This window comes from Abramis brama, assembly GCF_963993115.1.
Source record: "Abramis brama genome assembly, chromosome: 13".
NCBI classification, from domain to species: domain Eukaryota; kingdom Metazoa; phylum Chordata; class Actinopteri; order Cypriniformes; family Leuciscidae; genus Abramis; species Abramis brama.
In genome coordinates, this window is record NC_139975.1 from 23,247,819 (window position 1) to 23,375,212 (window position 127,394).

Genomic DNA, 127,394 nt, shown 5'->3' on the forward strand with positions numbered 1-127,394 from the left:
AGGGACTTAAATGTTTTTTGATCATTAAAAAAAAAAAAGATATTTTAAGAAATGTCAGTGGTTTTTGTCCATACACTCTCAGAAAATAAAGTACATAATTGTACCTTTAGGGGTACAATGGCTTGTTACTGGGGCTGTACCCTCAAGGGTACAATATTGTACCTTAACCTTTAAAAGAAACGGTACATATATGTACCTTTTAATGCTTTTTGACCCTCAAAAAGGTACATATATGTACCTTGAGGTCCAATAATAAGCCCTATGGGGTACGTTAGTGTAGATTGTGAGGACAGAAATGGACTCCTACTGTACCCCTATTTCTGACAGTGTACAATGGAAGTCAGTGGTCACCAAAGTTTGGTTACCAGCATTCTCCTAATTATCTTCAGAGAAAGGAAAGTCATGCAGGTGACATGAACGAACTGAGGGAGTATTGTAATGGAGTATGTACTTTTGTTTTATGAATTATGGTCTGGCATATTTTGGGAACCAATAACACATGAAATTGAGCTTGCAAGTGATAATAAAACAGATAATTATTTTCACGTTAAGATTGATAACCGTTTAATGGCCATTTTTTCAATATCTAACATCAGCTGATACCGATTAAAAAAAAAGTTAATAACCAATATGTAACTAAAATGTGTGCTTCTCAACAAACTTGTGTAGCTAGAAGCATCTGCATTCACATATTTGTACTCGCATGGATGTTTATGGCTTTAACCTGGCATCAATTGAATTAAATGTAAAATAAAAATGTTTATTATTTTAACTTACTCTATTACGGTTCATATTTGCTTTGTCTGATGCATGAATATGTTCCAAGAGCAAACTTTGAATATATACTTCACGTCAGCACACACATTCATGAAAGATGTATGACTAACATTTGAATGTACTAGCTGTTCATTCACCCTTTACACACACCTAGAGGGAAGCAGTCGACCTATGTTCCATAACAAAGAGAAATACCAGCATTTGCACATTTTTCTAGTAACGCAAGAGGCATTGTACCAGGATGCAAAACAGAAAAGTGACTATTTTGAAGGGGAATCTTTTTCAATTTTTCTACCACTCTGCAGGAGCAGTGGGAGTGAGATTTCACAGGAACAGTGAATAGGTGCCTTAGTAATTATGCTCTACACATGAAAGAGCAGAAAGATCCGAATGCAATGGAATTATATACTTTGTGAGAGAGAATATGTTACTGTAGAGCAGGTCTAAGGTGAAGGCTCATAGTGCCATTCAATACATATATTGAACTGAACACTATTGTAAGGAGCGCATGCTCAGTCTTGGCACACAAGCCCCTCTGTTTTGTTGATTAAGTAAGTGCCTTCCATTTTTATATGGCAAGACAGAGTACAGAGGCATAATAATGGTCATTTCTGGCTGATGACTGGACTGGATAGCATTATTGGTTGTACAGAGAGAACACTGGGGTTAGAGACAAGGAAATGTGTGAGGCTCAAGGGCATGGAAAAATGCTCTTAATGAAGTCTTTTCAAAATATATCATTCATTCCTCCAGGAAATAATTTAGGGAGACCTCCAGTTCTCATGCCCCATTGACTCTTTAACAAGACTGTGAGGTCTCTGTGTTTCTGTTTTCTGAATTTTGGACAATTGTTCATAAATATTTCTTATATTTCTTTCTTTAATATATATAAACCATTCCTGCTTTAAAAACATATTGGGTAAAGAAGAATATCCTTGCTGGTTCAGGTTGATTTATGCTGGTTTAGAGGACAAATGCACATCAGCATTCAAATCACAACATATACTGGTGTTTTCATCAGGGTGAGATTAATTTATTACAGCTATATTTTCTCTGCAGGTTTTGGTAACACTTTATTTTACCGTGTCCTTGTTACATATGTTACTTACCATAGTAATAACAATAAATTATATATAATTACATGCAACTAACCCTCAACCAAATCCTAATCCTACCCTAACCCTATAGTAATGCATGTAGTTGCTTAATTTTACTCAGTACTTAAACTACCGTTCAAAAGTTTGGGGTCAGTAAGATTTTTTAATGTTTTTAAAAGAAGTATCTTCTGCTCACCAAGGCTGCATTTATTTGATAAAAAACAATAAAAAACAGTAATATTGTGAAATATTATGACAACATTGATAATAATAATGAATGTTTCTTGAGCATCAAATCATCATATTAGAATGATTTCTGAAGGATCGTGTGACACTGAAGACTGGAGTAATGATGCTGAAAATTCAGCTTTGATCAGAGGAATAAATTACAGTTTAAAATATATTAAAATAGAAAACAGTCATTTTAAATTGTCATAATATTTCACAATATTACTGTTTTTTTTATTATTGTTTTTTATCAAATAAATGCAGCCTTGGTGAGCAGAAGATACTTCTTTTAAAAACATTAAAAAATCTTACTGACCCCAAACTTTTGAACGGTAGTGTAAATATATAATTACACTGTAACAATGACACCTTAAAATAAAGTGTAACCCAAGTGGGGTTTTTTTGTTGTTGTTTTTTATAGCTTAGTTTTGTCACATAATGTGGCTATGTAAACAGAGTTGTTGTTGTTGGACCTGGCCTTTCAAGCTTTGTGAGTGAAGATTCTTATGTCTTATGTATGCCTATGTATTTTTTAAACTATAGGCTATATAGATTAGAGAATTAGAGAAGCTAAAAGAGGCTGTGAGACACACGGATTAAAAAGGTTAGATACAGAGGATCAGAGTAGAGAGCAAATCCATGTTTAACTGCAACACTGAAAAAAATGAAAATGACTGACATTTCATGCCAGTTATTGATGTCTTTCAGTTTCTTTCTCATTGATGTCTTTCAATTGTGTGCTGTTTTCAGTTCCCTTTATGGTCTTTATCTTCCTCAACACCACTTCTTAACGACTGCTTGTTGTGGAAATGTAAATTTTTAAACTATATTATGTACAAGTACCTTTTATTATAGTTTATAACAACAAAGCGGTGAGACACACACTTTAACCAGAGTCAAAAATGAATAGGTGTCCATTTTTTTTATCATCATCTGAATTTTATTCAACTGTAGACATGACATTCCAGGAAAGACTGATCAAATTTAAGATATGATTAGCCTACATGAGACGATTTTTACATTTTAATTAGTATACCCCCCCAATAAAGGGGAAAAATAATATTCCATCTATGTAATCTACTAATGGTAATGGTAATATCACGGTGATGTTCTAAATAAATATATTTATATTTAGTAAGAACGTAAATAGCAAGCTGCATATGCCGTATCTATAATGAGCTATAGGCACAAAGTGGCAGATCCTCATGAGCAAATTGAGTTAGTTTCACAAAAACATCTAAATGATCATTATTAATAATTTATTCCCATTGACATAACAAATAACTTTGTGAAGAATAGCCTATGCATAGTTGTATACATTACGTGCCTACGCCCAAAAAACATAAACGCGCGCACTTCCTAATGTTGTACACACGACAACGACACTGGACACGCGTTTCTTGAAAAGGGCAATAAACACATTGTAGGTGGAAGTGGTGTGAAAGAGGAGGGACTTGAGACTTCAGTTTGCTTTTCACTGTGGAAACTGAAGGGCGCTCGATCTCGGTTCTGGCGGACTGACCGTTGAGTCATACCGCTTCTCACGCGCGTATCTAGTTTGCTCTGACATAACCGTCACACGTTAAACTCCCACAACTGTCGGTGCCCTCCGCCGACAGTGGACATTCCGCAAACCCGGTAAAGCCTAGAAGTTGTCCTTTTCTTTGCAAGCGACTCTCTTCCATGAGAGGATGTGAATTTCTACAGGAGGATTTAGAGTCGTGCCATGGTTTTGACCCGCGTGCTCCTCACAGAAATGGTGAGTGATTCATTCATCATTAACGCGCTTTATAATTGCCCTGAAATAGTAAAAACTATTCACTTATTTCTGTGCTAAAGATGAATACACAGAAATGTTTGGACTGCTGTGAAACATACACAGCTTAAAAGCGAAAAGTGTCCTTATATGGGAGTTAGCTATATTATTGTGTGCTCATTTGTCACAGTCTTTTATAAAGAAATCATAAACTGAGAGACATTACTTTCTCACATTTGTCAATTTCAGTTCTTTCGATATGAAGCATAATTAATTATGTTTTTATGAACTTCTCTGGTATTTCGTTCAATAATGTTCTAAAGAGAAAACAACTTTCGCATTCAGTTCCTAATCAAAATTGGCTACTCACGCGAATCCCCGTTTGAAACACATTTTAATGTGTTAATGTTTAAATTTCAACAAGTGGCGTGGCATAAACACTGTTAGTGCTTCCCATGTCTGTGAAGAGCATTTATTATTCATGAATACAAATGTCATTGGCTATGACAGACATTCTTCATATTTGGCACAGTTATGTAATCTACACAAACTGTCTCTAAGGACAGAGTGGATCTGTGTACCTTGCCCAAAGGTGCAAGAAGCAACTTGACAGACCTAGACGGTGTGACTTTCAGGTGCTTGAAATGTGGATTAATTAAAGCTTCCATTAAATATTGATGCATTATCATATTTAAATATTAAGAGGCTGTAATTAAACAACAGGCACTTAAATATAACATCAAGTTATCGTTCTATTGAAAATGTTTTTAGCTAATGACAACTTAAGCTTTTGCATAGCAAGACCTATTTTTCAAATGTCTTAAGTTTCACCTCTATGTTCATAATTTTACTGTGGATTTTAGTGGCTTACAATCCACATAATCAGCTGTGTTGACTAGATGCTGACAGTTCGGTAAATTTCATGGCAAGGTAATTTCATGATTGTCACATTTAGAAAGCGCTCTTTCCCCTCACCAGGCAGAAATCCTTCTCCATGATTTGCAATTATGAAGTTCTCCAGTGACGCAGAAAGAGAGAGAAGAGAGTGAACACTTTAGAGTTGTCTGTGTTTTTGATATATGAATGATTGTAAATCTCATACAGTGGTGGTAGAACGTTTTTAACCCTTTTGAATATCTGTAATCAGTTTTGAATGTAACTTAAATTGTGAGCCAATCCTATAAGTCACCGAGCATGTTTTTACTCACAATCTATTTGTAAATGCCAGAAATGTGAATCTAGATTTTCCGTCTCTCTAAAAAGGGTAATTTCAATTAGATGTTCCAATCAGTGAGATGACAATCAGGTGCAAGTTTCAGCGCCGTTCCCTATAAAACAAACACAGACTTTGGCTGTTGCTATCGCAGAATATGCTCCCAACTATGATTATGAACTCAGTAACGACATGATAAAATCAGACTTTCAGAAAAAGATTTGTCGATATTAATGAGACTGGAATGACTTACAAAACCATTCTTAAGACTAAAGACTTTGACCTCCTTAAATTCACCGGTCAACCAGATAGTGTTCAAATGAGGAAATCCAACAGCATTGTGTCTGTTCAATATTAGTGTGCAGCTACGCATCATATTAAATGCATAATACTGTACTTCAGGAGCTCTCAAAGAGCTGGAGGTTTCTCATAATTCAAGGTTTTTGTTTTATTACAATTTGTTTTCTTGCAATTGCTAAGCAATCCAAATGTGTAAGATCCTGATAAAGACAATACCTAAAGAGACAGACGTGTATGTGAACATACCAGGGAAGAAATTACTGCTCTCTTAAAATATCTTGTGCACTCATTTGAAGCTTGCATGGCAAAGCCAACTTGATAAAACCAACAGCTTTTTTGAGCTCACCACAGTCAGATGAGGCAAAACTTTTTGGGTTCTTTCAAAACAATTACCAATTATAATAACAATAATTATTATTATATCAAATATACTTTACCCATATGGGAGTGTCACAGATTGGGGGACTCTTTGAGGCATTTTGCAGGACACAGTGTAATTTGTTCATTTAAAGCTTTCATTTTAAGTTAATTGAACGCAGAAATAGAGATAATTCAGAAAAGCTCTGGTGGGATGCTTCGTGTAGTGCAGTCTTCTGTGCTCATATATGGACCTTTAGCAATGGGAGGAGTCACTTATCACTTATCCAAAGGAGTCCTAGGTCAATTTGCGTTTACGCAAGAGTGGATTCAGCAGTCAATATTGGCGTGGAACGAATGTGTTTTGATAGATGGCTTAGTAAGAGGCTGTAGCCAGAAGATCAATAAGCTCTCTTTTACATTGTATTAAAGCCCTATGCAGAGAAACAAAGGTGAAGCTCGGTTAATGTGAATATGCAGCATAAGATAGGTGAGGCAGGAACCTAGTCCAAACAAAAGGGCAGGGCACAAGACAGGAGAACAGGCTAGTCGGGGATGAGGCAGCTCCAGATGCTAAGGCAATGATGGAGACAAGGCAGCGGCTCAGGAAACCAGAGCCTCGACACTTGAAGTAACTGCAGAAGCATCAGACTGGCTGCCAGGTCAGGAGAGTCAGTGACCAGGGAAGACACAGGAACCAATATGACAAGATTCAACAAGACAAGACAACAAAAGAGAGATAACAAAGCAAAAATAAAACTTTGACTACAGAAAACAAGAAACTAAATTATAACTGGAGCTAGCAAAGAAAAAAATAAAACGGATATCTAAAAAATAACTGCAACCTTGTTGAGAAATGGAGAGAAAATAAATGAAGGATTAGTTAGCAATAAAATCAAGTCAAGAGAAAAAAAAAAGGCTTGGGAGAACTACAGCAAATAAGACTGGCCTAGACTAGAATAAAAAAAACAGGAACAAAGATAAAAACTGACAAAACTAAAGGAAATAAATACAAAGCTAGAACTGACAGGGAAACCTATAGCACTGACCTATAGAACTGCTCATACACAATGAAAGCAGGTGAACACAGTCAGGCCAATGAGGACTGGACAACGACTAAACAAGGGGGCATGGTAATGGAAACAAGGAGGTGGGATAAGAGAAGCACATGGCCAACACAAACAAAGACAGAGCCATGTGATCAAGCACAAGACAAACAAGGAAACATTGCAGTCCACTGAAGTGCCTTGAAACGCGCAGCATTATTCACTGTGTTGACCTAATTTCCACTGAAACTGGAAGCTAGGGCGGGACATATCGAACAGCGCCTCCATTTTAAAAAAAATAGCCAATAGTGTTTAGTTTATTAGTTTAGTTCCTCCTAATCTCTAACAGTGTCTCCTCCTAATCTCCTACATATCTCTTTAAAATATAGCATTACATGCAGAATTCAAATGAGTCCGATACGGTTTCTGGTCTGCGGCGACTCACGCATGTGATCCGCACTGTGCTATCGTGTCTCTAGACCGGAGCAGACTGTGTGTGCGCTGCAGCGGTTCAGTTAAACTGACGTGAAACCAGACTTCATTTGCCCCAAAGAAAAGCATATTTACACTGTCTGAATCGTTCCCTATGCCCTATATAGTGCACTATGTACCGTTCACCATGTAGAAAATAGTAAATGAGTGAACAAGTGACCGATTTTAGCTGCAGTTTCAGCATCTATTTATAATGTAGGGGGCAGGACGCTTCAGATTCTAGAGAGGATTTGATGACAGAAAATCTGATTAGAAGCTGAAGTGCAGAGTGAGTCAAAATCATTTATCCATATTGGCAGAAGTCACAGACTGTAAGTTTTGAATGCTGATATCTTCTAAATGTGAATTCTGTCATTGTTTTGGAGCACACTAGCTTATAGATAACAGTAAGGGTAACATATTCATTCTAAAAGCCAAAAAAATGTTGATTTTGAATTCATGGAGAAACAAAGAAAAAATTTGCTGGTCCGAAGGTGTAAATCCATTGAATAAAGTTTTCCGTTTTCAGTGGGAGCCATGTCAAACATGCTTCGATTTTGGCATAGATAATCTTTAAGGATTAATGAGTTTAGGTCACTGAAGTGATTGGGGTGATTTCATTCTGTCCCTGGTGTTGAGCAGCTTGTAGAGGAAAGATCATTAGTTGGTCTAGAGAAAGAACTTGAAGATCCAGCTCACTGTTGTCAATCACAATGTTAATCTACAGCACTGTTAATGGTCTTCTCAGTGTTTAGATTTCTGCAGTATTAGGCTAGACTTTTAGGAAGTTTTAATGAGGTGCCGACACAATTCTCTCAATGTAAACAAGGGGTTGTGGTTTATCTCACTTCTTTGTCTATTTATCAGAATTATTTTTTAATAAACATAGAATTGAATGAATACAATTATTGTATACCTTTTAATTATTCTAATTATTCAAAATTTACACAAAATTTTGCAGCCCATAGTAACACATTTTTCTTGAAATCACGTAGAATAGCATGAATTTGCTTTATAACATGCAATTAAATGTCACATTTTACTAAGGAACATATCAAAACTGTAAGTGTTTTAATATGCTTTAAAATATGAGAAGAAACACTTGATCTTTTTTTTTTTTCTTTTTTTTTTTGTGTGCATTTTACACATTTATTAAACATTTGTTCATATTCATATAATATTGAGTTTCCTTAACCTTAACCGCCACCGTGTGCTGTAGGTTGTCGATGTTCCAAGAGTCCTGTAACAGTTTCTCAGTCATTCACAGTACATCTTTCAAGTCCAGGGGCTCTGGCACCTAGTGTGAGATATCAGAGGACTGATGGCCACGGTATTAGAGTGGGACTCACGGGAGGCATGAACCCACAGAAATACCTGGAGTTCTCTTCATTAGCCTTATGATGTCCACCAGCATTACAGTGAAGATCACAGCCGACCATCTCCTGCAGTGCTGGAGCCACGAAAGCACTGTTATTACCAACGCTGCACTTTGAGAGGGACTAAAAGGCTCTAGTTAGTTATTTCTGAGAAAGTACATTTTTACAGTGGCTCAGAGACTGGAGTACATACTAAGCAGAGTTGTTTTATGGACACAATTACGCTATTACTTTAACTATTTCAAATTGTTCTTGGTCATATGTCATATGTTTTGAATTTTGGCTTCGCTCGCTCAAACATCCACTCCAATCCCTCTGTGAACTGAAACGATAGGACATATTTGGTAGCATCTGGGCCATTTTCCAAGATACTGCTTGTGTGGGTTTAGATGTGTGCTTAATGGAAATCAATAGTAAAGATGCAAAACTAGACAATTAAGCATCTGACATTGATTTCCAGTGTGCATATTAGTTCAGGAAATGTACTCTATAGGTTTGTTTATAAAACACGATAGGAGCTTTTCCAGAGTTGCACAATGATTTTTATTTTAACCAAAAAGAAGCATTCACTAAAGTTTCACTCTTTTCGTGGAGCGAATTGGCTGTTCTGCCGTGCACCAACACTGACATGAGGCTACTTAGGAGATTTGAAGAAAAAAACAAGCTTGCTGCTGTCAGCTGTCCTGCCGGTGGACAGAAAACAAACCCAGGAACAGAACACTTGCGCTTCCACATGCTATCCTGGCTTGCGTAAATGTGGCCGGCCCTGACGCTGATTTATCTGTGTCAGTCGTCTCTGGACTCAATAGAAGAAATATACAGTTTCCTTGGGAATGTAAAAATGTTCCGTATGCTTTAGATCAGATCAATTTGTCTTGCCGTAACCAATGCAAATGTAAATCTTACTTTAATTTGCATGGTGGGGAGGCAGAGTTGCAGAAGTATGTGGACTTACGGAGGCAGAAGTCACTGAGTGTTTTACATTAGTAGGGTATTGACACAGTAAGGATAATATTTGTTCTGCATAAACCAAGTAGACCTTAATAATTAGGCTTGTTGTTTTTATTACAAGTAGTTTTACTGCTGCCAAGGCTCCATAAAGATGCCTTTCTCTCCAAAGAAAGCAAACTTGATATTCTGCTCAGGTTTTTGTAATTTCTATTTCTATGCAAGAACCAGTTTAAATTCACGTGTGGTAAATAATCGGCTAAAAATGATATGCTCTTTCTTGAAGGTGACCTCTGCAATGAGCTGTGACATTATCTCAGCTGATTCCAAGAAAGTCATTATTTCAGGGTTATATGTAAATCCATGCCACAGGGTATTGCTTGCCACCTGACTGGTAAATCCGGCACCTCTAGCTGCTTGTACCTGATCCATGTATGTTGTTTTACAGTGCTGTGCAGCCGCATTGCACGTCGCTTTGCTCTGCAAACCCCTCCTAGCTCAGATGAAGCAGAGTAGCTTTAACTCTAACAAAAACAGCGCTCCGCAATCCATCCAAGTCCTCCGCGTCTGCTCTGCACACGAGTTTGCACAGAGTCTGAATTCCAGGTCTGCTGCAATTCAAAAGCTCCACATTTGACACTTAGACTAGGACTGCATGAATCCCAGACAGCAAACTGTGAAGTATTTACCTCTGAAGAAAGGCAAGAGAGAAATCATCGTAGTTTACCCTGGCAGAAGTGCATCAGCTTTATAACCCCTATATGAGATGCCACCACGTCCTCCACACCCGCTGATTCCAGAAAATAAACACTTAGAGCTACAGCCCACTTTACAGTGTGAAAATGGATTCCCCCGCGCTTCATCCATTAAATCCCTTTGGATGCGGCACAAATGGGGATTGTGGACTGGCTTATTTTGTCCGGCATTTTGCTTTGTAAAACATTTGTTTTACAATGGAAATGGAATAATACCCCAAATAACCCAAAATAAGCTTTTTAAAATAAATAGAAAAAATATTCCTTCTAAACTCAGCATGATATTTCAAACATTACAGTATGTCGTAAATGAAATAAATGAAGCAAGTATACCGCGTCGTACATCACTTTCTTCCTTACATTATGATCAGGATCTTAAATGCATCATTTCACCCTCTGCTTTATAAATCCACTTAAAAAAAAAAAAAAAAAGAGAAATGCATGTGTAGAAATTCTCATGGGTTTCACTCATAAGAAAAAATAATCCAAGGCACTCGATTAATTCGTTTTAGAAAAATATAAAAAGCCTTTATTTTTTCATGGCTTAGATTTTAACAGGTGACAAGCAACGGCACACCTACTACGCATTGCGGCCAGTAAGCCTTCATCTCATGGGTTTACTTTGGTAATTCTAAAGAAGTAAACAAAAAAATATATATTGCTAAATAACATTTTCTTGTCATAGTAGACTAGAAAACTAGTCTGACTGGTAAAAAATGGTACCCAGAAAATGGTAGACTGGTAACTCTAAACACAATCCTTCTTACACTTCTAGTTTTTTTATGGCAACCATTCTGGTGTCACTTCATTTATGTTGTTGTGACCATTCATTTTCAGATTATACAAGATGCAAGTGTCAAAAAGCATTGAGGTTTGCAGGTAGACTGGAGCAGACAATAGATTATTACAGTGATTGCCCACTTCCTCAGCAGTCTTTGTTCTGGAAGCATTTTTCTCATTCATTTTCTCCATTTCAGTCAATTCTTCAGTAAAGAGTTTCAAACCAAACTACCCAGCTCTGAGATGAATCACAACATTACTAACTTTGTGTTGAAGCAAGCAGTGTATAGACTTACATCATTTGCAATGCTTTATCGGATTGAGTGGTCATTGATGGGCTCTTTTGTCGTGATTTTCACTTCCCTATTAACAGTGACTTCTTTGGTCAAACTCAGTTAAGAATTATATTCATAATATACACAAGCTATATACAAGCTATTCTCTAGATATCTGCAGTAATACTACTGAGTATAATTTCAATGGGATTTATATATATATTTAAAAAAAAACTCTCACTGAATATCATTGACAACTCTTGCATTAGTCTACCATGTTAGTCCAGACAGGCTGGCTAGAGCAATATCTGTACTGATGTCAGTGGTTCTTCACATTCACTGATGTATGAAAATGGCAGGAGCTCACCTTGAATGCTTGCAAATTGAGATCCCTGCTCTTCAATCTACCCAGTAGATTGGAGAGCTGAGAAACACGGTTGCTATTATTAAAACCTCCATGAATTGAAATGAAATGACAAAAGACATTCCATAGTAATTACAGTTATTGGTGAAGAAGAATAAAGGATTGCTTAAACATGATAAGGACACATACAGATTATCAACTCTCAAATCTATGCTATTTTGTCGGATCTGTGTGAATGACTACAATCCTAATTTGTGTGGGGCACAAAAAGGGTCAGACTGTCATGTATTAGGCAGGACAATGCATTTTGATTCTTCAACTGTATTTGCATGTTCTATTTGTTGATTTTTACTAAAACTAACATATTTCTTTCTTTCTCTTTAAAATTATTTTGGAAACTTTACCATGCTTTCATCATTTATTTTTAGCAGCTTTTTAGATTCTTTACAGTAAAATATTCCATTATAAAAAATGTAAAAAATAAATAAATGTATTTAATTGCACTGTAAAAAAAAAAAAAAAAAAAAAAAAAAAAAATCCAGGAATTTCCAGGATTAAAGAGTATTATTTTACAATAAAAGTTATTCAGTTATTGAATATTGAAAATATGTAGTCCTACATTTACAGTGAAATTAATGCATGCTGGGTGATTTTCTTAATCAGCAGCAACATAATGCTGACATTACAGTAATTTACTGCTCTTGTTTTACTGTGAATTCACATTATAAAGTCATCTTTAACCATGCCACTGTAAGAAATTATATTGTTTGGTACTGCTATTATAAAAGTCACCATAATGGTGATCAGTGTTCCATTTGCTTGGGATGTTGGATATATTCGTATTCAAATTTCTAGCCAAAGTCAGAAGTGTGACAAATGAAAACATTTATTAAGTTAGTCAAACAATACTATTATTAGCATTATTTCAGCATAAAGATTTACCAGTATTTTATTTCAAACTCATAATTGTTGTAGATGGATATTTCACAATAGCAAAGCAGCTGCTGAGATTTATCTTTGAAAGGTGTGACCATCTTGCAGCACAAGATTTTATTCTATCACATAATGATGCACAGACACCAATACTCGACATACAAAACACAACAATGGTGACACTCACCAAATAATAATAATAATAAAAAAGATAAATTCTGAACATTACAAAATAAACAAAAAACACAAACTGCTAAAAGTGAACCAAAAATAAGTAAAAAAATAAGCAGCACAGATAAAACCAACAAGAATCAAGAAACTCCACAGCATTATCTGTTCATGCCACACTGCATGCTGGGTACCTTCATAGTGCATATGCACTGTAGAAATACAGTGTGATATTGTAGATTGCCAGTATTCCATATCCTGCGTGGTAAAAAGTTGGCAAACCTAGACAGAACGGTGTGCAAATGATGACTGCAAACATTCTGAAATTAATTTCAGCAAATTCCATGAATTACATTACTTTAGTCTTGCTTTTACACTTTAGTGCAAAGAATTGGCTCAAATAACAGGTGAGTTCTCATGGACAGCCTCAGTTTGGTTAGCAGAATAGTAATATGAGTGTGATCTCAGAGGAAATTTGTTGACTACATGGAGGAATGTGACACTCATTCATTCTCACATTTCGCAAGGTTATAATTTGACCAGAGGACATCGGAAGAGCATTATTTTTGGTGCATCTATCCGTTTTATTCATTTAAGATGCTAGACCAGTGGTTCTCAAACTTTTTACACCAAGTACCACCTCAGAAAATATGTGGCTCTCCAAGTACCACTGTAATAATCAATATAAAAATACAGTAGCGTAGTAGACCTAACTATTCAGCTACAGTTATGCACAGCTCAAAAATGAGGCAGTTTCTAATTTCTAATAAGAATATGTATTATTTCCAGCCACTTTAAACATTGTAAAAACACAGTTTGAATATTAACACTGCACTGTGCTGCTTACATACATACAGGTCAGGTAAATAAAAAACTTAAATAAAGATTAAATTAAAATGTAGGCCTATTGCACCTAAAAGTGAAATAAAAACTGTAGCCTACTTAAAGAGTATATTATGAAAATGTTTTGTACTTAAAGGTTAAATAAAAACTGTACTTAAAATATTAAGTTAAAAAGTATGTAATTAATTAAAAAAAAAATGAACACAGGCTGTGTAATCATATTTAACCTTTTTACACGTGCATTTAAATATTCTGGCTGACCTCCGTGAGTTTTTCAAGGCGACCATTATTTAGAACTTATCACTTTATTGTTTCCATGGTGACGCGTCATTGCTTGTCACGTGACACACCGCAGTCACAATAGCGCTGAATGACTGATGATCTGCTTTTATTTCCTTTTTTATTCAAAATATTCACAAATTTGTTAGCTATAGCATGAAAAATCTGATATTCCGATTGTCAAATATATGCAAGTGGAAGTGTTTTGTTGTTTAAACACCTTTATAACGGTCGCGTTAGTTGAGCTGTATGCGCAATGGGTGGCGCCATGTTAGTTTGTGCCGCAGACGCAGTTCAGAGAATCGGATCTGTTGGATTTAAAACACGTGAATTCATCCACTTCTCCCGAAATACATGAAAGTGGCCGGTGAACTGGGAGAAGAATAGAGTAAACCTTAAAGACAGGGTTATTATTGCCGCTTCCATAAACAGCAGTGTGTATTTTACAAACTCTTAATGTATTGTTTTTTAGTACTTATATGAATTTAAATGTCTGAAACCTAAAATAAACATTATGTGGTTGAAAACACTGAATAGTGATATATGACAGCGCTGAGCGCGTACGTCTCTGGCTCAGCGCCAGTCAACTGCGATAGTACATTTGAATTTAGCAGTTGATGAACTGACCGTTTTACTCACACCGGTGTGATCGTACACTCCAGGGACCAGCCAAGACTGATCACACCAGTTTGATCGTATGTGCGAAATTTAGTGGTACGCGTACCACACTTTGAGAACCAGTGTACTAGACAATCAGCATTCTCATTTCAAATCAGCATTTCATTTTCTCTGCCTGCCTGGGGCAGGCGTTGCAGCTTTGGAAGAATCCCATTTTTCTGGGATTTAAACTTACAATTTATTACTTAGGCTTTTAATTGGAAGTCTGTTTGTGGCCTAAAGCATTTACTTTAGTCCAGCACATACATTAAAGTGCGTGCAGATCAAACTAAGCTTGCCTTGAGTTCATGCACAGAACAATAAGTTTAGGCCTATCACAGCAAGGACACCCTTGTGTTGACCAACTGAACAATAAAGCAACTCCAAGATGCAAAGTAACATGTTTTCTACTTTTGAAATGCTTTTCACTGTGCTTTTGAGGGCAGGATGACAGTCCATCTTGAGTTAAAACCCACTGAGAAGACATGCTTTCAGAATGACTCGCCGCTGTGATGAATAATTCGTCAACTAGAGTCTCTCATGGAGTTTTTCACTACTCTGGATTTTGTCATGTTCATACAGTTCAGAGTCACTGCAGTCAGTGGTTGTTTCAAAGCCCATTCAGATTCAATCTAAACAGCATTGTTGGGCATCATAACATGCCAATGATCCCCTGTCTAGGTAGGGTTTGAGAGATTCAAATTTATTCAGTAACGGAAGTGGCTGGGCTATGATGCTATGTCTAGGTTGGTTGCCCACTAGGCTTGAATGCTTCAAATGTGTATAGTGCACAAAAAGAACAATTCAAACATGTATTTGATGCCATTTGATTGTGTTTTTGATAAACGTGTGGCCTATAGTAGAGTGTGTGGTCGGTGACGGTGGTTTGCACAAAGGAAACGCTACACAGTATGGGAGTCCTTGGACTCTGCTCTCAGTCTCTGATACATCAAGGAACCCAGACGGGCGGTAATTGGTCGTAAAATTCCAGGGGGTGTTAAGATTGTAAAACCATTGCATCCACTATTGAATTAGATATGGTGACTATATTGTTCTCAGGGAAATGACTTGATTTTGGCACAAGGCAGGGCTATTTACAGGCCTCTCTAAAAAGCAGTTAGATCTGTGAAATCACCAGAGTGTAACTGGCTAATTTACCAAGACTATATTCTGCACGTCTGATAAAAGTCTTTAAAAGGAGAGATTTGTGCCCTATCAGGACTTTACTAGGAGGGTACGTCGAAGTTGTATTTAATCACAAGTTGTTGGAGAAATTACCTTGTTCACTGAAAAGTTCAGCTGTGGGCTGTGCATGGTGTCTGTTGTTGGTAAGCAGCATTGTATTTATTTTCTATGTACATAATGTGCTTGCTGTACCATACTGTCAGAAGGCGTTTTTTAATAATTTATTCATTTCATTTATTAACTTATTTTATTTATTACAATCTATTTATTTACCATATAGTGTTTTATTTTCCAGAATTTGTATTTTTATTTCCCATCAACACAGATATATCTCAGTTTAATACAGATTTGGCCTGGAAATTTAGAGGATTTAACACACTTGAAGTTATTTACATGCATTCCTAAAATCCAGATCAAGTTTCTTGATTCAACTAGGTCAGATTTTCTGTGGGTGAGTCATCTTATGCTTCCCATCATGGGAGGCCTAATTACATTGCTCTTTTGTAATGATAAAATACAAATTGTATTGGTCATATTGAGATCTCTGACTTTTGAAATCTCTCCTGAAACTATTATTTGGGGTCAATTTCTCTCTCTCTCTCTCTCTTTTTTTTATAATCTCTCTCAATTTTGCTCTGAATTTGATCTCAGTAGTGTCAAGAAGAAATAATTTTTAAGATATTTAAGTAGTCTCATTGCTGATTTTTGTTTTTCTCTTTTCCTACCATTCAAAGAACCTGCGGTCACTGCACAGTAATCGCTGCATGGAGTGGTTTAATATGTCTCTTCTAAAGAGCAACAGCATGCTGAGTGTTTTTTGAGTGCAGTTTAAGTTGTACCTGCTATTGTGGGAAATTCATCTCCCATCATTTATTTCCCATTAGCACTCACCACTATTGACCGACTCCAATAATTTATTACACAACCATTCCTGAGCAGACTCATGTCTATATGTTTTAACAAAACATTTCATTCTTATACAGCGCACACTTTAAAAAATAAACAAGCTATTTAATTGGCTTGTCTTGGCAACATTTTTCTTTATACCTCCAATGGTGAAGTAAGTGCACAGTGATTTAGTTGCTGAAATTATGCCATTCAGTTGTAAGCCATTAGTAATTTACAAAGCAAAAGAGACATATGACTCAGTTGCAACCACGTTAGTTTAAGGGTGAAAATTAAAATATTCAACAATATAGTGCAAACCAGCAACAAATGAATGGCCCAAAAAAATATGATCCAGAGAATCAGCAGGTACAAGAGTTTAAAAAGGTAGATGCCATAGATCATCATTAAACCCAAAATTTGCATTTAAATGAAATGTGAAATTCCTCGGAGCGTTACACAGCCTCAGGCATAATGATGAGACTCATTTGGAAAGGGGAACCTTTCTCTGCACTCATTTTTTTCTATTACTCACAGAGTGCTATACTGGGAGAACATCATGTGCTGGAGACCCTCCTTACATCTGGGAGACGGTCTCTCCAGCTTTAATTGAATCTCCCCTGTGAAGAGGGCTGACTCAGCCAGACTTGTTTTATTGAGATGGAAGAAAGTTTGAAAGGCCATCTCAGTTTTCAGTGGGTGGCTGAGTTGGCGCTTGAAATTCAAAAGATCCTTCAATTTTGATCCAGGAGATTGAGTTTACCTGGAGAGGAGCAGTGTATCTGTGATCTACATGAACGAATGATCTGTCCGTCTAATTATTGTCTTATACTATTGGAAAAACAGGTGTAAAACATCTATGTGGTGATAATGAAAAATATTATATACTGTACATATACGCTGTTGTTTAAAAGTTAGTGTACAGTATATGTAAAAGTAGTCTCTTATGGACAATTAGACAATTTTTAAAAAGTTCAATAAGCTGGTGCTCTCAACAATATCTTATTTACTTGGTATTATAGCAAGTGTCTCAAAAAAGGGATAGTACACCCAAAAATTAAGATTCTGTCATTATTTTTTTCTCTCATATCTTCACAAACCTACAGTATATAAGACCATTAACATGTGCATATATTCATACTTGTCGCATAGGCAACACTCAAGAACCAAATGATGTTTGGCGTCAAACCTGGTGTGACTCGTGACAAACCCAGTTTGTGCATGCACAAATGAGATATGAGAGCTACGGCAGAAAGGAAGATTTTCAGCGGGTAACAACTTGAAATTCTCAAAGCTGTTTTTTGGAATAGATAGAACAAGGAATGACTAGTGCTTAGCCAGTCAGATTAGAACTAGCATTTTCACTAGCTTCCAGTATCAAAATGTGCCCTGGTCTGTATGCAAGCGGTCTGAAACTGGGACTACTTCCTTCAGTGTAACTTGAGATGGATATAGGCAGACAGAAGAAAGGTTTTACCACCGGAATGATCCTCCATATCAGCACAGATAAGACATTGATCACTGCAAAAAAAAAAAAAAAAAATCTTTGTCCAGTATCACCTAACAGCAGCAATGACACCTCCACATCTTATGTCCTGTGAATCGTCTGCTTGTCCTTTTTGAAAGTTCTGTGGCTATTTGAAGGTTAAACAAACTATTTTAATTAAACTGTACTGTGTGATGCGTGTAGTTTTTTACTGAATTGACTACATCAAGATTTGCTTCTAAAGGAGCGTAATTTGTAAATACTGAGGAGCCTTTTTTCTTTTCGGTTCTTACTCTTGTTATGGAACAGAGACTCAAGACAAAATGATACTGGTAAGAAACAGGTTTATTGAAACAAGTAGCGGTGAGCACCAGTGGGTGACAATAATGGAGAATGTCTTTGAATAATGATGGTGAGATATACTGACAGTCTGTGGTTCTTTTGCAAATGATGGAGGTTGTGGATTTGAGAGAGAGAGAGAGAGAGAGAGAGAGAGAGAACACAGTGGAACGTAGAGAGGTAAGTAGCTGAAGACGATGGAAACTTTGGAGAAACAGGACGGTAGACGATCACACTAAACATCAATCGTGGGAAGGTAAGAGTAACAGAGTAACAAAATAGTCCTTACTCAAACGAGACCAGACAATGTGACTGTGAGGTGAGTGCTTTTGTGCTGATGATCAGATGACGTGCAGGTGATTAGTACTCAGGTGACAGCAATCTCTGTGATTGTGTGGTGGTGGAGCCTGGCTGATCCCTGACAGTACCCCTACCCAGACAGCAGGATTTGGAGAATCGGTCAACAATGACTAGGAGGATACATGTATTACCTTTGGATGGAGGTAGGTCGGTGGCGAAGTCTACTCCTAGGTGTGACCAGGGGCGTCGGGGAATGGGCAATGGAAAGAGCTTGCCGGATGGAAGATGGCGTGGGCTCTTGGAGATGGTGCAGTCTGTGTATCCCTGGACAAACCAGTCTGTGTATCCCTGGACAAACCTTCTCACATCCCTGGCCATGTTGGGTCACCAGAAGCGATCTTGTAGCAGTGAGAGGGTGCAGTTGGCCCCTGGATGGCCAGTGCCCACGGAAGAATGTGCCGAGTGCGTGAGATTATTGCGTTGTGACCGGGGAACATAGGTACGACCGGGTGGACACCCCGGCGGAAATGGCTCGGAGACACTGGAGGAGGAAAGCTGCTGATGGATGGGGCACAGGATGATCTTTTGAGGTAAGATGGGCTCCGGGTCTTCGGTTTTCTCTTCAGAGTTATGGAGACGGGATAGAGCATCAGCCTTGAGATTCTTTGTACGAGACGATAGGAGATGGTGAAATGGAAGCGGGTGAAAAACAAAGCCCATCTTGCCTGTCTGGGGTTGAGGAGTTTAGCATCTTTGAGATATTGAAGATTTTTGTGATCTTGAGAACGGAATCTCTCCTTAGCACCCTCCAGCCAGTGTCTCCACGCCTCCAAGGCAAGCTTGATGGCCAGTAGTTCTCGGTTACCAATATTGTAATTAACCTCCGCTGGGGATAGTTTTTAGAGAAGGCGCATGGATGGAGACATGCTGGATTCCCCTGCTACTGCGGTAGCACTGCTCCTACCCCTATGGTGGAGGCGTCAACCTCGACGACGAACAGCTTGTTGGGGTCTGGGTGGATTAGGAGCGGTGCACTTGTGAATGAGTCTTTAAGGCTCTGCAAAGCCTGGTTGGCAGCTGGTGTCCAGGACAGAGACTTGGGCTTTTTCTGAAGGAGGTTGGTCAACGGGGAGGTGATGGATCTGTAGTTATGGATGAACCGGCATTAGAAAATCCTAGGAAACGGAGCTCTTTGATGGTGGTAGGTGTGTGCCAGCTCCGGACCGCATTCACCTTCCCCTCGTCCATCTGGATGCCGTGTTCACTGATGTTATAGCGAGAAACTGGACGGTTGGTTGAAGGAAGGAGCATGTCTTGGCCTTGAGGAAGAGGTGATGTTCTGAGGCGTTGGAGGATCAGGATATCATCGATGTAGACGATCACTGTACGATGAAGGAATTCCCGGAGCACCACGTGCATAAAGTCTTGGAATACAGAGGGGGCATTTACTAGACCATACAGCAGGGCGATGTACTCGTAGTGTCCAATTGGGGTCACAAAGGATGGCTCACAATATGGGCCATCTTCCATTCGTCCCCCTCATGTATCCGGACGAGGTTATACGCGCTGCGGAGGTCAAACTTAGTGAACACGGCTGCTCCACGAAGTTGTTCCAGGGCTGCTGGGATGAGAGGAAGTGGGTACCGGAATTTTACAGTGATGTTGTTGAGTGCTTGATAGTCTATGCAGGGCCGCAAGCCTCTGTCCTTCTTTGCCATGAAGAAAACACGAAGCAGCAGGGGAAGTGGAAGGCCGGATGTACACCTGTTGGAGAGCCTCTTCAACGTACTCCTCCATGGCCTTCTGTTCTGGGAGTGATAAGGTATAGATCTTACCGTGGGGCACTGGCTCATCCGGAAGGAGATCGATGGTGCAGTCCCATGGCCGGTGTGGTGGCAACGACAATGCCCGTTTGGGGCAGAAAACGTCACTGAAGGAGGCGTAGCAGGCTAGAATCTCGATGGACTGTTGTTCCACAGGGCCCTCGATGGAGGTTGAATGGACCGGTAGAGGAATCACAGGTTGAGGCAGATGTGGAAAACAGCTTTCGCCCCACTTCGGGATTCTCCGGTGGTCCAGGAGAGATCCGGATCGTGTTGCACTAGCCACGGGCGCCCTAGAATTATACCAGCGGTGGAATTCTCCAGAACCAGGAATGAGATGGATTCTGTGTAACTGTCCCACTTGCAACTGGATAGGTCCCATGGTGAAACGCACATTGTTCTTGTTGAGAGGTTTGCTGATTATCGAGTGAACTTGATAATGGACCTTGTTGGACCTCTTCTGGAGGTTGAGCTGGCAGCAGAGGGAATCGGAGATGAAGTTCCCAGCTGACCCAGAGTCAAGGAGGGCGTGTTCTGGAAGAGAAACATGTGAGGCAGTAAGGATGACTTCAGTAGAAAGCTGTTTCATATTTACTGATGAGGAATGGATGACACTCACCATTGGTCATGGTGGACGGATGAGACAGGCAGAAATGATGTGTCCACCATCGCCACAGACATAGATCCTGGGTCAAGCCTCCTCTGGCGCTCAGTATAAGACAGACAAGTGTTATCCAGTTGCATAGGGACTGGTTCTGGAGAGCTGGTAATCTCTGGCTGGCAAGGCGGAGAAGGTGAAGTTTGGCCCTGTAGGTCTTCCAAGCAGGGCTGCATACGACGATCGGTTCGGATGGCGAGATGAATGAACCGTTCGAGACCCATGGCATCGTCGTATGCAGCGAGATGCAGTCGCAGTCAAGGATTTAATCCCTGGCGATAGGTGGTGAGGAGTTAGCGCTCGTTCAACCCACTGGTCGCCGCTGGAGGCCACTGGTGGTGAAGGGGAAGTGGTGATGGGTGATGCGGAAGTGGTAGAGGAAAGTGCACGCTTGAGGGCATACACAACCTCCTGGCAAGGATCCAGGGAACTCATTCTCACACTGTGTTGGTCTGGTCTTCTGTTATGGAACAGAGATTCAAGACAAAATGATAACTGTAAGAAACAGGTTTATTGAAACAAGTAGCGGTGAGCACCAGTGGGTGACGATAATGGAGAATGTCTTTGAATAATGATGGTGAGATATACTGACAGTCTGTGGTTCTTTTGCAGATGATGGACTGGAGGACGTGGATACTGTGGTGAGAGATCGCTGGAGTACACACAGTGGAATGGAGAGAGGTAAGTAGCTGATTGATGACAGGAACCAGGAAGACAATGGAGACAATGGAGACTTTGGAGAAACAGGACGGTAGACGATCACACTAAACATCAATCGTAGGAGGGTAAGAGTAACAAGGAAGTGAGTCCTTACTCAAACAAGACCAGACAATGTGACTGTGTGAGGTGAGTGATTTTGTGCTGATGATCAGATGACGTGCAGGTGCGGGTGATTAGTACTCAGGTGACAGCGATCTCTGTGATTGTGCGGTGGTGGAGCCTGGCTGATGCCTGACAACTCTAAACTAGATTAGAAAGCCCCTTGTGGGCCAAACTCATTTTTTTTATGATTAACAGTTTATTGGTTTTTCAAAACATTTAAACACACACAACAAAATAGAATAAAAGGAAGACATAACGCGACCATAGACAAAAACTATACTAAGAGTACATATTATAAAAATAAAAAAAACCCAAAAAAAAAAACACAGATGACAGTGATGCACAGAGCCCTTGAATTTACAACCTTGCCTATATGTAGGTACAGTATTGTATCAAAAAGTGTCCGTCAATCATGTTTTCTAGTTAAATGCTATGTTTATGAGTCAGAATGCCATTAAACGCCCAAAGTGTACGAATGATACTTCCCCCATTTCAAGTTATACTCCTCCACTTTATCAAGCAACCTGTAGGACAGTTGTTCAAGGGCAGCCAGCTGACCCAGAGCAGCGTGCCAAAAATCCAGTGCAGGTGCAGAGGGGGCTTTCCATTCTTTGACCAGAAGTTTACGGCCTAACATAAGGACAGTCTGGGTCCAGTTAGAGAGTGGAGGGGTCAGATCACTTAACCCTCTGGGGACCAAGCTGTTTTTGGGGTCCTTGAGATGTTCTGACATGCCTTGACATTTGTGCTTTTTTCAGTTATTTATAAACATGTTAATGGCAAAGGTGTAAATTCACTCTATATAGCACAAACAGGGCTACCATAATATGCGAGCAATGTGTATGTAGATGTTTGTATTTTTAAGAGAATAATGTTTATGCGTGGTTATTGGAAAAAATTCAAATGAAAGTTGCTGAATTAAGACCACAAAACACATATTAAATATGTGTCCACAAGACTTTTGACTAATGGATGTTGTCCCTTTGAGTTCTAGCTTCAAAATGATGTAAAAATAGTCTTGCTTTATCATTCACAAAAAAAAAATACATTGATTTAAATGGTGTAAAACAGGTTTTGCTTGGAAAGCCAATATGCGAGGGGGAGGAGTAGTTTACACCTTAGATTACAATGTCCCACCCACTCTGCATAATGAGCCATTCACTCAGGTGTGAAACTGACTGAGCCACAATGCAAGGACAAAAGATGTATTTAGAAGAAGACTTATATTGACCATTTAAGATTTCGCTTACATCTCTCTTGTAAATATGTTTTGCTATTTTATTAAAAATGTTACAATTACAACAATAATTACAATTTCAACAATATTTCAAGTGTACTCTTTCTTTGTAAAAAAAAAAAAAAAAAAAAGATTATAGGCCTACATTTTATCATATGTATTCATTAGTTTGAATATAGCCAACATTGGAACATCTAACATCTTAGTCTATGAATTTATTTTTGACAAAAATAGTATTTTTTTTGCAGTTTAATACGTTGCTTATACAAATACATTTTATTTCAACATATTCCAGTCGATTTTTACTCATCTCAGTAGGCTATAGCAAAGCAGTTTATTCTTTCACACACAGACGCGCGATTCATATTTAGGCTAAACAGTCTTTACAAATATGTCCCCTTCATTCATCTCACAGAAAGGCGAGTCATATTATAGAAATGCGATTCATCTTTTTGCGGTTTACATAGGCCTACACTAACGTTATTCCATAACGTTATTCCACACGTGAGAAAAGAAAACAGCCTACCTCACTCCTCAGCGGAATCTGCTCCTCATTTCAGGAGATATTGCTCCTCATCAGCACTGTTCTGAGGAATCTTTTCTCCATAAGGTAGGCTATAATGTCTCACTCGCGAGGAGTCGCGACGCGCTTTGTTTACAGCTGATGTGGGCGTTTCACAGCTCTGAAATAGTTCTCAGAATTTGCGTTTGAATAGCACGCGCTCTCCGGGGAGTGGTCACATTACTGTGAATTAGCTCGTAATGAGCTCGACAGGAGTCGCTCTCTTTTTATACAGATTACAGAAGCTGAGAATATTTGTTTTTTATATAAATGACTTCATTTAAAAGATGCGATCTCAAGCTTTATGCCCGTGGGTCTGTTTGCCTGTTTGACTGAATTTTCGCGGAGTTATAGATCATTTTCGAACGCGTTTCAAATGGGAGTTTTCATGTTAATTGAAAACATGTTAACATGTTAATTAACAGAAATCGCATCATGTTAATTTTTCTTTATTTGTCAAAAAGCAAAACACTTTATTTTTATTGTGAGTATACAGAAAAAAAATAGAAACTGAACAGGATCGATTGATGTATTACACGAAAATGAAAGATCAAAATTAACAGAGCATTTAGTGTTTATTTTCATTGCTGAAAAAAAAAAACGAGCAAAACGCGCGGGCGCGTTTGTGGTCCCCAGAGGGTTAATGCAGAGAGGTCCCCCAAAATAAACAAACTAGGGGTGAACGGGATATTCTGGTCGACAATTTTCTCTACGACTTGATGTAGGGAAGACTAAAAAGCCTGAATTTTTGGGCAACTCCAGAGCATGTGTACTAGGGTACCATTTTTGTCCCGACACCTCCAGCAATCCGAGTTATCGACCAAACCAACCTTATGCAGCCTGGATGGTGTCCAATAGAATCTATTCAGTATTTTGAATTGGATAAGTCACGTTCGCAGTTCCCTTGAGATTTTTTTCCCATTTCTAAGAATTCTGACCCATTCTGCATCTGTGAATGACACCTTTAGGTCAGTTTCCCATGTAATTTTAAGGGACAATATATTAGAGTCTGAGGCCGTAAGGATCATTGCGTAGTAAGCAGAGGCTTCATGGCCGCGCCCATAAATTGTTAGGACCTTCTCTAATATGTCACTGCTCGGTGGAACTAATGAATGGGAGCCGAAGACCTGCACCAGGAGGTGTCTTAACTGAAAATACTTCCATTGTTGATTACGTGGTAAGTCAAATTCCTGTCTAAGCGCCTCAAAAGATTTTAATGTCCCATCTTGATACAAGTCTCCGAGCACCCTAATCCCTTTTTGCAACCAGAGCTTCCAAAGGAAGGGAGATTTATTTATACAGAGCTTGGGATTTTGCCAGATCCCGGCAGACTGGTGCAGATACGGATCAAATTTAAAGATCTTAGCTACTCTCTTCCAGACCCACTGAATGTGGGACAAAATGGGATGTGACTGATTCTGTTGGGCTAATTTAGCTGTGATGTATGCTATGGGTGTGAGAGGGGAGGACACCACGCTTTCGAGGTGAAACCACGGGGGGGCTCTCTCAGGGGGTAAAGACCACCGTGCCATATGCCTAATGGTGAACGCATAATGGTAAAAGAGCAAGTTGGGCACACCTAATCCTCCTCTGTCCACTGGCCTCTGCAGCTTTCGCAGGTTCATCCTGGGACGTTTGTTATTCCATAAAAATTTATTACAAAGTTGATCAAATTGTTTGAAATAGCGCAAAGGAATTTGGACTGGGAGAGCCTGTAGCAAGTAGTTGAATCTCGGAGCACAAATCATTTTAATGATGTTTACCTTTCCCCACAGAGAGAGATACAATGGAGACCACCACTCTATTTCAGCCCGCAGTTTGTCCAGTAGGGGGTCAAAATTTGTTTTGATCAGATCCGTCAATTTGGGGGGGAATGTTAACCCGAGATATTTAATGCCTTTCTTAGGCCAGGCAAAGGTGCCTGACTGGAAGAGGGATTTGGGACAATATGGTGTGAGAGGAAGAGCCTCAGATTTTGTCCAGTTGACTTTATAACCCGAAATGGATGAGAACTTGTCAATAATTTTAAGTAGTGATGCAAGAGAATGTTCGGGATCTGTAACAAACAGAAGGATATCATCTGCATACATCATTAATTTATGACATTTGTCAGCGATTTGTATGCCTGGAAATGCAGGTTCTCTACGTATAGCAACCGCTAGCGGTTCAAGCGCAACTGCAAAAAGTAGAGGAGAGAGAGGGTCTCCCTGCCTCGTGCCTCTTTCCAGTTCAAATGGGAGGGAGATGATACCGTTCGTAAACACTGACGCTGAGGGGTGAGTGTATATGAGCCTAATCCAAGCTATGAACTTTTTGCCAAAGCCGAAACATTCCAGGGTGGAGAGCAAATATTGCCACTCCACCCTGTCAAACGCCTTTTCGGCATCCAGCGAGATAGCAGCCATGGGAGAGGTGTTATCCTGAGTGGCCCACATAATATCAATAAGTCTTCTGATGTTGTCAGCCGAGGAACGCGAACGTATAAAGCCGACCTGGTCAGGATGGATCAAGGAGGTTATTACCTTGTCCAGACGGTTAGCTAAAATTTTAGATAGTATTTTACTGTCACAGGAAGTCAAACTAATAGGTCTAAAATTGTTACAGTCTAAAGGGTCTTTTCCTTCCTTCAAGATAAGGGTGTTAATGGTCTCAGATAAAGTTTACCCTTCTCGAGAGCTTCATTATAGGTGTCTAGGAGTAATGGTGCAAGTTCCTCAGCATAAGCTTTATAAAATTCGGCCGTAAAGCCATCTAAGCCTGGTGCTTTACTTGAAGGAAGGTGTTTAATAACGTCACTTATCTCCTCAATAGTAACAGGTGATTCAAGACGTTCAGAGTATTCTGCCTCTGGGTCATAATTGAATTAAACTCATACTTTAGTCTGGTCAACCTGGTGAGATTTTCAGAGGACATCTTTTTTTTAAAGTTTGATTCCGCAGTTATGATCTGCTTTTCAAGCTCCTGGAGCTTAGCATTGTTTTCCTTCTTCCTGAATGACGCGTATTGAATTATGTGGCCTCTTTCAAAGCCTCCCATGCTACCCCTGCTGACGGAGCCGTTGGGAGATTGGTCTCAATATAGAGGTTAATTTGTGATCTAAGTGAAGCCTTAAAGGTCTCATCTAATAAAAGGCTAGAGTTTAATCTCCATCTAGTTGACCTAGCTGGCTTATTAAAAGACAGAATATGGAGCGCCAAACTCATTTTGTAGCTTTCAGATTTCATAAGTATCCGGTTTATTTAATTCACTCAGAATTTAAAAGGCTTTTGAAGTCACTTGCTTGCAAAATCAAATGGTGCTCTGAGTTAGAACAAACTGTGTCTGTGTTTTATGACTTTGGCAAATGTTTGGCATGTGTTGTGCTAAAACTAATGTCATTTGTCGAACTGTTTCAGGTGCTGTTTGCTTTAGTCATTTCTTCTTTTCTGTCTATGTTTATTAGATTATGTCAGAACTCATCCTGTTTATGTATGGTGCGGTCGATGTGTAGTCATTTAAACTTGACAGTGATGATTGCACTTCTCTTAAATGGGTGTCATTCTATCTGCCTGCTGCAGGTATATGTATCAGTAGAGCTCCTCATGTGGCTGTTTGTACGTTCAGGAGAATGTAAAACACATACTGGGCACCAACCGGGAGGATTGTGTCCTGTCTGGAGGTTTAACATCCATGTTGGTGGGCTCATGCTGGAATTCTCCTCTCCGGCAGAGCTGATGAGAATCCCACCAGTCCAGCCACGTTTACTGTAAACCTTTACCAGACCCTCTCTCTCTCTCTGTGTATGTGTGTGTGTGTGCGTGTGTGTGCTTAATGTGGGCCGCTTCCCAACTGCAGAGCTGCTGTTATTGTGCCAGCATGGATTTATACGTCTGTGCATGTGCCGAACCCAGACACTTATTGCTGTTACAAATCTCTTAGCTTCAGATGTGAAAGAAAACAGGAGACAATTCATTTGACATGGAGCGCTCTCCAGCAGAATGAATCAAACCTCTCATAAGTGCCCTTGGAACTTGAGCGAAGTCTTAAGAGCTTATAGTTCTGACACTCTTATAGTTCTGACACTCTTATGACATTCTTAACCTTGTTAATGTTCATGTTAGGTTAGGTGGAAAAAGAAAACTAGCTGTGTCTTGTCTATATTTCCATTATTATTTATACCACCCTCACCCTCATGTCATTCCAGACTTCTATGTCTTTTTTGTTTTGTGAAACACAGGAGCAGAGATATTCTTATTATGGGGAGATCTCAACCTCCACGGCTCTTTTGTACATTCTTTGTAAAATATTTTTTTACATCCTTATCTAATAGAACTGGATTTGTCATGGATAACTTTGTCTGGGTCTTATTTATTGAGAGATCGTTTCTTTTTTTTCTTTTTCTTGTTTTCATATAAACTGGCTGCTGAGCTCATTTGTCATTTTACCCTCCTCTGTGACACATGATGTTCAACAACAGTTGTAAATCTTTCCTGCCACGTTACAGCCGGTCTCTCACATTGTTCCCGGGGTTAATAGATATCACACATCATCCACTGAAATACTGTATTTTCCCTCCTTTTAAATTTAGGCTGATCCAATTTCATTGTGCAGCTATTTTTTGTTATCTGTACAGAGAAAAAAGCAACAGCAAATCATCACAACAGCCTACATAAAATAAAATGATGGGTTATGAGGTAAAATAAATGTTGTGTCCTGACCGCTCCATCACGTAACCCTTGTTTCTCCTCGTTTCACAGGGCCGCTCCGCGTCTACGGGTACATGAATCTGAGTTCCATCGGCCAGATGCCTGAGTTGGAAGAAGTAGATACCAATGAGAGGTTAGAGCACCACCACCTTTATCAGTTTTTTCCTTTAACTGTTTTAGCCAACCTTGATCCCCAAGATGGCTTATAAATAGACCTGGTTCATGCATAAATCAATGAAAGTGTTTTAACCCCGCCTGAGGCCTTTGCATGAATTCACTCGCTTGGCGCAACATTGACATACTACCATATGTTCACCTGCTTTTTTGAAATGTCATTGTTGTAAATGCACTGGTTCCCTCAGAAATGACAGGAATGCAATGTCTCTGGGACTTCTTGGGAAGCTACAGCATCAGGGGGGCTTGAAGGTCTCCAGAGGATGTGGGCCTGTTTGCTCAGCAGGACAGATGAAATATGGTCTTTCTATGTTGGTATTAGCTTTCTGCATTCCGGTATCTACTTAAAAACCATCAGTATCCTGTAACATCACAGCTTCTCAAGCTACTAACCAACACAGTAATGACACTTATAAATAGCATGTGTGTGTTCTTTTTTTATTTGCGTTGTTGTCAGATCCGCTGCTGTCAGTGAGATGTTACGGTGCTGTTATGTTGCTGTTTATGTTCAAAGTGCTGACTACAGGTGTTCTGATAAGCAAATTTCTCTGCAGATACCGATAGCCGATTATTCAGAATTATATCAATAGTTTGGTTTTCTTAAGGGGAATAAAACCTCTCCAAAAATAATGCTGTAAACTATACAGGGAACCCTCTTATTTGGTACACTACTATAATATTAGAGGTTAAAATTAAGAACAGTTATTATACTAGTATTTTTCCAGATAATTACACTCAAATAAAAAGTGAAATGTTTGTATGCAACTTGGTTGCACATAAGGTAGTTTTCATAAAAATGACACATTTATTCGAGCATACATATATAATTAACAGTAAATAAGCTCCTCTCTAGCTTTTTTTATAGCTAACTAACAAACTGTGAACAAACTTTCAAGTAGTTTTTTGGGTTATATTGCACTTTTGCACAATTTAGCCTATATTATAAAGCTCGTTTTGAGGAGAATTGGGTTGTAGCTCGTTGTCTAGGTTACTGTGATTATAAATAGGTGTCGTTTGTGTTTTAACAACGTTTAGCTCAAGAATATTGATCCGGGAAGTTCGAATAGCCTATGTGAATATATTGCCAACTTCACTGAACTCCTTGAGTTAAGCACTGACCGCATTTCTTTCTATTTGAGTCCAAGTTCAAACACTATGAAACGCTCCATTAACGTACAGAGCTCCGAAGCACTGCCAGCGGGACATTAAACAGGAAGTGTCTGTCTGAGCTCACAACAGGTTTTGCGTGGGAACGCAAAAGTTTTGCGAGGGAATGCAACGTTTCTCGGGTGAATGTAAAAGTTTTGCGAGGGAACACAAAATTCTCCAAAAAAAAATTCTCCCATCCTAAAAAAATTTCCACCACCACGTCCCTTTAGGGGCTCCGTACAACTCCACTATGTCAATTCAAATTTCTCTACTGAATGTGAAATATGAAAAAAGAAAGGGAGATTCATTCAGGTACAATGTCATTCTTACAATTCTAATGAAAGTATGGTAAAGCTAGACAGCTCCGGCAGCGATCCAAGCCTCTAAGAATTCTATAACAAAAGTGTCAGATCCCCCATTGAGGAAACACAACACTGCTGTCTGAGTGTGTGATTATTACTGCACCTGCAGTGTCACGCTTCATCAGGGATTTCATCTCCAAACATTTTCATTCCTACCGACTAACATCGCCGATACGACCATGTGCTCTGTATCACAACAAACCACATGGCAATATCTTCCTCCTTTTAGTTGTTTATCTGCATAATGTCCTTCTCTCTGGGGAAGGCCGAACTCCTTATCCCTTTGTCACTGTGTATGACATTTTGGATCACCGCTCTTCTTGAAGAATCTCTCCAGAGTGTCTTGGAAGCGACTGCAGTTTATGCTGAAGAAGACAGCGGAGGGTATTCCGGGTGTGTGGCGTGCTTATATGAGGAATTCTTTGATGTAGTGTTTTGAGACTATCATGGTGGGGTAACTTTAATCAGAGCAGGCATGAATTAAGAAAGAATGATGGTACCACTGCAGAATAAAATTTGAAGACCATCATTTTATAATTAGAGCCTGTCCTCTGCATCATCATAAGAGGTCAATCCCAGGAAGATTCAACTGAATCTATGTGAATGAATGTTGCAGTATGGTTGGGGCACTTTTATTTCCCAGTGGTTGATTTTTAGTGAAACAAACATATTTCTTTTTTCTTTTTTTAAAAATGGATTTTCTAAAGAGACCACACAGCCCAAAGTGCCCATAGAAGAGAGACATTTAAAGCGTACATGAAATGAGAACAAAGGACACAGACAGAAGGATGCTCTTCCTTTCCCTACTTGAACATTTTGATAGCATCTTCAGACATGCTATTTTAGAGATGTCACTGCCTTTTGATCTCCGCAACTCACCCTGCAACTTACTCGGCTGTTGTGAACTTTCCTATTGAACTGACCTGTGAACTGCTGCTATGAGCGGGGCAACAGATCTATACACGACCTGGCTCTCTCTTTATGAGATGCAGTTGAGAGAAGTCATACACAATTTATGTCGTTTGTTTGAAATAGCAGGTAAAACCTTATTTCATACGACACAATTTCATTTTGTTACATACGAATAGCCCTGCTTTTTATACGATCTCTGTAACTAAAGGTGCACTGCCTCTTGTGTGTTATGTACAGTTCCGTGTTAGCCAGGCAGAAAGACCAGAAACCTCTGTGTGAGCTGCTGGCCCTTTTCCAGCGGCTCAGAGCAGTGGGAGGCCTCAGGGGACAGGGAAACCCACCGCTGCTCAAACGGGAGCGCTGCTTTTTTGGATTATTCACTGGATCTGCTCGGCTGCAATAAATCTACCCGGGCGCATAGTCCACCTCACCCTGGAGATTTCCAGCTGTAATAATGATAACACGATCAGAAACAAACAGAAAACAGCGAGCCTTTGATGCTGTTTCTGGAGGAATGATTTAGTTTAGTTGATCAAAAGATAAGCTGTTTGAACACTTTATAGTCTTAAACAACATGTTGATTAATGGAGGCTTCTCTATTAAAATGATAGTTTGTGTTTTTGTGTGGTGTTTGGCACTGCAAAAATTACACCCACAATGCAAGGGTGTTTTGGGTGCTTTCCAGGGCTTTGCTCAGTGGTTCCTTGGATGTTTGTGGTAGTTGCTATATGGTTGTTTTCTAGCTTATTATAAAAGAGCTGGTTAAGAGATATATGATATTCGGATATATATGGTATCACTTTGGTTCCAGTCTATCCTTTAACCCTCCGGGGTCTGAGGTGTTTTTGGGGTCCTTGATATGTTCTGACATGCCCTGACATTTGTGCTTTTTTCAGTTGCTTATAAACATATTAATGGCAAAGGTGTAATTACACTCTATTAGCACAAACAGGGCTACCATAATATGTGAGCAACGTGCATGTACATGTTTGTATTTTTGAGAGAATAATGTTTATGCATGGTTATTGAAAAAAATTAAAAATAAAGTTTCTGAAATAAGGCCACAAAACACATACTAAATATGTGTCCACAAGACTTTGGACTAATGGATGTTGTCGCCTAGAGTTTTTTCTTCAAAATGATCTGAAAATCATCCTGCCTAATCATTCATCATCACATAAAACAATACATTGATTTAAAGTTTGCAAGACACTTTCTGTTTGGAAAGGCAATATGCGAGTGGGCGTCAACGATCCAACACCATCATGCATATTTAGTGGTTCACACCTGAGGAGAAAATGGGGCCCGCATACTTAATGAGCCATTCATTCAGGTGTGTCACTGAGCCACAAGAAAGAATGCAAGAGCAATATGTATATGTATATATATATATATATATATATATATATATATTCTACCAAATTGGTTCACAGTTGGAAGCATCTCATTTTTTTTTTTTTTTTTTTTTTTTACAAATTGTGCTTGTGCTTAATATCCAAGGAAAACATGTCTAGTAATTGTGCAGTTAATTCTCATACTGTATTTTCAGTTTTGGAATATGTATCCTCTCCCCAAATTTGTCACTAATAAAACACAATAAAAATTATTTAAAGAAAAGGCTTATAGTTACCTTTTAATAGTTTGTTTACATCTACCTTGTAAATATATTTTTTTATTAAAAAAGGTTACAATTACAACAACAATTCAAGTGTAATCTTTCTTTGTAAAAACTAAAGTATACATTTTATCATACATATTTCAAAGTTAAGGATTCATTACTTTGGATATAGCCTAGGCTACATTGGAACAAACACATAATAACATATTATTTGATTACTTTATTTTTGACAAAACATACTATATTTAACATATGAGCAAAAATTGGCAAACAAAAGGTTATTTGAGGTGGCAGATATTTTACAGTAAAAATGTATAATCTATCCAAAACTAGTCAACGAAATGTTGTCTTTCATATGTCTGTAACATAGGTCTTTCGTTTATATAAGAAATATAAATGTTAATTTGCAGTTTAATACGTTGCTTATACAAATACATTTTATTTCAACATATTTCAGTCGATTTTTACTCATCTCAGTATAGCAAAATAGTTTGCTAAAAGCGGATCATTCATTCACACACAGAAACGCGATTCAAATTTAAACCGTCTTTTTGCGAGTTGTGGTAAACAGCGCGCATCTCTGCCGTTCATTCATTCACACACAGAAACGCGATTCACTTGAGAACGGAAAAACTTACTACAGTATTTCTCATCTCAGGATCCGTTGCTCCTCGAAATACCCGCACTTCTGAGGTAAATTTTCCATTATTATTATTACGATAGTATTATTCCTCACAGCGCCGCGAGACGGTGTAAACAAGTACAATGATCTGAATAAACTTGGTGTGTTTTCACGAGCTGATATGGGGGCTTCACAGTTTGCATGGATCGCCTCTGAGGCGATCCATGCAAACTGTGAAAATCATTTGCGTTTGAATAGCGCGCGCTCTCCGTGGGCGGGGTCACATTAAAACATAATGAGGTGAGATGAGAACGACTGACATCTCTCTCTTTTCATACAGATTACATAAACTGAGAATATTTGTTTTTTATAAAAATTACTTCGTTTAAAAGAAGAAAATTCATGCTTCATGCCTGTGTGTCTGTATGCCTGTTTGACGGAGTATTCGCTGAGTTATTGTTCATTTTCGGAAGCGTTTCAGAATTGACTTCACTGACAGAGAGAAAGCAGAACTCGCATCATGTTTATTTTTCTTTATTTGGCAAAAAGCACAACACTTTGTTTTTATTGTGAGTATACACAAAAATAATACACACTTAACAGGATCGATTGATGAATGAAACTGGTTTGTAAGATCAAAGTCAACAGAGTATTTGGAGTCTTGTTTGAACTGATAAGAAAAAAAGCGAACAAATCACACCGGCGTAATTGTCGACCCCAGGGGGTTAATGTACTTTAAATATATAGGTGTTTGTTCAAATTACTATTGTGAACCCATTTAATATCAAATTGTTGTTACCAGCATCATGCATTTTTTTCTCCTTCGGATCGACCAATGAAACAAACTACATGTCTTTTCATACAAGTGAAAGTATGTGGTTTATTCTTGGTCACAGTCTTATCTGGCGGGAAACGTTTGAGTCCAGAATGGCCCTGTAAGACAAAATTGCCCAGTAGAATATTACAAAAAAAAGAAAGAAATTTCCTCTCTATCTCTATCTCTATCTGTATATATATATATATATATATATATATATATTTTTTTTTTTTTTTTCTATCATTAACAAAACTTTGTAAAAATACTTTGAAATCATTTTTAGAATGTAATGAGACATAATAAGTTACTTATTCAAAAATGGTGCTCTCTTTTTTTCCCACGGGTCTCAATTGTGACCCACTTACATTGTAAACATTGTTCATCAAGCAAGATTTATTAAACTCCAGATATATTATTAATAAATTAATTATAGACTGTTTAATCATTATACTTTTACAGTGGGCTTTAAATATGTTTCATGACAGGTTGGGCATACTACTTTTTTTTACTCAAATTTGTGGTACACAAATCTATAGGCTACTGCACACATTAGTCTATTTACTTTATTAAGTCTAACACATGTCAAAAGTAGCAGTTGTAAATGTTTAATGACAGGTTTGGTATGCATCTGGTAACACTTTAGAATAATGGTCCATCATTAATAGCAGGAAGTAATGCAGGATAAATGAGTAGTAACACGTCAGCTACTACTATTAACTGGAAAGTAACTGGAAACAAGATTAACTAATCAGTAAGTAATATCAAATATAGGACAAATATAGTTCCTTATTAGGTAATCAAAAATTGCTGAATGAGATTGGCCTAATTAAGAACTAATAACTACAGTAACTATGAATTATAAAGAGTTAATTAATTAACTGCTAATCACAACATTAACGTGTATGAGATGTGAGCAGTTGTCTTTTTTTTACTCTCAATGTGGTCATAAAATGTATCACTAATTAATGAAGTATTACCTAGTCACTCTTCAAGAACTACTAGTGATCTCTCAACCATTATTTTAAATAAAAAATAAAAAAATAAAAAAAATCACTTTAAAATAATGGTCCACTAAATATTGGTCACAAATGTAACTTGTGGGATTAAATTGATTAAGTAAGAGCAATAGTAATATTGATGCTTGCCTACAAATACACCACTGATTATTATTCTGGGTAAACAGTGTGAAATGCTACATTTAAATTATACAGATTCCATAATGAATCTGGCCTTAGAATTTAGAAGATGTGATTTAACTCAAGCATTTCAGCATTGTCAAATACATTTCAGAAACATAAAGTGGAACAGAAAACACAGATTTACTATCATGATGTTATATGTAACACTGATAACATTGAGGGTATGGAACGCCGTTTTACTCAGCATGACAAGAAAAATGGCCTAACATGTCTATTGCAGTACATAAATCTATAGGCTCCTACACACATATGCCCATTTACTTTCTCAGATGAGTCTGACATGTGCCAAAATGGGGAGAAAATCTGAGCTTTGACATGTTTTCAAACACTCCTTATCAAGGGTAAAGGTTTCTGACAGCCCCCACAATACATTCAGCGTTGATGACATGACATCTAAAAATGCTTGTAAATTACCCAGAAGTGTGAAGCTTACAAGCCCTAAATGATCCACATTTGAGTCCATGCCAGCCATCCTTTGGAGATCCACACTCTTTCACATTCATCCCAAAAGACTCTTTTGTCCTCAAGGATGGAAGAGTCACATGTGCCCTTAGAAAAGGCATGCTTGACATGTAGCCCAGCCCATTCCCAGGTGCAAGTTATTAACAGATTTCCCATTTAATTACTGTCAATATGCAGAACAGGATGGGAAAAAAAAAAAGATGATTTATAATAGTCAGGCAACGCATTTCCCAATTGGCGCCTATTGGATGAGAGTTCAATTCCATTGAGATGCCGTATTCATTCAGGGATGCGAAGTGTTCATCTGCAAAGGGAACTGGGGAAATGATATCACATCTTGGATGTTTGGAAAGTAAGCCTTGTGTTTGCACTTCTAAAATTGTGCTCTTTGTCTCGTGTGAATTTTCTCATTCTCTTGAAATACTTCACCTGAGGCATTCAGCAAATAGCAGTAGTGCTCCAGTGAAACAAGGTTGATGCATATCATGTGATAAACAGCCTTGAATGGCCTGAATTTATACCCTTTAAAACACTTTTATTATGCTATAACATTATACAGAATCTATACTGATTTACTGTACGTAAAGGGTATTTCAATCTGCCCTCCCTCCCAGTGCTGAAGGTCGTGTACGTTGTGTGTGGCCTTGTATACGAATCTATAGCCGAATGAGGTCTAATATTCACTGACCTATGGACAAAATCTAGATCCATTCACATTGTCACTGCTGATTTATCTCATGATTCTGCAGGGTGTCTGCTTAACTTACTGGTCTTGGAGAGCAAAGGCACATTTGTCAAAAAAAGATATAAAAAAAAGAATGAGCAAAGGCTAGGGTTAGCTGATTTATTGGGGCAGCATGTCAGAATAAATTGCAAGATGTTTTCCAAAGTTTACTTTGGGCAAAGTTTGCATGGTGAAGGAAAATGTCCCTGGCTTTCTGAGTTGGGAACATGATAATGAAAGAAATCATGGTGGAAGAATGTGAATTGGAATCATAGACTGTAAAAAAGATGGACAATGAACCTTCACTCTCTTCCACTGTAGAAAAGTGAAGCCGCCAATGTCCCAATATGGTGCTGACATCTTTGCGCTGATTCAGGACCCGAGTCTGCGCAGTAGTGAACGTGAAGTGGCCTCACCCACACTCCCGCAGAATCTCCAATCTCCTCCTGAAAATCCAGAACAGTCTGGATCAGTGACTCAGAGAAGCTGTCAATCAAAGCTGTCAATCATGATGTCACAATAAAAACAAAAAAACAACACTTGAACTTACATCAAACGTGATAAAAACTACCTAAAATGGCAGAAACCATCTTTGGAAAAAAAATTATTGGAAGTGTAATTTGATTGTTTTTGTTTGTCTCACGTCCCATTAGATTGCATGGAGAGGGTGGGGTTTATGAGCTATACTGGATCAATTTTGGTGTCACTTTTTAGGACTTGTGTGGCACACTTGATAAGAATGGGCCATAATTTAGTTGTCATTGTTAACTATTTATTCCTGGTGAAAAAACTATACCTTATCCATGATTCTGCAAAATAAATCTCAAACTGACCAATCAGAAAAATCTTTAGCACCCACCCACTCCCATAAAGCATTGCAAATGATGCAATCGAGTCGGTCTCCCTAAGCTCTCAAAATACTTATATTTTTATGTATAATTTAAAATATATTGTTTCTATGGCTTACAGTATATACTGTGTGTGTGTGTGTGTGTGTGTGTGTGTATATATATATATATATATATATATACAGTATATATATATATATGTGTGTGTGTGTGTATATATATATATATATATATATATATATATGTGTGTGTGTGTATATATACACATAAATATCATTAAATAGTTGTACATTTCTCTATTGTTTTTAAATGTATTGTCATTGCTAAATGCAATTGTAGTTTTTTTTATCATTAAAGCCATTAAGTACACAGTCTTTAATAAGTTTAACATAATGTTGTGATTCACCTTGTAGCTGGTTGGTTTGGTTCATGGCTTCTAACTTTTCACCAAATACTTTTTTTTTTAAATCCCTATGGGAAAGATGTATGGGAAAAATACTTCTGAAACCAAAGCTGTTGAAAAAGTTGACAGGCACTGTTGCACTACTATACATTCAAACGAAGCAGTTTATGATTTTAAAGCCATATGATCAAAACCCATGTATGTACTAATGTTGTTCCTTATCCACACTATTAACAAGTTTGTTTAGTTAATAAAAAACGCACAGATTCTGATCACATTAAGGTTTATTAGGAGAATTTGCTTCACCACTGCACATTTAGAATTGCAAATGCCTGCTTTTGTGAGGGTCAATTGTTCATTGATCTTGGTAAATTCACACTGTGCACTTTGTGCCTTTAATCAGCATATTTGTCCTTCACGAGTGATGCTGTGAAATCAGAACATGTTGTTGCCCATTTTGCACAGAGAATTAATGAAAATGAAGGGCCTAAGTTCAGGTTTAGATTGTCAGCGGTTCCACTCTTGGACGGTTTCCCAGCAATTGAGAACAAATTTCCTTCTAACCTTCATATCACTATCAATTGAAAAACAACAGGTAGGGCTGAATACGTGACGTGGCAGACAACATGACAGATCAAACCGGCTACGCTGCAGTGCTGGGCTTTCAGAGTACTGTGTTTTTTCACCAGCTGTCTTTGTTCCATTTTTGGTGGATCATTTTTTCTTTCTTTCTTTTTTTTTACACAGGGCTGCATAACTTCACTTTTCTGGCATTAAATGTCTCTGTATATAATAAATAAAACAGAGATTGCAGCAAAAAAAGCGTACTTCCCCCTTTTTGACTGGCTCAATATTTTAGACGTTTTCTCTTAGCAGAGAAAGTAATAAATTGTTAAAATAGTAGTGTTTATGAATAGTACAATTATATAATAAATAGTTTATTATATTATAAGTAGATTGAGGAGGACTTCAGTTTAACTTGATCTGTTGCCATTGTTCTCAGGGAAAGGCATGTTTTCAGTTAGAGTTCAGTCTGGAGTCTGGGATTTTTGACACGGCTCTCACACCGAAAAGAAAACATGTAGGACTTAAGTACCATTTGGCCTAATTATACATGACATCATATTACAGATAGACTACTCAAAGTCAAAGTCCCTCTACTGAGTCACAGCAGATGTGAGTCTGTCTTCTGCTTTTGGAAAATCAAGAGTCCATGTCACAAAAAAATAAATAAGACATGTAGTATATAAGTTTTTATATTTATTTCTATTTGGATTTAGTTTATGTTTTATTTCCGTTTTAGCTCTAGAAATGTTTAGTACTTATTTCAGTTTGTTGCCAAGACATTTATAATTTTCATTTAAGTTTAGTGGATTTTTTTTATTATCTAAAATTTATATTTAATTTTTATTTCAGCTTTATATAAATTACAGATAATTATTTGTAATAGTTTTAGTTTTAGATTAAGTTAACAATAACACTGATGTCTACTTCATTTAATGTAGAGTTTTTATATTAAGGCCCTTTTCAGACTCATATAATATGCGCTTGTGACACAAAAGCTCCTAATTAGTTTAAATGAGAAATTATAAAGCATTCCAACATGCTGTCTAGAAATGTGGTGTTTTGCAGCGGAAGCTAACCAAAGGGACAGCGTGTACCAAATGACCTAGGGTCGAATCACTGAGTGCTTTGATTGAGCCGCTATGTTCTGATTGCACCCTCAGTTCAATTACATTCTAGAGGTCAAAGGTTTCACCAGTCATTACACACAGTGAACACAGCCGAGTGACATTCTTTTTCATTCTTTGCTTAGGGGTAAAAAGACGTTTGGAGTACGTGAGTATACTGAGTATACTGTTAGCAAACATCCCGACACCGACCACGCTGCTGAGTTTAGATGAATATGTAAATTATGCCACATGCTTTCCTCTACATATCAAAATAAATACCCAGCAAAAAGCAGCAGTAAGAAAGCAACTGATTTTAGCAATGTAAAATCGCTCTTGTAAAATCACGTCATGTTTGTTTGAATATCACTTAAATATACAATGAAAAAACAGTGTCAGTGTCCGACCTCAAATGACTGAACAGAAGAAATTATCCGGGAAAGATGTTCATGTCAAAGAAGGTGGGGCCTCAGGGCACACCTACCTATTACATCATGACACCAATGGAAGTCTGAATGTGTTTACCAGCCAGAGCAAACTTTTCCCGAATTTTTCTGTTTTGAACTCCCAAAACGAACACCAAACGAACTTCGTTTTGGCCTGATTTTGTACGAAATGGCGTCACGCTAGTTCGTTCTTCGATTTCGCTTGAAGTATAACGGGGCCTTAACTGTAATAGATCTAACCTTATATTTTATATTTGATGTAGGCCTATTTTCGTTGAAATTACAGTTTCTTTTTTTTTTCTAATCAGTTATGTACAATAGGATTTTGTTACATCTAATGCTGTTAAATTAATGTCATGTGTGTTACCATGATGGTGTTTAGCATTTTTGTGAATGACACTGTGCATTTTATATTTAGCCTAGTATTTACCTAATCAGCTTGTGGAATAGCTGCATGTGATGGGCTTTGATTCATGTGACTTTCTCACGACATTGTCAGTGTATTACAAAGGTTCAAAACAGATATTAGTATAGGTTGGTATATTAACATTTTATTAGTCAATTAAATATGTTTTTTTTTTTACTGTAAATTTAAGTTAAATCTAAAATAAAACCTAAAATATTACTAACTGTAGAGTATACTTACTATATGTTACTACTATAGAGTACTACATAGAGTATTTCTATGCAAAATTCCTGGCAACAACAGCTGCTGTAAATTTCACATATTTCTTTTTTTTTACAGTGCAATATGTAGATTTTGGGCAGTCGGAGTTGACATTTTTCACAGAAAATTGCGTAGTGTATGATGGACACAGACAGTTTGATATTTTGAGCCGATTTTAAAACACATTGTTTTCGTTTGTCATGCGTCTCCTAACAATGAGGCATATTTTTTTTTGCCGTGTGAGTTTGTGTTCGGAACAACAATAGTGAATGATCCTCAGTCATTTAGTGTATGATGCCCAATTTGTCTCTGTAACAATTTATAAAGTTGGCAAGTGTATGACGCCTAGTGTTTTAAAACCTGCTCATACTTTTAAAATTGTATAGTGTAGTCCAGCTTTAAGGAGAACTGACTGTTACAACACACCCTTGGTTTGATATTTTATATAAAATGGAGAAACAAAGACCGGACAAAGACTGAAAGCAAGGGTACAAACAGAACCAAGATTATTAATCAGACACAGCTGGGACAAATTAACTCATAATGACAGTAACCATAGAAGCAAAGGAGTGGTGGGAAACAGAACAAATGAACACAGGAACTGATCAAAAATACAAACAGAAAATCCACACACAACCTGAAACTTGACATTAGTTGACTTTTTACTTTATTAACAGATCTCCAATTCCAACGAAGGATATTTGGTGAAAAAAGAAAAAAGAAAAAAAATACGTTCAAGAAGTCGTCTGCATAAGAGGATGTCTTGATGTGATGAAAACTTGCAAAAGTGGCACTAGCCGCGTTTCCATTACCCTTCACATTACGCAAATTGAAATTAGCCTACAAATTGAAATTAGCCTACAAATTGAAATTAGCCTGCGAATTGAAAATACGCCAATTTCACAAAAACTCCCATTCATGAGGTGGTTTTTCAGGCAATTTGAAAAAGAAATATTTCGCAAAACTGCAATGGAATGCAATGGCATTTGCAGGTCACCTGACATAGATGACGCCTTGGACAGAATACGAGACAGAGTTCTTTATTAAATTCATAAAGGACAAAAGAATTACAGGAATACTGGGTTCTAAACCTCAAGAAAGAAATGCCACAATCAAGACCTCGAAGCAGATATGAGGGAGAAACACCCAGAAACACCAGCCGCTCCAAGTGTAAGGGTCGTTCCTTACCATTAATGCTTGGATAACACACATACGTCTCCTTCAATTAATAATAATGGTCAGTGCAGTGGCTGGCATATACGTAAACCTACCAACATCCATCGCCATGATTTTTGGAATGATTTATCGCGAGAGGAAAAAATTATGTTTTAGTCGCATAACATCGGTTAATGGAAACGGCGTCATTTCGCAATAGTTTTTTGTCAACATTTAGAAAAAAAATCGCAAAAGTTTTGGCAAATCTGTAATGGAAACGGGCCTATTGTTAAAAAACTTTCTATGGACTGTAGACTTATGTTCAATGGTATGAATATAAAATTAAGTTTTATTCTAGAGGAGCGTGTTCATTTAATCCCAACCAGTCAAATTTCAAGGACATATAAGCAACTGCTTACCTCACTCGAGAGATCAGTTTTCTTCCATCTACCTCCTTATTCAGATCTCCTGCTTCACTTCTTAGCACCTATAATATTCAATTCTCTGTCTATTTGTATTTCTTTCTTTACTCCAGTAGTCTCTAGCCCTGCCATAATGGATGAATGCCAATTCAATATACAGTATCTCACTCTAGGATTATAGAAACTCTTGAAATTACCAATATATTGTCACAGAAAGTAGCAGATCCAAGTAATCTAAGTGAAGGGTCTAATTCGAGGTTATTAAATTCACACTGCGCATTTCATGCTGTCTTGTCTTTTCTGATTTATTCTAATTTGTATCTTTAAACAACAAATTCACGTTAGACATGACATGACATTTACTGCAAGATCAACACAGATTTCTACTATGTCTTTAGACAGGTAGAGCTTTATAGCTCATGAACAAAAGAAGTGTCTAACGTTCTACGGTTGAGCTGACTCTCTATCAGTTATCTCAAATTCCCTGCCGTTCATTTAATGTGCGGTAGGGGGTTATCTCTTCTTAAAGCCTGCAGTCAAAATAACAGGCTTTAGCCTACAATTACATAGTCAGTGTCAATCTTGAGGGAAAACAATGCGTCGGATAAGAGCTACTTTTGAGTTTAGAGGTTATACAAGAGGCATTATGGTAATTTTTCTATCTAACTCTAAAATACACAAGAAAATGATTTTCACAATGCGGTTTACCATCTAAATCTTTGTAGCATTATTGTTTTTCATGTTAGAATATCTGCTCAGAACTAATGTGAAAATATTATACATGATACATGATACAATATGACTAATTTGTTGAATTGTGAGATTAATATTTTATCCAAAAATATGCACTATTATTCAGTCAGTTTAATGTCATTTCAGTTGAAATTACATTTTTACAGTGTTGGGCATGGTAAGATTTTTTAAATATTTTTGAAAGTCTCTCACCAAGACTGCATTTATTTGATTTCAGTAAAAACAGTAATATTGTGAAATATTATATCCATTTAAAATAACCATTTTTTATGTTAATATTTTTTGAAATGTAATTTATTCCTGTGATGGCAAAGCACAATTTTCAGCATCATTACTCCAGTCTTCAGTCGCATGATCCTTCACAAAGGATTTTTAATTGGGATGCAGATTTACTGCACTAATAATGTAAATAAAAACTGGAAACGAATGCACATACAGAAATATAAATGTTTCAATCATTATAACACCATTGATTAGAAACAAACAATGCTACACATTGGTAAGATTCACGTCATCAGTAACATAAAGAAATGATCTTTTTCACAAGGAGGATTTGTCTTTTTCGACCACACTGTGTGGGCAATGTGCTTTCTATTCCTGGGCAGTGCTCTTACGCAGCTGTTTCCATGGGAATTGATGTGGCAAAATCTTTCTTAAATGTCAACATTTAACAATTAGCAAATCAAACTTACTTTAAATGCATTTTAAAGACAGCATTTCTTCACTGAAAATGATGCACCAGTAGTGTCTTCTGGAACTGAAATGTTTGTGCTATTGTTAGTCACCTTCAAGAGTATGACGCTTATCAGTATTTTCTTCGTTCCATGCAATCAACTGATTTTGAATAAGTTTGTGTCTTCTCTCTGTTACCACAGCAACAGCTTGGTGAAGACGGTTGCTCTCATCAGCTTCCTTTCACTGGTCATGCTCATGAGCGTCCTGGGCAACCTGCTGGTTATGGTGGCCGTCTGCAAGGACCGGCAGCTCAGGTCAGAAACCGCCCATCTCCGCACACTGCTCTCCACTTTTCTGACAGCCCAGGGGAAAACATCCCTTTTTAGCATTTCATTTGTGCAGCTCAAGTGAACTGACATGACTCATGTTCGAGGTAATTCTTACTGGATGGTTCTTTTTAGGTTTTGCAGGGTTTAAATCTGAATGGCAGACATTGTTATGTAGTTTCTTCTCACTCTGCAATTTTTAAAATAACAGAATTCATGTGTTTCTATTAAAGGATATAGCAGACCTTCAGAAATATTCAGATCAAATTCAGACAGTTCATCTTTATTCATTATAACTTTACAGGATGACAAATAAAGAGCTAAAATTACTCATTGCTTGGTTCGCCTACATGAATGAGGAAATTTTTTTGTCAAACAGATGGAATGATTTTTAATTGGGATGTTTTTAAACCAGTGAATACCATAAACATCACAGAATAATTATTAATGTATAATTACTAGTGTTTGTGGTGTTGTTTTCCAACAGAAAGTGATTTCACTTCCTGGAGGAGGATGTGCTTTGTTAATTTGGATTTAAAAAAAGACTAATAGAATGGAAAGTGAAATCATAGACCCTGCAGGGGGAAAACATACATTTACCAATTAAAACAGTATTCCCAAGAAAACATGTTCTGTTGAGAAAACACACATTTTGATTAGAAAAAAAAAAAGTGAAGAAAGAACTGGGCATTTTTTGAATATGTATCCAGTAAACTGTGATAAAAAAGCAATATGATACAATATGATTTATATGATGAATTTCAAGATTAATATTTTATCCAAAATATTAAGACACAGTATCAAAAGTTAGTGATCTGTGTTTTTTTTTAATTATTATTTAGTTTTTTTATTTAGTCTCTTATGCTCATCCAGTAAAAACAGTAATTAAAACAACATTGTAGGTTTCTTTAGTCTCTCAAGCCTATAGGCACCATGCTTTCGTCATGAAATCTCTGAAGTCATGTCAATTATCTACATTCATCAAGGTTACCAGGAAACTCTTTGAAGTGTCAAAGATGGAGTCATGCACTAAATGTTATGTCATGATGATAGTGATAAATGTCCTTAAAATAGGCCGTCCGAACACTCCTCCTCATGTAATCTCGTCTTTCACACATAATACACAGGTTAATGGTTAACATTGAAGAAGCTCATCAACAGTGGGCGTTTTTTCTTTTTTCTTTTTTTAGTTAAGCAGTTCACCAGCTCATAAACACTTCTCTCTTTGGGTTTCATTTCAGCGGGTATTTAATTAGGAGCTTGTTAATTACTCCTTTGGAGTCCTGCTGGGTTCTTGGAAAACTATGCTGCTATTGTTTTTATATCAATGAAAGCCACTGGCTGAATGGAGCTCCGAGTCCTTTTTTTAACAGAAATAGTCCAAGTCTGACAGGAAATAAACGTGGTTGTTTGCTTAAGCTCCAGATCTCCACCCACACTGTATCATATCTTACTGTATAATTACCATAATTTCAGACCGTCTAGAAAGTGTTAATGCCATCAAGAATGTGAAATTCTAATGAAGCCGCTGATACGGACCTTCTGAGACAGCCAATTTCCTTCTGAATCTGTAAAACGATTCTTAGGTTCTTAATTCACCCAAAAATGTCTGTCCAAAGATTCTGTCATTATTTACTCGCTCTCATGTTTTGTGGCACATAAGGTCATCCTTAAAAATATTCTTGTTTGCCGTAACCCGACCGACCCTGTCAATTTAGTACCGACCCAATTATTTATTTATTTTCCCTTTTATGCCTGGTTCAGATTACACGATTTTAGCCCGATTTTGGCACGATCCATTTGACGTAGGGTGTCGTGGGGATTCGCAAACGACAACGGGCGTCGGGACGCAAGATTCGATCGTTTCATCTCGTATAGTGTGTCATAGTGGGCGACAACCTACGTCACGTCTGCGATGCTTCACGACATCATGACATAAAGACTAGCATGTTTAATTTTTACATTTTTTAATTTTCGGCGCGCGAGTGAGTGAGGGAGAGTGAGTGAGAGTGTGTGTTCGCGAGTGAGTGAGTGAGTGAGTGAGTGAGTGAGTGTGTGTGACTGTGTGTGTGCGCGAGAGTGAGTGTGTGAGTGAGAGAGTGTGTGTGTGTGTGAGAGAGAGATGCATGTATGTGCGAGTGAGTGAGTGTGTGTGTGTGTGTGTGTGTGTGAGAGAGAGAGAGAAAGTGAGTGTGTGTGTGAGTGCGTGTAGGTTATGTGAGTGAGCGTGTGTAGGCTATATGTGCGAGTGAATGAGTGTGTGAGACGGCTCGCGATGACTGGTCGGAAAACAACGTGTAGTCTGACATGTTTCTTGTCCACGACATGACAAGATTTTTAGGAGTCAAAATCGTGTAATCTGACACAGTGACTATCGTAACAGACAAAAAAATCGTGTAATCTGAACCAGGCATTAGTCCGACCGACTTGCTGGTTGTAAAATGCGTTAAGACCGACCGATTTTTTTTTAACTCTTCAAACAACTAATACAAATGCAATAAAATAATATTAGTTATTAAGTATTGTGAATATAAATTGCCTAGACCTACATACAAACATAAGCTACGTTCTTTCTTTTAAATAAAAACCCGTGGCGCGTCATCTATGATTATGTTTACACCATTGGTTTATGCATGTCACACTACGGCCTGTAGGCTAAGTTCGCTTCGTTTCATTCACTGTCAATGGTTCGCGCTTGGTAATGATGGCTGCGGCTTTACTCTAAAGATAATTTCATTTTTATATGTTGTTAATTATGGTTTATTAAAAAATAAACATGTGAGAGCGTGTTATAGGCAATATGTCACGTTTTAGTCAGATATGACGACACTACTGCAACACGCATCGCCGCAGATGAGAAGCTGAGCATCAACGTGCAAATCAAAGTGAAAGTAAGTCGCAGACGCTTAACACACAATCATCTTCATTAAATGTAAAGAAACGAAATGATCTTACCAGGGCTGTTTCCGCTTTCTCTTATTGCGGGCTTTGATTCAGAAATTTTAGCTGATGATCAATAAAATAATGTATCTCATAACTGTTGCTTTCGGTGACGTGCACTCCATTAAATCTGCATATAGCGGGAATTGAAGATCGGATTTATCCGCAAAAAAACACACACACATTTAGCCTATGTAACCAGGTGTAAATGGAATCGTTTTGATAAATCAGATTGCAATCTGATCTGAGAAAACGCATGAAGTGGCCTGGTGTAAACAGCCCCTAGACATCGGTGAAAAATGTTTCCCCCGCCCGTTCAATCATTTTCGATATCGATACCGATAACTTGACTTCTATACCGGTTCCTGAACGATACTTTATCTGATATCAATTTTATGAAGTCTGTTTTAATTACATTAAATATTACCTCAAAAAAGTTTTTTACAGACTCAAAGGCCACTGGGGGGCGGAATATATGCCTCGGCCTCAGCACGCATAAAGCTTGCCACAAAGCACTGGCAAAAGTAGCCTAATGATTATGAATGTGTCTGGGAAAAATTAGCAAGGAGGCATTTTAATTGTTTATTAATAAACTAGTGTTTTCTGAGTCAGTGTTGACTGCAAAGATGAAGTTGACGTTGCTGACTCGTCATTTCTGTAGTAAAGTGAACGCACGCGCCTATAGAGAGAAATACACCTTTCATTTGGATTGCATAATCAGAGAATATTTGATTTCGATTCGAATTGGTTAGTTTAAAAGTAGACATTTCAAGCTTTCTATATGCCTGTTTCTCATGTATGTCTCAAGTAGCCTATACGCCGAGTTTCGGTTCATTTGTGATGCGCTCCAGTTCTTTTTGCAGTCAAAGACAGAGAAACTTTCTGCTCTTAAAGGCAGGGTAGGTAGGATTATATAAAAATAAAAGATCCAAATTTGTTAAAACTTTCTATATATATCAATACATAATTAAAATGTAAGTACTCTGAAAAAAAGAGTATAAAAATCAAGTGACTCTAGACCGTTTAATCTGTATTAAACACAGCTCATTATTTCGATTCGGGACGAATCAAAGGATTGGCTTAGGCGACTGTCACTCTCTCTCGCAACCATGGCAACCACCCTTTTGCCACGGGATCTGCCCACTTGCGCGCGCACGTTTGATTTGAGGAATTCGAGAGGCACGGAACCTAGGAATAGCAAAACAATGGCAGAGAAAGAGCAATCAAAATTCACATTACCGGCATGCAGTTAGTGAAGGCAAACAAGGCAAAAAAAGAAGACAGTACAAGAAAAGGTAATGAACAAAAAGTCTTTGGATAAACAAAGAAATAAAACGCGTGTCAATATCATCGTGGCTTTCCAGCGACCACCCCGTCCTCAGCCTCTACTTCCTCGGACCCTAGTTGCACGCCACGGCCTCTTGCACGACCTCCTCTGCTTCGCCCTAAAATTATTTTTATTTTACAAAAGGACATTTTACAAACCTACATTTTGCGCATGTGCTCCTGCATGCACTTTTCCAGTCACAACACAGCAATCAAAGGAGGACGCGCTGAAAACTGTAATGCTGTTCTCTTCCTTCATAACTCGTACTGAGAATGTTTGAGTTGCAGAGGAATTTGTGACTGTTTCAGCTGTTCAACCACATCAAAGTTTCGTAATTAGTAAGTCCGTGCTTTTTCTCTTTTTGTTCTTATGTGCTGAAGGGCTGCTGTGCCTTGGTGAAACGGTGTTTGTACGTACGTGAAGAGCTCTTTTCCAAAACGCCATAAACCTAAAAAGCTGCCTCAAAGAACCAGCAAAAGTAATGATTATGAATGTGTAAAATATTGCAATAAGACATTTTAATTGTTTATTAATTTCTGTGTCGGCTGCAAAGATGAAGTTGACGATATTTGACTCGCGATCTTCGCAGTAGGCTAGTGAACGCATGCACCGGAGAAATGCACATTTAGGCTACATAGTTTTATTTTGTTTTGGATGGTTTTGTTTAGAACCAGATTTCTGTAAATATATTCCACATTTTTTAGGCCTGTGAGGCGAGGCTACGGTTCGGTTCACGATGATATAATCTCCAGTTCAAGCACCTTATGTTGTGATTGATAGCCTATATTTACTTTATGTATTTAATCCAGGAATGAAAATATTAATGAATTAATGAAAAAAATATATATTAAAATTAAGATACAATTAATACAAAACGAAATTCGTTTTAAAGAAAGGCTTTGTGCTTTCTGTTTTGAGGTCTCTGTTAAAGTTTGAAAGTCTTAGTGCAGCTTTCAGAGCGCTCGCGTCCATAATGGAGAACTGTCAAGTAATATTGTTTTTTCCTCATAAATGCAAACACGAAAAATAAAAGACAAAAACTTTTTTAAAAAGACAAACCATAAATTTAGAAAAAAAAAGAAAAAAAAAGATGGATTTATAGCGTTTTGGGGGAAAAATGAATGGATTTATACCGTTTTGAAAATGTTATTTTTTTTTTACTTTGAATTGATCATCAACAATATTGTTGTTTGATTTAATAATCACTGTTGCAAGAAGTGCCTAGTTAAGTTTTTTTTTTTTTTTTTTTTTTTTAAGTGGAAAAAGTAGGGGCTGCCACAGATTATGTTTAGTTAGCTCCTTTATTGTTTTTTTCTATAGCCTAGAATAATATAGGTCAAATGCAGCAAGTCAAAAGACCAACTGGACCTTCTTTGCCAGTTTGCTCACATTTCTTTGAAGGATGGCAAAAATATCGCCTGAATATCGATATCTAGATATTGGAAAAAAATATCGAGATATTCATTTTTGTCAATATCTCCCACCCCTACATGCAGAACACCATATATGTTATGAATCTTACACGAAATTCATCTTCATCACAATATAACTGATGGTAATGTAAAAAAGTGTATCAATGCAACCTGTTTTTAGCTTATATAACTAGCTCGTTAGCGAATCAAAAAATATATATTTTAAATTTACCAATATCAATATGCAAGCTTGATAGTGAGTACTAAAATACATCTTATTTGTTTATATTCATAAGCAATTAGCGTTAGATTTTTTTATTACATGTGATTCTGACATGATGTCACTACATGCACTGTGCTCCTTCCTCTCTGCTTGTCTCAGGTAAATAATGCGTCTTCAGCTCAGCGGTTGGAGTCGCGCGTTCATGTGTTTTGGGGGCGTGGCTTTGGAAGGAGCCCAGAAGGGAGGGGGTGGAGTGAATGGAAATAATGAACTGTCTTTAAAACAGTCGTGAGAGGTCTACAGACACTCGATTTTTATACTTTCTTTTTCAGAGTACTTACATTTTAATTATGTATTGATATGTACATAAAGTTTAAACAAATTTGAAAAAGAAGTTTTTTAGACCATTCCTACCTACCCTGCCTTTAAGTTTATTCCATGCACTATCAAGTGCTTCATCAGATTTGTTGTGTTGCCAGTCTTGGCAGCCATTATCTTGTCGCAAATATTGCATCGCGCAAACTAGTGTTTTTCCTTGATGCCTCCCCACAGCTAATTATGCTGCATGCTTATTGGCTCACTGGCGTTGACGAGATTAACCCCTTAGGTATCGAAATTTGGTACCAAACGACAATTCGGTCGGTGCCTAGAAAGTATCGAACTCGATACCCAGCCCTAGTGTCGCGTCAAAAGAAAATAGAACCCATTTTAATCACTGATGCTGTCTACACTGGACATAGTAGATATGTGTTCAGTTTCTTACATACTCCACACACTTAAGTCTGTCGACAACAGGAGAAATAGAAGAGTGAATGAATGTTCGCTTTGACACATCCAGTTTAAACAGCTCGTTTGTATTTCTCTGTAGAGACTTCAGAAGGATTCCAACATCGGAAACAAGTGGATGGTTTATTTTAGTGGCGTCCTGAATCACGTCTGAGGATTTTGTTTGTTCAGAGCATTTGACTACAGATTGTTTTGTAAACGAGGCACAGTAGATAAGGTTTCAAAACACTTACTGGCATGCAGTAGTGAGTGGACGTTGACACTGTTTCCTATGCAATGACGTTAGCAAATCATAACAGTGGCCATTTACTGACAAGCCTTAAAGGAGCCACCCCTTGAAAATGGATTGTTTATATATATACACACTTGCAAACTGTTGCCATCATGTTTTATGTCTTATGAACAGAAACAGTTTAGGGAGCTCTGTACAGAAAAAGCTGTTGGTTTCTTTTGTGTCTAAAGCTGGGAGGCAGCGCTAGGCTTCTTATCTCCTCAAACGTCATGCCACACATCAATTCATACATTCCTTCCTCTATTTCACATACTATACTTCCTTCTGATTTATAAATTGCTTATCCTGTCCCATACCACCCAGATTATTTCACTCAAAGGTCATGTTTCCACTCTACCAGAAAAATCTACTCTACGCAGTCCTGAGAAAATAATCTAGAAATAATCTCAATGTTACCACTTGAATCAAGTCGTGATAGTAATGACAAATGTCTTTAAAAGAGGCTGCTAGGGTCAAATGGAACATCTGGTGCCATTTTGCTTTAATGATGCATCCAAAAGGGATTTGTAAACACTGACACACTATCTGATGGTGTAATTATTGGATGCATGTTGCTTTTCATTCTTCAGAATTGCTGTCAAATGTTCATGAAAGCCAATCAGTGCCCCTCTCTGCATTCTTTCAAAGATGTATATTGTTCATAGACAGCTGGTATGTGGATTTTATGCCATGTTATGGTTGCGTGACAGAATGATTTGAGCCTATTAATGCTTCTCAGTGAGCTATATATAGATAACTGTGTTCAGAAGCTCAAGCAAGAGTTTTATTACTCATTAATAGAGTGCCCAGAGCTCTGGACATTATCAAGGGGAGCGAACATTATGACAACCTATCAGCAACGTACCACACACATAGCACAGACACACAGAGTAACACGCGTGTTACTGTTTTCTCCAAATGATTTAATAGTGAATATTAATTCCTAATCATGAGGGAACACATCTTGTCAAGCTGCTGTGTTTACATTCATTATTGAATTTAAAGGGATAATTCACTCAAAAAGGAAAATTTAGTTTGCACACAAGTCGCATGGACAATATTTATAATACACTGAAGCAAAAATTGGTGTAGTAGGATTTTAAACACTTTTTCACTCAGACATTGCTAGTAAAATTCACAAATAATTACAAAGAAACGGCAATTCAATTAAACATGAAATTTTGCAGTAGAAAGACTGAAGTATTTTCTTGTAAAACACTTCAATAATTATTGATTTTATTAATTATAATTAGTTATAGTTTTAATTGCAACTTTGAAAAAAATATTTTGTGTCCATGCTTGTTTACTACTTGTTTTAACCTAAAAATCTTTAAAAACAGAAAATAAACATTTAAAATTGTATTTAGCTAAAAGAGAAGAAAGTAAGGTCACACTTTAGATTAGGATCCAATTATCACTATTAACTAACTATTAACTATGACTTTTGCCTAAATAAACTCCTAATTACTACTTATTAAAAGTTAGTAAGGTAGTTGTTAAGTTTAGGTATTATGTAGAATTAAGGGATGTAGAATATGGTCATGCAGAATAAGGCATTAATATGTGCTTTTTAAGTACTAATAAACAGCCAATATCCTATAATATGCATGCTAATAAGCAACTACACTGTAAAATCTAATTAGTTGGACTTACTTAAAAAAAGCATGCAAACCGATTGCCTTAAAACAAACAAGTAAAGTGAAATAGGAATAGTATGTGGTACTGACAAATGCTTAGTTAGTATAGTTCACTTACACAAGAGTTCTAGTAACTAAAAAAGAACTGCAGAGAGTACTTGATACTTTGGGAAATGAGTGAATGCAAACAGAGTCCATTAAGTGAAAAGTCCATTAAGATTTTCCCCGCCTCAAAAACCACACTCAAACTAATCAATTAATCTGAATTTGGGTTTTCTTAGTAAACAAAGCATGTGAATAGTACAGATTACTAGATTTTTACAATTAAGTTAAGACATTAAGTAAAGTTAACTAAAAAGTGTTAGTTAGAATCACTGTTGGATTTTACAGTGGTTAGAATTGGACTCTAAACTAAAGTGTTAACCGAAAGTAATATATCTTTGTTTCTGCTGCAGGAAAATCAAAACCAATTACTTCATCGTCTCGCTGGCGTTTGCTGACCTGCTGGTGTCAGTGCTGGTGATGCCGTTTGGTGCCATAGAACTGATCCATCAGAACTGGATCTACGGAGAGACCTTCTGCCTGGTCCGCACCTCTCTGGACGTTCTGCTGACCACCGCCTCCATCCTACACCTGTGCTGCATATCCCTTGACAGGTAAAAAACAAGAAAAAAGACCTTGCCCTTTCAGTTCAGGATGCTCATGAGGCGTCTTGGTTGTGTTTAAATCACGTGCTATTAATTGAAATTCAATAAACGTATAGTCTTGACACATGACTGCAGTTGCTGTTGTCATGGCAGCCATAAATTGTTTCGCCACCGAGGACAAGCACTTGAGAGTTTAGTTCTGCGGACTGTGTAGGGATGCTGTTTCCATGGTGATCTATGTGTGGCCACACAAAGTCCCTTGCCAAGTAAATCGTTCACCAATATTGCAGTGATCACATGTGATTATGAACCTAACAAACTCTTAAAGTCGAGCAACAGGCAAACCTTTAAAAAGAGAAACATATTGTTGCTGGACAACTTAGAATAAGCAAATAGTCACGTTAGAGAGGGCTTTTCACACCAGGGGAGCGCAAAGAGGTGCTAATGGGTTCAGGGAACATTTGAGAGAGAAAAAAATAATTGTATTATTTTTTTATGTATATTTTTTTTAATAAATCGTGATGCATTTTTTGGTAACACTTTACAATAAGGTCTAATTTGTTAACATTAGTTAATGCATTAACTAACATGAACTAACAATGATCAATATATTTTTACAACATTTACAAATATATACCTTTATATTTTAAGAAATGGGTCCCCTGCAGGGGATCATCATATTTGATAGTGCTTGACATCATAAAGTTTGAAAACCTCAAATGTAGCAGATGTTTTATGCAAAGTAACTTACAGTAGACCTATTATTGAAAAAAAAATCCTTTTGGAGCAACCCAGAGTTAAGTGCCTTGCTCAAAGTCACAGTGGTGACAAATACATATGAATAAACAGTTCTTATGCTCGCTTTGGCACATGTTTATGATTTATGATCCATAAACACTGAAGGTTTCATAAAAGATTGTTGCTCTTTGTGAAACATTAACGTTGTTTGTGGAAGTAGCTGCGATTTTGTTCTGCTTCCATCTACTTTGGCTTTGTTTGCACCATCATGTTTGCCCCAGTCTGATCTTATCCTTTTCTTTTCTGCACATAACTATAATGGACAATTCGTCTAAACTCTGTGAATGGGCATTCAGCTGTAATACATTTTATGCTTTGACATCCTATTTAGTTTCTGGCCTTGTTCCTGTCGGCAGCAAATGCTCCACTGTGAATAATAAAAGGAGAAAATAAGAGGTACTCGAACATGGTTTAGTATCTCAAACGTCTTGTGTGACACTGGCACATTATAAAGCTACTCCACTTAGAAGTTCAATAAAGCACTAAGCCTCAGTATCCACTTCCCTCCGACGTGAACCACCCTTTCAGCCCCAGTCCTTTACCCCAGAGTGATGCATTAGACCAGAGGACTGAAATTCAGGAAGAGCTTTGAGTGCTCAGCTGCTTCCCTAGTTTGCGTCATTCGGCCCCTGCAGTCACACAGACCGCCTTCCAATGCCTCGCTTGTTAAAGGGGGCATGAGGGCACACTGAGAGGAGGGGGACTGATAATATTTGGTTTGTTGCAAAATGTACCTCTTTCTCCGTTTGACGTGTGTTACCTCTCTCTCTTTCTTTATTCTGGCCCACGGTTCCACTGAATTGAGAGTCAAATAATGATGTAACTATCTACGTTGCTACAGTACATTCCCTGCCTACAAACAAACATGCAGCATTGCAGTCTGTGCATACTATAGTCTTACTTCTAGTTTTGAGAACATATGAAGTAAATAACTGATTCATCTTTATGTCATCATGAGTTGCTTTTGATGCAACAGCCATAATTTAAATGCAAATGAAAACAAAAAACAAATTCAAAATCAATTTACGATGATTCCTTGTGAATGAGTACACTTAAGCATACTTTTAAAAATAATACTTACTATGGAAATAATATACTGTAAAGAAATACAGTATATTATTATATTAAATACTGCATGTTAAAGACAGTGAAACCTGTTTTGAAACACTTTCATTGAATGGATCATATTTTTCCTCTAACCCACTAGCCTTAAATGTTAATAGCAATGTGGCAGATGTTTTTTTATGTGACTTTTAAAGAGACTTTTATGGCAGTCAGTTCATTATCTATCTTTTTTCTGTTCATCTTTTCCCGTTATTATCACTATGTATCACACCTTGCATTCACGCTCCACTGGGATCTGCTTCCGTGATTTTCATCAAGACAGTAATGTTTTCCTGAGTACGAAGAAATTAAGAGGTTCCAGTCAGCGTGGCTACAGGCGGCACTTATGACAATCATGGGTCTTGTGGAAAGGATACAACACCCATTCTGGCTATTTCACAAGTCATTTGCCTCTCTGAGTTTTGACAATGAGGCTGGCCGGGTGTCCTTCAGGCACTCACTTAGCACACACAGCAATAATAGCCATGTCATCTCAATTTAGACTGTGTGAAATGCGCTCCGCCTTGTTCTTAAAAGCTGCTTTCTCCAATGTAATTCTTCTTCGGCCATCGGGTTATAGCAGTCTCTTCTCGTTTCTCACACAAACCTCACTCACCGAGCAGCATGTGTTTAGAGTCTGCGATACAGCGCGAGTCTCTTCAAATGATCTGCAGTCTCAGTGTTGATTTGCTGCTTAATTTAGTGCTCTCTATTATGCCTCCACTCATCTGGCTCATTCCGGTTGAATACTAATTGTATGTGCTCATTAGCTGTGTTATTAGTGCGTCACAAGCCGCCACTTTCACATGTTTTTGAAACTTCTGTTGTTCTTCTTGATAATCGTTGTGCATATCAGCAGGTGAGAATAGTCTTCTTGGTAAAATATCCACGATAAGCAAGGTCATATACGTACTTTATGGCACTATAAATAGGTACACTTATAGAATACAACATGCACAAAACTGTCCCAAAGCATTTGTGCTTTCATTATGCTTTCATGGAGAAAATGTGTTTTTTTTAAACTGGAAACACATTCTAATCATAGCACAAAAAATATCTTTCTCATTGATGTCATCTTTGCCTTGTGACATCCTATAAAGTATAAAACGTACTCAGTTACTAACGTAACCTCGGTTCTCTCTAGAAGAGGGAACGAGTACTGCGTTTTTTGTAAAAACGCTGCGGGAAAAAACTCTTTTTTCACGAATACTGAAGCAAAAAATTATCCTTAATTTTCCATATATGTAAAGCGCGTTGCAGCAGTACACAGCTATGGCGAGACAGCTGGCTCGCTCATTGGCTGTTCTGCGGCAACTGCATAAGCCTATCGAGCGAGGCCTGAAGTGACGTCAGGCCAATGAGGGCGCTTCGCGCCCTCCTTGTTACTTCCCGCCGAGACGGGTGTGGCTAACCTCTATAAAAGGAGCTCGAAAAGGCTGATTCACTTGATTTTCATCGCCGAAGCGAACCAGAGTGAACCGTACGCACGGCAGAGAACGCAGTACTCGTTCCCTCTTCTAGAGAGATCCGAGGTTACGTTAGTAACCGAGTACGTTCTCTTACGAGAGTCCTCTCGTACTGCGTTTTTTGTAAAAAGGGAACCCCTTGTAAAACGCCGTGCGTGCTGGGATAAAACACCGATCACTGGAAGCTAACCCAGGTATACAGTGCATAATCACCAGATAGACTCACAGAGAGTCTGGGAATTAGGGGGGGGGGGGGGCCTTAATTCCCTATATTGTAGCGTCCGCAGACGCAAAACATGACCTCACAGAGAGAGTCTAGAGACAAAAGGGGAATCCCTCCGTCCTTATATGGCCGCGTCCGCAGACGCGAATATGACATCACACAGACAGGGTGGGGAACCTGAACTAATGTTGGAAATGTGGGTCTTACACAATTCTGCCCATAAGACAGTCGGTAGCGCGCTGCGCATGCGATTTCAGTGTTCTAGTTAGACAGCTGATTCGACTACACCGATAGTAGCTTAGCCTGCAAGGCGGGAACCTCTAGGTTGTAAAACCTAATAAATGTAGACGGCGAGGCCCAGCCTGCCGCCATACATATGTCCTGTAAGGAAATCCCGCTAGACCAAGCCCACGAAGAGGCGACGCCTCTCGTGGAGTGCGCTCTAACGCCCAACGGGCACTGGAGGCCCTTGACAGTGTAAGCCAGCGCTATGGCGTCAACTATCCATCTGGATAGGCTCTGTTTCGAAACAGCCATTCCCTTGGAACGTCCACTGAACGAGACAAAGAGCTGCTCAGTCTGTCTGAAGACAGCAGAGCGGGACACGTAAGCTCTTAAAGCCCTAATGGGGCAAAGAAAACTTGAGTCCCCTTCCTCACTTGATCCCGGCAGGGCAGACAGGGAGATAACCTGAGCCCGAAACGGCGTGTTGAGGGATTTTGGCACATAACCATGCCTAGGTTTGAGTATGACTTTAGAGTCATTAGGTCCAAACTCTAAGCACGCTGGGCTCACGGAGAGCGCGTGCAGGTCGCCTATGCGCTTCACCGAAGCGAGAGCCATCAAAAACACTGTTTTAAAAGACAAATGTTTGAGGCTAATAGATTGGATAGGCTCGAAAGGGGCACCTTTCATGGCCGCCAAAACCGTAGAAAGGTCCCACATAGGGACTGAAGGAGGTCTGGGAGGATTCAGCCTCCTAGCTCCCCTGAGGAAGCGGATGACTAAATCGTTCCTTCCTAGTGACTGACCTAGCGTTGTTCCAGAGAACGCTGCAATAGCCGCCACATAAACTTTGAGCGTGGAAGGGGATCTGCCCTTATCCAACAGCTCCTGTAGGAAGGAGAGAACCTCCGTCACCTCACAATCGAGGGGTGATAGGCCCCGAGCTGTACACCAGCCGGAGAAAACCGACCACTTCGAGGCATAAAGCCGCCTAGTCGACGGTTCTCTAGCCTGAGTGATGGTATTCATCACTCCCTCTGCGAGATCAACGGATATCCGTTGAGCGCCCACACATGAAGGGACCACAACTCCGGGTGTGGGTGCCAAATCGAGCCCCTGGCCTGCGAGAGGAGATCTTTCCTCAATGGCACTGGCCATGGAGCGATGTCTGCTAACTGCATCAGGACTGGAAACCATGCTTGGTTCTTCCAGAACGGTGCTACAAGCAGTACTGAGCATTTTGTTTCCCTGACCCGCTCTAACACCTGAGGCAGGAGGGAGACGGGGGGAAAAGCGTATAGCGGGCAGCGCGGCCACATCTGGGACAGCGCGCTGTCGTTCTTGGAAAAGAACACGGGGCAATGAGCGTTTTCGCGGGACGCGAATAGGTCCACCTCCGCTCTGCCGAATCTCTCCCACAGCAGCCGGACTGTTTGTGGGTGAAGAGACCATTCGCCCAGGGGAATGTTGTTCCTGGACAGTCTGTCTGGGCCCACATTCTGGAGCCCAGGCACATGCACTGCTCTCAGCGAGCGCAAATTGTGCTGAGCCCATGTTAGGAGGCGTTTCGCCAGCCTGTACAGGGATCTGGATCTGAGACCGCCCTGGCGATTTATGTAGGACACTACGGCCGTGTTGTCCGAACGGACTACGACGTGTTGGTCCTTGATTTGGGGACAAAAACGCGTCAGTGCGTTGTGCACTGCCAGCATTTCCAGGCAGTTGATATGTTGGAGCTTTTCTCGTTCTGACCACAGGCCGAAGAACAGTCTGCCCTCGAGCAGCGCTCCCCATCCCGAGGTGGATGCGTCTGTCGACACCATCTTCACTCTCGAGGAAGTCCCCAGGCTTACACCTGATCGGTACCAGTCGTCCGCCATCCAAGGTATCAGGGCTGCCACACAGCTCTGATTGACCTTGAGACGTAACCGGCCGGACACCCACGCTCCACGCGGTACTCGCGCTCTCAACCAGAACTGCAGAGGGCGCATGCGGAGCAAGCCCAGCTGAAGAACTGGCGATGCTGAGGCCATGAGACCCAGCATCCTTTGAAACATCCTGAGCGGGGTAGTCGCGCCGCAGCGGAAGGATCTCGCCGCGCGCTGAATGTGCAGCACGCGCTGTGGCGACAGCCGCGCTGTCATAGACTGTGAGTCCAGAATGGTACCCAGAAACGAAATCGCTTGACTGGGGTTCAGCGAACTCTTTGTCCAATTGACCTTGATACCAAGATTCTCGAGGTGATCGAGTAAAATGGTTCTGTGCTCCACGAGCTGTGATCGTGATTGAGCTAGGATCAGCCAGTCGTCCAAATAGTTCAGCACTCGCATGCCTCTGAGTCTGAGAGGGGCGAGCGCTGCGTCCATGCACTTCGTAAATGTACGAGGTGCCAGGGACAAGCCGAACGGCAGGACTGTATACTGGTATGTCTGACCCTCGAAGGCGAATCTAAAGTATCGCCTGTGATGTGACGCTATCTGTATTTGAAAATACGCGTCCTTCAGATCTATCGACATAAACCAGTCTCCTCGGCGAATATGCGCGAGGATTTTCCTGGTCGTGAGCATTTTGAAACTGCGTTTCACTAATGCTCTGTTCAGCCGTCTTAGATCCAGTATGGGTCTGATACCACCGTCCTTTTTGGGGACCAGAAAGCCCCTGTATGCTGTATGCTGAAATGCTGTATAGCCCCCCTTCGCTTTGAGCTTGGGATACATGCTCTATCGCCCCTTTGCTCATCAGTTTTGATATTTCGGCGCGAAGTAGGTGTGCTACTTCTAAAGTCACCGTAGTTTCGACGCGCGCTGTGAAGCGGGGAGGGCGTCGACAAAACTGTAGCGAGAAGCCTCTCTTTATAATGTCTAGCACCCAGACCGAAACCCCTGGAAGCGCTGCCCATGCCTCTGCATGGCTGGCTAAGGGTTGGATGCGAAGCGCGCTCTGTTCGCCGTGCGACAGAGGTGCTTCGGGGCGCAATAACATAGGCGTTACGCCTGTGACATTCGAGGCGGGGAGCGCGCTTAATACAGCGGGCAGAACGCTCGTCCTCGACCCTACTACAGTGCTTAACTGAGTGAGGGAGTGCTGAGAAAGTCTCGTGGGACTCATGCTGTCTGCTAGTAAATGTGGGCGGGAAACGGGCACATTCACTGCTTTGGACGCGCTGCCTGCCTGAGCAGAGCGAGCGCGCACAGGTCTCGTTTTTACAGAGAGCCTGCGATCTGTGAGACATAGTGTTCGTGGGCACTGGGAAGTGGGCACTTTTACTATGTTGGAAGCGCAATCGACCTGAGTCGATTTTATGTGCGCGAGCCCTAAGTGTAGGGCTGTGCTTGTGTGTATGGATGGGCACTGAGGAGTGGGCATCGACATTACATTTATAGCACCATCTGCCGTGGCCGGGACACCAGAAAATACACTCTTTTCGGGATATATCTGGGTAGCCGTAAAAACGGCTTTTGTGTGCAGGCAAGCGGGCAGCTGTGCGGGCTTGCGCTTTGCAGAAAATGCTGGAACAGTCGCAAATCTTGGGGCTGAAACAGCGGCGCGCTTGGGTGAGAGACCGGCCGCAACGGGACTCACACACCTGCGCTTTCCTAGGCATGCTAGGACTTCTTCGGGGCTTCCGGCTTCACTGTAATCCTCGGCCGCGGCCCGCGCTGAGCGGGGCGTCAGTTGCTAGAGCGAGAGCGGGGCCGAGAGCTGCGCTGCTGTCGCTGCTGTGAAGAGGCGGCCGAAGGCGGGGGCTGAGGCTGAGAGCTCCGCGGGGTCTGTTTTTCACGACTCGCTGCAGAACCAGAGCGCTTCGGGAGGAAGTGCTTGAAGGCTTGAGACGCTTTCTGGGCTTCGGTAAATCTCTCTACGAACTCGGAGAGAGAAGATCCGAAGAGGCCAGCGGAAGACAGCGGGGCGTCGAGAAACGCGGTGCGCTCGGAATCAGCCATCTCCGTGAGCGTCAGCCATAAATGCCTCTCAGCAACAGTGGCGGAAGCCATACACCGTCCCATGGCTTGTGCAGCAGACTTGGTAGCGCGGAGGGAGAGATCCGAAGCGCTTCTCAAATCCGCGATGCAGATAGCGTCAGGCCCCATCTCGTCCAGCTTACGGAGGAGATCACCCTGGAATATCTGCAGCGTAGCCATGGTGTGTAGTGCCGACGCAGCCTGCCCAGCGGCGGAGAAAATTCGACGTCATGCGGCAGGCTTTGGAAGGCAACACCGGTTTAGTCCGCCGTCCAGCAGAGGGCGGGCAAAGGTGGGTCGCTATCGCCTGTTCCACCGGCGGAAGTGAAAGGTAGCCTCGGTCTTTAGCATTATCCAAGGAGGAAAATGCTGGCGACACAGACGAACGTGTTCGTGCTGAATAGGGAGCGTTCCAGGCCTTCGCAACTTCTTCGTGAAGCTCAGGAAGAAAAGGAGCGGGCTTTGATTCCGGAGAGGTGCGCTCACCAGGGATGAAGCTACCATCCAGCCGGGTGCGAGAAGGGAGCTCCGGTGCAGACCACTCGAGGCCGAGGCTCGCCGCGGCCAACGCGAGTACTCGCATGAGCTCCTTCTCGATGCTAGCTCTTGTCGAAGGCCTACGGGCAGGAGGCGCGAGATCCTCGGAGCTCGCCCAGTCCTCGCTGCCTGAAGCTAGCAGAGAGCAAAATCTTTCTCCCCCGACGCGGCTTCGGAAACAACTTCCTCTGATGAAGCGGCGGCAGACTGCGGGCGCTGAGCATCAGGAAGTGATTCAGGGGAAGCCGGTGAAGCAGGCGGGCGAACCGGCGAGCTTGGTCGGGTTGGAGCGGGTTCCGGGGCCCGCTGCGAACGGCGCTTCTTACGGCGCGGCGGGGAGTGCAGGCTCTGAGAAAAAAGCCAGGCGAGTCCTCAGAGTCACCATCGGCAGAAGCTCGCAGTGAGGGCAGCCGCCGTCAGCGAGCGCGAGCGCTGCATGATCCTCACCCAAACAGGAGACACAGATGACATGACGGTCTCCCTCGGTGAGTGGGGCTCGGCACGAGCCGCAGGAAGGCATCTTTAGAAAGACGCAGCTCTTTTAGGGGGTGAGTGTTGCAAGGCGAACACACACACACACACACAAGAACAATAATAGTAAAGGATATGGCGTCGGAAAGCGCAGCAGGTACGGCGGTAGAAGGCGGCGTTGGCCAGCGGCTTCGAGGGCTCGTCCCGCTGAAATGCTTGCCTCAGACGACGTGTACTTCCTCGTGATCCAGCGATGCGTGAGCTTCGCTGAAGAGATGAAAATCAAGTGAATCAGCCTTTTCGAGCTCCTTTTATAGAGTTTAGCCACACCCGTCTCGGCGGGAAGTGACAAGGAGGGCGCGAAGCCTCATTGGCCTGACGTCACTTCAGGCCTCGCTCGATAGGCTTATGCAGTTGCCGCAGAACAGCCAATGAGCGAGCAAGCTGTCTCGCCATAGCTGTGTACTGCTGCAACGCGCTTTACATATATGGAAAATTAAGGATAATTTTTTGCTTCAGTATTCGTGAAAAAAGAGTTTTTTCCCGCAGCGTTTTTACAAAAAACGCAGTACGAGAGGACTCTCGTAAGAGAACAAGTATAAAGTTACCTGAGAAGCATAACTGAATAAGATATTAAAGTGTCCAAAAATAGAAACATGTCTTATTGATTTAGAAATATATATAAATATATCTTCTGATGACAGAATTTTCATTTCTGGGTGAACTATCCATTTAAGAGTTCTTTTCACAGAATGAATATTTGATATTGCCTGTATTGTTCACTCTTATTTGAATGATTTTCACATGACATTAAATGATTAATGCACAACATGGAGATAAAGAACCACCCAATGTGAATGCACACCTAGCCGTGGATTATCTCATGGACAAGTTAAAACTTTCATTATTGTTTACATTACAAAATTTGACTGGATGGATAAAAATAACATTACATTTAAGTTTTATCTAGAGGCAGGGCCAAAAACTAACTTTTTGGCACGTCTGCCAATGGCTGGTGGCTAGGGAAATTTACCAGCCATAAATATTATTTTTACCAACCATGAAACTGTTTTTCAGTTTCAGGCAGTTATGACACCAAAGATTTAGATACCAATGAAAATTCACAATTCTATATTCCATTTTCATTACCTCAGCTAAAACTACTAGTCTAACTAATATGCATTTAAAACATTAATAACGACAAATAACAGTGGTTTTCAGGTTGAGACATTGAATAAAGCAATTAAAGGGTTAGTTCACCCAAAAATGAAAATTCTGTCAGTAATTACTCACCCTCATGTTGTTCCAACCCCTGTAAGACTTTCGTTCATCTTCGGAACACAAATTAAGATATTTTTGATTAAATCTGAGAGCTGTCTCACTCCTCCATAGGCTTCTCTGTAATTGAAACTTGCCGGCCCAGAAAGTTGGTAAAGACAATGTTTAAAATAGCATAAGTGACTATAGTGGCTCAACCATAAGTTTATCAAGCGATGAGAATTTGTGCGCAAAAAAAATCAAAAATAATGACTTTATTCAACTTATTCATTTTCAGTAACAGAGCCAGAAATGTAACGGCAATTATGTTATAAAGATTACAGCAATAAATTATATTGATATTTTTGAAGACGAACTGTTACCATCCGTCTTCAGGGTGAGCTTCAAAAATCCAGAAAACCCTCCTATAAAGTTTTTGCTACTCCACAATTGACTCCAAATTCCTATAGAGGCCTGGCTCTATTATTATCACTATTTCGGTTGAAGCAGAGGCAGAAACAGGATCTAAGTGCAGCAGTAATATTTAATAAACAGTCTCAAACTAAACAAAATAAACTCAGAACAAAAACCAGAACAACCTACACATCAACATAAAATAACTTTGACAAAGAACAAGACAGAACACAGGGTATAAATAGACAGAACTAAAGAGGCCAATCAACAAGACACACCTGAACTGAACTAACTAATCAATAAGTAACTATGGAAACAAACAGGCAGGGGCGGAGGAAGACTAAACTGAACTAATAGACAGAACATAGACAAAGACAGAAATCAAAACAGACTGACAATGTAACAATTATGATATGGACACCCACTTTACATGAATCAACTGATTCTCAAAAGATAAAAAGGAAATTCTAGTTAAACATGTAGTTTCACTTGGAAACGTCATACATTACAAATGTAAAATGTAAAATGGCACAACATACATACAAATACATGCACAACAAGTCATAGTATCTACTGCATTTATGGATGTTTAGTTATTTTTACTGAAAAACAAGACAAAAAAGTTTGAAAATAGGATTTATTTCCATATTAAAGAATGGTTCTGGAGTATGTATTGTAGTACACTGACAACATTGCATTAAGCAGACAAAATACTTTGACCTTGCAAGAAAACGTCTGTAAGTTGTAAACTGATCTAGGAGCTTTTGTTGTCACAACTGTTTGCACACCTCAGCAGCATGCAAGAAAGAGACCCAGATGGCACTACAGAAATGAAATGTGGAGTGCCGCACCTGATCAGCCTCAGCACAGGGAACAAAAGAGCAACAGGGGAGCTGTCTGGAGGACTTTCTGTGGCGGTTACAAAATGTTGTACACTATTGGGCAATGTGACTGCAGTGTTATGACTTAGTGTTATTACTTTCCCCTTGTATCTCAGCTTCCAATTTTAATGTGAAGAACTTTGCACTGCTCTGTATAGTGCCTTTTATATTACAACAATATGTGTTCTCAAAATAACATTTTATTCTCCAAGCATGTCTGATACATCACACTGGTTTACTGCCAGAATCCATAAATGTTTTTTGAATCTATATGGACATCACATGGGCTTTCTACCCAGACTACTAGATCTCTAGAACTATCTTGAGAGTGAGTGTTTGTATGAGCCGCTTTATAAACCCCCTAAAAAATAGCTGCAATTCTCTTAAACAGCTCTGCATTCATATCATTCCATTTATGAGTGAAATGTCACTTGAAAGAGCCATAGAGAGCAGGAAATGGTCAGCAGGGACATTGGCCTATGAAAACAGAGATATAGGTGGATCTTACTTATGAGCTTATAGTCATTAGAACTGGGTGACTGCCCATTCAGCCCAGACGTTTGCTTTCCATTTGACTGGAGGTTAATTTCTCCACATCACAGCTTGTCCAATGCCAGTCAAGCTTGGAATTGGATTTTTACGCAGACTTTCGCGATATTATTTCCTCACGTGCCCGACCCTCAGGGAAACACGTTTGCATGACTGATCGTTCATGCGTGATTTGGGAACTGCATATTGTTGATTCTGATCACAGATTTGATTTGTCTGACTGATCCAATGTAAAGCCAATGGACACCGTAAGGAGAGTAGTTCAGTGCTTCTTGAAATTCAATTTGACTTCTCAGAGGAAAGCCATGCATTTCCCTGATGGGCAGCTTGCTATAGAAGGGTCGATGATTCATGGTGTCATTTTTTTTTTATATATTGAAAGGTGCACTATATAACTTTTTGCCCTCTAGCAGTTAAAAAAACAAAACTGCATGCATTTTGCGGAAGAACATTGTTTTGATTCTGGTTTTATTACGAGCTCTGTCATGTTCTCTTTTTGCTAGAAGACTCTCCTCTGTTCAGCATTGTTTTTAAAACGGGTGATTCCCCAAAGGTTTGAGATTTAGCGTGCTCCTTGTCAACATTTCTCGTTCGTTGTGACAACTACAGTAACCTATGCCACTCCCACACCATACGGGCGAGTGACGTATGTATGCAACTTCCTGTGAAAACCATCCCATCAGATTTAAAATATAAACACTTATAACAGGCTTAATGAATCAGGGTCAGACAAAAACATGTTTTGGAAGAAGGATTGATGATGTATTCACACATAATTTTAGTTAATTATGAACAAAACAAAGTTACATACTGTACCTTAAAGGTTAATATTGACAGCTAGTGATTGAAATGGGTACTGCAGTATGAGCATGATTCCTAAATATCTGCAAACATATTATGATATTTTTATGCTTTTCTACATTCTTAGAATGCTAGAAACTTAAAATTTTAACTTTTATAATTTATTACAGATAATCATATATGTGACCAATGAGCAGTTTGACATAACTCACATTTATAGCTAAAGGCATGACATTGCATGTAAAATTTCCATGAATTTTCCATGAATTTTGAGTTTTGGGGCTATTTGGCTTTTCATCACATATTGTTTCAGATTAGTGGAATGAAAACACCAAAACTACACTTTTAAGTGCTTGTTTATTACACTTTATCTATTTGCATCTGAGGTTTTTGTTGTGTTCAGGAGTAAATTTAGTTGTGGACTGATAGCCTATTTTGAAGTGTTGTGTTCTGATGTGTTTGTGAGAACCGAGGTGTACTAGTAAACAAGATTGATGAAGATTGTTACTCCTGTTTCATGTGTTTCTCTGCTTAATAACTTCTGACAGATACCACAGTTTTCACATTACAATACATATCTTTAATGGCTGCTTTCTCTGCCTGTTTTCTTGAAAACCTGTTTGCAAAAGGCTTGCAATTCTTGTAATCAATCAAATGGAGAAGTATGGTGATATCTGTTAATTTTTTTACCTTATTCACATGGGGCCGGTTGCACCAGCTGTGCGTAAGTTACAACTGAACCTATTTTTTTGACGTAAATGGGCACTAAGTTACAACTTACGCACTACTAAATATTTTTGCGTTGCACCATTAAACTTAGTTGAAGCGTAACTACGTATAAACTAAATATTTTATGGAAGCTTGAACCAGCACAAACCCTCTTTTGGCATTAAAAAACTACTGTCAGGATTTACTAAAGACACGCAGTGAAAAATTAGCGCTGAAAAGGCGTGGACAGTTATTTTTGTGGCTGACCTTATTGCATATGCATTTGTAGGTGTTTCCCTCTCAGAAAAAAAGCACGTCTTAAACCAGACGCTAACTGGTAGATTGTGTTGGTCATTATGGAAATGATCCGACTGCATCTGTGTTCTTTAATTTGCACGTCGTCAGTAGATCACGTGCTGAACTTTCCACTCACATCTGCGCTTTTTTTGGAATTGCGCTCTCACACTAATTTGCCCTGTTTAGCAAATCTGGCCCTTATTATCTTATTCATGATTAAGTATCATATTGAATGGAAACGTACATTAGACAGAAGAAGTTAGAATGAAGGATGAAATTCACTGCATTTCAACACAACTTCTGCTCACGTATTTGAAGACTGCATGAATCATTGAGGGTAAACGTCATATTATGCGACTACGCATTACTTTATGGAGAGCTTACGAACTACTAGCTACGTTCTGCCTTAAGAACAAATGGTGCAACCGAATAAAGTACAGAGTTAGTTACAAACTAGCTAGTAGTTATGTTGGGCCCTATCTTACACCCTGCGCAATGCAGAGCCAAGTGCGACGCAAGTGTTTTTTGCTAGTTTCAGTCTGACGCAGTTATCATTTTTTACGTCCTGCACCACAAAGCAAATGCAAATGCATTTGCGCCCATTTGTGCGCACATGGACGTGCTGGTCTGAAAACGAGGTGTGTTCTGGCACATTTTTGGCGCGTTGCTATTTTGAAGCAACAGAAATAGACTGTGCCATTGACCAACTGAAACCTGGTCTAAAAATTTTTTTTGTTATTTAATGAGCGCGTTAGTAATGTGCGCCTATAGGCGGGTCCACAACACGCGTACACTCTGCTTATTAAACACACAGGGACGCACAGCAGCACACAAACATGACAAATATTTAAAATAAAAGGATTACAATGTAAAAGATTATTATTGTGTACTTGTCCCGTAGATGGTCTGCTTGCACACTTTTACCTCGCGCACGAGCAGTTCTATTTGCGCTCTGGAGACGCATTCGATCTTTCCACTAACAAATTCCGTCATGTAAATAGCGAATCTGCCATGGCTCGAGTGCAACTGGCATTTAAAGGGAATGGGAGATGAGACTCTGATTGGTTTAACGCACGTAAATCCCAAAACACACCCATTACTTATTATAAGAATAGGGACAACCCTTTTAGACCATGCGCCTGGCGCACCAACCATTTTTCCCGTTGTTAAACTTGCAGAAGTGGGTTCGTACATGCCCTAAGTAAACTTGCGCCGTGCTAGATCGTTAAAATAGGGCCCTTAGTCTCTAGTGTGGACTTAACATTCCAATTTAAAAACTTACAAATGGCTGGTGCAACCCCACCCTGGATTGCCTTAACTGTGTTGTATTACATTTTATCATATGTTTGAATCTTAGTTGATTATTTATTCTATTAAAAAAAGGTAGCTCATCCCTTGCCTCGGGCACCATGTGATTCAGGGCCGCTACTGTTCATTGGAACTGTAATGTTGTCTCAAGCCTGCCTTCATTTTTCTACTGTGGTTGCTTTCATCCCTTTAGATACAGGTAACATGGTGAAAAATCAATAAGCTGGTTGAGCAAGTGCACAGAGCTGGCTCTGTGACATCCGCCTTTGACAGGGCTGTGGTTGCCATTAGCAGCAATGGACCATGGCTGACAGTCAGCCCAAGCATCACAAGTCTTCCAGCCAGAATTTCTTCACTGTATTTCACAGCAGACTATAGGATGTAGCTGTGAAAGGCGAACGGTGGTACAGTAATTTGTTTATCACTCTAATATCAGCTAGACACGCAAATGAAAATATAAGGTCCAAATCCCTAAGGACATCTTGGCCATTTGATGATTTTTATGAGCATCTTACATATTGTGTTTTATGCAATAAAGCAATTGCTGTAATTGTCACCTCATTTTAATTATGTTTAGTTTACATTGGCTGGAGTAAATGCAGCCAGAACAATGAGAGAACATTAAGCCCATTAGCCTCATTTATATTGTCTCAGTTCAGCTGTTTAGAGAAATGGGAATACTCTAAGAGAGTGCATGACTTTTATTATGGGCCAAATTGATTCAATTCAAAACAGGCACAATATAACTGAGAAAAAAAGCTAAAGTGTACTGCCTTCAAAGTCAGACATCCTGGGTAAAGTAACAGGAAATTTGAACTACACTACCATTAAAATTTTGAGGTCAGTAAGATTTTTGGGGAGGGGAGGTTTGGAAGAAATTAATACTTTTATTCAGCAAAGCATTAAATTGATCAAAATGGCAGTAAAGAATCGTTCAGTACAACAGTTTTCAACATTGATAATGATGAGAAATGTTTTTTATTATTATTATTACCAAATCAGAATATTAAAATGATTTCTAAAAGACTGGAGCAAGGAAGGATGCGCATAAATAAAAATTTTGGCCGATACCGATAACCGATCATTCTTTATATTTGAAAGCAGATTACCGATATATTGGCCGAGAAATTTAAATCTACATTTTTTATATCATTTTTGAAAGCCTGATTACAAAAACAAAAGTCTCACCATTAAAAGCCATGTCCCAAGCATACAATTATAATGTTGTCATTTAATAAATCAGCCAAATTTTCTTATCGGGCCGATAACAATAATATTAAAAGTGAACATACCGTTCGATACCGGTATGGTGGCCGATATATTATGCATCCCTAGTATGGAGTAATTGCGCTGAAAATTCAGCGTTTGCCATCACAGTAATAAATAATATATACTAACATAGAAAACTGACCCATCCGACACTCTAGAACAGTGGTTCTCAATTCCAGTCCTTGTGACCCACTGCTCTGCACATTTTGTATGTCTCCATTATTTAACACACCTGAACCAGATCATCAGCTCATTAGGAGAGACTCCATGAACTGAACTGAGTGTGTCAGATAAGAGAGACATACAAAATGTGCAGAGCAGTGGGTCACGAGGACTGGAATTGAGAACCACTGCTCTAGAAAATGACATTTAAGTCCAATTCAGAAAGAGTCCAGTGCTCGATTGCAGCAGAGAGTTATCTGACACTAGCTGGGAATGATTTAAGACTGCAAGTAATGTTTGGTCAGGGCTTCTGCTGACTCACTAACAAATACCTTCACTGCTGCAAATCTCCTATGGCCCATCTTTTCAAAGAAATTTCCAAAAAAATATGTGAGTCTCATTCAAACGCCCCATATAAAGAATCAATAAACTGCACCAGAATGTTATTTGGGGACCTAACGCAGGCATTTTATGTTATGTTGTCAATAAGACAGAACAGTTGACTCAGAACACCTGCTATGTTTCTTGCCAGGTGAAATCTGTCATGTTTGTACCACCAGCAACGCCAAATGGAATTGCAAAAACAGGATTCTAGAATTTGTACATGCATTGATGCCAAAATAAATCCAATAAAAGCCAAACTCTTGACATGTAGGGGCAGAGGAACATTGACAGATTGCACTTCCAGTGGGGTAAAGCAGAGCTTGAAACATGCTGTGGTGAACACATGGCCAGATAAATGGATATAGGAACCTCAACACCTGCAGACTGAAGTATTGACACATCTGGATTAAAGAGAGAGAAAAAAGAGTGACCTGTCCCATTTAGTCAAAGGGATTGTGAGTAAAGTCTGTCCTCTCACTATTTGAGATACCAGACCTATCCAACCATACATCCTTGACAGCCACAAGGCACAAAATGTTCATCCGAGGTTCATCTCACAATGTTCAGTAGATGGCAAAATGTTAGACTTAGAACGTAATGGCAAGTGAAGGGTGAAAGGTTGGGCAAGGGGTAAAGACCTTTAGGGACATGGTCCTTAAATCTTCATAGTCATAGATTATGGAGTCATATAAATATTCATAGTCAAATCACAAGTCATAGATTGTTTCAATCAAACAAAAATAGTGTACCTTTTGAGCTTTTTGTGTTAGTAGTTGATAACCATTTATAGCAGTACCTGGTAGATACTTTGAGGGCTTGTATTGTGCAGTTACACTTTTATTATATTTTTTTTTTTATTCACAGTGACACCTTTGCGGGGTCCTTCTGTCTCGCAAGTTATACCTATTGAAAGTCAATGATTCATTTACCTTTTACTTTTTTTTCCTCTCTCAAACTGAGAAGTCTTTTTTTTTTAACTGAGTGCCATTTATTTAAAAGTCAAGAGTTTTCTTTTTTCCCCAAGTGATTTATTATTGAATTGAATGCTCAGATTGACATTTGCTGCATGTCAGTCTGGTTTCTCTCTTCATGACCTAATGTATTGCTTGGGGAAACAAAATGGTTATAGACCTTTGTGAATGAATTTTCAATAATATATATGTGATATACACCATACACTACTTTTCAAAAGTTTGGGATCAGTAATCAGTAATACTTTTAAATCTTCAAGGACACATTTAATTAATAAAAAGTGACAGTAAAGACATTAATAATGTTACAAAATATTTCTATTTCAAATATATTTTCAGAAAAACAATAAGCAGCAACAGTTTTCAACATTGATAATAATAAATGTTTCTTGAGCAGCAAATCAGCATATTATTATTTTATTTTTTTCTGAAGGATCATGTGACACTGAAGACTGGAGTAATGATTCTGATAATTCAGATTTGCATCAGAGGAATAAATTACATTTCAAAATATATTAAGATAGAAAACAGTTATTTTAAATTGTAAAAATATTTTACAATATTACAGTTTTACTGTATTTTTGATTAAATGCAGCCTTCTCCAAGAGATGTCTTTCAAAAACATTTTAAAAATCTTACCAAATTAAACGAAAATGTTTGAACGGTAGTTTGTCTTTAAATATCTATAAATATCAGTTTACAACTGTTTCACTGTGTTGTTGTTAGGGACAAATGGAATTCTGTACAGGTCTGGCTGTGTTGATATCATTTTAGGACTCTTTCAGAATACTAATGGTTAATGTCAACAGTGTCATTTAACCAACAACCTTGAGCTGGATAGACTGGCAGATCAGAAAGGTTAAGAAGCTATAGCAGATTGACTGATCTGTTTTCCAGATGCTTGATAGGTTGACATTTTGTCAGTCAGGGCCACTGCAGGTCATCATCCTTCAGGTTTTTCAAGGTTATTGTATTTCACTTGCACATCGTAATACTTTTCAGCAACATATTCATGTACAATTATTTTGTCTTAATTGTTTTGTATACACTTTATGGGTGGCCAAATGAAGAATATTCAACATATACTGTTTATTTTACCCTTCCTTACAGGTACTATGCCATCTGTTGCCAGCCACTGGTCTACAGGAATAAGATGACACCACTGAGAGTGACTTTAATGATCGGAGGATGCTGGATAATCCCAACCGTTATTTCCTTCTTACCCATAATGCAAGGCTGGAATAGTATTGGAATAAATGATTTGGTGAGTCACAACCGTCAGATGGTAGACTGTTTGTGCTGATAAGGTTTGTGAAGGCAGTCTGACTTTGATTCTTGTAATGATGTTTCTTTCATTCTCTCTCACCTTGTAATCAAGAGTGGATTATAAAAATGCTTTATAACAAATCCAGGGAGTGATTATGAGAGAAACTTGCGATGCATGTAAAGTCTTTTTCAGGCATCTTCTCTGCTCTATATGCAGTTTTCAAAAGGCAATTATCCATCCATGCATAGAACCTAAGCCACTGTCAATGTTTCTAAAGCAATTGAAGTACATAGGGGCTCTCATTAAGATCAGCTTTGAGGGTTGGGATGATTGAGGAGAAAATGAAATGCCAAAGTCTCAGGTAGGGATCTTAATTCATTACTTTCCAGTAAACAAACAAAAATGGCCCTGGGTGATGCACCATAATTAAATTCATGCTAGAGAAAGGAAATGTCACGTGGAAAGTATTTCTCTCTGGTGTCTATGTGCATGTTGTAAATGTAATGTTTCATGAGATTCATGTGACACCATGTCTGTTTTACTTTGCCATTTTCGGTCTTTGAAAACAGCTGAGTGGTTTTCTCTGCCCACATGTATAGGATAATATTTATGCATTCATTTTAGCTTCCTTCAAACTACATTTTTAATTAGAAAATGTACAGAAGTTTCTCATTATTAATGATAGGGTTGGTGTTGGGTTTATGGTTTGGAGGGCTCAGAGTTATGTGAGGAGCAGGCAGGAGAGAGGCTCAGATGAACAGTGATTAATGTTTCTCATCATAACACTTCCTTCTGTGGATCAAATCATTAACAGTCTGTTTGCAAACAGTATATCTGTATGCATGTGTATACTTTATGGTTCTCACAGACCTAGATCAGATTTGAAAAAATCTGTGTTAATTACTCTCATCAAGCTCTCTTCACTTACAATATCTAGCCATTTAATCTTAGTTGTTGTTGATGTTAATTGTGGGGTTAAGCATGTTTCTAATGTATGTCACTAATTGCACTTTACTTAAAAGCAATAACATTTCTAATTGGAACATGGCTTCATACAATCTGAAATGGTTTTCTGTGATTTTTAAAGGGCTTATATGACCAAAAACAGGAAATATGTTTGTATGTATTCTACCATTCAAAAGTTTGTGGTGAATACGATTTTCTTTTTTTATATGTTTTTGAAATGAGTCTCTTATGCTCACCAAGGCTGCATTTATTTGATCAAAAATACATTAAAACAGTAATATTGTAAAATATTATTACAATTTAAAATAACTGGCTTCTATTTGAATATATTTTAAAATGTAATTTTAAACTAACTATGATGTGATTTAACTGTGATGGAAAAGCTACATTTTCATCATAATTCCTTCAGTCTTCAGTGTCACATGATCCTTCAGAAATCATTTTTAATATGCTGATTTGGTGCTTAAGAAATATTTCTTGTTATTATCAATGTTGAAAACAGTTGTGCTGATTGATATTTTGTGGAAATCAAGGTGCATGTTTTTCAGGATGCTGTAGCATGCTCCGATAGGAAAGGCCTGATCTTCCTAGTGTTGTATAATAAGTCATATCTGCAGAACCGGGCAGTTCTAGCAATGTGGTCTGTGAAGTTCAACTGATCATCAATCACAACTCCAAGGTTCCTGGCTGCCCTGGATGGAGTTATGGTTGACGAACCTAGCTGAATGTAGAAGTTGTGCTGGTTGTGTTTTAAGTGAAGGTGGTGGTCTTTCATCCAGCAAGAAATGTCTATCAGGCAGGCTGAGATGTGAGCAGCTACTGTCGGATCATCTGATTGGAATGAGAGGTAGAGTTGTGTGACATCAGCGTAGCAGTGATAATACATGTTTCTGAGTGACAGATCCTAGAGATGACATGTAGTTGGAGAAGAGAAGTGATCCAAGCACTGAGCCCTGAGGCACAGATGTTAGCTAGATGTTGTGACTTAGACACCTCACCTCTCCACGATACCTACTTGAGAGGTAAGACTTGGACCATTGGAGTGCGTTTGGAGATTTGACAAGGAGGATATGTCAAGCAGCAGACAAATCCAGCAAGATGAGTACTGAGGATTTGGAAGCTGCTCTTTCCAGTCTTAGAGCTTCAATAACCAAGAGCAGGGCAGTCTCAGTTGAGTGGCTGCAGACTGGTTGTTGTCCAGGAGTTTGAAAAAAGTATTATTTTTTTTAGATGTGCTGGATTTAGAGTGGGTTTCTTAAGCAGTGGGGTTAACCGTGCTCCTGCTTAAATGATGTGGGAAAGGTACCAGTGTGAAGAGAGGTGTTGATGATGTGAGTGACTGCAGGTACAACTGAAGGAGAAATGGCTTGAAGGAGATGAGTAGGCATAGGATCAAGCGGACAGGTAGTAGGGTGTTTGGAAAGGATGAGTTTGGAGACTTCTGCCTCCGAGCGCGGAGAGAAGCAGGGAAGAATGTGTGTGTCAGCTGTTAAGATGTGCATGTCGAATTGTGGTGTGGAAAATTTGATGCTGATGGTTGTTGTTTTTTTTTAATGAAGAATGTAGCGAAGTCATCAGCTGTTAGGGTTGATGAAGGAGGGGGAGGAGGAGGGTTTGAAAAGTCAGAGTCAGAAGAATTGTTCATTTTGTCATGGTAGTAAGTCATTTTAGCAGTAGATACATTAGCAGATAAGGAAGAGTGGAGGGATTGATACAAACCAGGGTCAGCGGGATCTTTGAGGTCAGCGGAATCTTTGAGATCCCGCTGGCCTGGAGGAAAGGGGGCAGAAGTTGTCTAAGCACGATGTTAGTGTGGAGAAAAGATTATCAGTTGCACTGTTAGTATCAAGTGATGAGAGCGGATTTGGGGGAGGAAGTGTGGATGAGACCAAAGAGGATAGGCAGGAGGGTGAGAGTGAGCGTAGGTTTTGCCGAAAGGTGACCTGTGGAGGAGTGTGTGTTGGTTTCAGAGCCAGGTTGAGATTAAGAGTGAGGAGGAAGTAATCTGAAGTGTGCAGTGGAGTGACCAGCGTATGGTCAGTGGAGCAGTAGCGCATGTAAATAAGGTCAAATTGTTTACCTGATTTGTGAGTAGCCTCAGTAGATACTCGCTTGAGGTAAAACGAGGCAAGCAGAGTGTTGAAACCAACAGCCTGAGGTTTTTTAGGTGGATGTTAAAGTCTCCAATAACTACCAGAGGAGTACCATCCTCAGGGAAGGATGAGAGTAACACTCCTCCAAGAAATTGCCTTGCTGACCTGGGGGACAAAAAACAACTACAAAATGGATTTTAATAGGGATGGTGATAGTGATTGCATGCAATTTAAATTAACTAGTGTCACACAGAGATGGTAAAGGATTACATTTCCATTCGTTGGAGATGAATAAACCAGTACCCACACCCCTCTTAGTCAGGCGAGGGGTGTGTGAAAAAGTGAAATTTGTGGAGAGGGCTGCAGGTGTGGCAGTGTCCTCTTTATGATCCACACTGTACAGTATGGATAAATGCAAGACAGCAGAGCTGATGGGAGAAGCTATATGGAAGAGAGAGACTTTGATTTGTATGTGCAGCACCTTAGACGAGCTGTCAGGGTCCAATAGAGAGTGGCGTCACTGCAGTGACAACCTGAATGGATTTAATGAGGTGAATGTCACTCCCAAAAATAACCAAATAACATGATTAGGCATATATTATGAGCTGCTGTAGCTGACAACTGTAGCTGCAATGTAGGTAGTGGTCTAAAAATATACAATTATTTTACAGCCAATATCTTAGAGAGCAGGGTGGCCGATATAAAGCAGATAGCTATGGTATCACACTATTTAATTTAGAGATAGATAAGAGATAGATAAACACTGTAACCAACAGTGCACTCAGTAATCTGGTAAATCTGTGCACACTGGGAATCATATTTTCACATGAAGACAAGGTAGTGCTAATTTTACATACAGCACACAGTGAATATGATATGAATATGAGCAGCACACTGGATATAGTGCAGCATAGGTTGAAATCAAGGATTTAAAGTTTGTCAAACATGCATGCCCAGGGACATGCAAGTCCCACCTCCTACATATCCTACTTCGTCATATAAAACTTCGTCAAAAAAAAGAAAGAAATCGTCATAGTTTTCACTTATATTTGGCCATAAAGATGAAATTCAACTATAATTATGGATAAGGGTCAAAAGTCATCAGTCATGATGATTTGAATGTTTTTTTATTGTTTTTTTATCATTATTTAAATCATCACACCCTGAAAGGTTAATATGACTTTTAAAAATCTTTCCACTCCAAAGGACATCATGCATCAGAGGGTGAATTTAATTCTAGGGGAGTGTAATTAATTTACCAGTTACAAACTTAATATAACTGATATAGTGCTGTACATCATAGTATTTGAATGTCAAGAATGTTTCATTAATATGAAGAGGTGAGAGTCTCTAAATAGTGTATTTGGGGAGCAAGATATTTATAGATTCATGCCCTCTGGCTAAGTTCTCTTCCACATCTAGAGGTCCTTGTGATTTACCAGAAGAAGTATTGTAAGTAGCCACCTCTGCTCTTAAAAGGTCTCCTCAAATGACTGTTCCCTGAAGCCAACGACATACAGGGTCCAACCTATGGTAATGGTAAATAATGAACGGACACAGAGGGTGCGCTAGAAACCTAGTAAAATAATTTCCTTAACACTTAAGGCCAATTCACACTGCACCATCAGACACATTTGTCAGGTTTTGTCAATCAGTGTGTTACCCCTGACAGCATCTGTTGGCATTGGTCAATGCTTGTTTTTCGCTGATTGAACATTGAATTGGAATTGGTCCTGGAATGTCTGAGAAATTATGTACTGTGATCTGGTGACTGTCAATGTTGATCCGTGTCTGACGGTGCAGTGTCAAGTAGCCTTTAAAAATAAAGCATCTATAGTTCCATGAAGAATCTTAACATCCATGTTAACTTTCCATTGCACAGAAGGTTTCTACTTTATAGTGGAAAAAGTTTCTTCGGAAAACCAAAAATGGTTCTTCTATGGCATCACTGTGAAAACACCCTTTTGGTACCTGTAATGTTTAGAGTGTACATTCTTTTGTGTTTGCGTAAGCTGAATATGTCAACATCTTCTTGACAGATAGAGAAGCGGAAGGTCTCCGGCAACTCCACGGTGTGTGTGTTCATGGTGAACAAGCCATACGCTCTGACCTGCTCAGTCGTGGCCTTCTACGTACCGCTCATCCTGATGGTGCTGGCGTACCAACGCATCTACGTCACGGCACGTGCACACGCCCGACAGATCAGTATGCTGCAGCGGGCCGGAGGAGCAGGGAACGCAGACAGCGCAGACCACCAACGCAACCACCGCATGCGTACCGAGACCAAGGCGGCCAAGACTCTGTGTATCATCATGGGCTGCTTCTGCCTGTGCTGGGCCCCTTTCTTCATCACGAACGTGGTGGACCCCTTCATAGATTACAGTGTTCCTGAGCAGCTCTGGGCGGCCTGCCTCTGGCTGGGCTACATCAACTCCATGCTCAATCCCATCCTCTACGCCTTCCTTAACAAGTCCTTCCGTCGTGCCTTCCTCATCATTCTCTGCTGCGGACACAAGCGCTACCGCCGATCTTCCATCCTAGGCCCTGGAGCGACCTGCACGGCCACGCAGATCAACGGCTCTACACACGTCCTGAAGTAAGTGAGACAAGAATTATATTTCCCTTGGTCTCTCTTTTCTAAGGTGGATCTGGTAACATGTACACTTGGAAAAAGAACAGATTATGGTCAGGAACCAAGGTCAGGAACATCTCATCAAGAAAATACTGACAAAAATGTCCGTTAAAAGGGTATTTTCTTTCGATACAATAACATAGACAAGACAAAAAAGCTTTCTTGTCCATAAATCCAAAAATAATTTTAGTCTATTCAGAGAAAAATGTACTAAAATGAATGACTAATAATGGCGAAATATTGACTACATTTAAGTCAGCTTGAATGTCAGCCCTATCTATTTTGTAAATGCATGTTATAGATATTAATGTGAACACAACTTTTTTTTTGTAAATGTTTATTAATGTTTAATCAAAAAGTCAATCGTTTTGTGAAAATGACTGACTTCTCTCTGTTGACTTATGAAGGACTTGTCCAATAATTTAGTCTGCTTAAACCCCACCCATAATAAACTGCAAGCTCGCATTCTTTTTTTATTTATTTAAACAGCCACATCTTAAAATCAGTAACAAAAGACAAAAATCAGTAACAAAAGACAACAAATTGCCTGGTCCATAATCTTTCTTTGATTTAGAGGGCTTTCACAATAGCTCTTTTGGTGCTTACCCGGGTTTGTTTGGTTGATGTGAACGCTGTTTTCTGAACTGTACCCCGATTTAAAAAGGTGGTCTGGGGTACGGTTCATATGATGTCTGGTACGGTTTGCTGCTGATATGAATGCAACCGTACTACATTGTGGAAATTAACAACCCGATCTCACGGGAAAACGTACAAATTCTACGAGGTGGCTAATTCGTACGAATTCATACGACCTCACTCGTACGAATTCGTACGATTTTTGCAAAATCGTACATATTTTACGAATTGCCCAATTCGTATGAATTCATACGAATGACCTACCCCTGACCCCGCCCCTAAACCTACCCATCACGTGGGTTTAGACAAATCGTACAAATTCGTACGAGTGAGGTCGTACGAATTCGTACGAATTAGCCATCTTTTTATCATTCGTACGAATTCGTACGAATTGGTCGTGAGATAGCGTTGAAATTAACGTATACTTCAGTAACACTGGGACTGATGCACTGCAAGCAGAGAGAATGTATATCTAGTTTTTTATGTATATCAGTGTGAACACAATCCAGCGGGGGCAAAGGAGGTGGAGCAATCAAACTCAGGTTCGGGCCAAGCAATCAAAGTGTGAAATCACCCCTAAAGGTGTTCATTTTCAGTAAAGTAGAAGACTTCCAGATTGATTAATTTGCATATACTACTTCTTTTCATTGGTTGCTTGGTGTATTGGCTTGTATTTGCCTTCTGGTGGTCATTTGTAGACATTCTTGGAGCAACAGTCAGCAAAGAATAAGTCCATGTCTTGCTGTGTACACCTTTCACATTCACTGTCAGGTGTAGTGTTCTACTACTTCATCAGGCATTTCTAGTTTGCTCACCTCTTGACCTAACAACATTTACTCAGAAAACAGCAGAGCATGAACATCTGTATGTTGTAGCTTCTGCTGTTATGTGTCATGGGAACATAAACCCGAGCTTTGGTCATCTCAGTTAGACTGCACATCTGCTAGAACTCTTGCTCCCCATCTGCTTTATTTTTAAACTATTCTCAGAAACATTGTGACAGAGAAGGGTTATTGTTTCACTAAAAAAGAGCTTTTCTGTCCTGCAATATTTTGGCGTAAAACTAAGAAAGATTGTCTATCCCACTGTAAGTGTTGTTCATCCATATACTTTATCACAAAACTTTGTCTTGTCTCATAAAAAACTTTTGCTGTTTTATGCAGTTATCCAATATGTCTTAAAGGAGTTGTATATTATTTAAAAAATATTTATATTTTGCAGAGGTCCATTTCTGACATTTTTTGGAACCAAAGAACAGTTTATATTACTATTTTCTCTCGCTTTAATGAATTAATAAATGCTTCTGCTGTTAGGATAATAGTATTTATGCTATTGGGTTTTACTTGGCAGGAATGATGAGTAAATTTGGTCAGTCATTTTAACGAGGGTACAAGATTGTTTTAATCCTAGTGTGGGAACTCGCTCTTTATAAAAAATTCACACGTTCTCTCAGAAAAGGTTTTCTTCAAAAGGTACTAGTAGGGGGTTTTGCACTGGGTAGTTCTAGGTACTTAGTTCTAGGAACTAGCCACCAGGGTGGTTCCCCGAGAACTAATAGTTCCCCTAGGAACATTTTCCTGGTTGCCTTTGCACCGCCAGTAGGAACTCTGAAGTGACATAAGCCGTGCTTGTTGTTGTAACTTTTATTTTGATGGTGCGGCAGACATTTATTTTGACGGTGCTGAGAACGCCAGAGCCTGAACACACAGCGCTCCCATTCTCTGTCTTCATTAGTTTACGACCTGTTTAACAGTCCTGTCTAATACATTATTAGATAGAACTGTTATACAGAGAAAGTAGACAGTATATGAAAAATTATTAGCGTTTGCCGTATGGTTGATGCCCAATGTTGCTAGCTGAGCAGAAATTGCTTGGTCCAAAGTCGCGTTGTATTAAAGGTTCTCCTTAGCTTAAAGGTTGAGAGGTCTATTTATCACTGTTTTGCATGTGCGTAGAGTTAAAGGGTTAGTTCACCCAAAAATGAAAATTCTGTCAGTAATTACTCACCCTCATGTTGTTCCAACCCCGTAAGACCTTCATTCATCTTCGGAACACAAATTAAGATATTTTTGATTAAATCTGAGAGCTGGATCACTCCTCCATAGGCTTCTAAGACATTATAACTTGCTGGCCCAGAAAATGTATTAAAGACATCGTTAATATAGTCCAACCAGGAGTCTGGAGTCACTTGGACTATATTAACGATGTCTTTAATACATTTTCTGGGCCAGCAATTTATAATGTCTTAGAAGCCTATGGAGGAGTGATCCAGCACTCAGATTTAATCAAAAATATCTTAATTTGTGTTCCGAAGATGAACGAAGGTCTTACGGGGTTGGAACAACATGAGGGTGAGTAATTACTGACAGAATTTTCATTTTTGGGTGAACTAACCCTTTAAGTTTGTGGAGTAAATATAAAGGCTATAATCTGTGTGTGTACACAGCGTTTTTTAAAAATGGCGGGTGCTGGTGTTTTACATGCATTCGGCTAATCAGCGTACACTAACGTCACTGGTAGTTCCTATAGCACTGGTTTAGACCCTACTCTGAAGTAGGAGCTCATTTAGTTACTTGAGCGTGACACGCATTGAGCGTGACAGTCACTTATTTCGGTCTTTTGTCACGCACTCCCGCCACACATTGTGTTTCTCACGCGGAAAAACTATTTATAATATATTTAATATGCCACAGCACCCAAAATTTCTCTGGCCGCGCCGCTCTCACTATGGAACCGGCAGTAATCAAGCGCGTCTCCCCTGGAATTCTTAGTCGAGCCTGCCACTTATCAGCCAATCAAAAAAAAGAAAGGGGCTACACAATAGCCAATCAGAAAATAGCACTATTGTATCTGGCTAAGATTTAACGCAACAACCAATGAAAAAAAAAGCATATCCTGGAATTGTTCTCGTGATTCTGCTACAACGTCTTCCAAAAGTTTCGTTCACCCACAGAGGAAACCATTCCGAGCTCCGTGCATCACTTTGAGCACAGAGTAAGTCATGATCTCCTGTTTTAATGTTACAACAAATTCACAACTTGTTTGACACAAACAGTGACAACTTGACTGCTGTTAGAGAATGTTTCCCAGATAATTAGCATCAGTTTTTCATGAGTGTCTGTAACTTAGCCAACATTTTTACAGCCTGTTCACTGACAGCACCTGCTCAGAACAAGTAGTCTAGGCCTAGTCATATTTTCGTTATCACACGATGACTGACATATTGTCACATTATAAACATCTCTCTCTCCAAATAGGCTTAATAATTTTATTAGCACTAAATAAATTAAAGTGTATTGCATAGTCGATGTTATAGGTCACTTTTAAAATCATGTCATATTTTATCATTATATCCTGACCATGGATGCATTAATCATTGCATCTGTCTTTCAAAGATGTCAGGTAAAAAGCAATTAAGCTTGTCACTCTTGCCTGTCTTCAAAACTTGAGAGCCCTGCTGTAGTAATGTAGGTTACAATGTCGGTGGCATGTTGGTGGTGACTTCTCTGATAGAGGTGATGTGTAGATCAGAGGATGAGAGGAGCGAAAGATGGTCTTCGCTGTGAGGGGTCTGTGGAGGGGAGTTCCCTCTGGCTCTAACCACAATGTAGCATGTTATTTTTGATACAGCAAAGATTAAAGATTTAAGACAGCTGGTCAAATCCCTCAAGGGAAATCTAGAATGCAAGGATGCAACTTGTTATTAATGCAGCCAGACATGAAAGAAAAATGTACAATATGCTGAATGAAGGCCATAAAATACATTAATATGATGTAACTTATTGTGTTGTTGAGGAGCATACATAGTGGCAGTGTGCAACAGACCATTTTTCATTTCAAATATAATTTTTTTTAAAGATCATAGTTTACAGCATACCAGAGCAGTGACACATTCTTTTCTTTTTTCTTTTTCTTTTTTTTTTCAAGTAAAATGTACAGCATGACATAAGGCTATCTTGCATATTGGGTCACTGTGATTTTGCCTAGTAAGATCATTGAACAACATTCCTGTCTGAAAATGTTGTCCTAACCATATCCCTATCCTTAAACCTAATCCTACCCTAATCCTAGCTCTTCATTACAGCCAGTAGAATAGGAACTTCCTGGTTAAAATGTGATGCTCACATTCATTTACATGTATTTAAATGCTCACAAAGATCTATTATCAGATGATTTAAATAGACTATCTGGATCAGAATTTTGCAACGCAGCACTTGAACCATAAGTTTGTTTCCACCACAGTATAAAAACAAAATTAAAAGATAATTGCAACTTTTTTTATTTCAAAATTCTGACTTTTTTTCTCACAATTGCGCGTTTATATTTTGCAATTCTGACTTTATAACTCGCAACTGTGAGTTTATATCACGCACTTAAAGTCAGATTTGTGAGATGCAAACTCGCGATTGCGAGATTTTTTACATTTTATTTTTATTCCGTGGCGAAAACAAGCTTCCATATTACTAAGTCACAATTCAAAGCAGTGAAAAGAAAGCAAAAGCAATACTGTTATCAATAATAGATGAATGATTTATTTTTTCAATAATTTATAGTTAGAGTTTGGCATTTTTTATTGCTTTTATACACGGTTTATTGGTGACATTTAGTGGTAGGCCTGCTGGGAAGAGGCCAAATGAAAATATTCTGATACTCTGTCAGCAGCTTTCCATAAAGATCAGTGCTGCTCTGTTTGTCATATGTTTGGCAAAAACAGTCGTGGTAATAATGAGCACACTGTGAATATTGGTGTCTCTTCTCATTCTAATCATATGTTGCAAGTCTTTTAAATCACTTCATCAAAAGAGATCTGTGGATTTTGTTTCCATGGAGACTCCAATGGACTACCTCCATTTAGACAATGTCTTTGTGTTTGGCCATCTCACACTACACTTTGGCATAGGGAGTTAGCCATAATGCATTTGTTAGTCTATCATAGTTTCTGCATTTTAAAGAGGAAATGGAAGTTCTTCCTAGATGTAACACTCCACACGGATTAATCTGAAAACTGATAAGATACATGTTTCATATTTCATTTAAATTAATGAAGCTCTTTTTTGTTTAATAAAAAGTTTTTATTTGTATTTTGAGTATTTTCATTACAATTAAGTGCATTTCTGTATGTAATTTGTATTAGCCCACTCTAATGTATGAAAAAAATAATGATAATGGTAACACTTTACATGAATAAGCATGTACTAATGATTGAATTAATACTTACCTCAACATGAACTAATAAGTCAACACATTAACCTTAAATATGACCGGAGTCATAGATGGATTCATGCACGAATAAAGGCAACCTTAACTACATGTTAGTACATATATATGTAATGAATGTAAGGTTCAAAAGAACAGCAATTATTTGAATAATAAATCTTTTATAACATTATAATTGTCACTTTTGATTATTCTTATGTGTCCTTGCAGAATAAAAGTATTTCTTTCAAAACTATATCTTACACGATCACCCCAAACTTTTAATCAGTAATGCACATTACAGTATTATTTGTTGTACTGCATTTAAATGCTGATTTTATCAGGATTTTTTTCTCTCTCTCTCTTACAATGATAAATATTTTGTGGTAAATTTGCTTACTTGTCTTGAATCTTCATTTGGTTAATTTCTTCATTCAGGTTTACAGTGTATGTCCAGAAAAGCCATTTGCTATTTCCCTTATCTGTGGCACCTAGTTGGACATGGTCAGAATAATGTGTTTTGAAAGTGTCCAATGTCCTTTCTGCTTCAGGTCTCTCAGTGACCACTCAAACCAAATGATTCAAAGGAATGAGACACACTGCTGTCAACAGTGTTGGCCTTATAGGGACAGCAATTACAGAGTGGCATGTCACTGTCATTTCCATGTCACAGGCCTTATGTCCCAATTTACTGATATTTCTTTCTCCTTGTCTTAGTTTATTTAAAGGTGCTCTAAGCGATGTCACGCGTTTTTTAGGCCAAAACATTTTTTGTCACATACAGCAAACATCTCCTCACTATCTACTAGCTGCCTGTCCCCTGAACACACTGTAAAAAAACGCGGCCTCTGTAGACAGCCCAGGTTCCACAAACGGCAAGAAAAACAAACTGGCCCAGCCTGGACCACGAAACATAACAAACAGTAGCCGCGTTTCCACTGTCGGGCCAGGGCCGGGCCGTGCTAGAGCGTGCCAGGGCCAGTCGCGTTTCCATTGTCACTTCCGGGGCTTGATCGGGGCTTACTCGGGGCCAACGGCCAGGATTTCTGGCCCGTCGAATACCTTGGGCCAAAGCGGGCCAGCTCGGGCTAGAGGAGTGGTTACGAACAGAGGCGGAGTTCACCTGAGTCGGGAGACGGCAGCGCCGGATGATTCTGTTAGCATTAAAGACTTTTAAAATAATTTAACTCGCGTTCATGTTTGAATGCCTTCTGTTTGTGATGCAAAAGACTATGCGCGCTAACCGTTACCATAGTAAACATAGTAAACGCTTGTAAAAGATACGCATAGTAAAAAAAAACATAGTGAACGCTTGAAGAAATCAGACCAATCTTAAAGGCTATCACAGTCATGTTTTTATTTTATCTGTCAGTATAGCCTACGTCTCGTCTCTTTAAACCGGACTATCATAAAATAAAGTACCGGTAACTTTTTTTCCGGGAGCTTCCTCTGTTTCTCTGACTGAAAATATCTGTATGGGAGTCGAGAGAGTGCTAAAGCTCCTCAGGTCGTATGGCATATATTTGTAGAAATTATCATTCTTTCTAAATGTGATGTATCTATGTGTCCTGTAACTACCATATAAAGAAACAGACGCGACTGAAAAAGTAAGTGTGTCCTCTTTCTTTTGTGAAATAGACCTAACGGTAATTTATTTCTGAGTGACTAATGTGCAATTTTGACATAAATTAATTCATTATGATCAATGTATCACTTTTTATTGTAAACCTGTGGTAAAACATCGATGCTTGGGTTTTAAATATTCAAGTAAACAAAAAAATTCCAGCAAACGGCCGCTTTTATCGTGTTTGTTTTCCAGTGATTTCTGATTAGTTTTATGATAAAACTTCCATTTGTTGGTGAAATGATGGGTTAGTGTGACGTTGTTCCAGAGAGGCGTGTTACGGGCGTGTTTCAGTGAAGCGCTGTGGAGCTTCTGGCCCGACAGTGGAAACGCAGGCCCGGTGCTATTGGCCCGAGGCTATTAGCCCGGCATGGCCCGTTTAAAGCCCTGGCTCGCACTTGCCCGACAGTGGAAACGCGTCTAGTGTTCCAGCCAATAACCGACAAGAATGATTTGGGGGTGGGGGTTGGGGGGTTAGTGCGCATGCACATGAAGGGGGGTGTGGGGAGTGGAGGAGAGACAAGCATGAAGAGGGAAGTTAGCTAGAGGAGAGATGTCCTAGACAACGACAATGACTAATGTTAAAAATGTATATTCTTGGGGGGGATGGGGGGATGAGGAGGAGGGAGGGTCGAGCTAGCCTCCGTTTTGTTTGACATTACTTTGAACGTCAACAAGAAGTGACTTACATTTGCATTTATGCATTTGGCAGACGCTTTTTTCCAAAGCGACTTACATTGCATTTCAATGTACACATTTACATTCTTATCAGTTCTTGCTTTCCCCGGGAAACAAACCCATGACCTTGGCGTTGCAAGCGCCAATGCTCTACTGTTTGAGCTACAGGAAAGCAAGACTTCACCCAACATCGCTTAGAGCACCTTTAATTAATATTACTTTTAATTATTTTGCATTTTTGCATTCTCAGCTTTGATAAATTAAAGGTGCAATCGCTTAAACAAATACATGGTATTAGTATACATAATATTATTCAAATGATTCACCATATTTGTTTATGCTGTTATTACAGTTTTTCTGAATTGCTAAAACACTAAAACCCATTCTCTGAACCAAATTCTCAATAGTCTAAACAAATTTGGCGAATAAATCACTCTTTCTGTAAAACATTAAACAAGTTCAGGTAGTTAAAACACTGTTTGCAAATCTCATGCACTCTTTTTTTCAAAACTCTAAACACATTCTCACTCACTAAAACACATTTTGCACTGTGATGCACTTATGTTTAAAAATGCTAAACACAGGCAGGTGAAAGTTAAACACAACTGCAACACAGTTGTCATCGTTTACACACAATGACTCAAAATTGTTCATACTTATTTCTAATGATGTGACCAAACCAACTGTACATAATACAAGTCAGTTCAGAGTCCCACAATTTACTCAAAATGTTGCACTGAATGTTGATACCAACAATGGATGGAAACAATATAAGAGGGAGAGGAGGAAGAGGATGAGAAAGAGGAGATGAACAAGGAGGAAGAGGACGAGGAAGAGTGGTGTGGAGAATGTTGTCAAGGCTGGATCTGCTTTAGGGTTTTTCCCTCTCCCTGTAGAGATGACATTGTCTGAGATGTGGAGAAACTCCTCCGGCCGGACCAACATGAAGACATGATGCTGAAACAGATTCAATCTCACTGACCTTAATTTTGCAGTTGCACAACTCTTCTGAGTCTACTTTACAGTTTTTTTCCAATTGCTAACACACAATTTTGCAAATTAGGCTGGTTTTATCAAAATACTTAACACAATTCACAAAACCACTCACCCAAACTGCAAAATACCTAATATGTCCTGCAAAATGAAGCACTGCAACCAAAACTACATATAGCATTATCAAAATCAAACTTTTGCACGAAATGGCACACACTTCATTCATATTATCAGATTTTTGTCTAACCAACTACACACTTGGGCATAATGAAAAGTACTTTCATCTTTAGTATGCTTTGCCATAATACTAAAATAGTTCAAATTGTAGAAAATTCTTCAGATTGTTCACATGCACATAAATATTTGCAGATACACACACATGCTGTTTTTTTTTTTTTCCACCAAACAAGTCAGTGCAACATATGCACAGCAGATATATTTACATTACACTGAACAAAAATAGCTCACAAAAAAACAGTAAACTGAAAAAGACTGACGTGTTAACAACCATTGAGGTGTTTGGCCAGGGGGCACATGTATTGGCCAATTAGCTCATGTAGTCTCATTTTGAATGGCAGTGTTTTGAAATGGCAAACGTGTGACTTTATGTCAGATTGTTGTGTCTTATGCAGAGAACCGTGTTCAGTGCATTTAAAAAGTGCCATTTTGAATTGCAAAATGTGTGTAAAGCAGAAAATGTGTTCAGACTTTTGGAGACTTGAGAAGAGGTTTTGCTCTGTGTGTCAGTTTAAATAATTTTGCTGTGCATGTCATTTTAGTGTGTTAGCAATTGGAAAAAACTGTACTATAACATGCTTTTCATTTAGAGTTTTTTTATTGTAACAATTTTGGCTTTTGCAGTTAGGTCACTGTATTTTCACAGTATACAAGTGGTGAATATACAGACATTCGATAGGCCTGCTATTCAATATTCAGTACAATACTATACTTGCAGTGGATACAGTATTGCCAGAAGAGTCAGAGGTTCTTAGCCTAGAAATCTAGACGCACCCAAGCGGCAGCAAATTTTATTTTGCAGCCAGGGTGGTCTAGCAACTCTCCGTTGGCTTTCGAGCTGGAAAAACCAAACTCTAAATTTGTCAGGCCAATCACATCGTGTATAGAGTCGGCGGGCGGGCTTAACATAATGATGACAGAGTCGCGACGGTTCCCTGCTACTTGAAAACAAAGAATGGCGGCTGCTGCTGGCGAACAGCGCTCTTTCGAATCGGCTTTGGCCGCGACTCTGGAAGACTTGGAGTTAAGCTTTTCTTTGAGAAAAGAACAAAGAACGGCACTTAAATCATTCTTAAAAAAGGAAGATGTGTTCGTAGTTTTGCCGACCAGATACGGCAAAAGTTTAATCTATCAACTAGCTCCGCCAGTGGGAAAACGCTCTGGTTGGTTGTAGTGCTGTCCTATTGCGTGCAGAGGGAATTTGAAAGACAACCGTTTATCCCGCCCCTCGGATTGAGCCCTGCCAATGGTGAGTTCCCAGATGTGGGTCTGGCTTGCCAGGCTAAGAGGTTCTATGAATGTGATTTGAAAATTTGGTTTTGTGTTTAAGGTTTTGAGAAATTGAGTGATGGTTTCAAGAAATGTGTTTTAGCAATTCAGAAAAACTGTAAACTAAAAATGAATCAAAAATAATTTTTTGAGGGAGAAATACATATATTTGGATTACTTGTTCATCAAATCCATCTTCATGTATAAGCAGCTGTGCTTCAGTTGCTTCATCAGCTACAAACAATGCAAACAGGATGTTTGCTTTAACTGGTGGAGACTGCTGGTGCGCTATGAGACGTGTGATCTTAAAAGCTTTTATTCTTCCCCAAACAAATCCAAACGTCATCTATTATGGTTAAATACAGAAATCATTAGTGCACCTTTAACTAAACAATTAAAGCAGTCCAACTTATATCTGCTGTTGTGATAGAGCAATTTTTTCATACTTAACTAATACAGATAGCAGGAGCGTTTCCTTGTTCACTATCAATATTAAAAACCAAGATATTAATAGTACAGTATACAAACACACAAGATCAGAGACACTGGCTGTTCACCCAGCTTGAACAACGAATCCACAGATGTTTGAAAGTCTTCAAAGGCCTCTCCACCAAGTTGTTATCTAAATATGTCCCAGTGAAAACGGGTCCAGATCGGGCTGTGCAAATGACTGTAACGGCTCTTCAGTGTGTCCTACCGCTCTTTGTTTTTCACAGCCCTTTGGAAACCAGCCCAGGACATTAATCGTGGAACTGTTTCCAAATGGTGGGGCTGTCAACATGTTAATCTGGCTGATAAACATTGGAGTGAAGTATGTTGGGATTTCAGGGGCTCTGCCGGAGACGCTGGAGGCAGGAGCTGTGGGACAGGCAAATGAGTTTAGGGATCCAGGCAGATTAACACAGACGACACAGATCTAAACACAGGCCTGCTGTCTTCCGTCTTAATTATTTAGTAATTCACCCGCAGCTCAACATGAAGATGTTAAACTCATCTGGGCAATGAAGACTCCTCTGGGTTCTGTCTGAATGTCTGCGTGGCAAGCGTGGACTCAGGTCTTGTCAAGAAATTATTGCTGATAAAGATCAGCACTGTAAGGTAAATGGGTCAATGACGTAATGCTCATTTTTATTTCGCCTTGATCTATTCATTTATTTAAAATACATAAAAAATTTATACAGACTGTGACTTTAAAACATCTCTTCTACATCTTAAAATCAGCCATTTTAATTTATGTTTTAAAATATATTTTTATATTTTTTACGGCCCAGAGATTACAGCAGGCCCAATATTATTATTAAACATTTGTCCACCAAATTAAAGTGTGTTGTAATATCTGATTATTTTACTTTATGACTTACATATCAAATTATGTATCCAAGAAAAAAATAAGGGGGAAGCGTGTGTGTGTTTGGGTGTTATTATTGATTATAATCTAAAAAGCACTGTTTTTGCAGTGTACTAAACAAAAACAAAAATTGTCTGTAGTGTATTGCATATTACTTCCCCTGTGAAGATGTAAAACATCTGTATTTATTTTGTATACTGTATGTATACATACATTAAGACTCTATATTGTATATTACTTCCCCTGTGAAGATGTAAAACATCTGTATTATATATACTGTACGTATGCATTCATTAATACTCTACCGGTAATTTGTTTTGTGGAGTGTTTAATGCATCTGTCTAATAACTGGCATCAGCTGCATTACTTTAATTAATAATCAGTAGCGATGTAGTTCAGGCATTAATGACTGCTGTTTAATGCTTGTCCCTTGAGCTGTCATAGAATAATAGCAGGGTTTCGTTTGTAAATCCTAATATCATTATTTTTCATGTTCAGCTTTGGTGCAGAGAGTACACACTACAAATGTAAAGGATCCCAAACACACAGATCAGCTATTCACTTCAAATTGTTGTGAAAAGATCTCAGTTTTCCACAAAACATTTTTTCCCTGTTGTGTTATTCACCTTAAAATTGATTCGGCTGTTTAACTGAAGCACATGCAGAGCAGAAATATTCACTGAGTTTGCAGCACTTGCTTTAGAAACTCGATTTAGTAAAAATGCAGGGTCATGAATGCCTAGAAATGCTCCAGGGTCCTGATCTAACATCAGCACTATTTTTTGATCTAGTGGATTCTTAATTGTTCTTTCAGTAGGACTCAGGACAAGAGCACACACACCTGATTCAAAATAAATGGCAACTTTTGTGTGGGTGATTTAATGGAGGCCAGGCACTGCAGAGAAGTAAATGTGATGTCTGCTGCTCTGAGAGGTTTGTGTTTGTGTTGGGCTGAGGTCTCTGGCTCGTACCGCATGTCATAAATCACCCCTATTAAGAATTATATGTGAAAGTTATGGTTGGCTTAATGAGGAAGCCCAATCATTTCTGACAGACTGCATCAAAATCCATCCCTAAAATAAACTCGCAGAGCTATTATATATGAGTCAATGGTGCGACAATCATTATTCAATGGAATTCATACAGACAGTGGCTTGAATAGTCATCTTTTATGATGAGCATGTTTTCAATTTCTGAATTAAAGTAGGCCTATGTGTAACATAGTCCACTGAAGGCGAGTTGAATTTTATTGAAAACGTTAACAGATACAAAATCAACAAAAGACTTTACAAAGCGTGAATTGGCTTGACTTTACTTGAAATAACATGAACTAAACTTGAAACATAAAACATTACACTCACCAACAATGGGTTACACGCCTTAATATGGCCTTAATGGTTAATGGCCTTAAAAGTTAAAAATGGCTAGGTGATGTAAAAAGAAATCTCATTAAATACTGAAATTCTTGAAAACAAAATTTTGCCATTAGTAGTTTGCCATGGTATTATTATTACTTCTTTAAAAATATGAATTGAAGCAGTTTTTTTTTCTTCAAATATTACATATTGATAATTACAGTTTTTCTCGATTGCTTAAACACATTTCATGAAACTAAGCCTCGTATTCTCAAAACTATAAACACAAATCCATAACGTCTCACCCAATTCCCCAAACATCCTATTTTCAGGTCAAAATGAAGCTCTACACTCAAAACAGTTCACTCTTGCTGAAAAACCAAACTTTGCCCTCAGACAGGACACACAAGCCCTCAAAATCACACACACTACAACATAGTCTAACACACTGGTGCAATAAATTCAAAACAACATTTCCAAAACTGGTAAGTTATGTTGCTTGTGGTTCCCCCCATCACAAACCTTTTCACATGATGAACACAAAAGACACAACCAGTGGATACATTGGCACATTTTTATTCATACACAGAAAACACACACACACATTTTTTTTTTTTCCTGTTTTTTTTTTTTTCTGTTTTTTTTTTACTCTCTCCTCTAATTTGTTTTTTATATTTAGTTACAGTAAGATGTGTGTGACCAACATATGACAGTAAAAGAGCACACACAAACCATATTCTAATATGGAATTCGAATTGTATTAGATTGGTAAAGAGTGTTGGTCGTGACAAGAGAGTCTCCACTCAAGGATACAATATGATGGATACGTCTAAGAATGTTCCACATATGGTTGAAATACCATCATTTGCCTAGAAAGATAACATTCTGGGAGTCAAGACTATAAAGGCCCTCCCTTCACTGTCACACTCTGCAGCCACTCTGTGTGACTGTACGACTGCTGGCCTTTTCTTGCAAGAAAATAAACCTCATCAAAGACTATTGGAAATGTTTGTCTCTTATTCAGTGATAGAATTTTGTTTGCCACCACACCTCCCTGAAGGTTCTCAAGGCGACGGTAAAGCGACTCAAATTTGGCCTTACTCGTAGCCGAGCCTCCCTCATAGTCACACCATTGACTAACACATGGGCAACTAGAGTGGCTTGAATTTCATCTGAGACTGCTTGTCTTCTTGTCCTTGCCCTTCCTCCTCCTCATTCTTATCCCTCTTCCTTCATGTCTTTCTGGATCCATTGTTCCAAAACGCAATAAACTGATTTGGGCCCTTTTATATATCTATTGAAGGTTCTGATTGATGTGTGTTAAATTTTGACTCTTAGTGTTTCCACTTGGGTAATTGTGTGCTAACTGAGCTGAAGCTGTGCTGACTTGAGTGAACAATTTTGAATGCTAGTGCTTTCTAAATGACAACATGGTCTAAGCAATGAGAAATGAAGGGATTTGTGTGTAGAGTTTTGCAGTGACAGTTCAACAAATCTGACTCATGTGTCAAAACAGGGAATAGTGTTTATAGTTTAGGGAAATGGGTGTGCTTTTTGATAAATGGCATTATGGTTTTGAAATTTTAGTTCAAAAGCCTGGTTATAGTGTTTAAGCAATCGAGAAAAACTGTAATATTAATATATCTGTCAGGTCCGGGTTGAGAAAGAAGACAAGCCAAGCGAAGTACAAAAATAATAATGGTTTATTAATAGGAGGTAACTCAAAACAAACATGAAACAATGTGCTGGTGCACAAACAATAACTGACCAAGACAGACTGAACAGAGAGAACTAAATACAGACACTAATGAACTATAACGAGGTGAGGACAGGTGACACGGATGATGAAGACGATGAACAGGTGGGTAATTGAGGGAGTGAGTTCAGGTGTGGAGACAAGGAGGATTCTGGGAAGTATAGTGAACAGGACGATGACAGACGGTGAATGTGACAATATCTATATATTAATATTATTTATCTATACATATCAATATTAAATATAAATAATCAATATGATTGATTGTGATTGTCTGTCAAATCATAGTCAGTGTGGTTAGATTTTAGATTTTTTTAAATTATTATAGGATTAGTTAGTCAGATGGATAAATTATTTATTAATTGTATTAAATTATTTATAATATTTACTATATATTTATTATCTAATTTTTAAAAAATTATCTAAAGTTTTACATTTCTAATATATATATTGTGTAGTGGTCAGTAAATAAAAACAGTATGTTTTGTTTTTTATTTGAAAATGATACAGATGCTTTTGAAAAATTTACCAATAAAACCAATATTAAAAAAGGATTTCATTCCTAATAACCTAGCACACACATTTATAGGGAGATTTTTCAAGGATTTCACCTTCCCAGCAGCCTAGACATCCGTATTTGTCATTGACCCATAAACTCATTATGCACTGAACACATTAGTGGTTTGTGAGAGATGAGGGCATTGAGCTGTATCTGAAATGGGGTCTGGGGAGGCATGAAACCTACATACACACAAGCCTCTGCACAGTCTGCTGGTATTCACTTGAGATATCAATCGTTCAAATGTCTCATAGGGCACATCACGATGAACCAGTCAGCACATTTCAGTGACAGTCTGTTTAAAAGCCATCTTCTTCCTGAAAGATTAGTCCTTTCCTCACCCTGACACCCCATCTAGATAACAAAACTAGACCAATCTAGGTATAAACAACAAAGCTGTTCACACTACAAGTTTGTGATTCATTGATTTTAACTGAAGTGTCGCTTGTAGATTACACTAAAACCTAGTGCCCTTCCTACCTAGCATTTTAAGTCATCATATTGTAGAAAGATGGGTCGCATAATTGTAGTGTTGTTAGCTTAGCATTATGCTAATGTTAAACTCAATTGCTATCAGCTGAATCTCCCATGCGCTTCAGGGAGCAATGATCTAAATCTTAAACAGCAAGGCAGCTAATTAGGTTTTGGTTGTGAGAAACTTTGCCCTGTGCAAACTTTAGCACACAGTGTGCGTGCGAAACAAAGTTTAGCTACATAACACCCGGGTGGCGCTACTAAAACCAACAGCAGTTTTATGCGTTAGCTGCGCTTGAGCTGCAGTGATATATGAGTTTCAGTGAGAGACAGATTACATGCATGTCTGCGCGAGTAAGTCCTGTCTGCAATGATAGAAGTGCGTTTCACGGCACAACACGCAGCCAGTGCCGATGACAGCTGGCTTTTGTGCTCGTCATCAGCTGTTCAGAAGCAAACTCAAAACTCAGTCTAAGCATTACACTTTTACTGATGCCAGTTCAAATTCATGCCTCATATTTTAAAGGTATAATTATTGTCTTCAGCCCCTATAAAACCATCAAGCTTGCAGTGTTTTTGCCTGTAACATTATTGATGTTTGACCCATGGAGTTTATGAAGGGAAACTGTTAAAGATGTTTTTGATGACTTTAGCCGTGGACTACACAAGGCCCTTTCACACCAAGTACTTTATAACGAAAACTGTAATGATAACTATTAGGGGTAGAAGACATGGTGCGGTATGTACCTTGGATTTGGGGTCACGGTTCGATAGCAGTTTGGTATAACAGGAAAGAAAAAAAACAAATCCCCAATGCTAGGTTTATTTTTATTTATTTTGAACAGACAGAAGTGCAAATTACAATTTGTTTCAGCTAGCGGCATTTAGTCCCCCCTGCGGTAGTTGGTGCAGTACAGCCTCCTTTAGTGTATTAAGCACTAAGTAGTAAACAGAATGCACTCTGAAAAAGAGTATTTGGTATTTGGTCACAATCAGCTACAAAACTGAAAAGCATCTCTTGTGTTATAAAAGTACAAAATAAATAAAATAATGAAAAATAAAACTTTTTTTTCTACCTAGCTTAACAACTTAAAACATACTAATAAGAGTAAGACATCATTCAAAACTGTAAACTATTTTTATTTGTGTACACTCACAATAAAAACATAACATTGTGCATTTGTAAAATAAAGAAAACAAACAGGATGCCGCTTTCTGCCATCCTGGGTTCCTTTCTGTGAAGTTTGTGGAGCATGTCACAAAAATGAAGCGAACCTCAGTGTATAGGCTACTTAGCAAACCCTTGTTGCCATATGAACCCATATTTTGGGTTTTTGCATAGATCGTTTCTTCTTCTGCTCTTTTTCCTGTTGTGGTGTTTAGCAAACAGCGTTGCATTACTGCGTGTAATGTACCGCCCTCTTCTGGATTGGAGTGTGGATCGCCTGTGACTGACTGTATTCATTGTCTGACTGTATGCGCCGAACCGTGACACGGTTTGGAACGAATACATGTACCGTTACACCCCTAATAACTAAATTAGCGTCCACACCAAGCGGCAACCTTCCAGTCTCTCTTGAAGCCAACACGGAAGTGACTTAAACTGCAATTCATCGACTGGCCGCTAGAGACAGGCTGCAAAAGATAGTCAATCCCATAGACCCCCCATGTTAATATGCCCAACTTTACAGCAGAAAAAAAAAAATGTTTACAGCCTGGTACAAAAAGTGGTTTTGGTCTATATAGCTAATTTTACCATTCAAATGTGAGGGGGGTGAATTTTTTTATAACTCATCCGTTTAAATTATATTAAGCCTTAAAGTTGTGCATAATTAAGGGCGTGGCCGCTTGAGTGACAGATGGATTGCCACTGCTGTCACTACTAGCCGTTTGTCTGCTAGCCGTCACGTCACCTCAGCAATCCCGCCTCTTTTCGTTTATCCGGGAATGACGCGTGGTGACGCACTGCCAAAATGGCGCTGGCCGCCTCCGCCCACTTTAGGCTTCAAAAATGCTCTTCAGAAACCTATGGGTGACGTCACGGACCATGTTTCTTTTACAGTCTATGGTCCACACCAGCATATGATAACACTCTGTTTAAGCTGTTATAAGTGCAAACTACAGTTATGTCGTCTGCCGTTTTAAATTCTCAAGCTCTTTAAAGCCAGATGGATTCTGAATGAAAAAGCTGGAAAAAAATCTTTCTGAAAGTGATTTCAACAATATCATTCATCTGTGTCGTTATCATTCATACATGTCGTACAAGTTACAGAGGGTCGGCGTAAATGAGGCCATCGTATTGGATTTGCATTTGATTAAGTATTTTCCCGCTCTTGGGTCTGGATTTTGATGATAAGCATATGTTATCTTGGATGAGCGATCTCTCACTCGGGACAGGATGTTTTCTTCAACAAACCTCAGACTGAAACAACACCACACATATGTCAGCTCTTACCAATGTTCAGACGTAGACGAGCCTCAAGTGCTTTGCTTTTTGAAAATAAACTTCCTCGAAATGAAACAAGGACTGACAGCCAGATCAAACAAAATGCCCAGTGAGAAGGAAGCAATATCTGTCATTTTTAGTGAGTTTTTTTCTGATTGGTGCTGTCAGTGCGCTAGTGCTAGCAAGAAATGAGATTAACTGTGTGCACACTTCACCACATACTCCTATGGCTTTTATAGTAAATGATTAAACTATGTGGTTATGAAACTAGGTTTGTGCTCTCACTGAAATTTGGTAAATACATGTTATGGATTCTTATTTATTAATTAAAATGATTTAGGAAAATACCTTGACCGTGGTCACATTTCCTCCAAAAAGGCAACCAAGAATTTGTTAGAATGAACTAATAATGAACTGCACTTACACAGCATTTCTTAATCTTTGTTCATGTTAATTTCAACATGTACTAATACTTCAACACTACCCTCTGGGGACCAAGCTGTTTTTGGGGTCCTTGAGATGTTCTGACATGCCTTGACATTTGTGCTTTTTTCAGTTATTTATAAACATGTTAATGGCAAAGGTGTAAATTCACTCTATATAGCACAAACAGGGCTACCATAATATGCGAGCAACGTGTATGTAGATGTTTGTATTTTTAAGAGAATAATGTTTATGCGTGGTTATTGGAAAAAATTTAAATGAAAGTTGCTGAATTAAGACCACAAAACACATATTAAATATGTGTCCACAAGACTTTTGACTAATGGATGTTGTCCCTTTGAGTTCTAGCTTCAAAATGATGTAAAAATAGTCTTGCTTTATCATTCACAAAAAAAAAATACATTGATTTAAATGGTGTAAAACAGGTTTTGCTTGGAAAGCCAATATGCGAGGGGGAGGAGTAGTTTACACCTTAGATTATGAATGTCCCACCCACTCTGCATAATTAGCCATTCACTCAGGTGTGAAACTGACTGAGCCACAATGCAAGGACAAAAGATGTATTTAGAAGAAGACTTATATTGACCATTTAAGATTTCGCTTACATCTCTCTTGTAAATATGTTTTGCTATTTTATTAAAAATGTTACAATTACAACAATAATTACAATTTCAACAATATTTCAAGTGTACTCTTTCTTTGTAAAAAAAAAAAAAAAAAAAAAAGATTATAGGCCTACATTTTATCATATGTATTCATTAGTTTGAATATAGCCAACATTGGAACATCTAACATCTTAGTCTATGAATTTATTTTTGACAAAAATAGTATTTTTTTTGCAGTTTAATACGTTGCTTATACAAATACATTTTATTTCAACATATTACAGTCGATTTTTACTCATCTCAGTAGGCTATAGCAAAGCAGTTTATTCTTTCACACACAGACGCGCGATTCATATTTAGGCTAAACAGTCTTTACAAATATGTCCCCTTCATTCATCTCACAGAAAGGCGAGTAATATTATAGAAATGCGATTCATCTTTTTGCGGTTTACATAGGCCTACGTTATTCCATAACGTTATTCCACACGTGAGAAAAGAAAACAGCCTACCTCACTCCTCAGCGGAATCTGCTCCTCATTTCAGGAGATATTGCTCCTCATCAGCACTGTTCTGAGGAATATTTTCTCCATAAGGTAGGCTATAATGTCTCACTCGTGAGGAGTCGCGACGCGCTTTGTTTACAGCTGATGTGGGCGTTTCACAGCTATGAAATAGTTCTCAGAATTTGCGTTTGAATAGCACACGCTCTCCGGGGAGTGGTCACATTACTGTGAATTAGGTCGTAATGAGCTCGACAGGAGTCGCTCTCTTTTTATACAGATTACAGAAGCTGAGAATATTTGTTTTTTATATAAATTACTTCATTTAAAAGATGCGATCTCAAGCTTTATGCCCGTGGGTCTGTTTGCCTGTTTGACTGAATTTTCGCGGAGTTATAGATCATTTTCGAACGCGTTTCAAATGGGAGTTTACTGACAGAGAGAAGGCAGAAATCGCATCATGTTAATTTTTCTTTATTTGTCAAAAAGCAAAACACTTTATTTTTATTGTGAGTATACAGAAAAAAAATAGAAACTGAACAGGATCGATTGATGTATTACACGAAAATGAAAGATCAAAATTAACAGAGCATTTAGTGTTTATTTTCATTGCTAAAAAAAAAAAACGAGCAAAACGCGCGGGCGTTTTGTGAACTAACATGAACAAACAATGAACAGCTGTATTTTTATTAACTACCATTAACAGAGATGTTAACTAATAACTAGTGTTAACTAATGAACCTTATTGTAACGTGTTACCATTTATTTATTTCATGCAGTTTTAGGGTGAAGGAAGACATGCTCTCGACAGGCTTTGTGAGACCATAAATGAAGATCTACATACCATATCTTCTTAATATTATTACTCATTTGTTCCTGTGTAGTTATTCATTATTGACAGAAAAGTAGGTGTTACCGCAATATTTGCATACTGAATTGTGATCGGCCATACAGTGCAAAGGCAATGTATTGAAACTGGTTTTGTTTTTACTGAAGATGTGACGTCGGAGACGAAGGAATTTACAAGTGCACCTTCAGAGTTCTTATATTCATACTGCCGGTGTGCATCACTTTTTATTACACTTGGCTTCAGGTTTCTGCAGGGAGAGTTGACTTGCACTATTTATTGATGCCAGACTTTTTAAAGAGAGGAGTTAGGATTTCATTACAGAGGTCTATAAGTCTACGCGTCAGCACTGTTTGCTTTAACGCGCACATATATGAATGGCGTCCTTATCATCAGCTTGGGGATTGAATGTTGATCCGTAACCTTTATTAGAGGCAGCACAGTGAGTCATGAGCATCTGTGTTTGAGTAATTTATGTTATGGGCCTATTATGAAGCCAACAAAGAGGAACCATAGATACTGTGTATTTTAAGTGCCACCTACTTAAAACCCGGAAAAGGGCTGTGTTTACATGGTACATAAAAGCCATGGCAATCTGTCAAGTTCTCATTCATTGAGAGGTGTTTACTTTGCATAAAGTGGGATAAACTTTATGCCAATGTTTTTCATATCTTATTAAGGGATATAGTAGCACTCGTTTTTGTTTTGTGTGTGTGTGTGTGTGTGTGTGTGTGTGTGCGTGTGTGTGTGTGTGTGTGTGTGTGTGTGTGTGTGTGTGTGTGCATTGACACAAGTTGACCTTGTTGAGTTGTTTTTCATGAGTAGCAAATAGTGATGTATCAAAGCTGTCCCAATTTGTTCACCGTCATGCCCAACCTAAATTGCCTTGCATGTGTTTTGGTTGTTTGTTTATAGTCTGTTCTATATATATATATATATATATTTTTTTTTATATATATATTTTTTTTTTTTTTACTTAATTTATTACAATAACCTTACACTTTCTCAGCTAATAAACTTAGAATACAGCATCATTTACAACACCCCAAAGAAAAACACTTTCTTTTGTTACAGTGAAACAGATTTTTCTAATTATAACATATTTCTCTCTCTTTCTCCGTGTTTTCTTTCAATATCTCTCATTCTTGTTTTTGTAAGCTCATACTTGGGGTTAGGACTTTTTAAATCCCTAACCCAATACCAATATTTACTTTGTAACTAGTTCTGTATCATTCAAGCTATGTTACTATTCAAAAGTTTTTTGAGAAGTCTGTTATTCTCACCAAAGCTGCATTTATTTGATTAAAAATACAGTAAAACAGTAATATTGTTAAATATAATTACAATTTAAAATAACTGGTTTCTATTTTAATATATATTTTTTTAAAAAAATGTAATTTATTCCTGTGATGCAAAGCTGAATTTTCATAATTTTTTGCATAATGGTCAAAGACATCCATGTGTGTGTATTTACATATAAAACTGATGTGAGAATGTGTCCTGTGTGAACGGCCCCTGTGAATTGTAGACTTACTGTACTTTGACAGACTGTTCAAATTCTCACTCAGATGTTTATGTTTTCCAAATCAAAAAGTCAGAAAGTTTACACAGACAAGCATCAATGTCTGTATTGCCAATATAATCCTCAAACCTTCTATTTGCAGTTTTAATTCTCCCTCCTATGGTATTTTTTGTTGTTTGAAAGTATGCAATGAATCAATCCGGATGGAAATAACCTGCGTTCCCTGTTCTCTCCTCCTGTTTCTTCCTCTCTGTCCTTCGTGTGTCCTGCTGCCCTCTGCTGCCCCCTGTCCTCCTCTCCTCCAGCGGCTGCTCCTCTGTCTCCAAACTGCTCCTCTGGTTCTGCAACACTAGGCCTGTTCCTGTCTAGTGCTTTGTGGGGAGTTCTCAAGTGAGTCCTTTTCACACTCCACACACACTCTTTTCTTTCCCATCACTTCAAGGTTTCTTTCAGCATCTGACTTCCCCTCATATTCTTTCAGCATGGCATCTGTCGTCTCCATTTAAAATGCTTAATGGTTTGTAATGCGTGTGTGTATTTGTGTGTGTCCTTTATGTATTTGTAAATGCAGATTTATTCTGCGCTAGATACTTCTTCATGCTTTAGTGAGCCAATAGTGACGCTTTCATTATTCAGCTTTTTTTGTTTGCCGCTGCCGCTGTGAACGGCGGTTCATTCATTCATTCTCCTGCACAGGTGGATCATATCGTGCAATCCAATTATCATGTTCTTTATGATACTTTCAAAAGGTTGAAATAATGTGTTCTTTTAAAAAGTCTCTATTAATTACTAAAGGTAAACATCACTTCTGATAGAATTCACTCTGAGGGTTAGGGGTTTGAACAAACTCCTTATAACACCTCAAATGATATCAGACCTTGAATGATACCTCGGATTGTGCTAAGCATGTTTATAGTGCAGTAAATATGCTATGGGTACATTGCTTTCAGTGTAAGTCTCCTTCATGCAATTTACACGTGAGAGTGATGAAGAAGCAACATCACAACTGGCTGAATTACTGTAAAATTCAGATGATATGCAGTTTTTCTCAGATTTCAGACATAGCACTATACAGTTTATTAGTCTTTTGTTTTTAAAGGCACACTATGCAGTTGCCCGTTTTCTCAAACAGCGCCCCCTAGAGTCGCTGTGGAGTACTTATATTTAACGTTACTGTCGTAAATACCACTCACGCAGAGCCGTCTCTGCACTCTTCTAACCACGCTTTCTTCGTTTTCTTCGTCGACTCTGCCATGATTCACGTCTGAAATGCGTGCTAGTGTCTTCCATAGAGGCTGCTTCATATGTTGTTGATGTATGTGACGTCGTGCTGTAAAGCAAGTCGTGATTAAATAATCAAATGAGATGAAGTACCATTTATTTGTAAATATTCAATTCACTGGATTTTCACAAAAAAAAAAAAATCTGTAAACCATTTATAGAACTTTATAATAAGGTTAAAGGGATGGTTCGGAGTGAAATCAACCTAGGGTCCTTTGCACCATGACCTCGAGCCAAACACCACCCCAGAAGCCTTTTTTCCCTTGGTTGAACATTATTACGTGTTCGAGTGTATCGACGAATTATAATTTTTTCCGAAGTGTTAACAACTTAGTGTTAACTAATAATTGTTGCAAACTGGTACTACTAAAAAAATATTAGTGCTTTCCTGGAACTGGGCGTTGTTACACTACATCCTTATGCATCGCTTTCTGCCAGGACTTTTACGGGCTTTTCCCAAACCACTGAAGTGACCTCGACGTCCGGATTAGCAGTAACATGAGCCGCCAGGCAAGTGTTATTTAAATAAACTCCTGATGTACTTACAAACTTTCCAATGCCTTGTTTTATGAGTACAGAACCTATTTGTACTACTGTAGAAGTTTGGTACCATTCTGGGCATTATTAGTGGGGTAATTTACGAGATACATCATAGGATCCATTAGCGCCTGCACTAAGTCATCCGGCTGATTCCTCTAAATAAGCTCTAACTTTAATAATGTTCGACCAAAGGAAAAAAGGCTTCTGGGGGGGGTGTTTGGCTCGAGGTCATGGTGCAAAGGACCCTAGGTTGATTTTACTCCGAACCATCCCTTTAAATTTGTTAACATAACTTAATGCTTTAGATATCATGAAGTAACCTTGCTCAATATTTTTACAGCATTTATTAAAAATATATATTTTTTAAGAAATTAATACTTTTTATTCAAGGATCAAATGACAGTAAAGACATTTATAATGCTACTATAGATTTCTATTTCAAATCAATGCTGTTCTTTTGAACTTTATATTAAGCAACACAACAATTTTCAACACTGATAATGATAATTAATGTTTCTTGAGCACCAAATCAGCATATTAGAATGATTTCTGAAGGATCATGTGACAATGATGCTGGAAATACAGTGTTGCATCACAGGAGTAAATTGCATTTTAATATACAGTATATTCAGATAGAAAAAAGTTATTTTAAATTGTAATCGTATTTCACATTATTACAGTTCTACTGCGTTTTTTTTTACAGACTGTATCATTTCTGATAAGGGACTTAAAACTTTTGAACAATACATATTTAGTTGTAATACGTGTTTATACACTTTAATACATTTTAATTGAATTAACAATGAACAATAAATAGAATGTAATTATCTCCAACCTATATTAATAATGCTGTTAAAATAGTTTTTTTATTTTTTTTATTCATAATATTATAATAATTTAAATGGAGAAAAATCGATCATAATTCCAGTAAACTATGGAGTGCCACAGGGATCTGTGTTGGGCCCTCTATTATTCTCAATATATATGCTGCCACTTGGAAATATTATAAGGAAACATGGAATTAGTTTCCATTGTTATGCTGATGACACTCAAATATATATTTCATCACGGCCGGATGAAAACGCTAAATTATCCAAATTGACAGAGTGTGTTAAAGATATAAAAGATTGGATGACGCGTAATTTTCTATTATTAAATCCAGACAAGACAGAGGTAATACTTATCGGTTCAAAAAACCGCCCACAGAACCTCTCACAATACAACTTTGACATCGTAGGATGTCCTGTTACTTTATCCTCTACAGTAAAAGACCTGGGTGTTATACTCGATTGTAACCTGTCTTTTGAAAATCATATTTCGTATGTTACAAAAACAGCCTTTTTCCACCTTAGAAACATTGCTAAGCTACGTAATATGCTATCAGTTTCTGATGCAGAAAAGTTAGTTCATGCATTCATGACCTCGAGACTAGATTACTGTAATGCTTTATTAGCCGGTTGTCCTGCATCCTCAATAAACAAGTTACAGTTAGTCCAAAATGCAGCCGCTAGAGTTCTTACTAGATCAAGAAAATATGATCATATAACACCGATTTTATCATCACTACATTGGTTACCTATAAAGTTCCGTATTAATTACAAGGTATTGCTACTGACTTATAAAGCCCTAAACGGCTTAGCTCCAGTCTATTTAACGGATCTTCTATCACCCTATAATCCATCGCGCTCTTTAAGATCAATAAATTCGAGGCTTTTGGTCATACCTAGGATATCCAGATCCACCAAAGGAGGGAGAGCATTTTCACATTTGGCTCCAAAACTCTGGAATAGTCTTCCTGATACTGTTCGTTGCTCGGACTCACTCTCCCAGTTTAAAACTAGATTAAAGACGCATCTTTTCAGCCAGGCATTCATATAATATTGTTAATCTCACAGTTTCAAACTACAATCCGGCCTCTAGTTCATAAATGCCAGAGGAGAACTGGCCCCCGACTGAGCCTGGGTTCTCCCAAGGTTTTTTTTTTCTCCATTAGGTCACCTGATGGAGTTTTAGGACACCATTAGGCCGCTTGATGGAGTTTTTTCGGTTCCTTGCCACTGTTGCCTTTGGCTTGCTCAGTTGGGGATATTTTGGGGATATTTAATTTTATTCTATCAATCAATAAATTCCACTAGAAACAAACTTTGTTGTATTATTTTATTTTAATACTGTGAAGCTGCTTTGATACAATCTGTATTGTGAAAAGCGCTATACAAATATACTTGATTTGATTTGATTTGATAATACCTAATTCATGAACTGCATGATGTTAACTAATTAAGCCATATGTTAAAATGTTAGCAAACTATTTTTTCATCAGTTTCCAGCACAAAAAGAACTATATAATGATGTACAGCCTTGTCTTGCTTTACTCATATCGCCCACCTCTATATCAAAGCATTAAAAAACAGATCTAAGTATCATGATTGAGGTGCCATATATGCTCATAGCTTGTTTCCATGAGACAGGCTCCGGCTTTCCTCCAAATGAGCACACGCTCGTGGTTGAACCATGTGAGGACCGCACTCCTCTAACACGGGTCTCGCTAAATCATCTTTTGCCAATAATTGCAGTTTCACTCATGTTTACTTGCAGTGTTGATGTCTCATCAGCTCAGAAAGTTTTGAGGCTTTCTTCTCAGATCACAAGTTTCTAAAGATCAATAGGTGCGATAAATTGAGAATGCAGCATTTAAACAGGATGTCAGGGGCAGCTAGTTCTGTGTTAGCATAAGAGAACATTATTATTCAGCATTGAGAGTGAATGATTATCTCCCTGTACCGGTGGAACAGACTTTGTTCAATGTGACATGCACAAACGTACCTCAGAGGAGCGTCGTGCAGGGCCATGAGTGAACCCACATCAGACATCAATATTCTTCTAATTGTCTGGGCTGATGTATCCAGAGCTATGAAACGTTCACAGCCTTGAGCTTCTGGTAATTTGACTGTTATTATAGCAAATCAATGGCCAAACGGCCCAGGTTATTGAAAACAAAGGATCATAACCAGAGCCGATAGACCATTGCTTCTAATAAGACGTTTGGCAGGGCAGATGGCTTATTACAGTGGACTTATTACAGTATTACAATTTTTAGTCAGATTTCATTCTCTCACTTTGGTCCTAATGTTATAAAGTCCTGTTAGGTTCACAAAGATCGGACCTTTGGCTCTTTTCCTGCTTTTTGATTACATGCTGCTTTCACCCTAGTGAAAATATACCAAAATATATTTAAAATAAATTTATTTCATACTATGAATATTACAAATCCATTAACATATTTACTGACATATCACTTGAGACTTACAGATTTATTACAGAATATTAAGCGTAAAATATCATATGATCACTGTATAATATCAGTCTTTAATGCAACATAATTGAAGTGTACCTAAAGTATACCTGCAATAGTTCCACTATACACAATCAAATATACTTAAGTATATCTTTAGTTGGACCTCAGCACTATTTGTGGATAACTAAAGTGCATTAAGTACAAAATTAGTTGTTCCAATTTAGCTGACTTTAAGTATATCAATTTAGTACCAAAAGTACAATTGCAGGGTATTTATATTAAGTACATGAATATGTTACTATTAAGTACATGAATATGTTACTGTTACTATACTATTTGTAGTATACTTAGCATAAAATAAATGTATTCAAATACATTTTGGTATATTTTTTTTATAGGGCAGGCACAATGCACCCCCCCCCCCCCCCCCAAAACAAAAAAACAAAAACAGCATACAGTCATAACCTTCATAATCTGTGTAGTAACCAGGTAAATGCATTTTGTAGTAACCAGTTATTCAGCTATTTCGTTTTTTTTTTCCGTTTTTTTCTTTGAAACAACTTTTATTTGTTGTTGCAAAGACTCATTAAAATTGATCAAAAGTGACAGTAAAGACATAATGTTTCAAAAGATTTATAATCAAATAAATACTGTTCTTTCAAACTTTCTATTCATCACATAATCACTAAAAATGTATCACGGTTACATTTTGAACACAAAAATATTAAGCAGCACGTGGCGAGCAGGACGAGGCCGAGGGTCGTGGGAAAACGTCGCGAGGCCGGTGGCGTGAATGATAATGAGCGCCACCTGCGCGTCGCACCGGTCGTTCTCCCTTGCGTCGTTCTCCTACGACCCTCGGCCTCGTCCTGCTCGCCACACAGCACAACTGTGTTCAACTTTGATAATAATAAGAAATGTTTCATGAGCAGCAAATCATCATATTGATTTCTGAAATATCATGTGACACTGAAGACTGGAGTAATGATACTGAAAATTCAGCTTTACCATCACAGGAATACCGTTAAATTATAATTTATATTCAAATAGAAAACAGTTATTTTAAATTGTAATAATATTTATTACAATTGGGAATGAGAATCACAAAACATTTATCACGGATCCCTCAAAAATATTAAGCGGCACAACTGTGTTCAACTTTGATAATAATAAAAAAAGTTTCGGTTACACTTTATTTTAAGGTGTCATTGTTAGTGTAATTATATATTTAAGTATACTGTGTAATATTATTTAACAACATGCACTTACAATAAGGTTAGGGTAGGATTAGGATTTGGTTGAGGGTTAGTTGTATGTAATTATGCATAATTTACTGTTATCACTATGGTAAGTACATGTAACATATGTAACAAGTGTAATAAAACTGTAAAATAAAGTGTTACCAAAGTTTCTTAAGCAGCAAAAGAGCATGTATATATATATTCAGATGCAAAAGCCTCTAAGTGCCATCTGAAATTTTCTTATAGAATGATCATTTTTATAAAGCTTGTATATTTAAGTTAAGTAATTTCACTTAAATGACAATTAATAGGTAATTTGCATTGCCATTTAAGTGAAATTATTGAACTTAAATATACGAGCTTGATAAAAATGATTATTCTAGAAGAAAATCTCAGATGGCACTTAGAGGCTTTTGCATCTGAACTCTTCATATATATATATACAGTATATATTACATGGCTTGGTTGAATTCCAATGTAGAATGCGGTCTGTTATTTCTTGATAACACACCGTTGCCATGAAAAACAGAGCGTTGCTATGGACGCGGAATGGACTATTTTCTTTAGCGGAAGCAATACAATCGTTTTTAAATCAATAAACTCCTTTTTAAATCAATATTTTGTGTCAAATTATTGATTTATTTTGTAGGTAGCCATGTAAAGCCCCTTCAGGCTGATTCAAGACCCCTCCGCTTCGCGTCGGGGTCCCGTTCAGCCTGTCGGGGTTATTATTCGCTATAACAACCGCCTCGCTATACATTATCCCTTACATATATTATTATATAAAGGCAGCTTTGACCGTGAAATGTATCCGTGTATTTGTTCTCTTGACTGGAGAGGAGCAGTGGCTTTTATCAAGTGCCCTAGTAATTAAGTGGAGGCAGCAAGAGCTCTACGTTTCTTTGAGGTCAAGAAAAAAAAAAACTGAGAGCACATGATTTTACTCAGTGCTCAGAACACAGTATAAGTACTGCAATTACAGCACTGCAGCTTCTTTTGAGACATCTTTGAGATATATAGCCATTTTTTCTTTTCCATTTTCCAAAAATAATAAATTAGATTTTGTTTAAAGAAAATTCCCATGTTTACTGCTAATAAGTTTGATGTATGGTTAGGTTTAGGATTCAAGGGGTTAGAGGTTATAGAGGTTTTGGGGTACAGTAAGTGTTGAGTTACAGGTAGGGGTGAAATTAACAGTGTAATATTAATTAAATGCATGTAGCCTATTTTAAATGTAATTACAATGCACCAACATCTAAGGCCATTTCTTTTTTTATTTTATTTTATTTAAATCAGCATAAATGACAGGATCTTATTTGTGCTTAATTTTGCTTTGCTATGTTACATGAGATACACTCATATGTTCAAGCCTGGTTTAACTAATCTTGAAACATGTCACGCTTGTTTAAACAGGGAAAATGCCTTCACCGTCGCTCCACAATGACTTTCAACAGTGTGTGGTATTTCTTTTAAAATAATTGGATTTGCCTGATAGAACATATATATATTTACACAGTGGTAAGAGACCTCAAATTATTTGATTATTTAATGTTTCATTTATTTAAATACAAGCTCAGTGAGAGTGGCTTCTGGCAGGAATATTATTCTACTTGAGAAAATTATGTCACTCGGCTCGGTGCGTTTGCGTCTGTAAACAGCTGGATTAAAGTGTGAATTTTGGGAGCCATTGAGTGGGTGTACATGGATAGAGTACTCATAACTCTGGGATTGCAATTTTTCATTTCCACACTCTCAGCTTGGAATAGTGTAGCACAAAGGAGCTGATTGTTACACCATTGCTCTTTAAAGCCAAATGTAATCCTGGTGTACCATATTTGATTTGTGTTAATTTCATGGCTGTTAGTGGATTTATTGTGCACCCAAGACACAGCAAAGACCCACAGGAAGAGGGTCAGGAAGAACTTGTGTGGTGCAGATAGCAGCGCCATTTACAGAGCTATAAGCATCATGGTCATCATAGCTCTTTGAATGGTACTGCCATATGCACTGAACTATCAGCATCTCGCTCCCTCACTGAGCAGCTCCACCTGTTTATTTCTTTTTTCATGCAATTCGTTTATTTAAGTACTTAATCCGTTTGTACCTTTGTTTCTTAATTAGTTTGTTTCCTTTTTTATTTATATTTGTGTTTTTTTCTCACCTCAGAACAGCCTAACAGCCACTCCGGACACATCAGCAATACTCTAGCTGAGTTTTGCGAGTGCCATTCACATTTTCTGCAGAAAAGTTTAGTTGGTGCTCTCTAATTAGTTACTTCTCTCTAAGTGGGCTTTAAAAAAGGCTGAGCATTTACTGTAGCGTGGCACTATTACAGAGTGTCCACCGGTGAAAGAGAAACTCCTGCAAATGCAATAAAGTCAGCCGCAAAAATAACCGTCCACGCATTTTCAGCGTTAATTTTTCACTGCGTGTCTTTAGTAAATCCTGACAGTAGTTTTTAATTCCAGAAGAGGGTTTGCGCTGGCGCAAGCTGTTAGTAAATCTGACCCCTGAACAGCTTAACGCAATCTCCCCTAAGGTAACATACTCAAGAGCTGCTTTTAAAAGTCATATCTGTCAAAAATCGCCTCCTGTGTTTATGAAAATTTCCCTTTTGTTTACTAATGCTAACAAATCAGTTTTGAGTGGATCAATGTGGTGAGCATTAGGATTGTTCACAGTAAACTGCTCAGGGTGTTGTCAAATCTCTGCAGTTAAAAGGAGACTTCAGGAAAATGCTCAGCGCTGTGAATCCCCACTGAGTGCATTAACTCAAGCAGAATGGGGCGAACCCTGATAAACCGAGAGGAGTTTTTGTGGTTGAGTGCTGTTTCTATATCAGGTCATAAAGTAAAAACAAAGAGGTAGCTCTATTATTAGCTCTTATAAGTTATGTAACAGCAATCATTGCATGAGAATAATGGGGCACTTCGAGTCCAGCCATGCTCAGCATTCCTTGTTTTCGTCCAGCAGTATTTTTCACAGCTGAGGGAATTTCAGCCAAACTTTTAATGTTGGTGATTTGTTTTGTTTTCCAAAAGGTGCATTATTCTCCTCTTTTGCTCTTTTGCTCTCGTAAACCACTATTTTTCTTCTAATTGCATTTCTTGTGATCACGCCATCTGCCATTTAACTTCACGGTCTGTTTATAGTGACTGAGGACTTTTTAAAATATACATTTTGCATACAGTACTCTCTGAGTTTATTTTACCCTCCGGGCACAGATGTAAAACGTAAATATGTAATGTAAATTCACTGTTATACGGTAGGGAGTGCTAAAACGAGTGAAGAAGAGGCAGTGTCAGCGTACATGATCATCAAACATTCATGCATTTAATAACATTATGTATTTAATACTGTCTTCCTGTGCTCTGGTATTTATTAGACCAGCTCATGCCACTGAAATTGAGCTTCAAAAATACTGTACATTCATCAAGATTAATTTAGCTTAAAGGGATATCTATGAAGGCATGCATTTAAAATAACTAAAAATCCAATTAAACAAGTCTTCTGTTATCAACAGCTGCATGAGATGTGTGTGTGATAAATGGATATGATGGTCTAAAATGTCTCCCAAATTCCCAAGCCTATCTTTTGGGAAATGTCTTAAGGTCATCTTATTAATTGATTCAGTCATAAAGCACAAAGGCCTTTTGATTCTCGTTATAGCAAAGGATTAATATACTGTGGGATTATTTTTGCTGCTTTCATGTATTATTGCTTTAAATACATGAAAATCGCTGTAAAAAATGGCAAGCAATTTTGTCATCTCCATCACTGGCTTTTGTGTAAGAAGAAGACTGGCATTCAGATGAAAGAAATACCGTATATAATACAGAATCTAAATGATCCTTGACTGATGGTTAGAACATGAACACTTCCTAGAAATTAAGCATGTCATGTAAAGATTTTTTTTTTTTTTTTTTAAATGAGTCACTTCATTTATTTTTCAGATTTTCTTTTTTGTGAAAGATTGAACTGGACAGGAATAGAAAGGCTGTGAACTGGAATCATAATTCCTGGAATATAACTAAAATCCAACAACTGATGAGAACTGTATTTAAGCACAGACATTGTTGCGACATCTGAAGTGCGTCACATTTTTTTCTGGAGAGAAAAATACAAGAAGCAGGAGACTTTGAATTTTTGCTCCATTTAATGTCATTGCTATCTATGAGAAAAATTAAGGTATTGAAGAGATCGCATTAGTGATTTATTTTCCAATAGTGATGGTCTTGAAATTATCTATATAGTATTTGTTTAAGAACTTGAATGAATCATAAGAAACATTTAGGGCTGAGTGATAAAATAATTAAACCTGTCATGCAAAAAAAAAGGGATAAACACAGGATAAAAGATCGGATAAAGAACGAAAGAAGAAAAAAATTCCTTGTAAACATTTGAAGAGTGAGTGATTCATAGGTTGAAATTGTTACAAATGCAAAACAAACATTTATGGGTTTCACTTTATTTTAATGGTCCCTTTAACACATTCTGTTGACTAGTTGGTCAAACTAACTCTCATTAGAGAGTATTCACTGGTAGGGTTAGAATAAGTTGACATGTAGTTGCAAAGTTACTTATAGTCAGAGTGTCTTTTGGAGGAACATCACGATAAAGATTTTGAAGATATTATGCAGACAGTCTAATATTCTAATGAGAGTTAGTTGACATGTAGTTGCGAAGTTACTTATAGTCAACAGAATGTTCGAAAGGGATCATCAAAATAAAGTGTTACCCATTTGTGTTGTTGATTTTGAATTATGAATGCTAAGAATAAGCCGCTACCTGAGACGGTACAGGCAGGTACACACCAGCTGCTATCTTACAGGGCTTTCCTCACTGATAACAGACTAGTCTAGCTATTTCCATTATTCATGCGCTAGTCGCTGGTCTAACCTGGTGCAGTTGCCTTTTAGGCTTTCTGGATAATCCTGTGTAAAGAGTGTAAAGAGTATAAAGAGTAAAGAGTCATTCACTAAGTTCTGACTGATGCACACACAAGTTTGATTTTCTGTCATGGTGACTTCTACTGTTTTTACACTGAGCTAATGATATTTTCAGTCCCCTAATTCTGATTTAAGTTTTCATTTAGGGATATATCATGTTTATTCATTTTCCTTTTGGTGCAGATGCATTCAGATTTTACTTTCCTTGTAGGATTATTTTATCTCCTATAAGTGCATTTGTCCTTCCTTCTTTTGTTTTCCTCTCATTTTTTCATAACTTTCTGTCTGTCTCATTCTCAATCCTGCCGCCAGCCTCCTCCACACCATATCTGTGTCTTATTTCTTTCAGAAAACAATCAGGGCATGGTCCTGTTCTGGTGCCACTCAACTCCACAGTAATCAGGTCTTCTATCTGTGAGCGTGTGTTTGAAAAGCCTCAGACAGTTCTAGGAAGACAAACACACACATATACGTGCCAGCATGAGGACATGGCATGATCTGCCGTGGATTGACATTACCATCTGGCTGACAGTGAAGGTCTAAAGTCACGTAGCCAGAGACATTTGACTTAAGGCATACAGTAAATGACAGAAATCCCCATTTAGACTAGAAGGGGCCGTCTGACTTACCACACTTATTTTTCTTGGTGGTCATCAATATCTTTTGCAGACTTTTAGACAAATCTATTGACTAGTTTTTTCCTTTGAAAGTGCTCATTGTAGTTGTGCTCCCTGAACAGTGGAAGTGACTCAGACTGAGCCTAGTCAATGATATCGAGTGCAGATTCATTCAGTTAACACTCATAGAGAAATCACTGAAAACACAGTATTATGCCATTTTTATTAGTTATGTTATTCAAAGAGACCATATGTAAGGGTGTCTGTGGACATACCTGCACCTCTGGAAAATTCAGTCATAAGTATTTCCACCACAATATAATTTCCACAATTATCTGTTGTATCCTTTGTCTCGATTCCATAAGCTAATTTCATGCAAGCATTATATGTATTCTAAATACATATAATTAAACAAAATTTTGAATAATTTAAGAAATACAGTTTGATTATGAATGATGCACGGTATTTAATTATATTATAAATAGTTAGATAGATAGATAGATAGATAGATAGATAGATAGATAGATAGATAGATAGATAGATAGATAGATAGATAGATAGATTATGTAACATTATAAATGTCTTTACTGTCACTTTTGATCAGTTTAATGCATCCTTGCAGAATAAAAGTATTCATTCTTTGCTGCCCCCAAAATGGTAGTGTAAATAAATGATAAAAGCATGGTAACATGTTTCCAGTTCACATCAAGAAGTCATAAAAGTACTAGTGAGTAGTGTTTCGCTGTCAAGGACTGTCAAGGCCTGTTAGTCTGACACTGAATGAGAGCTGCGATGCGTCAGGCACTGAGATGAGATTGGACTCATTTTGCGGCGCCCTGTCTGACCTGATGCGAACTGGAATATGTCTGAATAGATAAGTTTGTAATATATTGCCTAGCCACTCTTCTTGTGAAGTGGCCTGGAATTGCAGATGGTATCAGACACCAAAGAAAGTTATCTTGCCCTGCCTTTACTGGTTAATCCTAAACAGTTCAGCTAGGAGAGATTTCCCTGGTTTGCCTCCTCTCTCAAACTCAAATGACAGTGAGCATGTCACAAACTGCATCACTAAGAGGTCAGTTTATCAGATAAGAGGGCTTGATAAACAGGCTTTAGGGCTCCAATTAAATGAGTCTTCTGTTATCAACAGCTGCATGAGATGTATGTGTGGTAAATGGAAGAATAGTTTGCCTTTCAGCTCTTTGCTTATAATGATATTGTGGCGATTCAGTCCTGTTATTTTTTGGAAGCATTTATTTTATTCGGTGCTCTGTTGAACTGTTAAGATTCTGACAATAGTGGATTTTAACCTATTGTATCAGCAGTCAAATTAAACTTTCATGTTTCTGGGTTTTGTGCCAATATTTGCACTCATATTTCAGCTTTGATTTCAGACCAAAATATCTAGCATTAGTCACCAATCACCTGCATTTAAAAATGTAACATATGATTATTTTTTTTTGCTATTTTTTCACAGTAATGATAGAAACAAAATGATGTGCCCGACACAACCCCTCCCTTCAGTATGGCGCCAGACACAAAATGACAGACTAAATTAGGAATAAACAGAAGCATAAACATTGAATTATCCCATGGTACTAAATAAATCAGTAGATGTGTCTTTCCTAATACTGGCAGGTTGTAATAAAATATAATTTACATCGAAGGATGGAAAAGTACTAGTTTGTGTGTCTGTTAAATTCATTAAAACCCAGTATGAGGCATAACAAAAAATAATATAAAAACGAAATAACAATATAATGAATAAAATAATTTATAAAAAGATGCCACAGTTTACTTTTAGCGCTGATTATAAGGCGTTTTATGAAGTTTTAAATGAAGCAGAGATTATCATTTCTTCGCCACTACAGTATTTCAGGCATTGCTTTTTTTGCTTTTCTGCACTCCAGATGGCCATGGAGTGGTGCGACTGTGACTTGCACAGCTAGACAGAGCGTTCTGACTTTAATGATGTCAGGAAACTGTGGAATAGAAGTGATAATGAACAAATCTCTCTCCCTCCTTCTCTCCTCTCTGCCCTCTATCCCTCTCTCTCTCAGTTGTAGATTTACAGTGGGCAGTCAGGACAAATATTCCCTTTGTTCTTGCTAAGCAAAATCTATTTCTTGGTGGGAATGGGCGATAACACTTCATTTTGATCTGTTACCAAGTACTGTCAAGGCAGAAATACTGACAATAACTGACTGACTGCTTGATCTTTTCAGTATTTCTGATGATGTTCAGGTGAGCGAAAGGAGAGATGATTCTACTCCTTTGCAACAAATTGACCACAAAGTCAGAGTTTTCACTCTTAAATATACTACCTTTGAAAAGTTTGGGGAAGAAATGTTTTTTCTCTTATGCTCACCAAAAGTACAAAAGCTTAAAAGTACAGTAAAAAATATTGTGAAATATCATTGCCATTTAATATGACTTGAAAAGTAATTTATTCCTGTGATACAAAGCTGAATTTTCAGCGTCATTCCTCTAGTCTTCAGTGTCACATGATCCTTCAGAAATCATTCTATTATGATGATTTGCTGCTCATTTCTTATTATCATCAATGTTGAAAACAGTTGTGCTGCTTAATATTTTTTGATGGAAACCGTGATACATTTTTTTTTTTTCAGGATTCTCTGAAAGTTAAAACAACAGCATTTATTTGAAATAGAAATATTTTGTAACATTATACATCTTTATTGTCACTTTTGGTCAATTTAATGTGTCCTTGATGAATACAATTGTTAATTTCTGTACAAAAAAACACTGACCCCAAACTTTTGAGTGGTATATATGCATTAATGTTACATTGAAATCATTATAAAATCACATCCTGCTTATATACATCAGTATCAGAAGTATTGACATTTCAAGATTGATCAGCCCAATCCTACTTTTTAGAAATAGAAAATGAATCTAATGTGGAGCAGTTCCTTTATTAATTTTGCTATTTATCATTAGGCTGTTCTGTTTTATTGCCGCTACGAACTTCTGTTCTAGGATGCGACACTTATCTTGCAAATTAATCAGAGCTGCATATTTCCACGTACAACATTTCTGACAGCTTCAGTTCCGTACTGAAAATCAATGGACATGGAAATGGACTTCAGTTGAAATGCCGCAACCATTCGTTCAGGAAATTAATTGTTTTTTCTCTCACACATTTCATTCTGAGTCTAGCATTTTGTGTCTGGGCTGCAGCAACATCAGAAGCGTGTGACCCTTCACGCGTGAAGCTTACAGGAAACATTGGCGGGATCGTTCCCATTATCAATGTCAAACAATCCTGTATTTGTGATGAACTTGAACATATTTTGCCACTGTTGGTTGGTCATTTCTTTGCTCTGGTTGCTGTGGTTACTCCGGTTTCTCTGCTCTCCGTGAGGACTGAGTTATGCTGCAGCTCAGATCTGAATTTGTAGGCATTTTAGGTAAGCTGCTGCCAATTTCATACGTCAGTGACCATGGAGAAACGCAGATGCCTGGAACGTCATCGCTGCAGCAAGACTGCCTGGACCTGCGAGTTGTCTGTCACGTTCGGTGATCACATTGAAAATCCTGATCCAGAGTCTAGGTGCAAACCCCGTGGCTCGGTGACTGAGAACTTTGTGTTTCCTATTTAATATACAAATAATGCTTTAAAGTAATTTAAAAGAATGCAAACAGCATGCATATATTTATTAGATAATTTATTGCTCTATAAAGTACGGCAAGAGTGGCATTTGCAGATGGCACAAACAAAGAAACATGTGGTTTGTTGTAATGGAGTGATTTTAACAGCTATGAAATCATATTTCAAACGCATATCATTTAAATGCTAGTATCGAAAATGAACTCTTTCCCTGCCAAACATGGAATTTTTCAACACAGGCTCATTGGAAAAACTTTTTTTGCAAAACGCTAAATACGTACCAATACGTACATATCCCTGCAGTTTCCAACCAAAATGAACACTAGAGGCAGAAAAACATCAAGCACTTTTAATACACAATACACAATTACAGGGGCAGATTATGAATTAATAAAGATGTTTTCACCCAGCTCCTTCCACAATAATGTTATGACCTCAAAACACTTTTTACCATAGTGCATGATTTGTAAACGAATATATTTTGGAGTTTTCATCACTTAAAGGGATAGTTCAATCAAAAATGAAAATTACCCCATGATTTACTCACCCTCAAGCCATAGATGTATATGACATTCTTCTTTCAGATGAATACAATCAGAGTTATATTAAAGAATGTCCTGGCTCTTCCAAGCTTTATAATGGCAGTGAATGACCGTTTATGTTTTGAAGTCCATCAAAGTGCATCTATCCATGATAAAAGTAATCTACACAGCTTTGGGGATTAATAAAGGCCTTCTGAAGCAAAGCGATGCGTTCGTGTAAGAAAAATATCCATATTTAAAACTTTATCGACTAAAATAACTAGCAGACGACCATACGCATCGATTTACGATGGAAGAGTAAATATAGAAAGAGCTCAAAAACAAGCTAAAATGGCATGGTTACGATTGCGTTTTTATGTCACGTTTGCTTTTCTTAACACTATCGGGATGCCACTTTTGAATGCCATTGTGTATGAATATACATGAAAAGATTACTAAAATATATTTAATGTTTATTCTCATAAGTGGCACCACATGGTATATTAAGTTGTGGTTTATTAAAACATTTATCTCTAGACGATTGTTAGTCTGCTTGTATTTGTGTGTTTAACTGAATATTTAAACACGTTATATTAATGTTATTATTAGGGTTTTTTTTAAGTTACCAGTTTTTTTTAATCATTTTCACAAAATGTTCATGGCCCTCAAAATATTTGTTTGTATGAATATCTGAACATGCAATATATCAAAAGAAAGAACAGACCCTCTGCTTTTAAACAAACACGTTCCTTTTGTTTGTTCCTTGTATTATAGCCCTGAGTTCTCCTTAGTTCTTTGTCCGTTCTTGTTTGTGATTGTTCGGTTGTATCTCTCTGTTCTCCTGAGCGTTTGTCATTAAAGGCTGTTTATTAGGCAACCAACCCATAACACACGGCTGTTTTCAACACTGATAATAATAAGAAATGTTTCTTGAGCACCAAATCAACATATTATGATTTCTGAAGGATCGTGTGACACTGAAGACTGGAGTAATGATGCTGAAAATTCAGCTTTGCCATCGCAGGAATAAATTACTTTAATTAATTAAAATTGAAGCATTTATTTAAAGCAATTTTTAAAAAAATACAAAAATTCCTACTGGAAAGTATTTAATTAAAGTCATGATGTTTGTTTGCCTTCACAGAAAGATGAAAGATGAAAATGCATATTTCTACTGCAGTTGCCTTTACGTTTCTAAATGATTTCCCAGGAGAAGGCTGAAACTAGTGTGTTTATTTCACACCAGCCCTCCAACATCATCTATAGTTTCAGTTTATGTCAAAAATAAACTGGAACTTTTATCTCTCTAGATTTACTGTAAATAAGTTCCTGTTAAAAATTGTTGTAATTAATACATTTCGGAGTGCATGTAGTAAAATAGGGTTAAATCAAGCCCTATACTCCACTGCCTTCTCTCCCATCAGTCTTCAGGGCTCTGTTTAGTGCATTTCCCTGATGCCCGGACACACATAATTGTGTGTGTGTGTGTGTGTGTGTGTGTGTATGACCCAAAGCTCATGTTCATGTAAATTAAGGAGCTCTGCCTCTAATCCGGCCAGCTAATGTCTAGATTGGATGTACCAGCATGATCAAGACATTATTACTGAAGGGTATTGGGGAGTATAGTATGTTTGCAGTAGATCATGTTAATTTGACAGATGTCTCAGTCTGTGCTCGGGCTGTGCAGAGCTGTCTCTCAGTGAACAGTATAGTTAGACAGTGGCAATGTGGCAGTAATTTTGGGTTCTGCTTCATTGAAAAGCTGACGCATGTTTCCTTTCAAAATCCCGGAATTGTTGAGTTTTTGAGAGGTTTTTCTTTTGTGCGGTTTCCTTTTGTTAAGGTAAATTTCATGCCCAGTTGCTCTGCAGTAATTGCCTTTAGTTTGCTTGTTTATAAATAGATATTGTAATGATTTTTTTTTTTTTTTCTAAAGAAAAGGAGGTTCATGGCTGGTGCGGCTACAGACAGAAAAGGAGCAATCGCATGGGGCAATGTTTTCTGTCTCAGTAATTTAACAAAGCAAGAGACGGAGCGGAGGTCTATCATGCACAAATGTATGTGTAGGTTTTTTTTCTGGCTACACTAAAAACAATTTGGTGTATGATTTCTTTTGAAAAAAATTTCACTCAGAAATTGCTAGTAAATATTACAAATAATTACAAAGAAATGGCAAGTAACACATTTAATTAAATGTACTTTTTTTAAAAAGGCTGAAATCGTATTTTCTTGTGAAACACTCCTATAATCTTTGTTTTATTAAATCATTGAAAAATATTGGAGGGTTATGATTCCTTTGAAGATGCTGAAATCCATACGATTTTCAGAGGATTTCTTTGCTGCAGAACTTAATTTATATCAGATTTAACTTTGCAAAAACTACAGTAACGTTCCATCAACATCAGTAACCTTCCTGTTCTTGCATTTTAATGCATTTGCCTGTCTTACACTGCATTCAAGGTATACATTTTGCATTCCCTGGAAATCTAACCCTTTACTGATTGCGATACAGGAATCAGAGCTGTTGAACGGCATGTCTCCATTTTTAAACAATTAAACAATAATTATATATTTTCTACTTGCCATTGCTGTTCAGTAATGAGGGAAGGGAGCTTATTCTCATTCTAGAAAGCATTTGATTGGACAAAAATAATTGTGGTCCGAGCTTCTACGTCTTATTCTGTTTTTAGAGGTTGGTTAAAGACTTATTTGTTTTCTCTGGTCTTTTAGCATGTATGGTATTGTTATATTGTGTATTATATGTATCATTTTATGTACAGCACTTGGGTCTACTGAGTAGTTTAAAAGAACTTTATAAATAAATGATATGAAAAAGAACAAAAGTCACGTAAGCAAGATTGTAATTGTGCACATGTGCTAAAAGATAATTCTGTCATATAGTTGGCCTCAAAGCTATAAAAGCCACATTTTGATATCATATTTAAACCTGGGCTGTTTTTGGCCCTCACCATTAGCAGTAGTAGGTGATGTAAAGATTCTGCCCTTGTTAAAGAACCTTTTTTCATGTTAGTGAAAAGGCCAACAATGGCTCTTCTGTCAAATGAGGTGAGGTGGTTTATATTTCTCCACATTGCTTGAAAATTCTTCTAAAAGCTTGTAGAGAGACTGCTTGTAGAGGTGCTTTTATATGTGTCACTGTAATTGAAGCGGTTTCCTGGTTTCTTTTTTTCTTTCAGGTATTCAGTTCTTCACAATGGAAACCACATTGAACAGGAGAAACTGTCAATACAGAACGACACAGAGTCCCAGGAGTCATGTTTCTGACACAGGCCACACTCTCATGAGGACCATCACTGGAAGGTGCCATTTCTTACCGCCCTGCCTGCAGCTCAGACGCCACCGGAGCATTCCAGGACGTGAGTGCTGGGAGCTGGACTGAACTGTTTGCTCAGAGAGCTGCTGAACAATGAAGGAAAGAACAATGTTGCCAAAAGTCTATATTTTAGGATATAAATTTCCATTGCAAAGGAATGTTGGTATGATTTTTTTTTCCCCCAAATGTGTTTATTTCCTTTTTGGTTCTCCTGGGAATATTATTTCCAAACCAAAAATACATCTTTCAAGCTTTATCCAGAGAGGTTTTCATTAGCTTTAGAGTAAGGATAACACTTCCCGAAAGGTACGGCACAAATGCTAAATAAAGATTTATTTTTGTTCTATAAATAAAAAAATAGTTAAGAGTAAAAAAAAAAAAAATCACATCACAGTATTAAGAGGTAGAGCTGGGAGCATTGCAGAAGCGATTTCACAATTTCCCTCCGCAAAATTTTATATATATCGCATTTAAACGATATATAGGCCTACAGTATATCTTGTTATTCTTAAATATATATATATATATATATATATATATATATATATATATATATATATATATATAGCCTGAAGTTGTTCTTCCAAAAGTACTTAAAGGGATAGTTCACCCAAAAAGTGGAAATTCATTATTTATTTACTCTCAAGTTATTTCAAACCATACAGGCTTCGGGTTTTTTTTTTTTTTTTTTTTGTGGAACACAAAAAGGATGTCAATGATGCAAAAAGCCAGTAATTCAAAGGGAATGACAACTTAAGGTGCAGTCACATTTACAGATGTTCAGCTAATTTTCCAGTCATTTCGATAAAAATCAACGCGATCGCGGATTTCGGACTTTCTGTGACCAACAGAAAGCTTGGTACTTGGTTTGAAAGGGATTTCTGTGTGAGTTGTGCTTCATACATCTCTACACTATTGACATTAGACTTGCTTTTTTGCCTGAAATATTTAGCCAAAATATCTCTAGTGGAAGTATGTTAATGGAAATAAGAGGAAATTCTCTATTCATGTTCCACAGAAGAAATTAAAGTCATTTACTGCTGGCAAAATGGGCTTTCAATAAAATTTGGCTGCCTATACAGTAGAAAGGGCGAAAAATTTGAATCAGTGCAACCTGACTAGAGAAAACAGAGAAAAAAGGGCTGTTGTCTTCCCTTATGTCTAATAGTTAGGAAATCTTCAACACCCATAATGCACTGGGCATGTTGCCGTCCAAGGTTACTTCCACCAGTATGCTGTGGATACGCTTACCAGAGTCTAATACCACCTTGCTTTAGTAGTAAATACTTCTTAGCAAACTTTTAGTCATAAAAGTGTTGACTTGTATTGTTGCCGGGTGAAAGAATTCAAAGAGTAAACGTTTAGCGGGAGTAAGTTCCTTTTTCAAGTGAAGGATTCAAGTGAAGGATTCAGTGCGTTTTAGGCAGTGGCTAAAGGCTGTGAAGAATCGTAAATACGGAGCGAATGGCACAATGGAAAATCTGAAGAAACTCTGTGTTTGTAGTCGACATTTCTAACTGGATGCCATTCTGTCAGTTCCATCCAACCCCCCGAAGAAAAACGCTGTCACGTATACAGGTACTATATATATATATACTGTTTATATACAGTATTGTACGTATACATAACTGTTTTGTTAATAACCCTCTGTCAATCCAACTGTCTGTGGGCGGGGATACAAAAATGCACAAGTACAGACAAAAGTCTCATCATCTGATCAACATTTGCTGACAAATAAATGTGAATTTCTCGGTCCAGGTAACACGGAGAATGAGTAAACATTGTTCATTTACATATAGTACTGGCAACAATATAAAGCAAATTGAAAATCAGCAAAGTTACATACAGCCAATACAGGTTTGGAGCGACATGATGTTGAGTAAATGATGGCTTTTGGGTGAACTATCCCTTTAAGAGAATGTCATGTGAATGCTTCCTAGGCATCTTCTGAAATACAGCTTCTTTTTCTTCTTTTTTTTAATGCAAATTTCATGGGGAAATTTCATGCGTTTTTGTTCCTTGACATTTATAACAAAAATTTCCCAAAGCAGTGATGTGCCATAATAAAGCTCTCTTCCAGAGCTGAGGACCCCAATAAACATCAAACTTGCTCCTAGGAGAGCCTCGATATAGCAGAAGTGACCCAGAACAATCTCCATCCCTCATTTCAGCATTTGCCAGTCTGCTGAACCGTGCCTCTACCTAAAATTAATTACCTTAGGGAACACCAATTGTTTGAATTGATCTAAAAGATGTAAATATTTTTAAATAATTACATTTGTGTCAGCCAGTTTCATCAGAAAAACAGGTTTGGTTTTATTTGCTGATTTGCAGGGATGAACAGGCAGTGAAACAAGTACAACACTAAAAATATCAAACATGTACAGCTCAGCACTGTCCTCATTACATTAGTGCCCTGTTTATTTTAAAATGATGATCTCTCCTGCAAATAAAGCACTTTTAGCACTTTTATAATATGAAGATTATTCATCCACAAGTCATTCAGTATTCTGGTCCACTAATATGTTGATGAATGAGTTTGACTTTCGTGATAAGTTTTCATAAACGCGGCGTGGTGACGTGATGAAGGAACAAACAAGACACACTAAGATTCGGTCAACCAGTGGAAGAGTCTATTATGGCTTTATTTGTTTGAATGCGAACAGAGCTACATTACCTAGCTTGAGATAATAGCTTTTTTTCCCTCATCTTCTCATGTTTTTATCAAGCGATATTTCATTCCTAAAGGTAGAGTTTAGTTTGATTTTATTGTACATAGGAGTATATTTTTATGCAAAAGATTTGATAGTGGTCCGTGTGTTCCTTTTAAATGCTTTAGTCAAATGCGTTTCTTCTTCCAGTCTGGTGTATCTGCAAATGCTGACCATGAATCCACAGTGTCATTCGAAGCAATGTCCAAGTGAGCTGTATGCTAGGCTACTTGTTTTTTTACAATCAAATATGTACATGTTCATGCCTTCACAGGATGTACAGAGCATTGTGATTCGCAGTGAAACTGTGCAAGTGAACACCAATGCTGGTTGTGGTTGAAAATATTCCTTTGTAAGAGGTTATAATGTACAATCAAAGGATTTCCCCAGCAACCCAGCCAACTGCAGGGCTTTGATGAGTTATAAAGTCCAAATTATTGATTTCATTTCATTAGTACACTTTCGATTATGTACCCTTTGATTCAAAGCTTATTTAACAATAAGCGTTTTTTTGTTGTTGGTGACAACGGTGAACAGCTTGCACAATTTCCTTTCTTTGGTTGTCATCATGTTGTTTAAAGATGGAGATTTGGTATTGTTTGAAGCTTAGGAACCATGACTGTGAGCTGAAAAAGATTTCCCTTGAGTTATGAAAAGGAGCACCGATGGATATGTAAGGATTTGAGAAAATGATGACACTCCATAACCATGACAGAACCAAAAACACTACCATATGAGCCATGAGTTATTGCTTCTAAAAGAGCGGGCCAAAAGATTTGTGTCAGATATGACATAAATAACATTCAGAACCTTCTCCCCGAACCTTCATGGACCTTCAGGGTAGTCATTCCCATCAGGATTTCATTGGAAATAATTCCCTGGCCGGCAACCTCACATATGAAGCGTAATCGAACACCTCAGAGCCCTGAAGGCAGAAGTGCTACGCATGAATGTGTTGTAAATCTCCCAAGAAGTTGTAGAACTTTTGTAAACTCAGTATTTATTTTGGTGGATTAAAGATTGATATTTTCATGTAAGGCTTCTCTTTCAGGGAGCTATGTGTATTACTTTTTCTGTTGCTATGTGACAGCTCTAAAACAAATTATAATTAAAGACTACGAGATGTTATTAATCCTGTGTTTTGTGTTTTCTCGAATATCCTCATTCTCTCCGTCTATCATACCCCTTATTGTATTAAGATGCTTACAATCTCTGCCTTTCTTGTTGAGAGATGGAAGCCCAGCATTTAATAATTCATCAATGTGAAAAACAACAGACTGGCAGTAATGAGGTGCAGACTGCTCAGGTTTACTCTCAGTAGAGCGTACAACTCCACACTCACCTTTACCCATGCCAGAGCTCATTTCCCTTCACCAATTTGATGGACCATAAACTGCTTTAAAAGCTCTCCTCATGCTCTCCTGAGTCACGTTCATTGAACTTTCACCTTGGCATTATGACGTCTACGGATATTTTTAAGAGCACGCGTCAACGTTTCCAAGTTGGTGTGCTGTCAAATTTAAATTGGGTGCAGGAAGCTTTCTGACTTGTAGAACTTTTCTCAGACTTATCTCTCATCTCTCATGAAGTAATAGTGACGCAGTCGGGTCGATAACTCAAGCGTGGTCTTAAAAACATCATCACTAAATCTGTGTGACCCGAGACCCCATTTCGGCTTTGCGGTTGATCACGGGAGCCGTACTGAGGGAGTTATCTGAAGGGCTGAGGAATGTCTTTTCCCCTGATTGCATTTTGGAGTGACTTGCTGAGTTAAGTGCTCCCTCATCAGCCTTGGAGAACAGACTTTGGCGGTTTTTTTTAGGTGAAATTCTCAAAATGCTTCATTTACACAACTCAAATGTCAAGTGTGATAATGGCCTTTGTGCTTGGTGAGCTCTGGCTTAATCAAAGTCTAAGCGGAGCGCCGGCCGACTGGCCGGTGGGAAATCGAACATAGCAATTAGCACTCAAACACACAGCCTAGCAATTCCGTGTGAAGCTCTCAGTTTGCTTTTCAGCTCTTCAATTTTTAATGCAACTGAGGTTATTTTGCTTATTTTCCTCCCGCTTAATGTGCTTGTGGGACCTCTGCTAATTCGTGTTGGCCTTTTTGCATATTTGAAGGTTTCATGTCCCTCGTGGGATGCTAATAATGAATCTAACCTTTAAATGTGGGGAGAAATTTAGGCCTTAAGCACGAGTTTTAAATCTGACGTACTGCACTGACTGAAGAGTTGAAAAAGTCACTGGAGGTAGACTGAGGTGTGTTGAGAAGCCCTGTAATGAGATGATTTACAAAGGAATGTTGACGGTTCGCCTTGTTTTAGACAAACTACATGCCGTTTGCCCTTTGTTCTCGACTTGTAATGAGTCAGGCGGACTTAAAGGACTTTTCATATGAGTATTGCATGCTTTTCAGTCCTTTTTGGACAAAAGTGGTATTTTCCCTGTAAGAGTAACTCATAAGGCTTACGCAGCAAGGCACGGAGGCAATTGAAACTGAATAGGTGGTTGTTATCCTCTCAAAGGTTTATAACTTTGACCTGAGCTTGAAATGCTTTCAGATTCTGTGAGACACAGCAGTTTTTCTTCGTATTTTTTTATGGGGCTGCTGTTTGATACATCTAATGGTGCTTTTCTTTTTCTGTCTGCCCAGGCCACATCAGTCATGACATCAATTCATACAGCACACTTTCGGTGCCGGAAACCAGTTCACAAACATGTGTACATCTTAAACGTGTGCATAAGCAGCAATAACCAAATCGTGAGAATGAAAAGGGGAGAGAAAAAGTGAAAAAGCTTCACATTTATCCTGAAATATCTCTGAAAATGTGGAATGCAAACCATCAATTTTGCTAAATGGCCTTCTCCTGGGAAGTGGCTTTCAAAGCTGTTCTCACGCTGATTTCTAACCTAATGCACAGTATTTATTTATTTCATTGATTTTACATGAGAGAGACTTAAGTAACTTACAGCGGATGAGTCCTTCAGGCTGCTGGGTAATAAAGATCAAAGCAGGGATGTAACCGAATGTTCAAGACTGGAGGGAACAAATCTAAGAATTTAAGAATCATAGAGACGCACATATTGATGGACTGCTTTTCTAAATATGGCGTGATAGGAGTCTGGATTTTTGCTTTTCTTTTTGGGGGGAGGGATGTAAAAGACTCATTATAATGTGATATTGAACTTGATATAAAGTTAGATACTGAATTGCTGTATGAACTGCTTATAAGTGCTCTGTCATTTGCAAGGTTGAGTAAATTTGTTTTACCCATTCATTCAGTCCCACCGCCTCATGTGGTCTATTTTGAATATTCATTATCTTTCTTTTTAGTCACTTTTTTAGTTGAGCGAACAAGTCAATAATCACCATAAAGTTGACTGCATTGAAGTGGAAACCTGGGATGAACTCCTAGGCGGCACAATCAGTCGTTATGTATAATGAATGAATTTAGATAATCCATGAATATGCATATAAACATGAAATCAGATAAACAAAATGAATTGATAAAGAAGACAGAGAGATGATGCATGTCCCAGATCTGCAGAAAGAGATGGGGTGAAGGGGTAACACTTTACAATAAAGTTCATTAGTTAACATTAGTTACACTGTGAACTAACATGAACAAACAACGAACAGCTGTATTTTTACTAACTAACATTAACAAAGATTAATAAATACTGTAACACATGTATTGCTCGTTGTTAGTTCATGTTAGTTAATACATTACCAAATGTTAAGTAATGAACCTTATTGTAAAGTGTTACCGATGAAGGATAGACCCGTTTAGCCCTCTTCACCTGATTTTTTCCACAAAAGTGCTGATGAGAAGAACTAGCCTACTTGCTTGTCAAATGTTTGTTTACATTTTGTACCATTAGATTAGTTTTATGTAGACTACATTGCTGTACATTCTACAACCTTTCTACCTTCCAGAATTTAAGTGAACCCCTTCAATACTGTTTAAAAGTATCACAGGACGGACCTTATATGGGTAAATCAATGAGAACGTGTGCAGAGCTGCATATATCTTAACAAACAGTGGCCAATTTAAAAGTATTCTCAAAAACTAACCGAACTTTATACGTTAATATGTGACCGCTATATTATAAAGTGTTACACTGCCCTCTGCTGGTTCAGCCTACATGATGACTTCAAGTTCAGTAACAGAGGCTTTACAAGAAACATGACAGATTATCAATATAAAACATAATTTCAAATAAACAAACATGCACGTATGTTTTATTGTGTATGATAAGGTGGTTAACCAATTAACAGGTGTTTACTGTAGCATATTTTTTTCTTTTCAGTTTAAATTGCTGACATTTTTACATCTCGGATGATCTCAAGATGACAGTATTTACTTTCTAACCCCTAATAATAAACATCTTGGAAGTGAAACCGCTCTGTTTATTTTACACTTGGATCAATAAAATATAAAAGAGTGCTGTGCAGAATTTTGCCTTGTCTCACACATGCATAATAATTATCTTAATGTAGCCTATAGATGTCGCATTGGCTTGTACTTTAGACATTATTGTCTGATATTGTGGCAATTTACTTGTCCTTACAGTTTAGGTCAATGATGTAAAAGGTCAGCAGAGTATGCAAAGTTCAAAGTAGAGTAAAAGCTCAGCGTTAGAGTGAAATGTGTCATTTTAAAAAAGCACATGCAGGCAAAGTTCAAGGAACATTAAGCAATATTTTTAAAACTCTCTATGATATATTATATGAGGATATGATTAATGAATCTTAATCCATTGTTATTTTACTATTATTTATAT

The 127,394-nt window shown here is 38.2% G+C and overlaps 1 protein-coding gene across 3 annotated transcripts; it reads left to right on the forward strand.

The window, feature by feature from the left end:
• Nucleotides 1-3,566: 3,566 nt before the first annotated feature.
• htr4 (5-hydroxytryptamine receptor 4) lies at nt 3,567-120,339 on the forward strand. 3 transcript variants are annotated; one of them, XM_084133173.1, is made up of 8 exons: nt 3,567-3,861; nt 28,657-28,738; nt 43,884-43,997; nt 53,061-53,261; nt 72,150-72,303; nt 77,405-77,961; nt 100,792-100,876; nt 119,759-120,339. In XM_084133173.1, exons 1-7 carry the CDS (start codon nt 3,786-3,788, stop codon nt 100,853-100,855), a joined length of 1,248 nt encoding a protein of 415 aa, XP_083989299.1. In that variant the 5' UTR covers nt 3,567-3,785; the 3' UTR covers nt 100,856-100,876; nt 119,759-120,339. The 3 variants fall into 3 exon arrangements, with proteins under 3 accessions (XP_083989299.1, XP_083989297.1, XP_083989298.1); XM_084133171.1 differs by lacking the exon at nt 100,792-100,876 and having other exon boundaries at nt 3,595-3,861; XM_084133172.1 differs by lacking the exons at nt 100,792-100,876; nt 119,759-120,339 and adding an exon at nt 118,498-118,622 and having other exon boundaries at nt 3,598-3,861.
• Nucleotides 120,340-127,394: the final 7,055 nt, after the last annotated feature.

Bases quoted from the DNA above. Each gene is read 5' to 3' on its own strand.
- htr4 (XM_084133171.1), top strand. From the start codon at position 3,786: ATGAGAGGATGTGAATTTCTACAGGAGGATTTAGAGTCGTGCCATGGT. The intron at 3,862-28,656 runs GTGAGTGATTCA...CTCGTTTCACAG, and splicing joins GCGTGCTCCTCACAGAAATG to GGCCGCTCCGCGTCTACGGG. The intron at 28,739-43,883 runs GTTAGAGCACCA...CTGTTACCACAG, and splicing joins GAAGTAGATACCAATGAGAG to CAACAGCTTGGTGAAGACGG.